The sequence below is a fragment of the Asterias rubens genome, chromosome 4 (assembly GCF_902459465.1).
Source record: "Asterias rubens chromosome 4, eAstRub1.3, whole genome shotgun sequence".
NCBI lineage: Eukaryota > Metazoa > Echinodermata > Asteroidea > Forcipulatida > Asteriidae > Asterias > Asterias rubens.
Genome location: NC_047065.1, coordinates 11,519,207 through 11,663,385, shown reverse-complemented (window position 1 = coordinate 11,663,385; position 144,179 = coordinate 11,519,207). Strand labels below are relative to the sequence as shown.

At 39.2% G+C, this 144,179-nt stretch overlaps 7 protein-coding genes across 9 annotated transcripts; 4 read left to right on the top strand and 3 right to left on the bottom strand.

The window, feature by feature from the left end:
* Nucleotides 1–555: 555 nt before the first annotated feature.
* On the bottom strand, nucleotides 556–15,115 carry LOC117289413 (monocarboxylate transporter 13-like). Of its 3 annotated transcripts, none has more exons than XM_033770529.1 (7): nucleotides 15,052–15,115; nucleotides 8,142–8,372; nucleotides 6,784–7,080; nucleotides 5,352–5,698; nucleotides 3,758–3,986; nucleotides 1,796–1,939; nucleotides 556–961 (listed from the first exon to the last, which is right to left on the bottom strand). In XM_033770529.1, exons 2-7 carry the CDS (start codon nucleotides 8,314–8,316, stop codon nucleotides 777–779), a joined length of 1,377 nt encoding a protein of 458 aa, XP_033626420.1. In that variant the 5' UTR covers nucleotides 8,317–8,372; nucleotides 15,052–15,115; the 3' UTR covers nucleotides 556–776. The 3 variants fall into 3 exon arrangements, with proteins under 3 accessions (XP_033626420.1, XP_033626421.1, XP_033626422.1); XM_033770530.1 differs by having other exon boundaries at nucleotides 8,142–8,393; nucleotides 15,052–15,091; XM_033770531.1 differs by lacking the exon at nucleotides 15,052–15,115 and adding an exon at nucleotides 11,484–11,724.
* Nucleotides 15,116–48,408: 33,293 nt separating this feature from the next.
* LOC117288928 lies at nucleotides 48,409–56,011 on the bottom strand. The gene is made up of 4 exons (XM_033769802.1): nucleotides 54,564–56,011; nucleotides 50,340–50,551; nucleotides 48,571–48,669; nucleotides 48,409–48,461 (listed from the first exon to the last, which is right to left on the bottom strand). Exons 1-4 carry the CDS (start codon nucleotides 56,009–56,011, stop codon nucleotides 48,409–48,411), a joined length of 1,812 nt encoding a protein of 603 aa, XP_033625693.1.
* Nucleotides 56,012–64,276: 8,265 nt separating this feature from the next.
* LOC117288927 (ataxin-8-like) lies at nucleotides 64,277–64,591 on the top strand (the record flags this gene model as incomplete). The annotated part of the gene is given in 3 exon segments (XM_033769801.1): nucleotides 64,277–64,349; nucleotides 64,381–64,505; nucleotides 64,508–64,591. Coding segments are annotated over 3 exon segments (282 nt in total), but the record flags the coding sequence as incomplete, so codon positions are not given.
* A 6,615-nt stretch (nucleotides 64,592–71,206) lies between these two features.
* On the top strand, nucleotides 71,207–92,375 carry LOC117288926 (acid-sensing ion channel 1C-like). Its single transcript, XM_033769799.1, has 10 exons — nucleotides 71,207–71,475; nucleotides 82,471–82,638; nucleotides 83,680–83,850; nucleotides 84,334–84,461; nucleotides 85,944–86,131; nucleotides 87,538–87,685; nucleotides 89,476–89,538; nucleotides 91,069–91,231; nucleotides 91,554–91,645; nucleotides 92,266–92,375. The coding sequence occupies exons 1-10, from the start codon at nucleotides 71,207–71,209 to the stop codon at nucleotides 92,373–92,375; spliced, it is 1,500 nt and encodes a 499-aa protein (XP_033625690.1).
* Nucleotides 92,376–98,102: 5,727 nt separating this feature from the next.
* On the top strand, nucleotides 98,103–103,063 carry LOC117289390 (6-phosphogluconolactonase-like). Its single transcript, XM_033770492.1, has 4 exons — nucleotides 98,103–98,490; nucleotides 99,280–99,489; nucleotides 101,262–101,402; nucleotides 102,533–103,063. The coding sequence occupies exons 1-4, from the start codon at nucleotides 98,230–98,232 to the stop codon at nucleotides 102,650–102,652; spliced, it is 732 nt and encodes a 243-aa protein (XP_033626383.1). The 5' UTR covers nucleotides 98,103–98,229; the 3' UTR covers nucleotides 102,653–103,063.
* Nucleotides 103,064–112,256: 9,193 nt separating this feature from the next.
* Nucleotides 112,257–120,483, bottom strand: LOC117289512 (lactase-like protein). Its single transcript, XM_033770657.1, has 3 exons — nucleotides 120,465–120,483; nucleotides 114,840–116,105; nucleotides 112,257–112,493 (listed from the first exon to the last, which is right to left on the bottom strand). The coding sequence occupies exons 1-3, from the start codon at nucleotides 120,472–120,474 to the stop codon at nucleotides 112,288–112,290; spliced, it is 1,482 nt and encodes a 493-aa protein (XP_033626548.1). The 5' UTR covers nucleotides 120,475–120,483; the 3' UTR covers nucleotides 112,257–112,287.
* Nucleotides 120,484–124,529: 4,046 nt separating this feature from the next.
* On the top strand, nucleotides 124,530–131,014 carry LOC117289658 (histamine N-methyltransferase-like). Its single transcript, XM_033770878.1, has 3 exons — nucleotides 124,530–124,773; nucleotides 127,550–127,870; nucleotides 130,144–131,014. The coding sequence occupies exons 1-3, from the start codon at nucleotides 124,572–124,574 to the stop codon at nucleotides 130,500–130,502; spliced, it is 882 nt and encodes a 293-aa protein (XP_033626769.1). The 5' UTR covers nucleotides 124,530–124,571; the 3' UTR covers nucleotides 130,503–131,014.
* The last annotated feature ends 13,165 nt before the right edge of the window (nucleotides 131,015–144,179 follow it).

The following is a 144,179-nucleotide window of genomic DNA, read 5'->3' as shown; positions in this document are numbered from 1 at the left end:
TCGTATCATGAGACGAAAATTATGAGCATGTAAAAACGTATTTTCATGACATTGTTTTACTCATTTCTCAAAAACTACAGCACCTCAGTAAGTCATATTTGAAGGGAAGCTTTCCACCATCATTATCTTCAAACCCTGTAAGTTTTATGTAAATCTGTGGACATTTTGAAAAAGTACCCAAATCCTTTAAGCGAGACACTTAAAGGATTTAGGTACTTTTTGTAATACAAAACACAATTTCCACTGATTTACATTCATACTTACACCCGTTGAAGATAATGATAGAAGAAAGCGTACCTTAAAATTAGTGCTGCAGTTTTTAAGAAATGAGTAAAACAATGTCATGAAAATACGCTTTTACATTCTAAAATAATTTTCGTCTCATGATCATTTTCATGACATTCTTTTACCGATTTCTAAAAAACTACAGCACCTCAGCAAGTAATATTTCCAGGGAAACTTTCTATACCACCGTTATCTTCAAACTGCGTAAGTTTAGTGTCAATCTGTGGACATTGTGTTTTTTGTCCTACAAAAAGTACATAGACCCTTTCACCATGATCGCTTTGCACAAGTTTGGGAGGCAGTGTTTTCTGCTCTACGAGCCAGGCTTCTGATGGATGATACCCAAGCATACTTCCGTATGGAATATAAGGGGATAAAAACAGTTTGTTTGTAGCGCACACACATAGAGTGACTCTCAGGCCTTCGTGTGTCTGGCGACTTGCATAAAACAAAATTGCTACGATGTTTGGTTGATCAAGACTTGTTCAAGTCTATGCATTGGCAAGTTCAAGGCACTTTTCGGTTGTTTCTTCTTTGGGTATCCTTGTTTTTTTCAACCTCAATTTAATCCGTCTACGGACTGGTATTGCTAGCATCAAACCAACAGAACATGCGAATGTTGCCAGTACTGTAAGCAAGCTCAGTGTATAGTCTCCGGTCAAGTCGTAAAGAACTCCTGAAACAAAATTAAAACAAATATGTTATAAGCACTGTGAAAAATGAAGCTGGCTAATGACAACACCTATCAACAAAACAAAGTACTGTACAGAAATGCTGATGCTTTAAAAAGCAGCTTATCAATTTATAATGGTCAAGAGTATGTGATCTTTGTTAAAAAAGAAAATCGCAAAACTTGGAACAAGTTATATCTTCAGACATTTGAATGGACCTTTTTTCTATTCAGCACGTTGTGTGGGACTATGTCTGACAAATGTTTTTTTTTTCTCCAGACGACGATCAGGGCATACTGATCGAAACGTCGAGTTGAAACCTACGGCTCTTTTCAGAACAATCCCAACTCATGTAGAGATAATCATTACATGGTGTAAGCGCAAACCTAATCCCTTTTTTTTACCATGCAAATGTCCTACTTAAACAGACAATTGTCATCTTTTTGTCTATTTTGGGTCCTCTTTGTTTTAATGTTCCCCTGAACCCCCGTAGTGGTGAATCTTTGGTATCTTTTTGTCTGTGCATGTTTTTCAATACTTTTACCTTGTAATGCCACATCACTCAGCGTTGTGCTACCAGTTTTTTAATTTTATTTATAAAAATGAATTAATGAATGAATCAAACTATTTTCGTCTTTCTAAGCCTAAACACAGAGCGCCGGTTAGACTGTGTTTGACCACCGACCCATATTGATTGGCCGTCTGTTGTTAAGCCAGGCTACGCTTAGGGCTCTGGCTATTTTTTAGGAGCCACACAAACGTACCACAGTGATCGCAATCTACAGGGTCTATGTCCGTCACGGAGATGACTCAACAATTATTCATAACAATAATAATACCTGAAATCGGTGCACCAATAAGAACCCCAAAGGCATAAGGTGCGTGCGTAAACATAACAACAATGTCTGCACCATATTCCCCAAAGAGCTCTTGGACAGTTGTGTAGGCCATCGTGAAGCATGCAGAACGGAACAGGCCCATTACTACAAACGAATAAAAGAAACATTAAAGGAAGTGGACACTATTTGGTATTGACTCAAAATAAATATCATCAAAATAATCATCATTACGAGTGATGGGGATAGGTTGATAATTATAAAACATTGTGAGAAACAGCTCCCTCTGAAGTGACGTAGTTTTCGAGAAAAGGTAATTTTCCACGAATTTGATTTCGATACCTCAAATTCTAAAATTGAGGTCTCGAAATCAAGCATCAGAAAGCACACAACTTCGTGTGACAAGGACGTTTTTCTTTCATTATTATCTCGCAACTTCGTCGACCGATTTACCTCAAATTTTTACAGGTTTGTCATTTAATGCATATGCTGAGATACACCAACTGGTGAAGACTAGTTATTGTTACCAATTTTGTCCACTTTCTTTACACATAAAATTCCTGGTCAGAAATGACACTGATTTCGGGTACCGTGTAGGACCCGACCCATTTTCTCGGTCAGTATTAGCCGGTGTAACCGTGGGACCTGACCCATTTTCTCGGTCAGTATTTGCCGGTGTAACCGTGGGACCTGACCCATTTTCTCGGTCAGTATTAGCCGGTGTAACCGTAGGACCTGACCCATTTTCTCGGTCAGTATTAGCCGGTGTAACCGTGGGACCTGACCCATTTTCTCGGTCAGTATTAGCCGGTGTAACCGGTGGGACCTGACCCATTTTCTCGGTCAGTATTAGCCGGTGTAACCGTAGGACCTGACCCATTTTCTCGGTCAGTATTAGCCGGTGTAACCGTGGGACCTGACCCATTTTCTCGGTCAGTATTAGCCGGTGTAACCGTGGGACCGTGAATTATGTCCGCAGGACATTCGGTTACCCATACGGGAAATTAATGTAAGCTTGAGGAGGATTATTCAAAAGAGGGCGGTAATACCGGGAGAAGTTTTAACACAGTTTGCTATAATGGGGGCAGGGGGGGGGGGGGCACAGAATCTCCGAGTGGGGTGGGGGGGGGGGGCACAGAGAATAATCTTCTGCCACACCGGAATCTGTGTCGAAATTACTCGTGACATTAATTTGACAAACGGAGGCAAAATTTAAGTTGCAAGTAAACATTATATGCTTGCTTCCCGGTCAAGCTCACCCTAAAATGACTTCAATGGGTCGGATTCCAGTGCGGAATAAGATTATAATTTCGTGGATATAGCGCCGTCTGTAGAATCAACCCCATTCAGCCCGTGTAAAGCGATCAAACTTTCACACTAAATTTCTTAAAGCCATTATACACTTTCAGTAAACAGTATTTTGTCCAAGTCCCACACTTCGTGTATAACAACTTTAATATTATTATAACAAACCTGTGAAAATTTTTAGGCTCAACCGGTCATCGGAGTCAGGAGAAAATAACGGGAAAACCCACTCTTGTTTCCCCACGTTTCGCCGTGTCATGACATGCGTTTAAGATAAATCCGTAATTCTCGCTATCGAGAATTGATATTGTTTTAATGTTTTCTCAAAAAGTAAAGCATTTCATGGAATAATAATATTTCAAGAGAAGTCTTTCACCATTACCTTCTGTAAACCCTGTAAGTTATTTGTAAATCTGTGAACTTTTTTTCTTCTTTTCTGTACCGAAAGTGTATTAATGGCTTTAAAAACAAGTGCCAACCTATTTATTCCGGACCTTTCTTCATAAGCAGAAACACGCCGAATAACAGCCACAGATGATTGTACATTGTGACATGGTAGTTTGGATAGTATTATACTCTGGTAAGCAAAATTATACTGTGCTTATCTGCGTTTTGTGCTTGAGTAGCTCTAAGAATGTTTAAACTGCTTGAACTACTCACATGCTGCGACTGTATACATGAGGGGAACTGTCCGAAGTAGTATCATTACACCAGAGGCAGCTCCACCGAGTAAGCTACCGGCAGCTACACAGTACAGTTTCAGGAAAGGAATACGGCCTCCGAAGGCAGAGAAGCAACATTTCCCAACAATTTCACCGACAGCAAAGATAACAAAAGTAATTGAAATCTGTTTAGCCGTGAAGTGCAGGTCGTACTCCATAAAGCTCGCCTGTCAAGGGGAAATGAAACATAATTTGAAAGGTTAATAATAATTATTCGTTATAAGCATAGAGACAGGACCGCACCCTTGGAAAAAGGGCCACGCCCTTCGTTAAAAGCATAGAGACAGGACCACACCCTTTCTTTTTTCTATAAGTGTCAGTCTTGCAAAGGTTCAATTCTGCTCGGGACTGTCACAGTCAAGTTGAGACACTAAATAGACCTTTGGTGCAGCCATTTTGAAATTATCAAATCCTTTGATATCAATGTTACCAAACCGAGGCCGGAAGAGTAAAGTAGTTTGGTTCCAATTTGCAAAATGATTATCAGCATTTATAATAATAATTATTATTTGACACGATGAACATGACTGACCAAGATGGAGGCAGCATGGTAATGGTCTATTGTTTGAAACCCTTGAAAGTACATTGGCTAGTCCATAAGCGGAGCGAGCAAGGCATGCTGTGACAAAAACAGCACGGCGAGGCAAATAACCCATGGGAACGAGGTTGTAGAAACCCAATTGGCAATCGCGTTCGTCTATTGTGCGAAAAATAGATTTATTAACGATAGCGTCAACGTCATCTACGCAAAATTCTGAATTTGTTACAAAGAAACCGAAAACGGAGCTTTTTAAGCTAGGGTAAACATACTGTTTATAGCCGTATCACCCGAAGAAAAACACCGTGTGCACTTAAAACGCAATGCAGTTGGGACAAAAATGGTCACGGAAGTACGGATTTGCGTAGACTTGACTCAAGTCCTAATCCCGTTACATCCCTTTTTTCACTTTCATTCGCATCGCCTGACATCAGAAAACTCCCTAACCTGTGCCGCAGGACCACAGAGCTACATTTTGACGGTGGATACAGGGACCTCTCGCATGAGAACGGGACTTGAATCAAGTCTAGGGTTTAAGCAGAGCACTTCGTGGAGTTTTGCAACATGTATTTATAATTGTTTTACTTTTTATCTTAAAGGCATTGGACAATATTGGTAATTGTCAAATTCTAGCCTTTACAATTGGTGTATCTCAACATATGCATAAAATAACAAGCATGTGAAAATTTGAGCTCAATCGGTCATCGAACTTGCGCCATAATAATAAAAGAATAAAACACCCTTGTCACACGAAGTTGTGTGCGTTAAGATGGTTGATTTCGAGACCTCAAGTTCTAAATCTGAGGTCTCGAAATCAAATTCGTGGAAAATTACTCCTTTCTCGAAAACTATGGCACTTCAGAGGGAGCCGTTTCTCACAATGGTTTATACCATCAACCTCTCCCCATTACTTGTCACCAAGAAAGGTTTTATGCTAATCATTATTTTGAGTAATTACCAATAGTGTCCACTGCCTTTAACCTCTGTCTCTTACGAAATTAATTGTGACAAAAGTCCATCCAATGTTGTAGAGAACACCAGCTGTGAGCCACAGCCAAGCTTCAGATTGATGGAGAAGTTTATAAATTCTCTTCCCTACAGTCTCTGTGACGTCACGCGGCTGATCACCGTCGTCCTTCTCCCCAGTGTTGGTCTCCACCATTTTGTAGCTCCCTCCTTCTTCGGTAATGCTCTTCGAAGTTTCAACTTGTGCCGGTTCAACAATGAAACAGCCATGAACTAAAGTTATCACCAAACTCCCACCACTGACAATGCGTAGAGCGTTTCGCCAGCCGTATGCTGATGTAAGCGTGTTGAACAAAGGCGCAAATGTGAGTACGCCTGTCATGGTGAAAAGTAAAGTAAAAGAAGAGACGGAAATGAATTATTGTGAGAAAATAAGAAACAACGTTTAATCTGTGATTTCTTGTCACCATTTTCATAGGAATTGTATGTTGCAGTACCACATTTTGCTGAGTAGGTAAATGATTGAATATTTTGGCCCAATCTTCTTAAAGGGGCATTTCGCGTTCAAATCGCCTATCATTAATTGGCTGTTTGGGGATTGATACAAATAGGTACATCCCTCGGTGTAGTATAATAACATAAGCATTGCTATTTTTTCCCCCCCAATTACTCTGGTTTTAAACCTACTAGGTAAAATACAACTTCCCCCTATTTCCGAGAGAATGCGTCTGTGACTTTTAAAGCAGAAGTGGCCAGGGCAAGGTCGTTCATCCGCTGGAGTGATTACAACATAGACCGGTCCACTGTCTCAAGGGAATTGACTCCTACACAAACCAGCCTTGGTCCGTCGTGTAGTAATAATACAATATTGAACAAATATTTATGGGTCCACCCCTGGAAAAATGAAACATAATCTCTAAGACCATCTACAAGACTGAGTTATTGCTCTTACTTATATCTCTCGTTACATGACTAGTACATGAGATACGCAGTGCAAGTTATTGAATGGCAGGGTTCTGCTACAACGTCCCAACATGGACTCTTGTGCACTTTACATAAATGCATACATTAACTAATTAACCGTTCTCAAACAGCACAATATCACCGTAAGATCCCTACGCGTTTTCAGTATTTTCTGACAATTATGTACTGGAGCATCGTGTTGACTATTTTACTACAATGTGCTGTAGCGCAATATGCAGCCAATCAAACCAGGAACAACAAGGCGAACCCCTTCTCTTAACGGGCACTGTGTTATTTTACGTGCATTTTCAAACACACAAAACCAACGGCTTAACGTCCCATCCGAAGGACGCAGCTATGGCTAAGTGTATTCTAAGTGTCACGGGGACTCAAACCCGCACCCTGCTTATCAGAAACACCAGAACTTGAGTTGGGTGCTCTTAACCACTTGGCCACGACACGCCAATTTGTTTAACGTTTGGTTTATGGATACTTACAGAAAGACGTCCCGACTACTGCCATTGACGTCCCACGGGCGCAGTCCTTTCCAGGGAACCAGTCAATCACCAGCGTCATCACGGCTTGGCACACTGTACCTGCCCCGACACCAACCAAGATTCCAAACGTAATGTGTGCATAAACTAGAGATGGAACAAATGACGTTGCTGCCAGTCCAATTGAAAACATCACTGAAGAAACCAGAGTAATTGTGCGGAGACCAAAGCGAAGTATAAGAGGTGCACAAAACGGGCCACAAATACCGAAGATCGCGTTGGCGATTGACCCAACCCATCCTGCATTCATGTTTTGGAAACAGAATAAATGAAGAGATTAATTTGCATCTGAACTACTGGAAACGCTTGTAATTTGGAGCGCTGCAAACGAAGCCAGAATGCACAAAACTCCGGACCGAAAACATAGGAGAGAAGGTGGATATTTTTTCAGATGTGGCAGGAAGGCTTTGTGGAGGTGCTGGCCGTCGATTTCACAAAGAGTTAGGACTCGTCTTATCTCGAGTTACGACGAGTAACTCGTCCTAACTTAGGATTAATCTTAAGGTCTGCATGCTACAGTGCAGGGTTGGGACTCGTCCTAAGTCCTAAGATTAGTCTTAAGTTAGGAAGAGTTTTGTGAAATCGACGGCTGGTCACCTATTCATCCTTGTCACTCAATGGCTTGGTATTATTTTTTCTGTTTTGCTTCTTTGTATGTTTATGTATCGATTTGTAATTTATTTTTTATGCCAGTGTAAAGTCTAATAAAACTAAAACTAATCGTGATGAAAGCACGAATTTTTACGTTCACTCAATGCATAAAACTGTTTGTACATGGCTGATGGACGTGAGATAAGGTCTGGATTCTGTTACTTTACTTCTATTAAATTTTTACTTAAAACTACCACAAATGAGGCCCGGTTTTGTGAGTGCCAATCTTTTCTGGAAACTATAATTATCTTAGGTCAAAAGGAAACATTCCTGTAAGGTATGTTGGAGTAAGTTTGCATTATGAAATCACTTACTCTCTATATCACCATGTGTGGTGTCCAAGGTTCTGTGGCGCAATATGCTGCAAATCGAACCAGCGAACATCGGGGCGAACCCCTTCTTTTTTTTCGAAAACTACGTTACTAGGGAACCGTTTCTCAAAATGTTTCGTACACCCAACAGCTCCCCACTGCTTTTACAAGTAAGTTTTTATGCCAACAATTATTTTGAGTAACTTAACAAGAATATCCACAGTGCCTTTAACCGCTACGGCATGGCACGCCACACGTGGAGATTGTAGAATTGTACCAGATGCCTACACTTGAGCGAGAGCACGAGTTAACAGTGTTCAGTAAAATAGAACGACTTACCCGTTAGAGCAGCACTGGTGTGAAATTCTTTCTGGAAACTCAAAAACAGAATACTGTAGTTGTATAGAGGTCCGCATACGATGAACAACTCCACAAAGGCAATGTATACCATCAAATACCGCTGGTACTTCCTCAGGACATTGTGAATCGTGCTCGACTCACCGGAGTCGGCCATTTTCCAGCACAATTTTTGTAGTAAAAAGGTTGTTTCTATATCCACTGTTCCTCAGTCTGCAATGTAAGGCAGTAACACTATTGGTAATTACTCAAAATGATTGTTAGCGTAAAAAATTACTTTGCAACAAGCAATATAGAGCTATCGATTTTAGGGAGGACCTCGTATTCTAACACGCGTTAATACCTTGGTGTACCGCGGTGTACACGAGGTACAACAAGGTATTGCCATCGGGTCCTACTACTTGCCGTCAACTCACTTGCGCCTCCAATATACATTTAAAATCCACAAAAGAAGCATAGAACTGTAAAGTATCAGCTCACTATTATGGAACGCCAAAGAGGCATTTAATCATCGGTGATGGTCTTTTGCAACCGGTGATCAAATTTGTCATCGGTGGTGGTCCTATGCGATCGGTGATCAACTTTAGCGAGCGGTGATAAAACACGATCGGTGGTCCATTTTAGCGATCGGTCATGCATATTCATGATCGGTGATGGTATATAGCGATCGGTCATGCATATTCACGACCGTTGATGGCTTTTTGCAATCGGTGGTCAACTTTAGTGATCGGTGGTGGCTTTTTGCAATCGGTCAACTTTAGCGATCCGTGGTGGCTTTTTGCAATCGGTCAACGTTAGGGATCGGTGGTGGCTTTTTGCAGTTGGTCAACTTTAGGGATCGGTGATGGCTTTTTGCATGCGGTCAACTTTAGTGATCGGTGGTGGCTTTTTGCAATCATTCAACTTTAGTGATCGGTGGTGGCTTTTTGCAATCGGTCAACTTTAGTGATCGGTGGTGGCTTTTTGCAATCGGTCAACTTTAGTGATCGGTGGTGGCTGTTTGCAATCGGTCAACTTCAGGGATCGGTGATGGCTTTTTGCATGCGGTCAACTTTAGTGATCGGTGGTGGCTTTTTGCAATCGTCAACTTTAGGGATCGGTGATGTTTTTTGCAATCGGTCAACTTAAGGGATCGGAGGTGGCTTTTTGCAATCAGTCAACTTTAGGGATCGGTGGTGGCTTTTTGCAATCGGTCACATTTTGCAACCGGTGATGGGATTTTGGGATATCCGAATTTTGCGTCCGGTCGGTGCAGGCCTACTTCAAAACCTATGATTGGGTAGATTGTGGATATTAGTTGTTGTTATTTTCTAGTTCACACCACCATGGAGGAATAAATTACACTCACCAGCGGGTTGACTGACTTGCCAAACATTTGTAGAAGAGTACCATTTTATAACTATGTAAGGGGGAACGCAACAAACATCAAATTAATCAGCTCTTTCTAAAAAGATAATAATAATAACAAATGGGTAGGAGAGGGTGTGGAAGGGTTATCTATGTCCCACAATTGGTTGTCGTCTTCCGGAAATGGTAGGGACTTTTCGTTTTCGACGACGGATGGTTCTGCGACGGTTGTTCAGCTAAACGTTGTCGTTTTCAGCACAACGAAGATTCATCCCAAGTACTGTCGTAGAAATTGAGGGACGACCGTCCTCAAAGCCGACGCATGCGCAGATGACGCCAAATGTCATCTTGATGATATTGAGCCAGAATTGGGCCAGTGCTGGCCTTCTTCCGGTCAAGCGTCATGTCCTTGCTAGTAAAGTGCCCACCACCGATCACTAAAGTTGACCGATTGCAAAAAGCCACCACCGATCACTAAAGTTGAATGATTGCAAAAAGCCACCACCGATCACTAAAGTTGACCGCATGCAAAAAGCCATCACCGATCCCTAAAGTTGACCAACTGCAAAAAGCCACCACCGATCACTAAAGTTGACCGATTGCAAAAAGCCACCACCGATCACTAAAGTTGAATGATTGCAAAAAGCCACCACCGATCACTAAAGTTGACCGCATGCAAAAAGCCATCACCGATCCCTAAAGTTGACCAACTGCAAAAAGCCACCACCGATCCCTAACGTTGACCGATTGCAAAAAGCCACCACGGATCGCTAAAGTTGACCGATTGCAAAAAGCCACCACCGATCACTAAAGTTGACCACCGATTGCAAAAAGCCATCAACGGTCGTGAATATGCGTGACCGATCGCTATATACCATCACCGATCATGAATATGCATGACCGATCGCTAAAATGGACCACCGATCGTGTTTTATCACCGCTCGCTAAAGTTGATCACCGATCGCATAGGACCACCACCGATGATTAAATGCCTCTTTGGCGTTCCATACACTATGGTGTTCCATAGAGGACAGTCTCCGTCGTTGTTGTGAGTTGAGCCGTCGGAGTTGTGAGTTGTCCGTCAGAGTTGTGAGTCGAGCCGTCGGAGTTGTGAGTTGTCCGTCGGAGTTGTGGGTTGTCCGTCGGAGTTGTGGGTTGTCCGTCGGAGTTGTGGGTTGTCCGTCGGAGTTGTGAGTTGTGCGTTCTGGTTGTATTGTTAGTTGGGCACCGTGGTTGTGATTTGGGTATTTTGTGATTGTGAATTGGGCGTCGCGTTATAGTTGGGCGTCGTGTGATTGTGATGGTTGTGGATTCATTGTCGTGGATGTGAGTTGGGCGTTGTGAGTTGGGCGTATTCTATGAAGTTGGGCGTCTTGCTTCTGAGTTGGGCTTCGTGATTTTTAGTTGGGCGTCGTGTGGGTTAATTGGGCGTCGTGTTGTTAATGTCCGTCGTAGTTCGTGTTGTTAATGTCCGTCGTAGTTGTGAGTTGGCCGTCGTAGTTGTGAGTTGTCCGTCGGAGTTGTGAGTTGGCCGTCGTAGTTGTGAGTTGTCCGTCGGAGTTGTGAGTTGGCCGTCGGAGTTGTGAGTTGGGCCGTCGGAGTTGTGAGTTGGGCCGTCGGAGTTGTGGGTTGTCCGTCGGAGTTGTGGGCTGTCCGTCGTATTTGTGAGTTGGCCGTCGTAGTTGTGAGTTGTCCGTCGGAGTTGTGAGTTGTGCCGTCGTAGTTGTGAGTTGTCCGTCGGAGTTGTGGGTTGTCCGTCGGAGTTGTGGGTTCTCCGTCGGAGTTGTGAGTTGGGCCGTCGGAGTTGTGAGTTGGCCTTCGTAGTTGTGAGTTGTCCGTCGGAGTTGTGGGTTGGGCCGTCGGAGTTGTGAGTTGTGCATCGTAGTTGTGAGTTGTGCGTCGTAGTTGTGAGTTGGGCCGTCGGAGTTGCTCTCCTTGTTATGTCGAAGGGACAAAATGCATCCTATCTCATCGTACGTATAACCCGCGTCAAAGTAGTGCCGCACCAATCCATCTCTTTTACATTCTGTTAAGTTATTTGACATTCTATCATTTTTTGTTAATAGTGAAAACGCCCATTCCTATTTTCATTTATTTTATAACATCGTAGAGAACACGTTTTTTAAAGATACCTTACAGTTTAGGCCGGTTCGCAGGAATTAAAGATGATGGTTAGCCCGTATTCCTCAACAAAATGAAAGAACAAAATATTTACATATTTTTAACGCTAGGAACTGTAGGTAGAACGATTTTTATCCAGACCATTTCATTCTGATTGGTTGAGCTCCGGTCAATCAGGAGAATGTGCAACTTACTGAATATTCATGACTGTTCGTTTCGCGCACACTGCGAAATTGTCAGCTATAATGTGTCACTTTGTGTACAGAAGTACATAATATTCAAGCACCAGACTGCTGCCCAATGTAAATTATTGAAATTGACGTCATAATACAGGAAAATGAAAAGGCTGATCCAGCTGTTCACTGTATTTTGTAATCTTTGAAGTATATATAAAGTAAGTGGCAACAACTCTATATCCTGGGATAATTGCAATTTAACATATTTTGGCCTTCAGATCGTCTAAAAATCTGGCAATGCATCTGTAAATTGCTACTAGTTTCCCGGGGGATCCATAAGAAGTATAGTTTTTGTTTTTGTTTGAACAGCAAATAAACCCACCAAGGATACAAGTCAATAAAACAAACTCAAGGCATCGTCAGATTTATGTCTATAATTTGTTATTTGTAAGCACAGCTTGCATACACACAGGTCACAGCTCGGGTATCAGGAAAATTTGCATAGTTCCGTTGGCTTATGCGTTCATGCGTTCGTATTTCCGTTTACAACAAACAACATATAAATTATTTAAAGTTAACCAATTAAAACACTATTCATCCATACCTAGTCAATCCAACTTACATAACACTTTCAAATACTAAAGTTTTAGTATGTGTTTGTGTTTGTTTGTTTGTGTGGGTGTTTGTTTGTTAACCTGTTCGTTGAGTGAAATTGTTTGTCCTTTTGTCTCTTGACTGACACACCTCTTGGTGACAGTGCAGGCACTGGTGACAGTGCAGGCACTATTGTCAGTCCTGGCAAACCTGTAGTGTTGATGTCTTTCTGTTGTCCTCAGTCGTGTAGTACTTTTTTCTTTCTTTTTTTTCTTTTACTGCCTGTCATCCTTTTTAGATATCTTGATGTATCCCCCTTGTTACTGTTTTCCAATCCAGATGTATGTTTTTTATAATTAATGTTTCAAAGAGTTTTTTCCTTTTCGTATAATTTTTTGTAATTTTTTGTATTTTATGTGAATTGCCAAATAATAATAATAATAATAAATAATAATAAAGGATGATTTGACCATCTTTGGACTAATTTAATGATAGGCATACACTTTAAATTTTATTTAATTTTTATTTAATGTTAAATTGCTATCGGGGTGTAAAAACATATAACGCTTTCATGGTGCCTTGAACGAAAAAGAAATTAGTGAAAGATTTATGCTAGTTCGTTCGTGCTGACTTGCCCTATATATACGTTCAAATTCAACACTTTAATGCTGTTCGTGATTAGTTTTAATATTCTTATAAGGCCCGCATCCTACCTGCAGTTATTAAAGAATATGTTACAATTCATAAACAACATTTCGAAGGGGCGTAGATAAATATAAAAATATCAGATCTGCAACTGACAACATAGTGCTGTGCGAACAAAACATAGGCCTAATTTCCCAATAAAAGCATCGAACACATGGGTCCATCAATTTCATGTAGGCATAGGCAAGCAAAAACGACAACTCAAAAGGATATTGCCTTCTCGGTGACGAATCGATGGATTCAGCAAGGTATAATTCATCACAATCGGAACTCAATCACATGTGTAGAAGAACCCGGAAGTAGGCATACGCCACCTATTGGCCATTGCAGTTTAGTAAACAAAATAAAAAGTCCGACGGCCAACTCACAACTCCGACGGCCCAACTCACAACTCCGACGGCTCTACTCACAACTACGACGGACAACCCACAACTCCGACGGACAACTCACAACTACGACGGACAACCCACAACTCCGACGGACAACCCACAACTCCGACGGACATTTCACAACTCCGACGGCCCAACTCACAACTACGACGGACAACCCACAACTACGACGCACAACTCACAACTCCGACGGCCCAACTCACAACTCCGACGGCCCAACTCACAACTACGACGCACAACTCACAACTCCGACGGCCCAACTCACAACTCCGACGGACAGCCCACAACTACGACGCACAACTCACAACTCCGACGGCCCAACTCACAACTCCGACGGCCCAACTCACAACTACGACGCACAACTCACAACTCCGACGGCCCAACTCACAACTCCGACGGCCCAACTCACAACTCCGACGGCCCAACTCACAACTCCGACGGCCCAACTCACAACTACGACGCACAACTCACAACTCCGACGGCCCAACTCACAACTCCGACGGCCCAACTCACAACTACGACGCACAACCCACAACTCCGACGGCCCAACTCACAACTACGACGCACAACTCACAACTCCGACGGCCCAACTCACAACTACGACGCACAACCCACAACTCCGACGGCCCAACTCACAACTACGACGCACAACTCACAACTCCGACGGCCCAACTCACAACTCCGACGCCCCAACTCACAACTCCGACGGACAACTCACAACTACGACGGAGGCTGTCCTCTATGGAACACCATAGTTCACAGAGAATTCGCGTAAGTTTTGGGTCATATTTCGGAATAAAAATTGAGTTTTTTTTCTCGTGAAAAAATTATCTCGAAGCAGCAAAACCGTCGCCGCCATCTTGCTTTTTCACATGGATTAGTCTTGGCCCAAGATGTCAATGATTTGTACTTTATTTATCAACACAAAGTTGTTTTTGTGGAATTTTTTTTACCGAAAACCATGAGAAATATGTAGTTTAGGCCAGACTTAACACTTCCGTGCCCCATTTATAAATTGTTCATGTAAATTTAATGAGTTGACGGCACGAAAATGAGTTGACGGCAAGTCGGTGAGTTGACGGCAAGTAGTAGGACCGTTGCCGTCACAAGGTTTTATGAATGGACATCTTGTGGTTCATATACTCCGTATTCAAGAGGTCAAACAGGAGGAGAGTAAGACTCATTAAAAAATGGATGTGCCGTCACAATAGACGTCTTGATGAAAGGACTCGAGGGGGAGAGAATCCTTAAACCAGTCGTTATGAGATTAAGGGGGATTAATGGATTATTAGCTTTATACAGCCATAAACATCTTAAACTGGAGAGGCAGAAAGTGATACATGTTTTTAAAGTAACATCTTTCTCGACATGGGATTGACAAGCTAGGTTATTTTTTATATTTATTTGTTTGTGATGGCGAAAGGAACGGACATAATGGGTTCGTTCGTTTAGCTTCTCTGGGTCGACCCCGGTGTGTGGCGGTTTTTTAATCTAGGACGAACGTAGGTAATTATCTGCATACGTTTGTCCTGGAAACAATATTTGTTGTTAGCATCTTACCTATAATGTTTCAGAGAAGCACTCCATTCCCCAATCTCGAAGAGTGTTTTTGACAGCCAGCCACCATGATGTTTCTTGTGTGTGTATGTGTAGGCCTACTACTACTACTACTACACAATACCATCGAGCAAGGAACAGAAGGAGTTACAACTAGTCGTCTTCAAAGGTTCCATGTGTGTTACCGCGGGCGTATAACGACCAGTGCTAATCGGCAGAAACATCTGTGGGCGCATTTCCTAACGAGCGAAGTATAAAGAACTAGCTACCCAGTTACGCCAAAGAAAATACATAGATTGCATTGCGTTCAAGCGTCCTTCTCAACCAACGAAATACGGCAAGGATTATTTTAGCTATGAATAACGACATTTCAATGATTTTAGCAAACAAAAATGCAATAGGAATTACCTCTTTGTAGTATTCTTATTAAACAAACACAAAATCAGTTGAATAATTACGGCTCTCTCAATCTTCTTAACCAAAAACATCCTACGCGAAATTGTATAAAAGAAAAGACGAAAAAAGAAAAAAAAGACTTTTATATTCCCTTTTTCAGTTTGTGTCTAATTGTGTCTACCGTTCAAATGCATATCCCCCGCTAGGAAAAGCGTTTGCAAACAATCTCAATTTGTTTTCAACGGCAGGAGACCACCGACATTCTTTTCATGATAAAACAATCAATACCACATATTTAATAATTTTCCCGATTAGCCAAACCTAACAAATGTCATAATTCATCACAGGAAAGGCAAAAATGTTTGCTTCAAAATTCAGTCAAAAGCTCAAAGTCTACAGTTTATAATGTAGCACTGTGCGCGCATGTAACGTAGGTGACATTGTTTACTGCGCACGCGTTGAACTTGTGTGTTGCTACTTTACCACTCCAATAATTATGAATGGAAAACGACGTGATACCAGCGACTGCAGCGAAAGGCGGTAACACACATTGGGTACAAAGAGCTCGCTGCGGTTGGAATGTGTACAGCCTTTTACAGGCGCTGCGGTTCACATCCATAGTGTTTCCACTGGAGGTGGATGCAGCACTAATCGGTTTAATTTTAGCTTCGGGGATTAAGACTGGAGTTGTAACTCCTTCTGTTCCTTGCTCTATGGTTTAACCAACGTCCATTATTTGTGACCAACAAATTAGTAATGCATTTACCCAACACATTTTTTGACCAAATTTGCAGTGATGTTCAGTTTAGCGTATCGTCATTCTTTTTCGTGCCACACTCCCCAAGAAGCGTCTGCGAATTTGAATGCTGCTTCGATGAATTTTTAAATTGGATGCTTATTTTGTTCAGTCGCATGACGCAACACTAAATTTGACTAAATCATAAAACGAAATCGAACGACCATTTTCAGTAGCATTCGATCTCGCGCGAAATAAAATAGCTTGGTGGTTAAATTGGCTGGTCATTTACCGAAATTGCCCGAGAAAACCTATACTATTTTACCAAAGCTATTGCCGATAGTCGGTGTACTCACTTTGTCCATTGCTAGCTCTGTCAGTGTCACAGCATAGTGCCTTCAGCTGAGTTTAAAACAATCCACTGAACTGTAGTAAAGTCACGTTTTTGGCACGTTGCGTAATCGGTCTATTATTAGTTTCACTCGGTCTAATCACTACCTCCACGGTCTAATGTCCAGTTTATTTCCTTTTGGAATTCCCAATTAGTCATCGAAGTTGCAACAGAACAATGGAAGGAAAAACAATAACATTGTTGCACAGATTTGTTCAGCCAGTGTTCAGCAGTTCTCTTATTTTAAACACCTTTAGTAATTTTGTATACCTATCAATAGCTCCCATTGCTTGTTACCATGTGCGTTTTAATGCTATAAATTAGTAAGGGCAATATTACCAATAGTGTCCTGTTAGGTCTAAAGGTCGGTATTTGAATGCACTTAAACAGCCAATAAAGGATGATCTCAAATAATATAGATATTACAGTTTTCTAACAGCTGCAGTTTCCAGGAAACATACCAAAAATATAACGAGTCTCTTACCTCACGTTCAAACATGGTAAAAATGTGTTTTCTTCAGAACGCTCCAAGCCAAATTTCTGAAAAACGTGGGGTCAAACAAACCCGCGCGACAAAGGAATCGTGACGTCAGTGGCGGCTATTTTGTGAGGAAATGCCAAAGCTGGAGAACTGTGTTCTAAACAAAATAGGGGAAATTCGTCACTGGCGTCCAGGGTCATTATAATAGATAAGCCGTTTTTGACTCTCGGCTGAAAAAGCCGCGCGGCCGGGTGCATTTTTGACTCGTTATAATTATTACTAAATGCACATTTTGAGAGTAAAATGGTTATTAACCGGTATCTGCGATGTCTGTTTGGCCATAAAAAGGTATTAGTTGACATATTGAGATCATCCTTTATTGGCTCTTTAAGGTATGATGTGGGCCTGTACTGTCATGCGAGTGGCCCTCAAACCGTTTCTTGCTGGATTCGGTCGGTTCCTTGCGGGTAACGACCATATGCAGATGGAGTGATATTATTTTATGGGGGCTGAATCTGATGTTTTATGGCCATTTGTTGAAAGAGATTGTGTACAATCCTTTATATTACACAACGATACTTTTTGATAGATGCTAACAATCCGTTATGTAATCATCTCACGTACACAATGATTGTATGCAAATATTTAACTGCTTGGAGTGTTTCGGGCGTGGACACTTCCACAACTTGACCCATCATATGAAGAACTTTGGCCCCGTTTTGAGCAGATAATCCCTCACGCTGTGTGTGAGCCGACTGTGTAACGGCTTGAGTGCACAGCCGGGAATGGAACAATTCATTTACATTTTAGGGGATCAAACTTCTAGACTTCGTAAGAAGTGGCAGGAAGCGCAAGGTTTATTTAAAACAAAAACATTGCAGTTAGTAGGAGTAATAAATCAATTTAATTGAAAGTCGCATAATGTAGAGTAGATTATACAGAAATATTGAACATAGTTCACATAAACAATGACAAAAATTGTTTAATGTTACACAACAAACTAAATTGATTCGTCAAGATATTTCTGTACATCATTTAACAAAAAAATTACATGGGACCCTTCTACTAATGTGTTGAATGATAATTTTATGTAGTCCCATATTTTTGGCAATTTTGTTAACGAAGTATTAGCATTTTTGGCAAGCCCACCACATATTCTGCAAAAAACACCCCTATTAACTAAATGTAGTATTCCAGCCACGTCGAGTGATTTTCGAGTCGAAGAAAAGCACAAAATTCCACGATTCAAATATACCTTTGGACATTAAAAACGCTACATTGATGAACCAAAATGCTTCTTAGATATAAATTTATTGTTGAGGCATAAAGAACGATGGATTAAAACAGCAAAAATCTTTGCCAAACGACGTATTCTGCTTCCGATTAAACGATGTTTGTGCTTCGCGCGGTATGAAGAGGTCTAGCTTTCCGCCACATAACGCACTATCCATACGGCTCGTAGTCCAGACTATGGGGGGGGGGGGTGCAATCTCTCTAACGGACTTCATGATTTGACACAAAAAGTGCCCCTTTTTGCAGTCCACCAATCACAAAACATGTTACATGGATGGAAAGCTTATTTCATCTAGTTTCATAAACCATGCGACTTCTGGTGGTGCGAGATTGCTAGCGAGTTTGCCGTTGAATTTAGTGGGACAACCCCCGCAAAAAATGACAAAATGTGGTGTGACCTCCATAGGAAACTGATTATTTTAGTCAAAATGCATCTTTTTCAATCAAAAAGTGCCCCTCTTTACTGGCTCTTATTTATATAAAAAGGGTACTGTTTCAAAAGAGGAATATATATACTATACGATGCCGAGCGACTTTGTAAGTTTAAAAAAATCACTTTTCTTAAACTGATGAAAATGTCTCCCGAGTGTGTGAATTTGAAGGGAATTTCCCGTGTTGAACGGGTCGCCGTGAAAGGCGTTGAGCAGATGCACACTAGTTCTTCATATGAGAATTCCTGATTTGGCGAGGCCAGGAAAAAAATGTCGTCGAGGCAGTTGTAGTTTTTACCTTAAATCATGCCCGATGTTGAAGGCAGAGAGTGGACCTACCCCTCAATATTCCCAATTATTTAGGGTTTATCAAAGAAACATTGTCTATAGAATTGTGTGAATCGAACCAACAACCTACGGATTAACGTCCCGGCGCTCTGCCAGTCACTTTCCATGGAAGTTAATAAATATAAATATCTGAAATAAAACGTCGTACCCCCACTTATTCTTTCTCGAAAACTACATCACTTCAGAGGGAGCCGTTTCTCACAAGGTACTATGCTATCAACCTCCCCCTATTACTAGTTACCAATTAAGGTTTTATGCTAATAAATATTTTGAGTAACTACCAATAGTGTGACAGGGGTGTTTTTTTCTTTCATAGTTATCTTGCAACTCCGACAACCAATCAAGCTAAAATTTTCACAGGTCTGTTATTTTATGTACATGTCGAGATACACCAAGTGAGAAGACTGGATTTTGACAATTACCAATAGTGTCCACTGCCTTTGACACTATTGGTGCAACTACAAAATGTGACGAACAGTTCCGCAGATTATTTTTTAAACTACCCTTAAAGGCAGTGGACACTGTTGGTATAATTACTCAAAATAAATATTAGCATGAAAACATACACTGTAAACAAATTGGGTAAAATTTTTTTACCCAATTAAGGGCGAATAGTGAACTCCTCCAACTTTTGGGCAAAATATTACCCATCAAAGTTAGGCACTCTGATTGCCAAATAATTGGGTAATAATATTTCCTCATCAATAGTTGGGTATATTTTGGTAACCAACAGTTGGGTAATTTTTTTTTTACCCATGTTCTGGTATTTAATCCATTATCAATAACCCACTAATTGGGCGATGATTTAATTAATGATTTAACCCTTTTCGGTGTTATCCAACAAATGGTGAATGTATTTAACCCTTTGATTTACAGTTTCTTCTGTGATACGTCATACAAGCAGGCGTAGAAAATATATTTTCCACGATGGCAAATGGTGGTGAGCTGTGACCTTCCAAGGCCTTGGCATCTCTCTCAAAATCGAGAGGGTGCTCAGTGGTTCGTAGATGCTTTGGAAGGTTAGTTTTTAACTAAAATACAGTTTGTTTCCTGTTCAGCTGTTGTACACAGTCGTGACAGTTGCAGCGCAAGCACACGCATACATGCCACAACCGGCGTTGCACATAATGGCATGATAAAACTGGAACTAAAAACTTAAACTAATTTAACAGTAGTGTCACTTTGTTGCTCCCTCTGCAACTGTGACTGAATAGAAAACACCACTTCATATTTACTTAAAAATTAACCTTCAAATTGGATTTTATATCTACTGGAAAACCCCGCTCGTCACAGCCACTCCTCCACTCGCCATGTTGGAAAATATCGTTATGTTTTTTCATACCTTGCCCAACTTTTGGGCAACTCTTTGATCGTAGTGCGCATGATCGGATGATTTTGACCAACTTATGTGCATCATTTTAACCAACAATCGAAATTAACTAAAATTACCAAAAAAGTTGCTCTAATAAATAAACAAAAGTGTAACCAACAGTTATGATAAATTCAGATTACGAATTATTTGCCCAACACTTGCCCAAATTTTGGTTCCGCTTTTTAAACAAAAAATTGGCAAACAAAATGTTTGTCCACCACCAATTGGTTTTGTTGGGCAATTATCGACCAATAATTGTTGAAGTTACTTTGCCCATCAACAAATGATTTGACCAACGTTTTTGCAGTGCATTACTCGTCACCAAGAAAGATTTTATGCTAATAAGTATTTTGAGTAATTATCAAAAGTGTCCACTGCCTTTAACGATGGGGTTTATACAGGGTGAGTAAAAAAAAGTTCACCGAGATTTATGACTTAAAAACAAAACACCTATAACTGCACTCAAAACCCAAGGAAAGCACTAATAAACAAGCATTATTGGCCAGTTATCTGACCAAAAAATATGAAACTAGTTCTTATATGGAGCCCCTCAGGGGACAATCCAAAGAAAATGTTGAATTATCTCGCGCGCACGAGATGATATATTGTGCGCACGGCATTATTATCTCGTGCGCACGACTTATTGTCTCGTGCGCACGACATATTCTCGTTCGCACGACATATTATCTCGTGTGCGCGAGATAATAATAATAAAATAAAAAAAATTGGGGTGGGAATGTCCCTTTAGGGGCTCCGTATAAGCGAAGTTATCAACAATCCCAGTCAACTTTTGTTTGACTAACCATGTACGCGAGTTGAACCGAGTGTGATGGGAATTCTGGTGATATGATACACATTATTAGGATGGAATGTTTACCAGGGTAAAGGGTGTTGACGATTCGATTGTTGTGGCTTATCAATTATCTCATAGGATGATTACAATGGTCCAACACGTCTCTGCCACAACCCGTAGCAATACAGCACAGTGCGCGCTCGCCGTCAAAATGTGGCCCCGGGAATCACGTATCACGCAGCATTGTTACATAATTGTATTCATAAGTGAAAACATTTACATACCAGGTGACTGCGACATTGTCATGTCCCTGTCCCGCATGCGGGACAGGTTTCGGAATGCAGAGCATCACAGAACAGTATTTTCCAAGGGATGGCACGCGATTGGGAATTAAGTCAAGTCTATCTCTCACGAGAGATTAAGTCCATCCCCCCAGAGAGAAAAAAAAATCTGATAACGCCCACCTGACTATACTATGACAAGTCTTCAGACTCAAACGAAGACTATTGACATGTAAAGAGCCTTTACATTTAGTACGTCCCCGGGCACGGAGAAACATATGATCAGGAAACAAAGAAACGCAAAAAAAGCTCGCCGTCAACTCGAGTTAATGTAATTTTGTGTTTATACGTTTAACGAATAATTGTTACTGACAGTTTATATAATTGTAGGCACGTTTCTGTATGTCGTAACGGAGTTAGGTCTGAAAGGCACTGGACACCGGTAATAGTCAAAGACTAGTCTAGGTTCCTAGACCATTGGTGTTGCGTGGTCACACACAACCAACGTTCCGATTATGCACGGCAAAAACTGTACACGCTTGTAATGAACGAACGCTAGCGGGCGCTCTTTTCTCTGATCACAGGACATAGACCTTTTCGCAAATACTGGGGCGCGCGCGTAAAGCTTGGAATTAGGTGCATTGTGGTCTAGCTGGTATCCAAATTTGATTCATATCTATCCCACAATGCACCTCATTCAACAGTCTGCGCTTGCGCATTGGTATTTGCGATAAGGTCTATGTAGAGATCCGGAAATCAGAGAAACAGAGCGCCCGCTAGCGTTCGTTCATTACAAGCGTGTACAGTTTTTGCCGTGCATAATCGGAACGTTGGTTGTGTGTGACCACGCAACACCAATGGTCTAGGAACCTAGACTAGTCAAAGACCAGTATTCTAACTTGGTGCATCCCAACATTGCATCATATAGCAAGATAAAAGCGAAAGAAAACATACTCTTGTTGGGCAACTTTGTATACATATACTTTCAGATGCATAATAACAAACTTCAGTCGAAGTCATTCAATGTTTCAATGAGACATTACCTCTTTGACAACAACTACGTTAATTCAGAGGAAGCCGTTCCTCACAATGTGTTATACTATCAACAGCTCTCCATTGCTCATTGCCAAGTAAGTTTTTATGCGAACAACTATTTTAATCACCAATAGTGTCCACTGCCTTTAATTGGTCTCCTGCTATAAATTCACATGGCGTAGCTGAATATAGAAATCCTTACCGACAAAAATTCACAACTTGTGTAAACAGGTGATTTACTTAAAAATACAAGTGATTTTTTAAAATTGTATTTAAAGGCAGTGGACTCTTTTGGTAATTGTCAAAGACTAGCCTTCACAGTTGGTGTATCTCAACATAAGCAAAAAATAACAAACCTCTTAAAAACTTGAGCTCCAATCGGTCATCGAAGTTACGAGATAATAATGAAAGAAAAATAACCCTTGTCACACGAAGTTGTGTGCGTTTAAATGGTTTATTTCGAGACCTCAAGTTTGAAATCTGAGGTCTCGAAATTAAAATGTGGAAAATTACGTCTTTCTCTAAAACTATGGCACTTCAGAGGGAGCCGTTTCTCACAATGTTTTATACATCAACCTCTCCCCGTTACTCGTTACCAAGTGAGGTGTTATGCCTATAATTGTTTTGAGTAATTACCAATAGTGTCCACTGCCTTTAATATATGAATGTGTGCTGAAAAATAAAAGAATGTATTACAGCTGGTTTTTTTTAATTGTTACTTATTTACTGATTAATATTCCATTCTCTCCCTCTTCACTAACAAGAACATGACACTAAATAGAAAATAATGCACTAAACCGTACTTGACATAATATTTCTGTTTAAAATTGCTCCCTCATCATTAAAAAAAGAATTTGTACACAAAAGCACCTACAGTGCTTCATCACCAGTGTATAGTAATTCAAGGGTAAAACATATTGTCGACAGATTTATATGGTTTAAAGGCAGTGGACACTCTTGGTAATTACCGGTACTCAAAATAATTATTAGCATAAAACCTTTCTTGATTACGAGTAATGGGGAGAGGTTGATAGTATTAAACATTGTGAGAAACGGCTCCCTCTGAAGTAATGTAGTTTTCGAGAAAGGAGTAATTTTCCACGAATTTGATTTCGAGACCTCAGGTTTAGAATTTGAGGTCACGAAATCAAGCATCTGAAAGCACACAACTTCGTGTGACAAGGGTGTTTTTTCTTTCATTATTATCTCGCAACTTCGACGACCGATTGAGCTCAAATTTTCAAAGGCTTGTTATTTTATGCATATGTTGAGATACACCAAGTGAGAAGACTGGTCTTTGACATTTACCAATAGTGTCCATTGTCTTTAAAGGTAGAAATTTTCCCTGAAACAATACTTGCTGAGGTGCTTTTGTTTTTATGAAATGAGTAAAACAATGTCGAGAATATATTGGGATTGGAAAACAATGTCAGTATATACTGAGATTCATACCAAAACGTTGTACATACTTAAATTATTTTCGTGACATGTTTTCACTAATTTCTCAAAAACTACAACACCTAAGCAAGAACAAATATTTTAATGGAAGCTTTATACCGCCATCATCTTCAAACTTTGTCAGTTTAATGTCAATAATGTGGACGTTTGTGTTTTGTTTCATGTAAAAAGTACCCGTACGCTTTAAAGGCAGTAGACACTATTGGTAATTACTCCAAACAATTATAAGCATAAAACCTTACTTGGTAACGAGTACTGGGGAGAGGTTGATGGTATACAAAACTGTGAGAAACGGCTCCCTCTGAAGTGACGTAGCTTTCGAGAAAGAAGTAATAATTTTTCACGAATTTGATTTCGAGACCTCAAGTTTAGAATTTGAGGTCTCGAAATCAAGCATCTGAAAGCACACAACTTTGTGCGACATGGGTGTTTTTTCTTTCATTATTATTTCGCAACTTTGTCGACCAATTAAGCTTAAATCTTCACAGGTTCTTGATTTTATGTATATGTTGAGATACACTAAGTGAGAACACTGGTTTTTGACAATTACCAATAGTGTCCACTGTCTTTAAACAATCTTAAGTTTGTCCCCTGAGAAACAAACAGCGGAATCTACTGTCCGCCACTTTGTTAAAATATCTTTACAAAATAGCGGACCGTGTGCTTTGTCATGAAATTACACAGAAATCACACAATTTTAAAGGAAAATAATGTGAATCTTTGTACTTAAAAAATTCCTCTTCAATCATAAAAATCGAACGCCGTGTGAAACACAAAGCGTCCCAATCCGAAGGCAACGTGCTCTTTCAACTGATTTTCGATTTTATTTTACTGTTCAGAAATGTGTAAAATTAGTAGAAACACGCAAAGTGTTTTAAAAAAGGTTTTTCATTGAACGAAAGAGCAGCATTCCTTTTAAAACTTCAATTACTATTTATTAATATAACTACCATTTTTATTTTTTATTTTATCTGATTAAAGAAATTAACATGTGCTGGTTGAGCACTAGAAAACTGTTTTTTTTTTTAAATGGCAAGATAGCAAGATTATATTTTGTTGTTTTACTCTTAAAATTAATCGCAACAAGAGCTTACTTAGTCTTCGAAGTTATAAGAATATGATAATGAAAAACGATAGTGCCCCCCCCCCCCCAGAAAAAAAAATCTGAGAAACGTTAAAGCCATTGTACACTTTCGGAACAGAAAAAAAATAAAGGTTCACAAATTTACAAATAACTTACAGGGTTTACAGAAGGTAATGGTGTTTAAAGACTTCTCTTGAAATATTATTCCATGAAATGCTATACTTTTTTGAGAAAACATTGAAACAATTATCAATTCTCGACAACGAGAATTATCTGGATTTATAGTAAACAACTGTCATGACACGGCGAAACGTGCGGAAACAAGGGTGGGTTTTCCCGTTATTTTCTCCCGACTCAGATGACCGATTGAGCCTAAATTTTTGCAGGTTTGTTATTTTATATATAAGTTGTGATACACGAAGTTGGACAATACTGTTTACCGAAAGTGTCCAATGGCGTTAATGTCGCAACATATCTCATATTGTTTGTTCAGATACTGATTATTATTCCTCCTTGTTCGTTACCGCTCCGTATTGTCAGTGATACATCTAACACACGAACACTTTTGGCAAATAAAATTTCCACAGGTTAGTTTTGTCATACACACACACTATTAAAACACTCAAACAGTTCTAAAAACACAAAACAAAGGTATACGTTGCCTTTAAAATTGATTAATGCAATGTGATCAAAAGGTGTTTGGCTGTGAAAAATAACAGCCTAATTTCTGTCTTGATTGTCGACAAGATTCAGAGCTTCCATATGGCGGGACAAAGCGTGGCTTTCAGAAGGGTGTGAAGATGCTTACGTCATACCTTACCTTGTACACGTCCCGCATCTTCCAAGTGTTGATAAGATCATCATTTTGATCTTTATAACACCTTAATTAAAAACCTTGGACCCAAAAGACATGTTTACGGGAAATGTAAGCTGTATAGTTTTAAAGGATTCGGGTACTTTTTCAAAATGTCCACAGATTTACATTAAACCTACAGGGTTTGAAGAGAATGATAGTGGAAAGCTTGCCTTCAAATATTACTAACTAAGGTTGTGTAGTTTTTGAGAAATGAGTAAAACAAGGCACAAAATTATTTTCGTCTCATGAGACCAAAATGACTTTAGCATGTAAAAAAAAGTTCATTTGATGGAGGGTTTGAAATTTGAAATCTCATCAATGTTTTTTCCTTCTCGGATTATTGTTGTTTGTAGGCTCTAACCAGCATCTTACGGGAACTAGTGCAAACTATTTCCCCAAGAGGGCTAAAACAATTTCCGTGGTGGTAGAAAACAACAAAACAACAACCTAGATAATTTAAGGTTAAAAGTAACACAATTTAATGGGAGACTTTTGAGACGCTGGCGGCAGCAGACAATAACTGTCCTTTTTGTGGCTCCGAGAGTGCGCACACCCAATGCTAAGTATTGCCCACGTATGGGTCTGCGCTCGCGCACTACCGGCGAGAACTGCGAAAAAGGTACCGACCAAAAAAGTATCCCATGCTCTGGAAATGTAGATTTTGATAAGACGATGTGACCTCTGACGTCACACGAAAACCATAACATGATTCGCGCGCATACCGCCGGGCTTTGTGTTTTGGCAGCCAGCTAGAAAGTGTATACGCAACTCAGTGCCCGGCGAAACATGACGTATAATAATTATAGTGTTTTGTCAACAGAGGGCGGATTGAATGTAAACATAGGTCACATCGTCTATTGGGTCACTGTTAAGTTGTTTTACTTGGTTTCTTTTTCAGAATTTCCCAAACTCACTATGAAACATAGAAAGTTACAAAAGAAGTGCACCAGGTCAACACTATAGACTTGATTCAAGTCCCGTTCTCGGGCGAGAGGTCCCCAAGCATATCGCGCTTAGTAGTAAACAAGCCAAAATAGCTGCAGTGCGCACTCACCGTCAACATCTAGTTATTGTGGTCCTAGGCAATGGGACTGACAATAACAGGACTCTCACGGGATCGGTGACTTGAGGTAAGTCTAGGTCAACACGGACAAATTTACCTACAGAGTCATTCACACTCGAACACTGCTCTTCACTGCTCATGAAAAAAAAAAATCGGTAAATTGTTTGCCGAAAGACTGCCGAAGTAATAATTATTGTAATTAGGCCTTTGGGCACCGTAATATTAATTCTTGTGGAAAAAAACTGATAGACTCAAAGGCAGTGGACACTATTGGTAATTGTCATGGACTAGCCTTCACAGTTGGTGTATCTCAACATGTGCACAAAATAACAAACCTTGAAAAGTTGAGCTCAATCGGTCATCAAACTTGCGAGATAATAATGAAAGAAAAAACACCCTTGTCACACGAAGTTGTGTGTGCTTAGATGGTTGATTTCGAGACCTCAAGTTCTAAACTTGAGGTCTCGAAATCAAATTCATGGAAAATTATTTCTTTCTCGAAAACTATGGCACTTCAGAGGGAGCCGTTTCTCACAGTGTTTTATACCATCAACCTCTCCCCATTGCTCGTAATCAAGAAAGGTTTTATGATAATAATTATTTTTTAGTAATTACCAATAGTGTCCACTGCCTTTAAGATATGAAGGGCTGTTCATCGTTCTTTTGTCGATTTTGATGTGATTTGAAAATTAAACATAAGAGGTAAAACAAGAATGGAAGTGGCATAAGATAAGGATTTTTCCATATAGGTCGGCCATGAAGATATAAGACTGCAGGTGTCATATTTTGTCCAATAATTGTTTGTCTACATTATTCTTTTCTTTTTCTAATCTAATACATTCATCATCAAAAGATACGATTACTGTCCAAACTAATAAGTTCGTGTTACGAAGGTCAATTTCTTGAAACCAAACTCTCTCTTAGAAATGTCATTCTCTCTACCCTTGCAGACACTACATTATACACCAAACACACACAGCTCTGGTCTGCATACAATTCAAAGACACTGGACACTATTGTGTCAAAGACCAGTCTTCTCGCTTGGTGTATCTCAACATATGCATTACATAACAAATCTGTGCAAATTTGAGCCCAATATGGTCGTCGAAGTTGCGAGATGATGAGGAAAGAAAAAACACCCTTGTCGCACGAAGTTGAGTGCTTTCAGATGCTTGATTTCGAGACCGTAAAGTCTAAAGTCTGAGGTCTCGAAATCAAATTCGCGGAAAATTACTTCTTTCTCAAAGATTACGTCACTTCAGAGGGAGCCGTTTCTCACAATGTGTTATACTACCAACCTCTCCCCATTACTCGTTACCAAGTAAGGTTGTATGCTAATAATTAGTTATTTTGAGTAATTACCAATAGTGTCCACTGCCTTTCAGGACATTCCTTTGCTCTCTGTGCACTGGACAGAAACTATGTGCACGTACATAACTCCATATAGCTTTATTAAAAAAAACATGCCTTGTGTTACCTGTATTGTATGGAACTCTGTTGTTCCCAGGCCCATTTGCTTGCTCGTTACATTCAAACACACACCCAGGGTGCGTTCGTTTAGCTTCCCTGGGTCTACCCCGCGGTGCTCACTCGAGTAAGCACCTGACAAGAACTAAACGAACGACCACACTCGCCCTCTCATGGTAACGGCATGCACCACAGGTCACCCACTCCACAAGCAGGGCACTGGGAGGCTCACCCGGGTGAGCCCCGTCAAAGCAAAGCTATTCGAACGTACCGGGGCAGACCGGGGTGACCAAGGGAACGCACCCACAGTTCGGTGTCGCATATCACTGGGTACTTTCTATTAGCTACCCTGGGTCGACCCAGATGTGGCGTATTTTATTTTTTGCCAGGACGAACGTGGGGTCATGTGCCCACGTTCGTCATGGAAAAAATAAAATACGCCACATCGGGGTCGACCCAGGGAAGCTAATCGAACGCACCCACTATATTTGCCAGTTTCATTCAAACACACACACCACTCTCTTGTTGCAAAGGCTTTTCCTGTTTTCTTTGCACGTCAGAAAATACAAGTTCTCTCACACGGATGAAAACACAGTGTGGCTTTTTTACACAAATATTGAGTGGCTCAGAGTGGCCGAATGGGAGGAATATTATCGCTCGGTAAAGTTTGGACGGTTCCATTTCACGAGGCTCCATTTCACGAGGTGAAATGGAACAGCCCAAATTATACCGAGCGATAAGATTTCTTCCATTCCACTCTGAGTCACTCAATATTTGTTTTTGAAACTGACATATAGATCCTTGTAATTTGATGTATTTTAAAAGTATAACATTACTAAAAATCACACAAATTACTGACAATTTGCCGCGTAGCGGCAACTGCACAAATCGGATCAATCACTATCAGTCAATCAATCAATTAATCAATATAACATTTATTTCGACATTCACATCACATGGAGGTATCATCCTAAAAGCTGAGGCTTGTGGCGGATTAGCCCCATAAATCGGTCCAATCCACTCCGTATCCTTGGCCCCAGCACGTCTGATATTAAAATATTTCGCTTCCTTGAAAAACCATATGCAACGATCTGCATCATGAAACTTACCGATCTAATGCTTCAGAAGTTGCAGATAGCTCCCTACACTTGGAATTGTTCAAATAGGAATCACAGGTTTTGAGTAAAAATCAAATGAATTTGACTGTGAATTTTCTCAACTACTGTTCTTTTTACCGCTAATGCCGATATGCCGATTGTCCCCGACCGTGCGCGTATTTTCCCAGGACAAACGTGTAACTCCTTCAACTCCCCAAACATTACTGCGTTGAATGAATTCTTACCCTTTAAAAATAAAGTTGTTCGTGTGATTAGCTCTATTATAGTAAAAACAGTTATTAGTATTCTTAACAGTATTAAAATACCTACATTGTATTGTATCCGTTATAAGTGAGTGGTGATTTACAAAGAACATATTAAACTTGTTTCTAAGAATTCGAACAGCCGAGCATACAGTCGCCATTTTGTGGTGTCCAAACCTTGGTTCTTCAGAAAAGCAGACCTGTTCAATCATAAAATGATATAAAAACGGACACCTTTAAAAGATACTTTGTGAATCGTTAGATTTCACTTTAACAACAGATTTCCAACTGAATTCAACTCATTTAAAGCAATCGCACAACATCGGTAAACAGGTTTGCCCATTACACACTTCATGTATCACAACTTATATATAAAACAACAAACCTGTGAACGTTAATTAAGCTCAATCGGTCATCGGAGTCTGGAGAAAATAACAGCAAAACACACCCTTGTTTCAGCATGTTTCGCCGTGTCATGACATGTGATGTGTTTAGAATAATTCCGTTATTCTCGATATCGATAATAGTTGTGTAAATGTTTTCTCAAAAAGTTTAAGGGAAGACTTTCACCATTACCTTCTGTATACCCTTTAAGTTATTTGTAAATCTGTGAACTTTAAATTTGTCTCCAATGGCTTTAAACTTGTATTTTCAACAAACGGATCTTTCACCACCCTCTTAAACCTATGCATTGTCATGGGCTGAGAAATCCTAATTTATCCATCCACTCCTCTAGCGACATTACTAATAAAATTAGTAAATACACTCTGGGAATGGCTGTTGTACCGCATGGATTAAGTCCACTGTGGTGGATTTCACAAAGAGTTAGGACTCGTCTTATCTCGAGTTCGGGACGAGTAACTCATCCTAACTTAGGATTAATCTTAAGGTTTGCATGCTACAGTGCAGGGTTGGGACTCGTCCAAAGTCCTTAAGATTAGTCTTAAGTTAGGAAGAGTTTTGTGAAATCGACGGCTGAGTCCTAAGATTAATCCTAAGTTAGGAAGAGTTTGGTGAAATCGACGGCTGTTTTTATCCGCAATGATAGGCGGTTACAACTAGTGATTTCATTGGATACAATGATTTCATTGGATAAACGTGCAAAAACGTTAGGTATTTGATCTGCTATAATTGGTCCGCATATTATTCCCGAACCAATCAAAACACAGATAAAGAAAGCTTACTTTCGGTCGTCTGCTTTTAATGCAGTGTGCATTGTGTATGTACCGTATGGGCCTATTATGTACATGCATGTACACATTTTGTTTATGCACCATTCTACATGTGGCGCATGAAAGTGGATATAAGGTGATTATGGACGGGACTATGACGTAGCTCTCTGGCGTAACTCACGAGCCTCGAAGAGTGACGTCACATGTTCAGGCTATCCAGCCTTTCATTATGAGCAGTGCTGTGTAAAAAGTGTTGCGACATAGAATGACCAGTTTTATTTGATCACGTGGTTGCTGGACGCCATTTTTTGTCTTCAAATGCAACTCAACCCGATGGACAGACTAGTCTGACACCTTGTGTTCGCCCATGCGTTTGGGACACAAAAAGGCTTCTAATAGCAAGTCGTGGCAATTCTTCAAAAATACGTCTCTAAAAAATGAATTGACGGGAGCGCCCTCTCGCGATACTTTCAGTGGTGACGTGCCGCAGGCGAGATGACCAAAGTGTTTGTGACGAAGTTTTGTGTCTGGTCTTCGCTTAACCAATAAGTTTGCATCGAGCCCTTCCCCTGGAAACAAGCGTAGAATAAGTGTTTAGTTAGCATAATAATTAGAGCAACGAGAAAGTACACACTGTTTGTAACTCACGACTTAAAGGCAGTGGACACTATTGGTAATTACTCAAAATAATTATCATCATAAAACCTTCCTTGAGTACGAGTAACGGGAAGAGGTTGATAGTATAAAACATTGGGTGCGTTCGTTTAGCTTCCCTGGGTCGACCCCGATGTTGCGGTTTTTTTTCCAGGACGAACGTGGGCACACAATTACCCCACGTTCGTCCTGGAAATGTCGCCTATTTTGTTTTCCAGTACGAACGTGTGCAAATGTTTACCCACGCTCCACATAGAAAAAAACAGACGCATCATCACGTGAGCCTTCTCGTCGTGACGTCAGTGCACCTCGGGTCAGCCCCAAGTGACCCTATCCACAAGTGGGGCTCTTGGGGCTGGCCCGAGGTGCACTGACGTCACCACGGGAAGGCTCACGTGGTGACGTGTCTGGGGTTTTTTCCAGGTTCGAGGACGAACGTGGGGTAATTGTGTGCCCACGTTCGTCCTGAAAAAAAATAAAATACGCCACATCGGGGTCGACCCAGGGAAGCTAATCGAATGCACCCATAGTGAGAAACGGCTCCCTCTGAAGTAATGTAGTTTTCGAGAAAGAAGTAATTTTCCACAAATTTGATTTCGAGACCTCAAGTTTAGAACTTGAAGTCTCGAAATCAAGCTTCAAAAAGCACACAACTTCGTGTGACAAGGGTATTTTTTCTTTCATAGTTATCTCGCAACTCCGACGACCAATCGAGCTCAATTTTTCACAGGTTTGTTATTCTATGCATATGTTGATACACACCAAGTGAGAAGACTGGTCTTTGACAATTACCAAAAGTGTCCACTGTGTTAAAGGAACTGGACACATTTGGTTGTTGTCCAAGACGAGTACTCTTACTTTGTGTATCCCAACATATTCATAAATTCACACATGTGAAACTATGGACTCAATTTTTCATCGAAGTTAAAGGAGTAATGACAAAACCCCACACATTTCTACAGTGCTTTCAGATGCATGAAAAAAAAAGCTTTAAAGGAACACGTTGCCTTGGAACGGTCGAGTTGGGTCCTTGAAAAGCGTTTGAAACCGTTTGTTATAAAATGCATATGGTTAGAAAGATATTTTAAAAGTAGAATACAACAATCCACACAAACATGCTTTGAAATTGCACGGTTTTCCTTTTACCTCGTCGACAAACACGGTCGGCCATTTACGAGAGTCAAATTTTTGACTCCCATAAATGGCCGACAGTGTTAGTTCGCAACGTAACAGGAAAACTGTGCAATTTTGAGGCAAATTTGTATGGATCATTGTATTCTACTTTTACAACATCTTTCTAACCACGTGCATTTCATGACAAACGGTTACAAACGCTTTTTAGAGACCAACTCGTCCGATCCAAGGCAATGTGTTCCTTTAACTATCGCTATCATTGGCAGTTTCGCCATGCTACTGAAAATTACCAACTTTCTTGAATCGACAGAAATAAGCTGCTGTTAAATTTAAATCTAAATTTCCCGGTTATTTCGGCAAAGAACTTTACCAAAACATTTGAGGGTTCGGGTATTTTTTGTACGACTCAAAAGACAATCATGTCCACAGATGTTTTTTATTAAATTCTTCTCTTGCAAATTCGATGACCATTTGAGCCTAAATTTTCACAGGTTTGTTATTTTACGCATAATATGTTGGGATACACCAGGTGAGAACAGTTGTCTTTGACACATTTGAGTTTGATTGGTCGTCGGAGTTGCGAGACAACTATATTAAAGACAAAAACACCCTTGTCACACGAAGTTGTGTGCTGTTAGATGCTTGATTTCGAGACTTTAGGTCTCGAAATCAAATTCGTAGCAAATTACTACTTTCTCAAAACGATGTCACTTCAGAGGGGGCCGTTTCTCACAATCATTTATATTATCGACCTCTTCCCATAACTCGTTCCCAAGTGAGGTTTTATGCTGATAATTATTTTGAGTATGACCAATAGTGTCCACTGCCTTTAAACAATCCTCACTTACTTTGATCTCTATTGAACCTCTGGGTTCGATCATGAGCTTTCTTTTGTACCTGTGAATATTCTCCACCAGCTCATTCCGTGTGGCCTCACTAATGTGTATCCGCAAAGCTGGAGAAAAAAAAATTAGATTTGCAATTGGTAAGCAATATGTTGGTGCTCATTTCCATTGTTGCAGTAACTCCTAAAAAGCCTTTTGGAGATCTACAACTAGGTGTGTACACCCAAACCAAACAGTAGGCTCCTATCACGTCCGCCATACCTCAAAAAGGCTTATTGACCGGCGGTCTACAACTAGGTTCGAGTATATTGGTGTGTACAGCCAAACCAAACCAAACAGTAGGCTCCTATCACGTCCGCCATACCTCAAAAAGGCTTATTGACCGGCGGTCTACAACTAGGTTTGAGTAAATTGGTGTGTACACCCAAACCAAACCAAACCAAACAGTAGGCTCCTATTTCCGCCATACCTCAAAAAGGCTTATTGACCGGCGGTCTACAACTAGGTTTGAGTAAATTGGTGTGTACACCCAAACCAAACCAAACAGTAGGCTCCTATCACGTCCGCCATACCTCAAAAAGGCTTATTGAAAACACCTTATTTCACGTATTTCTGTGAGCTTTTTTACCGACATGTTCCCGCGGCATGCTTACTTTTGCACTTCATAGTACGATATTACTCACACGTGAGGCTTGTACTCGTATAGGAGGAAGAAGAAGAAGAACCGCTTTTCAAAATTCCCGCTATTAGCTTCACGCTGAATCAGGGGAGAGATCAAGCATATCAAGAGGAGCTATTGCAACAATATTAATGTAAATGGGCACTTTTCACCTCTCAACACACACTCGATCTATTGTATAACAAACAAGGTGTCAAAATCACCGTAATTAAATTGTCCGTCTCCTGGTGTATTCATTTTTAGAATACGAGTAACAATTTATAAATTGTATGTACTTTTACAACAGCTGCGTTACTGTTGTTGCTGTCTTATATTAATTTCATGTTTCCATGTAGCCTATGGGTCAAATAGTTCACTAGAAGAGAACATAGGTTGAAAGTTGTATCTCATGTGTATATCTACTTCCATACACTGTAAAAAAAACGAGTCTAAAGGCACTGGACACCTTTTGCTCGTTGTCACTTTTCACCAACCCGCTTGAGGAAACTAAACATTTGCTGAAATCACCTAGGTTTTAAATTAAAGTACACGTGGCCGTCTCGTGGCCAATAGCTGTAAAGAGCACCGGATTCAAGCTCTGGTGTCTGATCAGAAGAGTGTGGGTTCGAGTCCCAGTTGTGAAACATATTTCCTGAAGCAAGACACTTAAAGGCACTGGACACTGTTGGTAATTACTCAAAAGAGTTAACAGCATGAACCCCCACTTGGCAACGAGTAATGGAGAGACCGAAAGTTTACCGAAAGGGTCCAATGGCTTTAAGAAACTAGATAAACAAATTACAAAGAAAAACAAGTGTTTATAAAGACGAAATTTAACAAGTTTTTAACCAGAATTTTAACCAGTACAGGTTTTACGCGACCCTTCCGAAAATTGCTCCATAATTGCCATCTTTTTCTCAACAACTTTTGGCAACTAATGAAGCTGAAACTTCTACAAGTAAATTATATTACACACACCTTCATTCACGGTGACTAGGAATTCAAGTCATGGACGACTAAAAAAAATCTGATCTACAACGGCATCAAAACCTATGAAGTGATTCCCGGTATGTGTTCTGGATGTGTAATTCACTCACGGCGACTTACCGCCGGAAATATTGGTGGTCAGTCTCCCGTGTGCTACGGGTACAAGGTTTAGAAACGTCGCCAAAAAAATAATAGCATCTTCTTCAAATCTCCAAGATAATGGGCAGACTGATTATATAAAACTTTAAGACAAACTATACTTCAGCGCAATGTTAAAAGGATTATGTTTCGCTTCAACTGATAAAAACAGAAATGTCCTTCTGGCAGTAATTATACCGTTAATCCTCTTTGTCTATAATCTGATTACTGAGAGCCAAGTTAGTTTAAAGTGGTATTTGTTTTTGAGTGCATTCGTTTAGCTTCCCTGGGTCGACCCCGATGTGGCGTATTTTATTTTTTTCCAGGACGAACGTGGGCACACAATTACCCCACGTGCGTCCTCGAACCGGGAAAACCCCCCAGACACGTCACCACATGAGCCTTCCCGTGGTGACGTCAGTGCACCCCGGGCCAGCCCCAAGAGCCCCACTTGTGGATAGTGTGGACGAACGCACCCTTTATTGAAAACCCCGGATTATTTAAAAGCTGTGAACTTAATGTGCCTTCTACTTAAATTTGTGTCAATCTCGTCTCGCAAGAATTGTGAAATCGACCGTTTTCATACAGTCACTAGACTAAGAGCATTTAAAATTAAAATAATATAACAAATTAATTTTTAAATCTTTAAATGAATTGGTCACTACTCACAATTATGATAAACTTTTATTCCGTTTAAAGGCAGTGGACACTATTGGTAATTGCCAAAGACTAGCCTTCACAGTTGGTGTATCTCAACGTATGCACAAATAACAAACCTGTGAAAATTTGAGCTCAATCGGCCATCGAAATTGCAAGATAATAATGAAAGAAAAACACCCTTGTCTCATGAAGTTGTATGCGTTTAGATGGGTGGTTTCGAGACCTCAAGTTCTAAATCTGTGGTCTCCAACAAATTCGTGAAAAAATACTTCTTTCTCGAAAACTATATGGCACTTTAGAGGGAGCCGTTTCTCACAATGTTTTATACCATCAACCTCTCCTCATTACTCGTAATCAAGAAAGGTTTTAAGCTAATAATTAAAATCCCTCCCATTTAGAGTGTAACGGCCAGTAAAACCAATGATTGCCTTTGTCATGGTCGCTGCCATTGTCAATGTCGTTGTTGCTGTCGTTATAATTGTTGTATATGTCAGCATGAAATAGATGTCGTTGGTGTTGTTGGTGTTGTTGTTGTTGCTGCTTTTGTTGTTGACGTTGATGTTATTGTTGTTGATAGTGATATTGTTATTGCCACTGCACATAAATAGGATGGCTTTAAGTAGAATTTGAAACTTTGCATGGTGGAAATAAGATATAGAAGAGTTTGCGGTAACACCATGTAATGACTATCTCTAAATGAGTTGGGGTGGTTCTGAAAAGAACCGTTGGATTAACTCGACGTCTCGATCAGTATGCTCTTTCTCCAGAAGACGATCAGAGCATACTGATCGAAACGTCGAGTTAATCCAACGGTTCTTTTCAGAACCACCCCCAACTCATTTAGAGATAGTCATTACATGGTGTTACCGCAAACTCTTCTATATCTATAGCATGGCTTTAGTAACCAGCCAATCTGGCAAGAATACCAGACACTGATTTCCTTACACACGTCAGCATCGTTATTAAAAAAAATGACTGACTGAGCTGATTGTCCAATTAATTAAGCACATTCAAAGGCCAAACAATCTAATATTCAATGGCAACCGTGCCTTGACGCCAATGTTTCTGTAAACTAGATCGATGGAGAGACACCTGTACGTTTGCACACAACACCTTTGTGGATGGTGTGGCTGGTTGACTACCCAACAACAGGGGAATTTCACACCATGGTCAAAATAAAGCATAGTGTACCCGCCCCCCCTCTAGTGTGGGTGGAGTCTCGGGAATATTCATAGGACTTTAGGCGCGAGTAGGGGGGGGGGGCTAAGATGAAAAAAAAGCGTGGTTAAAGTATGGGAACATTAAGGGGATACTCTCTGCTTCATATTGGGCCATATTTTAGCATAGATAAAGGACCAGGGAAGAGTTAGAACATTCCATCATCAACATTAATGAACAATGATCACCGCCACCAGCACCAGTGATTTAGTAGCACATTGTTGATTTTTTGCATGCAATACTTAGTTATTTAAAGTATGCTCCACTTTCTAAACAAATTCTGGAATGAACAACTGGAAAGTATTGGAACAAGGGTCTCTTAAGTGGCCACAGCTGGCCATTGATCGGAGATGGTTCACGTTAACTAGACATTCTTTCTCCGTGGTTGTAGCATGGAGGAAGGAAGCTTTCCTCCATGGTTGTAGTGAGTAAAGCTTTAACACTTTTATGCACTATTGTATGTACCCAACTGCATTATGGTGTATGGCCAAAAAATGATTCGTTCACAGGACCCAAAACTCGAACCCACATGCGAGATACGACTGAACTGCTGCCAAAACTGTAAGTTCAATTTGCCTCAATGAAATATCCCTTTTTGTAAAAACTGAAAGTTATCCCCTGATATTGGTCTGCATTTTGTCTACATTTTGGTTGATAGAAGACGTTTTTTTCAAAGCTTGATGTATCTACCCCAGAGCTTAGCCCAGGTTGGACTCCTCCGTTGCAGGCAACGCGACGGAGTCCAGGGAATAAAGGTCCCGTACCATTGCAAAAATAATATCAAAAATCTGTTAAAAATACTTCTACCTTACTCAGGAATCTGAACTGTTACTCACATGTTCCTTGTAGTTGGAACTCCAAGAGGGCATTATTAAAAATAGTTGAATTTTCTCCATTGGTGTTAATATTTTGTGAAAAGAAAATTGAAATTGACGTTTTCCATCCCCACGTCTTGCGCTAACTTCCGTGTAAACACTTTCTTGCACTGATCATTGGCGGCCTACTATTTGCAGCCAAATCGCCTTCAACTTGCGTCAACCAAACACTAAGCAGGTGGATAATAGTCGAAACGGGTCAACTCGTACCCAAGTCAACTCGTACCCAAGTCAACTCGTACCCAAGTCAACTCGTACCCAAAATATTATACCCAAGTCAACTCGTACCTAAGTCAACTCGTGCCCATGTCAACTCTTACCCAGGTCAACTCGTACCCAAGTCAACTCGTACCGTCCTGACGTCTTGTGCCATGACTCCATGAGCTGAAAGCGTGTTTTTTCCAGGACTAATGAGGCAATTTTTTACCATAAATTAGCGCATGCTAACCACAGACATAAAGAACCTCCGTCCCGGTGTGGCGGTTTCAACTTTCCGCTGTGTTCAGTTTTCCGAATGACCAAATACGGTAGCATTACGTCATGCGATGCCTGCGCACAGCAAGCGAAAGTAGTCCATTTTTAGTGCCGTATTGAGTTATCCATTACCCTCCGGTAGCTGTCATGGCGGCGTCCACGAGTCGAGTACAACTAGCGGCAAACGCGTGGATCGTACGAGTTGTTTTTTATGCAAGCAGAGTGTGACCTGCCTAAAGTTGTACCAGTGAATACATGTAAAGATGGGGCAAGATTATGTGACTACACAGAAAAGAATCGTAATATAAACAATTTGGGGGTCACTGCTGAGAGAACTACAGTACTCGCCAGGGTACTCGCGGCGGTATCTGACAGGTCACCCGGAAAACTGAACACGCCGGAAAGCTAAAACCGTTCGAACAGCGTTTTGATATGTCCGACTACGTCACCCGGAAAACTGAACACGGCGGAAGACTGAAACCGCCACACCGGGGGGGGGGGGGGGGGGAAATAATATACGCGCAGGAAAGCGCCCTCTGTTGTCCGCACATAATGTACAAGAAGCCCTGTGAAAAAGCAAGATGGCGGCAGACGGCTTTGCTGACCGCTTATAAATGTTGGTTTTTTTCACACAAAAAAACACAACTGAAACTTATAAATATTCTATTTGATCTGGACTATTTTACAGCTATATGCCTCCTGGATTTTAAAATGTATATTGGAGGAGTTGAAGGCGAGTTGACAGCACCTGCCCAGTTGACGGCGAATAGCGGCAAGATAATGCACTGTACTCAAAGCCATGCCCACTGGGGCCGGCTCACACTATCAATTGGTACATGATGATCACATCGCCAGTGCAGAACTTCGACATAATTCGGAAATAATTTCTTCCATGGATATATTTGTTAGCTTGAAAATATAGTGAGGGACAATATGAATTTATGAACGGAATTTCAGCTTCTCAAATCAGGTACAAAATAAAGAAAATTGTAGTCAAATTTGTGTTGTTATTGTAAAGAACCTTTATACCCAGGACGTCAGTGCAGTGGCACTGACTGACGTCCTACTAGGGCTACCCCAGAGCTGTACATTGAGAGAGTTGCAAGACCTTGTGACTAAAAGCCATTTTGTGTCCCCCCCCAAAAAAAAAACATGTGAGAATACTGGTCTTTGACATTATTACCAACTGTGTCAAGTGCCTGAGGTGTACGATCTTTAATTATACCCTCGAGATCCAATCGCTACTAGCCGTTAATTACACCCACTCGAAAAAAAAAAAAACATTGGAAATTGATTAAGTAGGCCTACATGTAGTTCGGCCTTATGATTTGTTATCTCACATCAACCTGCTGATTGGATTCAAACTTGTTTAGATATTAATCAACACTTCATTTTGTTTTTATAGAACCAGCGTTAACCTCTCCATGCTACACCCGACACTCAAAAACTCATGTTGGTTACGTTACATGAAGAAACAAAAATCAAGAATTCCGAGGGCGTTCAACCGCACATTTTTTAAAACTCTATCAAGAAGCAGCCGTGTTGATTTTCTCTCTTTCAAATCAATGTTACCCAAACCGAGGCTGTAAGGAGAAATAGTTCGGCTCCTTTTTGGGACAATGAATAAATAGCATCATTTACTGTTATTGGATACAAGAAACAAGACTAAGATGGTGGCAATATGATAACAGTATGGGTGCGTTCGTTTAGCCTCCATGGGTCTACCCCGCGGTGCTCACTCGGGTGAGCCCCTGACAAGAGCTAAACGAACAACCATTCACCGCTCTCGTACTGACGTCGTTTACCTGGGGCCAGCCCCCAAGTGACCCACTCCACAAGCAGGGCACTGGGGGCTGACCTGGGTGAGCCCCTGGAATGACGTCAAAAGCTATTCGAACGCACCGGGGCAGATCAGGGATGACCCAGAGAAGCTAAACGAACACAACCGATTAGCTTCCCCGGGTCGACCCCGGTGTGTGTGGCGTTTTCTTTTGCCAGGACGAACGTGTGCAGATAATTACCCACGTTCGTCCTGGAAAAATATACTTCGCCACACACCGGGGTTGACCCAGGGAAGCTAAACGAACGCACCCTATAGGAGACTTTCCAACGCTAGGTGGCAGCAGACATACCGGGTAAATTTCCAATGTTTACGTAGTTCTGAACATGCGCATAATTCTGAGAACAATGGATTTACCCGGTAAGTCTGCTGCCCTCTATCGTCCCAGAAAGTCTCCTATTGGCTGCGTTCGATTAGAATCCCCGTGTGTACCGGTGATTTTTGAGAAAGAGGTAGTTTCTCATGCTTCAGATGGTACCTTTTACTATGTTTCTGAAAGCACGCAAATTAATACAACAAGGTTTTTTTTTTCTCTCTCTCTTGCAAATTTGATGACCAGTTGAGACAAAATTGTGACAGATTTGTTATTTTATGCATATTTTGGGATACACCAAGTGAGAAAACTGATCGTTGGCAATAACCAAAGGTGTCCACCCATTGGCTTTAAAGCCGTAGGAAGGTTGCCAAGCAGTTGTGATGTTGACTCCCATCTGGAAAGATAAAGTTATATTGGCATACTTTGTGAACGCTCTCTTTTTTCTATGAAAATTTAATCATAGGCCCCAATTTCAAGATGCCAAACATACACAGTTTTTTTTTAAATTAAAGTCAACAAACCAGCAAGTTTTCGCTAAACAAACAAACAAACCATCCAACCAACCCACGGACAATCTTAACTAAAAGGCAACGGGATACAGCTTTGTTTGAACTGCGGCAATTGAGCAACGGTATTTTTTGTTTGTTTTAGATTTAAGCTTATAGGTTTTTAATTATTTCACATGCATTTTCCTCTCAACTTTCTTTTAAAGGGTTTGAGTACTTTTTGTACAACACAAAAAGCTGTCCACATATTTACATTAGACCTACACGGTTTGACGATGATGTTGTTTGGAAGCTTCCCTTAAAATAGTACTCGCTGAGGTTCTGATTTTTTTTTTGAGAAATGAGTAAAGCACTGTCACGAAAACAATTTCGTCTCAGGAGACGAAAACTATGTTTGCTTGTACAATGTATAAATTTACCAGGACTGGTTACGTGACTATCCTGATGAAAACATCGCTCTGTGATTCTCAACAAAATTGATTAAAGGAAAAAATGCGTTTGTAACCGTTTTTATAAAATGCATATGGGTAGAAAGATGTTGTAAAAGTAGAATACAATGATCCACACAAACATGCCTCTAAATTGCACGGTTTTCCTTTTACCTCGTCGACTAACACGGTCGGCCATTGAGTCAAATTGTTGACTCCCATAAATGGCCGACCGTGTTAGTTCGCACAGTAAAAGGAAAACCACGCAATTTCGAGGCAAACTTGTGTGGATCATTGTATTCTACTTTGAAAACATCTTTCCAACCATATGCATTTTATAAAAAAGGGTTACAGACGCTTTTTATAGACCAACTCGTCCGATCCAAGGCAACGTGTTCCTTTAATTATATAAAGCTTGGACTTTTATAGGTATGTTACATACAACTTCATTCACAGTGAATACTGGTAGGGGTTTATGTCATGGCCAACAAACCTTGATCTACCCGGGGTTAGTTTCAACATGTTCCAGAACTAGGTAGCATTTACGCAGAATCTAAAGTAGACGCCATTTTGTTTCATTAAACACTTTCCATAGACAATTAGCACCCGAAACCGAGTCAACTCGTACCCTGGATTTTCTTTGTAGTATTCTCTATACAGCTGTTGCAAACAACTTAAAGACACTGGACACTAAAATTGTCAAAGACCAGTCTTCTCACTTGGGGTATCTCAACATTCACAAAATAACAAACCGGTGATTTTTTTAGCTCAATTTGGTCGTCGAAGTTGCGAGGTGATAATGAAAGAAAAAACACCCTTGTCACCACGAAGTTGTGTGCATTTAGATGGTACATTTCGAGACCTCGAGTCCCAATTCTTAAATCTCGAAATCAAATCCGTGGAGACTTAATTGTTTCTCGGAAACTCCGTTTCATCAGCGGGAACCGTGCGGTTTCTCACAATGTTTTATTCGTTCAAGAGCTCTCCATTTATCGTTAACAAGTAAGTTTGTATGCTAATAATTATTTTGAGTAATTACCAATATTGCCAGTGTCTTTAAGAAGCGAAAACATGGCGGTGAAAAACAAACCAGTATATCAGCTGCGAAGTATCATTAATGACCATATCATTTAAACTTCAAATCAAAACACTCCGCCTACAATCAACGCTAATGACCTATTGTAGTGTAGTTATTTTGAGTAACTACCAATATTGCCCACTGTCTTTAAACGAGCTTTAAAATTGACAAACTATATATTACACATGCAGTCGTCAATAATTTTTATTTATTTATTATTTCCATACATAAAAAAAACCAAAAACCACTATGATATGAAAAAAGACTGAAGTTGTATGGAGGCATGACCCATTAAGAGCAAAAGCCTGTAGGCTGGGATGGCTTGTACAAATCAAACAAAAGATGGGAAGTTTTTCTAAGTAATACAAAATTACACTGGCTCTCATAATAATAACAACATGCATTTCAAATCCAATTTACAAGGATTGGAAAGGATTACATCAATTCCATATATTATTTTAAGTAGGTTTGCCAAAACCATGTTCATAGAACAACAATCACAATAGGGTATGGTCGTTTTGGCTCCAATAAATGGCCGACCGTGTTTAGTCGACGAGGTAAAAGGAAAACCATGCAATTTCGAGGCGTGTTTGTGTGGATGATTGAATTCTACTTTTACATCATCTTTCTACCCATATGCATTTTATCAAAAACGGTTACAAACGCTTTTCAAAGACCGCTTCGACCGATCCAAGGCAACGTGTTCCTTTAAGATCCAATGTGTAGGTCGCTTCTTAGGGACGATGGCAAGAAAGACAGCAGTGACATTCAATGGTCGGGGATTTATTAAAATGTCTGTGTAGCAAGAAAAAGCGCAGTGTTTGATTTGGTTTGTAGGAATAGGTGCTCTCAAAATAGATACACTTTGTTTTTGTATCTTCTCTGAACTTTCTCTAAGAGATCGTATTACTGATTGAGGGTTTTCCTTTGTGTTTATTTTATTTAGACTGTGTTGTTTTATTTAAAGTTTCGTGAAAGATTGGTTGTTACAGATTTGTCATTACATCACTGATGGCGTGCCATCAGACTCCAAACCAACACTATTCGGTTTCTGTTACCAAACAGGGCCCAATTTCATAGAGCTGCTAAGCACACAAATTTGCTTAGCATGAAATTTCTTCCCTGATAAAAACAGGATTACCAACTAAATATCCATTCGTTGCATGTTGCCGTAGGAAGGTTGCCAAGCAGTTGTGATGTTGACTCCCATCTGGAAAGATAAAGTTATATTGGCATACTTTGTGAACGCTCTCTTTTTTCTATGAAAATTTAATCATAGGCCCCAATTTCAAGATGCCAAACATACACAGTTTTTTTTAAAATTAAAGTCAACAAACCAGCAAGTTTTCGCTAAACAAACAAACAAACCATCCAACCAACCCACGGACAATCTTAACTAAAAGGCAACGGGATACAGCTTTGTTTGAACTGCGGCAATTGAGCAACGGTATTTTTTGTTTGTTTTAGATTTCAGCTTATAGTTTTTAATTATTTCACATGCATTTTCCTCTCAACTTTCTTTTAAAGGGTTTGAGTACTTTGTGTACAACACAAAAAGCTGTCCACAGATTTACATTAGACCTACACGGTTTGAAGATGATGTTGTTTGGAAGCTTCCCTTAAAATAGTACTCGCTGAGGTTCTGATTTTTTTTTTGAGAAATGAGTAAAGCACTGTCACGAAAACAATTTCGTTTCAGGAGACGAAAACTATGTTTGCTTGTACAATGTATAAATTTACCAGGACTGGTTACGTGACTATCCTGATGAAAACATCGCTCTGTGATTCTCAACAAAATTGATTAAAGGAAAAAATGCGTTTGTAACCGTTTTTATAAAATGCATATGGGTAGAAAGATGTTGTAAAAGTAGAATACAATGATCCACACAAACATGCCTCTAAATTGCACGGTTTTCCTTTTACCTCGTCGACTAACACGGTCGGCCATTGAGTCAAATTGTTGACTCCCATAAATGGCCGACCGTGTTAGTTCGCACATTAACAGGAAAACCACGCAATTTCGAGGCAAACTTGTGTGGATCATTGTATTCTACTTTTAAAACATCTTTCCAACCATATTCATTTTATAAAAAAGGGTTACAGACGCTTTTTATAGACCAACTCGTCCGATCCAAGGCAACGTGTTCCTTTAATTATATAAAGCTTGGACTTTTATAGGTATGTTACATACAACTTCATTCACAGTGAATACTGGTAGGGGTTTATGTCATGGCCAACAAACCTTGATCTACCCGGGGTTAGTTTCAACATGTTCCAGAACTAGGTAGCATTTACGCAGAATCTAAAGTAGACGCCATTTTGTTTCATTAAACACTTTCCATAGACAATTAGCACCCGAAACCGAGTCAACTCGTACCCTGGATTTTCTTTGTAGTATTCTATATACAGCTGTTGCAAACAACTTAAAGACACTGGACACTAAAATTGTCAAAGACCAGTCTTCTCACTTGGGGTATCTCAACATTCACAAAATAACAAACCGGTGATTTTTTTAGCTCAATTTGGTCGTCGAAGTTGCGAGGTGATAATGAAAGAAAAAACACCCTTGTCACCACGAAGTTGTGTGCATTTAGATGGTACATTTCGAGACCTCGAGTCCCAATTCTTAAATCTCGAAATCAAATCCGTGGAGACTTAATTGTTTCTCGGAAACTCCGTTTCATCAGCGGGAACCGTGCGGTTTCTCACAATGTTTATTCGTTCAAGAGCTCTCCATTTATCGTTAACAAGTAAGTTTGTATGCTAATAATTATTTTGAGTAATTACCAATATTGTCCAGTGTCTTTAAGAAGCGAAAACATGGCGGTGAAAAACAAACCAGTATATCAGCTGCGAAGTATCATTAATGACCATATCATTTAAACTTCAAATCAAAACACTCCGCCTACAATCAACGCTAATGACCTATTGTAGTGTAGTTATTTTGAGTAACTACCAATATTGCCCACTGTCTTTAAACGAGCTTTAAAATTGACAAACTTTATATTACACATGCAGTCGTCAATAATTTTTATTTATTTATTATTTCCATACATAAAAAAAAACAAAAACCACTATGATATGAAAAAAGACTGAAGTTGTATGGAGGCATGACCCATTAAGAGCAAAAGCCTGTAGGCTGGGATGGCTTGTACAAATCAAACAAAAGATGGGAAGTTTTTCTAAGTAATACAAAATTACACTGGCTCTCATAATAATAACAACATGCATTTCAAATCCAATTTACAAGGATTGGAAAGGATTACATCAATTCCATATATTATTATAAGTAGGTTTGCCAAAACCATGTTCATAGAACAACAATCACAATAGGGTATGGTCGTTTTGGCTCCAATAAATGGCCGACCGTGTTAGTCGACGAGGTAAAAGGAAAACCATGCATTTTCGAGGCGTGTTTGTGTGGATGATTGAATTCTACTTTTACATCATCTTTCTACCCATATGCATTTTATTAAAAACGGTTACAAACGCTTTTCAAAGACCGCTTCGACCGATCCAAGGCAACGTGTTCCTTTAAGATCCAATGTGTAGGTCGCTTCTTAGGGACGATGGCAAGAAAAACAGCAGTGACATTCAATGGTCGGGGATTTATGAAAATGTCTGTGTAGCAAGAAAAAGCGCAGTGTTTGATTTGGTTTGTAGGAATAGGTGCTCTCAAAATAGATACACTTTGTTTTTGTATCTTCTCTGAACTTTCTCTAAGAGATCGTATTACTGATTGAGGGTTTCCTTTGTGTTTATTTTATTTAGACTGTGTTGTTTTATTTAAAGTTTCGTGAAAGATTGGTTGTTACAGATTTGTCATTACATCACTGATGGCGTGCCATCAGACTCCAAACCAACACTATTCGGTTTCTGTTACCAAACAGGGCCCAATTTCATAGAGCTGCTAAGCACACAAATTTGCTTAGCATGAAATTTCTTCCCTGATAAAAACAGGATTACCAACTAAATATCCATTCGTTGCATGTTGCTTCTTGTTGGTGTTCAGCTGCTGTTTGATTGTCCTGAAAATCGCATGGAAATTTGGTTGACATTCCTGTTTTTATCAAGAGAAAAATGTCATGCTAAGCAAATTTTTGTGCTTAGCAGCGCTATGAAATTGGCCCCTGGTGTGCGGCTAGACTTGTGGACAAGTCGTTTAGTGCATGAGAGTGTGCGGCTAGACTCGTTAACAAGTCGTTGAATGCGAGTAGTAGTAAAGATAGCAGTCGTCTCACGTAAAGTAGAAGTATAGGTCTATCGTGAGGAACATAAACGTCCACAGATTTACATAAAACTCACACAGTTTGAAGATAATGATAGTAGAAGGCTTCCCTTAAAACATTTACCTTACTGATGAGGTGCTGTCGTTTTTTTGTTTCATAAAATGTGTACAACAATTTCACGAACTGAAATGAGTCTCAGCGGGCTGACGACTTGTTTTAGCATGCACGACGGATGTACGCGACCCTTCTGTAAACATTGCTTTGTGGTTTTCAATTTTGTTCTTAGTAAAAAACAACGTTAGGACTACGAAGCTGAAACTTCTACGTGTAATTTATTGTACGTACATCTTCGTTTAAGTGAGTGGGGATTCATATCATGGCCAAAATGGTCTACAAAGGGTCAACGCCCTTAACGACTCGGACCTGAGTGTCCACAGGTATATTAGTCCGTACCCGCCTCGTGGTTTAGCGTATCGGAATTAAAGGAACACGTTGCCTTGGATCGGCCGAGCTGGTCTATAAAAAGCGTTTGCAACCGTTTGTAGTAAAATGCATATGACTGGAAAGATGTTTTAAAAGTAGAATACAATGATCCACACAATTAATTTGCCTCGAAAGTGCGTGGTTTTCCTTTTACTTTGCGAACTAACACGGTCAGCCATTTATGGGAGTCAAAATTTTGACTCCCATATTAATGACCGACCGTGTTAGTCGACGAGGTAAAAGGAAAACCGTGCATATTCGAGGCATGTTTGTGTGAATCATTGTGTTCTACTTTTAAAACATCTTCCGAACTGTATGCATTTTATAAAAAAAAAAACGGTTACAAACGCTTTTCAAAGACCAACTCGACCGATTCAAGGCAATGTGTTCCTTTAATCTCCGTAGATGTACGCTACCGTTGTACTTTGCTGGCGCTGCTTGTCGGATTAAACGATAATGCTCGAAGGCAAAAAATGTCTCTGGTCTTATTTGAATATTCTTCCAAAGTCATTCAAATGTATTATTCATGTAAAACACGTGGTGTCAACCGTTGCTCGAATGCATGCCCGTTTTTTGTTTTTTGACAAGAAGTAAATGAAAATAAAGCGACCCTTTTTACTTAATTTTCCCTTAGAAAGTACTTTTCTTTTCGATCGCAATCATGTATTGAAATAGCTTAATGTGTAAATTCAAAAAGAAAACGAAACCAAAAAAGAAGAACAATTGACAAAGAATTTATCCATGAACACTGAGATGGCGGAGCCACTTGCCTTTAATGATAAACCGAGTTTCTTTCCGCGAAGGTACGTTGCTTCTTAAGTTAACTTTTGTAGCGATGGAGTTTGGCAAACTTTGAATTGCCGAGACAATACTCTGGTTGGAAGTTTCAACATTCATGGTTTCAAGATCATAACATTTGAAAATGCGAAGAACAAACGGAAAGGGTTAGTGGGGTTAAGTTGGTCAGCCGAGATAAACTTACCTTTTCCAGAAGACTCCATTCTGGAGGCGGTATTTACGGTGTCCCCGAAGAGACAATACCTCGGCATCTTAGTCCCCACTACCCCTGCAACGCATGGACCTGTTAGGTGTTAAAATCAGACGAGAAGATTATTTTAACGTAAATCGCACATTACATCCACTTTAATAAAATTTCATGGTGAGGTGTCGTCATAATCATCTTCTTGAATAAGCTAGTCGGAACGTTGAGACCAATTAAAGACAGTAAACACTATTGGTAACTGTCAAAGACAAGCCTTCTCACTTGGTGTATCTCAGCATAAGCATAAAATAACAAAACTGTGGAAATTTGAGCCCAACCGGTCGTCGAAGTTGCGTGATAAAAATGATAAAAAAAACCACCATTGTTAGACGAAGTCGTGTGCTTTCAGATGCTTGATTTCGAGACCTCAAATTCTAAATCTGAGGTCTCGAAATCAAATTCGTAGACAATTAAATTACTTTAGAGGGAGCCGTTTCTCACAATGTGTTTTACTATCAACCTCTCCCCATTACTCGTAATCAAGTAAGCTTTTATGATACTAATGATTTTAGTAATTACCAATAGTGTCCACTGCCTTTTAGAGCTCACTCCGCGGTAATGACGTTAAAAATGTCCCTCTATAGACGATGTGACCTCTGACGTCACACGAAAACCATAACATGATTCGCGCGCATACCGCCGGGCAAAACCTTTGTGTTTTGGCAGCCAGCTAGAAAGTTTACGCAATCTTACCGTGACTACGTGTCTTTTTGCCCGGCGAAACATGAATTATACAGTGTTTTTTCAACAAAGGCCGGTTTGAATGTAAACATAGGTCACATCGTCTAAAGCTAAAGTAGTATAGTCCCAGCCGATTCGCTTCCTTCCGCCCAGGTGATAGTTAGGAACCAAGACAGTTCTTTTCAGAATTGAGAATTCTCCCGAAATCCGAAAATCTACTCCGCGGTTGTGGAATATTATAGCAAGACAGTTCTCTTTAGAACAAACTCTACCTGACAAGTATACAGAACATCAAATGGTGTTACCGGAAACCCCATATATGTTTATGAAAGTTAACAAACTAAATTTTTGCTAGGATGCCAAAGCAGAGGTCGGCATAATGTTGTAGCCGCAACTTGACTTTTAAGACACTGGACACTAATGGATCTGCCTTGGATTTGGTAGAATTATAAGATCGCCACTTCGTCCTTAACGGAAAATTTAACATCAGCACTCTGACTGACAATGCATATTCCCGGAATTAATAGCCGCGCTGCCAAATTTCTACTTAACTCTTCACTTATACTGTAATCTAGGATGACCTTGTATGTAATGCTACGTTACTTAGTAATGACTCGTTTATTAAATTGTAAAGAAGTCAAGCCCAATGCCGAGCCAGTAAACGCAATTACTTCATACAAAACATAATAAACTGTCAAATTCTCAATAGGAAGATATCGTTGCCATATGACTTCTTTTATGATTTACGATTGTAGGAAAAAACTGCGAGAAAACTTATTTGATAAAGAGATCTTCTGTCAAGTCATAGATTTTGTTACGATTACAAATTGTGCCTGTGCTGATCTGATAACAAGATTGAAGTAGATAATGTACAGAAAGAATAACTTCAATTGTTAAAGACACTGGACACAAGTGCTGAGTATACCGTGCTAACACACATCGGTGTATGGGTAAAAACCAAAATCAATATACTTTTTTTTCTTCTCCATTTTTGGAGAGTTTTTTTTAAATAAAAACAAAATGATTACCTGTGTGTAATCCAACCCGCAGACTTAACTTCTCCGTCGCTATGTGAGGAATACGGAACGACTGACATTCTTTGAGTAGATCGAGAGCCATGCAAGCAATCTCCCATGCGTGGCAGTCCGTGGGCTGAGGGGCACCCGACACCACCATGTAAGCATCACCTATCGTCTCCACCTTGTACACATCATACATGTCGATACAATTGTCGAAGGTACTGCAATAAGCAAAGAGGTAAGATGGTGGGGTTGAGAAATTAGTTAAGCCTGAGATCGAGTTCAGAATCAGAGCTAAAATTGATCTTAACTGCAAATCAATCGTGCCTTTAAGAACTCAAAACGAAAAACTGGTCTTCGGAAATTGATAACGTTGAGAGGTTTGTTTATTGAAATGTCAAAATCTAAAAAGAGCGTGCAAAGAAATGTACACTGTTCTGAAGGTCAACACGTCTACAACTGCGAGTAGTTTTCATCAGTTATACTCGAACATTCTTCAAATGTTTTTTTTTTATTTTTTTATTATTTCATATCGGAAGCTCTCAAACTATTACAGTTAAACCTCTTTTAGATTTGTTTTGCCGAAGATCTGGAGTAGTAAATGCTCGCGCAGCTAGAACAGTCAGTAATTCTACTACATAATATTGTGTTATGTATTTTTTTATTATTTAAATCTCTCTAAAGGGTCTATGCAACTTTTGTAGGACAAACAAACACAATGTCCACTGATTTACACTAAACTTCTACAGTTTAAAGATAATGGTAGTAGAAAGCTTCCCTGAAAATATTACGTGCTGAGGTGCTGTAGTTTTGGGGAAATGAGTAAAACAATGTCATGAAAATAATTTTCGTCTCATGAGACGAAAATTATTTTAATCATTTACAAACGTATTTTCATGACATTGTTTTACCCATTTCTCAAAAACTACATCACCTCAGTAAGTAATATTTAAAGGGAAGCTTTCAACTATCATTATCTTCAAACCCTGTAAGTTTAATGTAAATCTGTGGACATTTTGAAAAAATACCCAAATCCTTTAACGATAGCACTTAGCACTTAAAGACTTACTTATACTAAAATAGTAGATAAACTGCATGAGCTCTCGTAGCAACGACTAGTTCATCATGCATGAACATATTCTCAGATTTGTTTTGTTTAATCTCTTAAGCCAAATTTCTTAGAACGGAGACGTTTTTGTTTTTTCAAAATGTTAGACGCTAGCTATTAAAGGCAGTTGACACTATTGGTAATTACTCAAAATAATTATTACCATAAAACCTTTACTTGTGACGAGTAATGGGGAGAGGTTGATGGTATAAAACATTGTGAGAAACGGCTCCCTCTGAAGTGCCGTAGTTTTTGAGAAAGAAGTAGATTTTCACGAAATTGATTTCGAGACCTCAGATTTAGAACTTGAGGTCTCGAAATCGACCATCTAAACGCACACAACTTCGTGTGACAAGGGTGTTTTTTCTTTCATTATTATCTCGCAACTTCGTCGACCAATTGAGCTCAAATGTTCACAGGTTTGTTCCTTTATGCATGTGTTGAGCGAGAAGACTGGTTTTTGACATTTACCAATAGTGTGCAGCGTCTTTAATATAACAGCAGTGCTTTAACGATAGTAAGGTTTTTATGGTAAATATTGTATTGCAGTTATTACCATTATATGTAAAGGTGTCCCACGAGGAGTATAGACTTTCGATGTCAATCTATTTGAACCATTGATCTTCCCTGGGTCAAATTTCATAGAGCTGCTTAAGCAAACAATTTGCTTAAGCACGAAAATAGCATGCTTATTTTACACATGTTACTGGCCCAAATTTCATGCCACATACATTGCTTATGACTGGTATTTAGCTCTTGTCTACTTAGCATAACAATTGAGTGGAGTCTTGGCCGGTCATCTGATTTTACTAAGCAAAGATTTTTTCGCTTAAGCAAAATGTTGTGCTTAAGCAGCTCTATGAAATTGGGCCCTGGTCAAAATATAGTATTAAGTGCGCATTGTATACATCCTGAACATAATGAAGTGTACTTTATGGGTGAAGGCATTTTCAGTGGTTTATTCTGATGTGGATGCTACAATGAGCAGAGAGAGTGAGAGAGTGGGCGTTGGAAAATATTGTGAACCTTGTATAACTCAATAAGTAAAGTGCAGCAAGGAGATAACTACAGCGTAATTTTGCATTAGGGGCATTGATATTATTGGAACCAATTCCCAGAAGAGCACCGTGAAAATAAAAAAACATTGCTTTGCAAATAGAACAATCTTGCATGTTTTTTTTAAATAGAAGAAACCGGAACGGCAATAAAAATTAAAAAAATGGCATAATCTTCTATCGCTATCACGGTAAGATGTCACAGTGTTTTCCTCAACTCAATTAGCGGTGTACATTGTCCCTACAGTAAGACAATTACTGGCGAGATACTGGTCCCTTAGTTTCAAGTCTGTACCGTAATTTCCATAATATACGAAGTGTACCCCCCCCCCCTCCCACATAAAGGGACGTGTTTTTGTATTGGATTTTTGTTTAAGTATGTTTAATACATAATCCATGTATTGCCTTTGTTAGTTTAGGCTTATTCCTTTACACCGATTCAAAACAGCGCTGACGTGTTTGTTGTTTTCAATGAATATATGTATGAAGGTTTCCCTGTGATCTGACCAGCGGCAATGGCAATTTCCTCGTCCCAATTGAAAGCTAATGTAGCGCAACGGTTACAACAATTTATCGGTGAACTTTGCGAGGCGGTTTGGATGTTCTGTTTTACAGAGCAACTTCTCTGTGTGTGTGGACGTTGGTCTTAAAGGCAGTGAACACTATTGGTAATTAGTCAAAATAATTATTAGTATACAACCTTACTTGGTGACGAGTAATTGGGAGAGTTTGATGGTAGAAAACATTGTGAGAAACGGCTGCATCTGAAGTGACGTAGTTTTCGAAAAGAAACAATTAATTTTACACGGATTTGATTTCGAGACCTCAGATTTAGAACTCGAGGTCTCGAAATCAAGTATCTGAAAGCACACAACTTCGTGTGACAAGGGTGTTTTTCCTTTCATTGTTATCTCGCAACTTCGTCGACCAATTGAGTTCAATTTTGTACAGGTTTTTTTTTATGCATACGGTGAGATACACCAAGTAAGAAGACTGGTCTATGACAAATACCAGAAGGGTCCAGGGTACCAGCGTAAAGTTAATCATGATGATTCTGGTTCCGAGCTTACTTTTACGGTATTTAAAGGCACTGGACACCTCTGCTAGTTGCAAAAGACCAGTCTTCTCACTCGGTGTATCTCAACGAATGCATGAAATAACAATTGTGAAAATTTGAGGTCATTGGTCGTCGAAGTTGCGAGAAAAAAGTGGAAGAAAACATACTCTTGTCGCACAAGTTGTGTGAACTTTCAGATAGCTTGAATTGGAGACCTCAGCTGAGGACTCGAATTCGGTTCAAATATTTGAGTGAGAATTACTTCTTTCTCAAAAATTACTTTAGAGGGAGCCGTTTTGCGCAAAATATGTTGTACTATCAACAGCTCTCCATTGCTCGTTACCAAGTAAATTTTGTACTTAGGAAAACATTTAGAACTCTAAAGTAAACAAAATTCGGGCTTTTAAGTGTCTGAGCTATTATATAGTTATAGTGAGAGAAAAAAAAAAGAAATGTTCGATGTTTTGTAAAAAAAAAAAAAAACAACTTAAATGCAGTGGACACTATTGGTAACTGTCGAAGACTAGCCTTCAAAGTTGGTGTATCTAAACATATGCATACAATAACAAACCTGCTCAATCTGTCATCGAACTTGCGAGATAATAATGAAAGAAAAAAGCACCCTTGTCAAACGAAGTTGTGTGCGTTTAAATGGTTGATTTCGAGACCTCAAGATGTGAGGTCTCGAACTCAAATTCGTGGAAAATTACTTCTTTCTCGACAACTATGTCACTTCAGAGGGAGCCGTTTGTCACAATGTTTTATACCATCAACCTCTCCCCATTACTCGTCACCAAGAAAGGTTTTATGGTAATAATTATTTTGAGTAATAGTGTCCACTGCCTTTAACGTTATGACGACTTGACTGTAGTTTATGAACGTGTCATTGCCTTGTCTTATTATTAATTTGTTCATTGATTTATTCATTCAGGCTAATTTTTTTTTAAATTCATTTTGATAACAATTGACGTTTTTAAACAAGCAGTCAGTGCAAATAATATGCCTAATCCTACCTGTATAGGTCATTGAGTAACTCCACGACTTGCATCGGTGTGCTCTGTGCAGCCAGAGTGGTGAACTCCACGATATCGCTGAAATAAATAGTCACCTCATCGAACTCCTCCGCGATGAAAGACTTCTTCTGTTTGAGCTGCTCGGCCACGCTGCGGGGCATCATCTGATAGAGAATTTTCTCCGTGGTGCGTTTCTCGTCGGCCAGCTCCTTTGTCTTCTGGTTAAGCCCCCTGGCGTACTTACCGATCGTCCCGATGAGACGCTTGGCTTGGACGAGCTGGAAGATACCCAGAGACAGCGAGACGGAGACGGTCAGCACCAGCACGGTGATGTTGAGGATCACATCCCGGAGTGCGAAGGAAATAATCGCGTCGATAGTGTTACGGATGAAGGAGACTTCCTTATCGTGAACGTCGGAGATGATCTTAATATAGCTGGTCATGTTGTCGAACCAGTATTGGGACATTTTTGAGGCTACTGCTTTCCCGTGAGTCACACAAGGATCAGCTCCGTCTTTGATTTCATCGCTCATTTCTGCAATGTGGATACCGGATGGGTAGGAGTTCCGTTCCTCTACCGCGAATTCGACCGCAGCGAACTGGGAGTATGAAAATGTTGTCACTTTATAAGAGTCGCTGCTTGTTACTATGTTCCGGAACCACTCCATGTTGTCATCATCTAAGGAGCATCCAGCGAAGAAACTGCTGCCCAGTGCACGCTGAATCCCGTACAGATCAGAGAGCTGTAGCAGACCGTCTTTAGAGACGATCCGGGGCCATATTGTTCCTTCTTTAAGGTTGGTGCTCTGCGTCAAAGCTTGCTTTAGAAACTCTTGGTTAATCTCCGTATAAAATCTAATGGTTTGTGCGGTGTTTAAGCTACCTCTCTTGTCATCAACAGTATTCCTGAACTCCTCTATGAAATCGATGAGGTCCTTCTTGGTCCTGTAGTATACGCCGGAGACGTTTAACGGTCTGTATGTTTCTAAATTGTCGATTTTTATGTTCGTCGTCAATCTGCTCTCCGTCAGTTTTCTCACCAAGCTAACATCGGTCCCGTTAAAACTCACGTAGGTTGCCGTCAGGCCCCTCTCGACCTGTAGGGCCTGGATGACCTCACCTGTCTGAACACTCGTGTAGATCGCATCGAGCGTTTTCTCGGAGTCTTGTAGTTTGGAGATGGTGTTTATCAGCGATAGGGTCGACATGACCGTCAGTGCCAAGAGGGGGATAATTATAACAGCCAACATCTTTACCATATCACGCCTGTTACTATTGGAGTTTGTAGCCTTCTCTAAAGCCGTTTTCATCTTTTGCCTCTCCCCACCGGGTGTGGTTATTGAGGTCCGGCTGATTGTATCGAAGGGTTGCTGTGAGGGATTCCTCTCACTCAAGTGGAGCCGGTTGTTATCCGACGGCGCAACGCGGTTGGTATTCGTCGAGAGCATCTTGGAAATTATTTCAAAGTTCTCACGAAGCAAACAACAAAAACCCAACACACACAACCCCGGCGTGCTGCAGAGGAGTTATAATCTACAAGTCAACCGCTTGATGTCAAATCCTGCACTGACAGTGTCTTGTTTCCAGCGGCAGTTAACAATCAGTCTTGTGGAAAACAACAAGCCAGCGATTAAATTTGATTGCTAGCTAGACCAGCATGCACCTCAGTCCACGTGTGTAAACGCGTGGGTGCCGAGTGGTTGCGATACGGTCGATGTTGATTAGCGATAGCCTCCCCCTTTCAGTTTTTGCGTGCGAAAAAATCACGGATTTGTGGCGTGACTTTTTCTAGCCGTAATTTGACATTGCATGTTCTTTTCTGGTCAGTTTAGAAACATAAACAAAACATGCGCAGTGGGAATGCAGACTCCTTGTTCATTCATCAAACAACTTCCCAACTTCTGTGTGATCTCTTGAAGAAAATATCAGTTCAATCGCACAGCCAGCTTTCTTGTGTCTGTGTGTGTGGTGGGGGGAGGGGGTGGCTGGGTGAATTTTGGGTACCCATGTTCAGGCTTAAAAGTATTTAATTTTGAGTTACACTTCTGTGCTGATAATAATGACCTAATGTGCGTACAAAAACAACCGTACTTTTGAAGTGTACCTTTTCACCGCCAGAGGGATTACGGCTGCCAATTTTATGGGTTCCGATTTTAAGGTTGAAAAGTTAATTTTAAGTTATAGTCCTGTTACCTGATTTTCATAATAGCCGTACTGTTTAAAGTCATTGGACACTAACTTTCGGTAATATACAAATATTGACTGCTTCGAGTGTTATGGATAAAACTATGACTCCCGAGGTGATCCCCGGAGCGTTGTATTTTCCCTCGGTGAAGAGTCATGGTTGAATCCATTGCACGAGTAAAATCAGTCAATACTTGTTTAATAACGCCCTAATCATTTCTAAATACTGTTTTAAGTTACAGACCTGAATGCTACAATCCACGGACGACGCGAATACAGATTGCGAAAACTTGTACTGTGCTGTATGTAGTGTCATGTAATCCGAAATGGTTACAGACTATTGATTTGTCATCCTCGTACACGCAACGGTCGTATTGGTACTGCACGCTGTGTGATTCTTCGGACTAGCGCACGGCAAACCGTCAAGTATAACTAAGACATATCATGTGACGCGCTCTAAACAAATGAAAAGGCAGAATATTGGTAAGGGGTGTTATGAAGGTTTTTATCACCACTCCATTCTGCCAATCTGATTGGAGGATTAGCGCGTACTTGAAGATAAACAGTAATTGGCCAAAGGCCCACACATCACAGCCTAAATATAAAATAAAAAACCTGTGAAAATTAAGGCTCAATCGGTTATCAGAGTCGGGAGAAAAAAAAAACCCGGGAAAACCCACCTTTTCGCACGTTTTGCCGTGTCATGACAAAAATAAATCCGTAATTCTCGATATCGAGAATTGATAATTTTTTTTAATGTTTCTCAAAAAGTAAAGCTTTTCGTGGAAGAATATTTTAAGGCAAGTCTTTCACCATAACCATCTGTAAACCCTGTAAGTTATTTGTTAATCTGTGAACTTTTATTTTTGTTTCTGTTCGGAAGCGGTGTTATGAACAAATGTTGCACAAGCTAGCCCCGTGGGAATCACCTTCCACACTTATAAAATAATGAGAGGCAAATCACATCGTAAAAACAAGTAGGCCTACCGAGTATGTTTAATTGAACCCCCGTTACTAAAGGCCGGCACTGGACACTGTCGGTAATTACTCAAAACGATTGTAAGCATTAATTGGTAACAAGTCATGCAGAATGTTTAATAATTTTTTTTTTTCGTGACACAGATGGCCGATCGATCTCAAACTTCTACATGTTTGTCAGTTTATGTATATGGTTGATAACATAAAGTTTTTTTTTTTTTTTTTTTTTTTTTTAAATAATTCTGTAATGTTCCTTTAACCATGGCTGAACGTCGATCTGAAAAATAATTCGACAAATAATAATAACATGCCCTCGAGGTAGACGTTGTTAGAGGGAGACAGAGAGAGAGAGAGACCATAAGAAATTTTTGCAAAATTGGAATAAAAAGAGCCACCCGCATACGGAAAATGATGCACTTTGAATCCCCCAGGCGTTGTACAAAAACCATCAGGTTAAATTAATAATCGTGGTTTTCTGAAATCGCAGAGAGTGGAAATAAATGTCACAGTAATTTTCATATTGCTTTTTTTTTGTGGAAATTTTAAGAGAGTCTTTTAAAGTTGTGCAAAAACTATCGGGTTAAACTAATAATCGTGGTTTTCTGAATTCGCAGAGAGTGGAAATAACATGTCAAAGTTTAAAGTTGTGCACTTTTCTGGAACTCTGAAGCTCAAAATCAACTGTTATTTGTAATGGGTGCACGGACACACTGTAAATAGCCTATTGTGATTCTCGTTTCTTGTGAAAACGCCAAAGAAATTTTATTATCTAAATGTTTTTTTTTTTTTATGGTAAATATTCATACGAGGCTTGAATTTGTTTTTCTTTTATGACAACGACCTAATTAAGCAACCCATGTTAGCTGATTGTGGCGCATGCCCCCACCGATACTATCCAGTGCTCCCCGGGTTTTGTATAATAATACGAATATTGTTATGAAAACAATATCCAGTGCCCTCACAAAATTAAAGGAAATTGAAACAATAAGTACGACGTAACCTAACAACTAAAAGGGACACGTTGCCTTTAATCGGGCGAGTTGATCTATGACAAATTTTCGAAGTGTGTTATCAAATACATATTAATATAACAACGTTTTAAAAGTAGAAAATAATAATCCACGAGCATGCCTCAAAATGATGTTTTTTTTTTACACGTCGTGAACTAACATGGCACGCCATTTTGTGGAGCTGAATTTCAACTCCATAAAAAAAAAAATGGCTAACAGTGTTATGTTTGTTCGCAAAGTAAACAGAAAACCGTGCCATTTAAAGGCAAATTTGGGGTGGATTGTTATAGTCTACTTTAAAAACATCTTTCTAACCGTATGCAATTCATAACAAACGGTTTCAAAAGCTTTTCATAAAGTAGAACCACTCATCCGAATCAAGGCAAAGTTTCCTTTAAAAGACACTGGACACTATTTGTAATTGCCAAAGACTAGCCTTCACAGTTGGTGTATCTCAACATATGCATAAAATAACAAACCTGTGAAAATTTGAGCTCAATTCGGTCATCGAAGTTGCGAGATAATGATGAAAGAAAAAAACCTTTTCACACGAAGTTGTTTGCGTTTATGGTTGATTTCGAGACCTCAAGTTCTAAATCTGAGGTCTCGAAACCAAATTATGGCACTTCAGAGGGAGCCGTTTCTCACAATGTTTTATACCATCACCTCTCCCAATTACTCGTCACCAAGAAAGGTTTTATGCTAATAATTATTTTGAGTAATTACCAATAGTGTCCACTGCCTTTAACAAGACCGGCCCCTGTGTGACACCCAATGGCAAATATCAACCCCAGTTCACCTGCAATGCCCCAAGTGAAAACTAATTGTGGCTACATGCTGTTTTTGAAAAATATCTCAATAATTTTGCCCTTGAAGATTGGTTAAGAAATAACCTTCGTAATCAAATTGAAAGTAATCAATTTTTGCCGATAATCATATAACTTGTTTTTCTAGCAGTATACTAGTAAATAAACAAAATTGGAATAACTGCAGATTTCCGTCATTAGTGGGTGACATTTGATTTTCATTTTTCAATAACCCAACAACAATGCAAATTCCCTTAATCCTTGTTTATCAGATGTGTGCGTGCGGTGCTCTCTGAGAAGCCGATAAAAAATTTGAGACCTATACAAGAAAAAATTCTTTGGCCGTCTGTTTTTATTTGTTTTTATCCATCCCTCCCTCTCTTTGCCGAGTAATGATAATGATTCCACGAAATCATAAGATAAAAATCGTGGTTTACAAGGGGATTTTTTTAATTTAAATTGTCATGCTTTTACTCAAAGTTTGTCAGAGCACGTCAGACTTCACTGTATTTAATACCCATCGTTTCAAATGGCGTCCGCGCGTGATGAGAACAACAACACGATCTTTCGCAAGCGCAATTCTAAATTCTATAATTTTATACAGACACAAACTGTTCAAGGTTTTGATTTTTACTCGCGTGCAGTCACATTCAAAAGCTTTCAATAATTGTTTAAAAGCTTTCAAAAAAGTTATCAAGCAAGTTTGTAATGTATTAAGGGAATAAAGATGACAAGAAAATGCTGCAAAATAATGTGGTTATTATGGAACAATGAATAATATTTAAGATTGACTGGTTTTATAGGAGTTACTGTTTTAAAAGAAACCTTGATGAGATTGAAGTTGCATTCATTCAAGCAGTTTTCACAAAAAAGGTCCAAGTAAGCTTTCGACTGTTGTATAATAAATCACCTCTAAATACTAAGAGCGGGATTTGTCATTGGATGGGGGGAGGGGGTGGGCTGTGATATGGAAGGTTGTATACTTTCATAAACTTTGCTAGTCTCTCGCGTGTTTCTAACTAAGAGCCGCGACCATATTATTTACTTTCACGTGTGCGATTTTGTTTCCTCAAATACTTTAGTTTAACGGAGTTTTTGGTTCTGAAAATGAAAGTACAACTACTAATAACATTTTTTGTATTACATTCAATTAAAAAAACAAACGAACAAAAATACACATAAACTCTGTTTCCTGATAACTTTATACACAATTAGAATCTTGCCTAATTTAAAGCCATTATACACTTTCGGTAAACAGTATTGTCCAAGTCCCACACTTCGTGTATCACAACTTATAGATTAATAACAAACCTGTGAAAATTTAGACTCAATCGGTCATCGGAGTCGAGAATTTATAGTGTTTTAATGTTTTCTCAAAAAGTAAAGCATTTCATGGAACAATATATAAGAGAAGTCTTTCACCATTACCTTCTGTAAACCCTGTAAATTATTTGTAAATCTGTGAACTTTTTTTTTTCTGTACCGAAAGTGTATAATGGCTTTAATTGGCGAATGAGATATCGGGTAGCATCCTCGTCCCAAATTTTAACTTCTTTTTAGCAATAATTACAATTTGTTTTTAATATTATATACAGAATGAAAGAACATTTTCAAAAAGCAACTTGCTATGAATATTTGTTTTCAAGGTATAAATTAAAAATACAATTTTAATATAAGATTTAGATTCAATAAAAATATAGTCCTCTTTCATGATTTTTCTATCTCGTTTACACCACATTTGCATAGTCTTTTCTCCAAAGTAGTATTCTCTTATGAAGTAGTGAATTTGTTTTTAGCAAATTCCTTTAAAATATTTTTTTTAATTCGGCAGCCGGTGTCACAGGAACTGTGACACCGGCTGTCCGCCGGATACCTCTGTCCCCCAATAAAGGAAATTAACAGAATGATGATTCAAAAAATGGCGCTATCAGAAGAAGTTTGTTCATCGTAGGGGGTGGGAGGGGGTGGGGGAGGGGGGCTAAATCTCCGGGAAACAGCATCTCCTGCCTATTGAAAATCAAGGCTTCTCAAAAGTGGTCAGTACCCTTGCGAGATTAGAGCTGTGTGCGGCACCTAAATGTAGCCCGAGCCATGTTTTGGGCTACATTTAGGTCCGGGCTACATCTATGTACATGTTTTGGGCTACATTTAAGTCCGGGCTACATTTAGGTACATGTTTGGGGCTACATTTAGGTCCGGGCTAAATTTAAGGTACACATTTGGGGCTACATTTAGGTCCGGGCTACATCTAGGTACATGTTTGGGGCTACATTTAGGTCAGGCCACTTTTAGGGCTCGGGCTACATTTAGGTGCCGCACAGAGCTGCTTCGTTATGTTGAATAACAAAATAGTCTTCCCTTACTACTTACTACTGGACCTTTCTGCATTACCGTCATCATGACTTGCAGAGCCTACCATGGAAAGCTGACGAGACAGGGTCAGGATACATACTGCATTCCAAAGTAAGGCAGCCAGTAACAATGCCTACAATGATCTGGGTGCTGTTCACTGATTGGAAGTGTCTCTACTTGTCTCTATGTTTTCTTTTTCTGAAAGGTATTCTTTTATGCAAGTCTTGTCCTTTTGAAAAAATTCCAAAGAAAGACAGTTTGTATGCCCTGAATCATCTTTATGCAGTTCAACAAATAAAATAAATGTCATCAAGAGTTTAACAATAAGTATTAATTTTGGTGTGTAGCCTTGTTTTATTTTGTTATCGTGTATACTAACGGCTTAAAGCCATTATACACTTTCGGAACAGAAAAAAAGTTCACAGATTTAAGAAATAACTTACAGGGTTTACAGAAGGTAATGATAAAAGACTTCTCTTGAAATATTAGTCCATGAAATGCTTTACTTTTTGAGAAAACATTAAAACAATATAAATTCTCGACTACGAGAATTACGGAATGTTTTATACTACCAACCTCTTCCATTACTGGTTACCAAGTGAGGTTTTATGCTGATAATTATTTTGAGTAATTACCAATAGTGTCCACTGCCTTTAAACACTTAGAAAACATGTCATTTTCGTTGCTGTGGAAAAAATAAATAAAAAACTACCAACCTGCCCCCTTTTTTAGGGGGGGGGGGTCGGGGGGGGGGCCCGTTACGCCAACATAACATATTTGTTATGCCTCATTAAAATATCGGAAGCCATAATTATCTGTTACTTGTTTCTGACAATGTTGGTTCTTCTTTCTACAGGGCGTTTTTTTTTTTACAAGTCGTGTTCTTTTTAATATATGCCTCTAAACAGCAAACAAAAGACATTTTTGGACCAGCTCTGTATCTATATCTTTTTGTCTATTGACCATTTCCATTGTTACTTGTTAGTACTATAGAGATGATGAGATGATGGACTTAATGAATGAATTCCAATGGCAGCGCAGGAATAGAAGACCTTGATTATAATAATGTGTGTTCCTATGGTGCGTTTTAGTCGTGAATTCAATGTGCGCCTTGAACACCCAGCAGGGTGGATATAATAATAATAATGGACACTTAATAAAGCGCCGGTGTCCGCCGCATGTGCGCATTACAAGTCTTATTATTATTATTATTATTATTATTATTATTATTATTATTATTCAGTAGATTGTACGTTTCGGATATCCCAGATCTACGAATTTCATTGTATATCATGGCAAATTTGAGAAAGACTCAAATCAAATCAAATAAAAGCTTAGGTTTGGTGTTTAGTAGATTGTACGTTTCGGATATCCCAGATCTACGAATTTCATTGTATATCATTTGAGAAAGACTCAAATCAAATCAAATAAAAGCTTAGGTTTGGTGTTTAGGCTTGGGCCCTTACGGGGGTCTTTTACAAAAAGAATTACAAGTCCTACTCAGAATTTCTGGAGAAAATGTGACAGTAGAACAACAACAGTATAGACCTCCACATGCCCGATTCGAATAAAAGGTTGTTTGAGTGTTATGTGGAGTTAAGCTATTTCTATTACATCACTGTGTTGATGAAATAATTGACTATTTTTGTTTTGAACTAATCGGCACTAACTGTAGGTTCGCAACAAATGAACTGTAGATGTGCTACGGATCTACATTTAACTGTGTATTTGCTACGAAATCTACACTTACACGGCGTAGATTATTTTACGAATCTACACTTAACCATACTAAAGTGAACAGTACAACTTGAAAATAAAATGTGTATTTTTTTAAATGATGTGCAACAAGATACAGCTGAAAATGTTATCTTCCAATTTACAAAGTTATTTCTCAGTTGAATTCACTTTGGACCACACAATTGTAAACTGAGCAATTTGACATTGTACTCGACACCGTTGCAAGCCCTAAACAACAATTTCCCAAATTGTTATAAATGTGACCAAACGGTGTTTGACACAAAATTAGATACAATTAAGGAATCGTACACTGTATTTAAATTGTTTAAACCTCACTTGATTAAGCACTCTATATATTTCAGGATAATAGGAAGACCAATTTGGACATTCTCGCAGGCAAAATGTAAAAGGGAAGGTTGCCTCAGATCGGGCGAGTTGGCCTATACAAAGCGTTTGAAATCGTTCGTATAATGAAATGTATATTACTACAAAGTTGTTTTAAAAGTAGAATATAATGATCCACACAAATAATTATGTCTCACATTTGCACAGTTTTCCTTTTACAGCATGCCATTTTGTGAAGTCAAATTTTTTACTCAACGTAAGGTTACGTTGTAACGTAACGTAATAATACGGCAAATTGTAACAACAACAACAACAACAACAACAACAACAACAACAACAACAACAACAACAACAACAACAACAACAACAACAACAACACAACAACAACAACAACAACAACAACAACACAACAACAACAACAACAACAACAACAACAACAACAACAACAACAACAACAACAACAACAACAACAACAACAACAACAACAACAACAACAACAACAACAACAACAACAACAACAACAACAACAACACAACAACAACAACAACAACAACAACAACAACAACAACAACAACAACAACAACAACAACAACAACAACACAACAACAACAACAACAACAACAACAACACAACAACAACAACAACAACAACAACAACAACAACAACACAACAACAACAACAACAACAACAACAACAACAACAACAACAACAACAACAACAACAACAACAACAACAACAACAACAACAACAACAACAACAACAACAACAACAACAACAACAACAACAACAACAACAACAACAACAACAACAACAACAACAACAACAACAACAACAACAACAACAACAACAACAACAACAACACCAACACCAACACCAACACCAACACCAACACCAACACCAACACCAACACCAACACCAACACCAACACCAACACCAACAACAACAACAACAACAACAACAACAACAACAACAACAACAACAACAACAACAACAACAACAACACCAACACCAACACCAACACCAACACCAACACCAACACCAACACCAACAACAACAACAACAACAACAACAACAACAACAACAACAACAACAACAACAACAACCTCAACCCGTTGTAGGCTATAGTATGTGAAATGAACTTCGAACAATCTTTCACCCAAAAGTTAAAGGAACATTGGTTTTTGCTAACAAAAAAATTGCTGGCAGTGTAAGCGCTTTATGTAATCCACCATACATAAACTGACAAACCTGTAGAAGTTTGTGAGTGATCGGCTATCTGGGTCACGAGAGAATATTGTAGGAAAAAAAAACGATTACAAATTTTGCATTGCATCGATGCCAAAAAAAAAGAATAAAACGCTCACTGAGCGATAAACTCCAAACGCGAAACCAGAATATTTATTTCTCATCAATTACGAATTTCAAACAGAGATAGTTCAAGGGATGTTATCTACTCATCATCATTAGACCATGTAAGTTTTTTTTAATCTGTGATCTCCACCATTTCTTACCAATTCTGTAACGCTCCTTTAAACATTTATTTTTAAAAGGTATTTACCAGCCATATATAATACCTTTATACACTTTTAAAGGCAGTGGCCACTATTGGTAATTACTCAAAATAATTATTAGCATAAAACATTTCTTGGTGACAAGTAATGGGGAGAGGTTGGTGGTATAAACATTGTGATAAACAGCTCCCTCTGAAGTGCCATAGTTTTTGGAGAAAGATGTAATTTTCCACGAATTTGATTTCGAGACCTCAAGTTTAGAACTTGAGGTCTCGAAATCAACCATCTAAACGCACACAACTTCGTGTGACAAGGGTGTTTTCTTCTTCCATTATTATCTCGCAACTTTGATGACCGATTGAGCTCAAATTTTCACTGGTTTGTTATTTTATGCATATGTTGAGATACACCAACTGTGAAGGCTAGTATTTGACAATTACCAATAGTGTCCACTGCCTTTAATCAAACTCACATTGGCAACATACAGTTATTATATATGCGTTTATTTCATGTCGACATCAATCAATAGCAGACACAATCATGTGCAGCTTTTAATGAACATTATATTGGTTTTCTTCGAAAAATTTGCCTCGCGGAAGTACAGACTATGAAACCCAATTCGAGCCGTTGTGCGGTTATTATAAATTATGGTTTTTTTTCTGGTGGAATTTTTTTTTTTATTATTGGGGACCTTATGTTTGCTATATACTTGCCTGAATGGATGCTTTGTTAATAATTTCGTGCGAGTAGAATCACTATTTCAAAGTCACTTTCTCCAGTAGTTTGTTCGTCTGTCTGTGAAATTAACATCGGTGTATGGGTAAAAACCAAAATTAATATTCTTTATCCCCGATGCAAATTTAACATCTATTATAAATTAACATTGGTTGAGTAAGGATACTGTAACAGAGGGCGCTATCAGAATAAAGTAGTGTTTTGGGGGTTATTTGGGGGGGCCAAGATCTCCTTCCTACCGGCATTGTCGCACGTATATCAGCCATAATTATGCAAAACGACTGCAAATAAGAGGTAACGTGTGCATTATCCGTGGCATAAGCAAAAGTAAGTGATTGATACTCGTTTTGAAACGGCCTTTTTGTTTTTAATTCGTTAGGCCTATGAGAGAAACAAAATAATTATATTACAACATATTAATACGAGTCTTGCAAGTAGTTTAACAGGTCAGCTTGAAATAATTAATTATAATAATTGTTGCTTTAGCGCACATGCCCGTCACTCAGCGCACGTCATGTCCGTCACTCAGTGACGCTCCTGGCGCTGTTACATATTATTTCCTGCAAGATAGTGGGACTACGTTTGGGTTTTGAGGCCTAATTCTGATAGCACCATGTATTGTTTTACAAGAGGTGTTCCAACGCAAGGTGTGCCTTTTCCCGGTGTCACAGAACAAATTTGTCTGCCTGAAATTCTGTGTGTCCCCCCCCCCCACCACTCCTTGTGGGGAATTCAAATAAGCAAGTCAGGATGATTCAACAGAGGGCGCTATAAGAACAAGCATAATTATTATTATACTTTATCGCATTATTTTATAACTCGGTACGTGCGCTAGCTGTAGGCGTTGAATGGGGTGCATGCTGGTCTAGTTATAGCGCTCGAGTTTGAATCCCTATAGCAGCTAGACCAGCATGCACCTCATTAAACAGTTAGCGCTTGCGCAATGGGTATTTTAGGGTATGTACACAGCTTGCCATAATGGAGAGGGGGGACCACAAAATTTCCGGTGCAGCATGCCCCCAACACCCCGGCATGAAATACGTAATGTGAATAGGTTTGTCTCCTAAAATACTTAATATAATGTTTGTCTCCTCCGGACTTATTTTAGCGGCAGACATAATGAAGCAAATCCCCTAAAAATATTTAAGACGTGTTTTAAGTCCTCTGGGAGACGGTGCTTCACTAAAAGAATTCATTCGTCATTTATTGATCATACCCGTATTAATTAACCAGTCACCTTGAATATAAGTGCAGAGACACGGGAACGAGGCCGTTCCTCTATTTGCAAAGATCACCAAAATACACACAAAAAACAAATCCTTGTTAAAACATATCAAACAATCTCCTGTAGTGGTGTTAATCTTCTGATATTGCACACAACACATAATTAATACGTTATCTCAAAGTTAAAGACGGCTGACGAAAACGATGTTAAAAGCTTTCTTTAAAGACAGTGGACACTTTTGGTAATTGTCAAAGACTAGCCTTTACAGTTGGTGTATCTCAACATATGCATAAAATAACAAACCTGTGAAAATTTGAGCTCAATCGGTCATCGAAGTTACGAGATAATAATGAAAGAAAAATAACACTTGTCACACGAAGTTGTGTGCGTTTAAATGGTTGATTTCGAGACCTCAAGTTCTAAATCTGAGGTCTCGAAATCAAGTTCGTGGAAAATTACTTCTTTCTCGAAAACTATGGCACTTCAGAGGGAGCCGTTTCTCACAATGTTTTATACCATCAACCTCTCCCCATTACCCGTCACCAAGAAAGGTTTGATGCCAATACTTATTTTGAGTAATTACCAATAGTGTCCACGGCCTAAAGTGTGGTCTGCTCCGAATTGACGTAGTCTGTCAGTTACACCAGTAATGGTTTTCAGTAATGCAAGATCTCATTCTACAGCCCCCCAAAAACCCAGCCTATTACATTTGACTGAACTCTTCTGGGCGCTTTTATCACATCGTCGTTTAAAGCCATTGGGCACTTTCAGTAAACAGTATTGTCCAAAGGCCTACACTTCGTGTATCACAACTTCTATACAAACTTCTATACACATATTTTTTAAAAATTTTTTTTATTACTAATTTGCCTTCTATTTAATTTCAAATTTTAAATTTATGTAAAATTGTATAGCCTTTGTGCTGCAAGGACAGTTTTTTAATAAACCATTTTATCTATCTATCTATCTAGTTGATCACCTCCATAGTCAAACTATACCAACTACAAACCTTTTACCCATGGTTGTACCCGCAAGTTTACTATTAATATTTATATTTATAGTTGCTATTATTCTCCACACCATGCAAAGCTTCAAACACTTTTTTACAAATCTAGTGAAGAGATTTCAAAATATGAATCAAAATGGCGAAAATAAAATGCAGTTGCTATCGCATTATATTTTAATGGTATAGTAAACAGGGCCCAATTTCATAGAGCTGCTTAAGCACAAAAATTTGCTTAAGCAAAATAATTCCTGCTTAGTAAAATCAGACTACCGGCCAAGACTCCACGCAAGTGTTATGCTAAGTAAACAACAGCTAAATACCAGTCACAAGCAATGTATATGGCATGAAATTTTTGCCAGTAACATGTGTACAATAAGCGAGCTGTTTTCGTGCTTCAGCAATTTTTTTGCTTAAGCAGCTCTATGAAATTGGCCCCAGGATTAACTATAATATAAGGACACCATTGTTAACTGGTGGTTTGAAATTTACTGCCTATGAAAATCACAGTGAGACGGTTACCGTTTTTTTTCTGTGATTTTTTTTCTCTAAAGAATGAATTTCTATTCCAGAAAACTGTATCTGTAAACCAAGGTGGGAAACGCAATAGCTGAATTAAGTTAAATGTTTAAAAGTTTAATGCTGATGTTTATAGTCCCCCCCCCCCACACACACACTACCCATCCACTATTTTGCCATGCTTCAAAATATAATTGCCAAATCTTCAACTTAAGATACCGGTATTTGAAATTGCTTGTTTCCATAATATTTAAATTTTACATTTTTATTGTTCATATAATTATATATATATATTGATTGACGGGCGCCCTGGACAACGTATTGTTTATTTTATGACAATGCTCTCAAAATAACATCAATTAGTCTGATTAACTTTCTTCCAGGTGTGTCCTGTTTATTCGTCATAATTTCCAGCCATTCGGTACATTAGGCACCCACGTAATCTCCCATTAGTATAGAGCTGCTTATAATTTACTTGTTAATTATAAACTCAAGCTTTCTTCAAGGTAACTTGTTTAAAGGCATTGGACACTTTCGGTACAGAAAAAAAGTTCAAAGATTTACAAATAAATTACAGAGTTTACAGAGGGTAATGGTGAAAGACTTCTTTTGAAACATTATTCCATAAAATGCTTTACTTTTTGAGAAAACATTAAAACAATATCAATGCTCGATATCGAAAATTACGGATGTATTTTAGACTCATGTCATGACACAGCGAAACGTGCGGAAACAAGGGTGGGTTTTCTCGTTATTTTCTCCCGACTCCGATGACCAATTGAACCCAATATAGTGATGTTTGGCGCAAGCTGAAAACATGCCCTCAAATTTTGGCAGCATATTGCGCCACAGCACCTTGTAAACCATTACATAGCGCTTAAGGATTAGGTCTTATATCTAAAAAAAATCACCCCACTCCTTGCAGTAATAATACCTGGCGCTTTGTATCCTTTGGCAAAAGGCGCGTTATAAATACGGTTATTATTAAAAGACTTGCAAACTGACCCTCTCTTTAGTTGTTTTGCTGCATCCAACAGCAATACACTTGGTTGACATTGCCGGACAAATGCAAGAAAAAAAAAACGTTTTGGAAACGTACAAACTCACGACTAGGACTTGAATGTATGTACACGTAGGTGTGTATGTTCAGAGGCAAAGTCTGCCTCAATTGACGTCACAAAAGGGGTAGGCGAGTCAACCCCCACACAACTTTTTTTTTTTTTTAACATATAATTGTTAATTACTCCAAAATTATTTTATTGTTCAGAAACATTATACTCTAATGTTTGAAGAAAACAATTTATATTTCCAGGTGGATTTAAAGAGTTCTGATTCCTTTTGTAGATCAATGTTTTTTATTTGGCCAAGGCATGAATCCCTACGGACTGTAAATGTAAATATATAATTTTTACATGTATAAGTTCTAGCTAAATTACTCGTCAAGTTTTTGAGAGAAAAAAATTATGACTTATGACCATTCCTAGGACTCTATGGGTTTTTAAAAACTTAAATCTAGTCCTAAGTTAAGACTGTCTTACTTTTTGTAATTGTCGAAGACCAGTATTCTCTCTTGGTTTATTCCAACATCTGCATAAAATAACATTGAGTCAATTGGTCGTCGAATTTGCGAGAGAATAATGAAAGAAAAAACACCTTCTTTGCACTATGTGTGTGCTGTTAGATGCCTATAAATAAAGGCTTCCGGCCTGAAATCTTATAATAATTTGATCGGGAAATAACCTCCCAAAAGCTACGTTACTTCAGAGGGAGCCGTTTCTCACAATGTTTTATACTATCAAAAGTTTTTATGCTAGCAGTTATTTTGGAGAAACTACCAATAGAATGTCCAATGCCTTAAAGAGCTCATAACGTTTTCCCATAGACTTTGCACAATTAAGCGCAAACGTCTACATATTATTACAATGCCCTCCTCTTTAGAGAACCTTGTTTAGACATTACCACTTCTTGCCACAGGCCACAAACTCACTTGAATGTACTTTGTGATGACATAGCAACTGCCCTTTGATTGTTAGCTGTAATGGTCACAAGGGTTTTGGTCAGCACCTATTAAAATTATGTGATGCTTTCGTTAAGTATGTTGTCCGAACAAACACACTTTCTGCTTTGCGTACGGATCAGCCGGACACCGGAGTCATTTTCAGCGGTGGTCGGATTCAGTTGACACATTTTCTCTCTCTTCGTTGTTTTGTTCCTCGGGCGCGCTCCCCTTCTCTCTATATGCCGATGGTTAAAGTCAGACCCATCGAAGACGATATTAGTATCGTCTCTTTCAACTATGACGATGTGAAAATTGGAAACGATAAAGATGGGGATGCACGGGAGGAAGTTTGTGATGAAAAGGTTGATGAGAATAAGAAGAAGGTTGAGAAGAAAAAGCGCAATCGAGTGAGTCGGTTCTTCTCAACATGGACGTCGACGGTGCCGGAGGCAGTAGGTGTTACGGGGCTGAGGTACATTACTAGCAGTCAAGACAGTATCCTTAGAAGGTATATCAAGTATTTAATTGTGTTGTTTTGGAACAGTAGAGAGGTTTCGCAAGCATACGGATACAGATACAGATACTGATACGTCGACACTTTGTGTGTTCACGAGACGGGTATCCGCGACTATGTGATTATGTTTTCATACACGTCGTAGAAAAACGGATACTGTTTTGCAGACTTTTAGTTGTATTTTTGTCTCAGATCAAAAACATTTCCCACGGTATTGCTTTCACTGGTATCGTGCTTGATGTAAATTGTTAGTCATTTTGCAAGCAAAACGATGAGAAAAATGCAGTGTATAAAACACGTTGACTCTATCGGTCATGTTTGTCAGAAAAACACTCATGATGAATGCGAGCGCACTCAAGTGTAGTGGAGCAAGGATTACACACTCTGTGGTACTAGAGACGGATGATACAGATACGGATATGATAGTATCCGCTCACGTTAGCCGCGTGTTGGATTCTGTTTCGCAAACTATGCGAAACAGAGTCCAACACATCGGTGTAGATGTGAAAAAAAAAGTTAATACAGTTAACAATGCTTTGGAACATATTTTTGACCAAGGTCTAGGAACGTGTTTCTGGAATTATAGATGGCTTTGGGCTTTAAGGAATGTCAATCAATACACACTAAATCAATATTTTAAGTCACAACCCTAAATCAATACAAGGATTAGTTCCCAGATGTATTTTTAACCATCACCATCTATGGGAACTAGAACATGTGTTTTATGACAGCGTAAGTCATCAGACAGCCTATTTAGAAGACAGTATATTTCTCACTTTCTTTATGTTATTTTGGCGGCAAAAAATATTACAATAAAAAATTGCAAACGGGACTAGTGCAATATTACTTCATGATCTTAACTTCATGCTTGAATATTGTGCCGAAGACACTCACAGATTGTGGATGTGTTCTAGTTCTTTAAAAGTGAATGATGACAAATCTGAATTTGTATGTGCAGGATCTGTAGCACAATAAGTAAGGTTAATTCACCATACATATAAAGATTGGTTATGATGGCATAGCTCCGTTTCCGGCTTTCCGCAATCTTGGAGAAATGTTTGACTAATTTTGTGTTTATGTCTGCCCATAATATATCTTTTGTTTGTAAATCTGTTCGATATCACTGACGTAGTTTGGGATTCATACGTAAATATTTGACCCGTCCAGCCACCGAAAAGTTTGTTCATGCCTTTTTATTTCACAGGCTAGACTTTGGTAATGTACATTTCTTTCAATTGACGGCAAAATCAACTCACACGGTTACACACTCAGACTTCAAAATTCTCCAGCCCGTCTCTTATTATAGCACATACTAAATGTGAAGACAACATCGCCCAATAATAATAATAATATCGAAGTCTTACATAGCGCACGTATCTACCAAACAAGGTACTCAAGGCGCTGAGTATATAACTTTCAGAAAGATAGGTTATTGCAGTGATGAACTGGGTTATTTTACATGCGTTACGCAACACATGGGACCAACGGCTTTACGTCCCATCCGAAGGACGAAGCAATGGTTAAGTGTCTTGCTCAAGGACACAGTGTCACGGCTGGGGATTCGAACCCACACTCTGCTGATCAGAAACACCAGAGTTTGAATCCGGTGCTCTTAACCGCTCGGCCACGACACTTCCACTTTCCTTGTTTCTTTGCATTGGCTGCCCATTGAATCTCGTATCATATTTTAAACTGTTGGCTTTCATTGTGTCCACGGTTCCGCCCCTGATGACTATTATATGTCTTATTCGTTCTTAGGTCGTGGGTTCGAATCCCACACCTAGTAACATGCCTGTGATATTTTTTTCACAGGACTCGGGAAAGTACTGAGTATACAGTGCTAACACACATCGGTGTATGGGTAAAAACCAAAATTAAACTAATATCCGTTCTTTGGCGTCTGGCTCACTTGCTGTACCTTAAAGTCACCTGGAAATATAATTTTTATTGTTTCAAACATAAGAGTAAATGTTTAGTAACAATAAAAACATTTTTTTTAAAGTAATTGTTCGTCACAATTTATATTATGTTTAAAAAATATTTAAAGTTGTTGTGACGTCAATCGAGGCAGACTTTGCCTTGATGCGTAGAGTATAACATACGTGACGTGCAAGTCAAAGTCAATGAGTTTGTACCAAAGACTATAGAGCGCCGCAAGGCGCAAGATGCGGAACTGAAGCTTTATCTATTGTTGGAACGTGAAATACGCATGGGCGCCATTTCAGCAAGTGAATGTTTTGTTTCCCATTGATAGGAATGGTCATTGTCTGCATTGATCTACTGTTGTATGAAAAGAGTTATAACTTGCCGAAATGGCGTCCAGTGGGATTTCACATTTCAGCCCGAGTTCGGCATCTTGCGCCCTGCGGCGCTCTATAATCTTTGGTTTGTACGTTTCGTAAAAGTTGTTTTCTTGCATTTGTATTGCTGCTGGATGCAGCAAAACAACTAAAGATGGGGTCAGTCTGCATGGCTGGTCAGACTCACAAGAGCAATAGTGCCTAGTGGTCCGGTCCGACGTCTAGTTCAGCACTGTGCAGCATTTTCTGCTCAAATATCGCGCCTCGATTGAACAGCGCCCTCTCGGGTCGGGGCCTACTCATAAATTTGTAAATAAGATAAGAACTATTTTTTGTTTTGAACCTTAGTTAACTGTTTAATCACATTCCACTCATCAAAACACATACATTTAGTTTTGACAAAATATCACTCCCACAGGTGACTTTAAAAGCGCGCTAACTGAGAGAACAGGTCCTTTGCACATGTTGGACCGTTCCTTTGGAATCAGGTATACCCTCACTATCGGGGTAGTAAAGTAGCACCGTGGACACGTTTAAAGACATATTGAATTTACATTTGTTTCAAACAGCTTTTCGCTAGTTTTTTTTGGTCTTCTTTTATTTCCTTTGTTCCTCTTTGTTCCCTCTTCCCTCTGTTGCTTTCTCTTCTTCTTCCTTTCATGCGCTTTGGATATTGCTCAATATGAATATTCCTTATTACTATTTTGTGTGCATACAATCTCTTTGACAAACCCACAAGAGCTTAGATGATGAGATAAGTACATCAATTAGCCTAGTGTGTAAAGCTGGACATGTAAAGAAGTCACTTCGTTCGCAAGTGCAAGGATTATATTTTTAATTATGCCTTTAAAGCCATTGGACACTTTCAGTAAACAGTATATTGTCCAAAGGCCCACACTTCGTGTATCACAACTTAAAATAACAAACCTGTGAAAATTAGGTCCAATCGGTCATCGGAGTCGGGAGAAAATAATGGACAAACTCACCCTTGTTTCCGCACGTTTCGCCGTGTCATGACATGACTGAGTTTGAAACAAATCCGTAATTCTCGATATCAAGAACTGATATTGTTTTAATGTTTTCTCAAAAAGTAAACCATTTCATGGATTTCATGGAGAGAAGTCTTTCACCATTACCTTCTGTAAACCCGGTAAGTTATTTGTAAATCTGTGAACTTTTTTTTTTTTCTGTACCGAAAGTGTCCAATGGCTTTGAGATGCGATGGTATATAGGATATGTGGTAATTTCGTAGATTTGCGTGTAGAGTTAAGGTTTGCAATGCTTTAAGGGATTTAGGAAAATGTGTTGTTCTTAAGACGAAGGTACATATGCAATTAGGCCCAACACAATTAGTGATCACTATACACATGCATTTCAATTAAACTTGTGGTAATTTAAGTGCACTTTGCTTTGTTCCGGTTAACGTTCCATGTATTTAACCGCAAATTAAATCTTAATTGACAGTGTACAATAATAATATTGTTCACACTAATGTGTTTTCCCCAGAAAAAAACTGAACCATGATCTCTTCGTTGGTCAAAGTTTAGACTGGTTACTCGTTCCACCACTCGACACCAGACCAATCTAATTGAATTCGAAATCAAGGTCCATCGCGAAAGGTGCATTCATTGGGCAGTGTTATTGGTGATAAACTAGTTTGTGTAACAACTCATAACAAGCTCTGGACCCCCTTAGAGTGCTCTCACCTGGGCCCAATTTCATAGAGCTGCTTAAGCACAAACTTTTGTTTAAGCAAAACAATTCTTGCTTAGTAAAAAAGATTACCGGCCAAGACTCCACTCAATTGTTATGCTAAGTAAACAACAGCTAAATACCAGTCACAGGCAATGTGTATGGCATGACATTTTGGCCAGTAACATGTGTAAAATAAGCGAGCTGTTTTCGTGCTTAAGCGTCTCTACGAAATTGGCCCCTGGTGTATCCCAAAATAATAAATGCATAAAATAACAACTCCTCGAAAGTTTTGCCATCGAAATTGTAAAAGAATAGTGAAAGAACAGAAACCACTGTTGCACAAATTTGTGTGCTCTCAGATGTCTTATATTTTAAAGGCTTCAGGCCCAAAGTCTTTATTTGAGTGAGAAATCACCTCGTTCTCAAAATCTATAGGGCCTACATCAGAGGGAGTCACGTTTTAAAGACAATGGACACTATTGGTAAATGTCAAAGACCAGTCTTCTCACTCGGTGTGTCTCAACATATGCATACAATAACAAACCTGTGAAAATTTGAGCTCGATTGGTTGTAGGAATTGCGAGATAACCATGAAAAAAATAATTATCACACGAAGTTGTGTGCTTTCAGATGCGTGATTTCGAGACCTGACAATTCGTGGAAAATGATTTATTTCTCAAAAACTACGTCACTTCAGAGGGAGCCGTTTGTCACAATGTTTTATACTATCAACCTCTCCCCATAACTCATTACCAAGTGAGGTGTTTTACTGATAATGATTTTGAGTAATTTATACCACTAGTGTCCACTGGCTTTAATAAACAACTCTCCATTACTCGATACCACAAGTAGGCCTTAGGTCCATTTATTTACTCTCGGCAGAAAGAGATTAAAACTGCACCATGATTGTTGTCGTTACATTAACACAAAAGGGCGTCACTGGTTTCACATCAAGGTGACAACTTTAATTACGGACTGCAAAGAGGCTATTAATTGTTAATTGTTTTTTTATGGTATTTACAATTGTTCACATGGCATTACTTCCCATGGCTTAACAATTGATTTTAAGCTAGTGTTAAACAATCATTATCATTATTGTGACAGGAGGTTCGGACATGATCAGGTCGAAATGTACTTTGCGTCGTCATTATGTGAAATAGACAGAAATTTACATAACGTCGTTACTCAACATTATAACTATAATCTTGGGCCTTAAAATACATTCATAAATACCCCAGACAGTTTCTCTACTCCTATTGGTGGAGAGCTCGTCACGTGGGTGTGCATAAACCTTTTGTTAATGACCGGCAGAGAGTGTTAATTCATAAGCGTGACACGCGACCTTGCACCTGTTCTTATAAGACAGTTTCTTCATTCCTATTGGTCGAGAGCAACGGCTGAAACAGTTGTGCCACATCACGCGATACGCGCGACGCCCACAGCATTCCCTTAAAAGGAGTTGTTTACGCGAGGGCAGCGGAGGGCTCTACCATTTCATAGCTGGAGGGGTGTTGTGTTTTAAGAAATCAGTTAACAATATTATATTTGCATTTATTTTACTTTTTGACCAGAAAGTGATGATTTTTTGACCGAAAAGGTATTTATGACCTCGACTTCGTCTCGGTAAATTATCAAGAACCAGGCCTCGTTGGGATTAAACCCCTAGTTGAAAACCTCTTCACCACACATTGATTCCCTTATTAATGTGTATGGCTGACGTATAATTTGGAGCAATGTATGAGACTATTGTGAAACTATTTACACAATGTATTAAATTTGCTTTAATATTGGGGCGACAAAAATTGCGATATGCAATTATTATTCACTTCCAATGCTCTTTGTGTGATCAAAATATTAATTGTCTTAGTAGACAACAGAGTGAACCACGTGAACCTTCATTATTGCTCTATCGAATTCCGGGAAATTCGGTATCTATTGACGTCAATGTATGTGATTGTCATCTATTTATTTTGTACTATTTAAAAAAATTTTTTTTTTCAGACAACACACAAACAGTACATACGGAGAAATAACACTTTTAATACATACAGTAAATAAGTTAGCACTGTAAATAAGAATACAGAGAACATATGCATAGCCAAAAAGCGAAAATAATACTATTGAAATAAATAAAATCTATAGGAAATATATTGAAATATAAATTCAAGTATGCTGACAAAATCCATTTGACCGAGATCCTAAAATGAATTAATCTATACCGAATTGTAACAATAATATAGCATAACCTGATAAGTAAATAAAGACAATTTAGAAGAAAAACAAATAATCATCTTTAAAGCCATTGGACACTTTCGGTAAACAGTATTGTCCAAGGCCCACACTTCGTGTATCACAACTTATATATAAAATAACAAACCTGTGAAAATTTAGCCCCAATCGGTCATCGGAGTCGGGAGAAAATAACGGGAAAACACACCCTTGTTTCCCCACGTTTCGCCGTGTCATGACATGTGTTTAAAATAAATCCGTAAATCTCGCTATCGAGAATTGATATTGTTTTAAAGGCACCTGGAAATAGGATTTTTTTCTTTTAAACATAAGAGTATATGTTTATTAACAATAAAACAACATCTTACAACCCATTTGGTCACTAAAAAGTCGCATAGTTAAAATAAAAATAGCAGCAATAGCTTTTGTAAAAACCACTAGGCGTTCAACATGTTCAAGTTTCAATGTACGTATGCGTGTAAAATCGTGTCTAAATTTGTTTTGATGTGCCATGTTCCCAGACGTAACGTACGGGGGCCTGACTACAAATTTTCTCTTCAAATATCGCGCCTTGAATTACGTCACGAACAGCGCCCTCTCGGGTCGGGGCCTACTCGTAAATTTGTTAATACAGTCAAAACTAATATTTTTAAACATTAGTTAACTTTTTATTCACATTCCTCTCATAAAAACACATATTTTAGTGACAAAAGCTTTATTTAAAAAAATACCACTTCCAGGTGACTTTAATGTCACCTGGAAGTTGTATTTTTTCAAAAAGCTTTATTTAAAAAAATACCACTTCCAGGTGACTTTAAAGCCACTTCCAGGTGACTTTAAAGTCACCTGGAAGTGGTATTCTTTTTTAAATAAAGCTTTTGTCACTAATAGATGGGTCATTCCATGTCAGACCAACGCACTTTTTTACCTCATGTCTTCCGATTTTGATAAAAATTGCTGTGCTTGTAGGTCCTAATGAGCAATGAATGCACACCAATTTTCAGCCCCATCGGACTTTCCATGTGGTCAGGGCAGAAACTATTAAAATCTGACATTTTTAGGGTAAAATACCACCTTTTTGGTAAAAATATGTCATAACCATGTCAATTTTTATCACATATATGCAAATTTGGTATCAAATTGATAAGAATTGCATGCTCAAATCAATTCTTTCATCAAAAATAAATTTTCTGAAATGTAGGTCACTGTAATTTTTAATATGTTATCGTGACCTTTGACCCCGTTTTTGAAATAATGTATCATTCCAAAAATCAACGAAATAAAAATCATTTGATAGAGCATGTCTTCCTCTATCAGAATCCACTAAGAAACAGTTGGGCTCTTCAAAATTTACAAGTTTATGACTATTTTTGTACAAGTCACTATGATCTTTAATATGTTATCGTGACCTTTGACCCAATTTTTGAAATAACGCATCATTCCAAAAGTCAATGAAATGAAAATCACCTGATAGAGCATGTCATCCTCTATCAGAATCCACTAAGAAACAACTGGGCTCTTCAAAATTTACAACTTTAAGACTATTTTTGTAGAGTTGGTAGGTTACAAATTAGTCAATTTATACATGTACTTTACTTTATAAATAAATAAAAATAAAAAACTTTCCAAAGTTACTAAAATTGTTATTGGTTTGGGATTTTTTCATGTTGAGGGCTGATGTGGTCTTACCAGAATCATACTTTAAAATACCAGCAGTGACGCACCCAAGATTTAATTTGGGTTGTGGGTTGAGGGGGTGGGGGAGGGCATTTTTCCGAAACAAAATTCTTTCCAAGGTGGTAAACAAAAAATGTCACCATGCTGCAACTCTGACTTCATCGGAAGGTTAGCATGCCTTTTCGTGTGCTATACTGTTAAATGGAAATCGCACAGTAAGCACAAAATCTGCTGCTGAGCAGCTCTATTAAAATGGGCACTTAAGTCAGAGTTGCAGCATGGTGAACAAATTGTTCTTGAGGATTTCTCAGAAAGTTACTATGCATTAATGTGTTGTTCAAGATTCATCACAGGGGGTTAAAGTAAAGACTGCATAAGTTTGTGATCTACTGAAGAAAGGCAGACAGCTTCTCCATCTCAACCTTGATGTAATCTCTAACTGGGATCACTAATAATCACAGTGGTGCACCCGAAAGGGGGGGGGGGGGGTGGGGGACGATGGGCCGGGTCTGGGGGATTGATCCCAGTCCCTCCAAGGTATTCAATTTGTTTGTTTGATTTGTTTTGATGTTTTGTTTTACAATCTTCGAAAGAAATTTTTGGGGAAAATATGGCCCAACCCCCAAAAAATAATAAATCCTGGGTGTGTCACTGCTGATAGTTTAAATTCTGATTCTGGTTAAACCACATCAGCCCTCAACAAGAAACAAATCGCAAACCATGAACACTTTAAGTAACTTTAGAAACAGAAGAGTGAGGTTTGTTGGTGGATTTATTATATATATTTGTGCAAGTATATAAATTGACTAGTTTGTGACCTAACAACTGTACAAAAATGGTAATAAAATTGTAAATTTTGAAGAGCCCAGTTGTTTCTTGGTTGATTGTGGAAAACATGTTCTATCAAGTGATTTTTATTTTGTTGATTTTTGGAATGATGCATTGTTTCACAAATTGGGTCAAAGGTCACGATAACATATTAAAGATCACGGTACTTGTACAAAAATAGTCATAAAGTTGTAAATTTTGAAGAGCCCAACTGTTTCTTAGTGGATTCTGATAGAGGAAGACATGCTCTATCAAGAGATTTTTATTTCATTGATTTTTGGAATGATACATTATTTCAAAAACTGGGTCAAAGGTCACGATAACATATTAAAAATTACAGTGACCTACATTTCAGAAGAAAAAAAAATTGACAAAAGAACTGATTTAAGCATGCAATTCTCATCATTTTGATACCAAATTTGCATATGTGTGATGAGAATTGACATGGTTATGACATTTTTTTACCAACACGGTAGTATTTTACCCTAAAAATGTCAGATTTTAGTGGTTTCTGCCCTGACCACATGGCAAGTCCGATCGGGCTAAAAATTGTTGTGCATTCATTGCTCATAAGGACCTACAATCACAGCAATTTTTATCTAAATCGGAAGACATGAGGTAAAAAAGTGCGTTGGTCTGACATGGAATGACCCATATGTGTTTTGCTGAGTGGAATGTGAATAAACAGTTAACTAAGGTTTTAAAAAATCAGTTCTTATGTTATTTACAAATTTAAGAGTAGACCCCGACCCGAGAGGGCGCTGTTCGTGACGTCAATCGAGGCAGACTTTGCCTGTAATGCGTAGAGTAAACACAATTGCAAAGTACATGTACGGACCAAGTCGTGAGTTTGTACGTTTCAAAAAAAATTGTTTTGTTTTTTCCGGCAATGCCGACCAGGTGTATTGCTGCTGAATGCAGAAAAACACTTTTTGAAATGTACCAAATCACGACTTGGACGTACATGTACTTTGCACGTGTGTTTAATATACGCATTGCAGGCAAAGTCTGCCTCGATTGACGTCACAAAAGGGGTAGGCGGAGTCAGCCCCCCCCCAAACAACTTTATATATTTTTTGAACATATAAATCGTGACAAACAATTACTTAAAAAAATTGTTTTATTGTTCGTAAGCATATACTCTTATGTTTGAAAGAAAAAAAATTCTATTTCCAGGTGACTTTAATGTTTTCTCAAAAAGTAAAGCACTTCATTGAATAATGTTTCAAGATAAGTCTTTCACCATTACCTTCTGTAAACCCTGAAAATTATTTGTAAATCTGTGAACTTTTAATTGTCTGTCTGTACCGAAAGTGTATAATGGCTTTAACTGAATAATTTTAGTGATATTGCGTCACAAGGCAATTTGGGTTCCTTGTGACGTGATATTTCGCGTAAAGTTTAAACAGCAGTCTGGTAGTTAGACGTCATCGTGTATGCAAGGCTGCATCAACTCAGGAGACCATGGCGCCATGCTCTTTAATGACAGACTTGAGAGCCCAAGAACAGGAATACATTGTAAAAATCGTGCCCCTTTGGGGTTTGTTGACTTCCAACTTGAGCTACTTTTGTTATGACGTGGGCCCTGTAATAAATGGTCCTATCTGCTAAGAGATGTAGGGACATTTTTCAAGATTGATTGATGCTCAGACGTTTGGAAAATTACACCGGTGTATTTAGGGGTATTATTTTTTGGAAGGTGAACAACTCGTCTGGCACCTAAGACTCCCCATACTAAACTGAGTATAATTAAGGGAATCAATGTGTGGTGAAGAGGTTTTCAACTAGTGGTTTAAACCAAACGAGGCCTGGTTCTTGATAATTTTACCGAGACGAAGATGAAAAATTGTGCTGAAGTGCGATCTGCAGTCAGTCGAACCAAGTACACGGGGGGGGGGGGGCTCTTCTCTTGTCGATAAGCGCACTGTGCTATTAAATTGTTTAGCGTTACACATGCTCGAACCCACGGTTTATTAACGTCCCAACCGAATGAGGAATCATGTAAAGTGTCTTGCTTAAGGACACATGTGTCAGGACTTAATGCCAGGGGGTCGATTTCTTAGCAATAGTCCTAGGAAATATAAGTTCTTAGTTAGGACGAGTAACTCTTCCTAAATCGAGAGACTCGTCTAAACTATTTGTGAAATCCACACCGAACTCACACTCTGCTGATCAGAAACACCGGAGCTTGAGTCCGGTGCTCACCTTAAACCGCTAGGCCGTACCATTATGGTTATCACGTCTTTCTCCTGCGTCATAGATTCGTGTGGTACGTGGCAATCTTCGGTGGGATGGGTGCACTCTTTTACCAGGCAACCGACAGAGCTGTGTACTTCGTTGGAAACTACAAGACTGTGGATGTAGATATCGAGTACGGCTCTGAGCTGGTTTTCCCTGCGATCACAATATGTAACTACAATACATTCAGGTATGATTTAAAATTGCACTATTTATCTCTCTAACATGATCCAAATCACAACATTCTCCCGTGTGGTATAATGGCTCTTGCTTTTGGAATGCATATAATGAGTTAGTTCGTTTAGCTGCCCTGGGTCGACCCCGGTCTGCTCCAGTGCTTTCGAATAGCTTTGACGTCATTCCAGGGGCTCACCTGGTCAGCCCCCAGTGCCCTGCTTGTGGAGTGGGTCACTTGGGGGCTGGCCCGAGGTGCATGACGTCACTACGAGAGCGGTGAGTGATCGTTCGTTTAGCTCACCCGAGTGAGCACCGCGGGGTTGACCCAGGGAAGCTATTCAAGGCCACCAGTAGTCTCCGCACGAATGACTAATTCAAGACCTGACTTCGCGGCAGTGCAGTTAAATTACGATCATATATAAAGCTAAATATGTAGTCCCAGCCAATTTTCTATACCTTCCGCCCGGGTAGTAGTTAAAAAGCATGACAGTTCTTTTAAGAACCGAGAAGTCTCCCGAACATCCGATAAATCTACCCCGCGGTAGAAAGACAGTTCTTTACGAACAAACTCTACCTCCATGGCAAGTAGATACACACATACATATAATATGGAATGTGTTAAAGCAAGATTTTAGTCAAAGGTTTATGCTTTATTTATGTAATGTTTGTAAGCAATATTTTAATTGATCTGGTGCTGCTATTATTAAGAAACAAGTTATACTTGGTAAGGCCCAAAATGCATCATCATTGTGGCTGTCCGAATAATATGCATTGACAAATTGTGTTAGTTTATTTAAATTTTCTTGTTGATTTTCTTTTTAAAATCTGTTAAAATCTTTTTACTCTGACTGTAAGTAAATTTTTAAGTAGTGCTTTTCATTATTCTATTTTTTCAAGAATCGGGACTATAAGATAAAACACCCGATGTGCTGATATTTGTGTTTCTTGTATAAAGATCTTGAAATAAAAAAAATGAATAAAATAAATAACGTTTCCATATTTAAGGATACCACCTGACAGTTTATTATTGTATTACTATTTTTTTTCTTCATAGAAACCTTGACTTGGACTCCCTTCCATTTGGTCAAATGTTGTCCGAACTTAATGGCTTCATACCGACTCCAGTTAACTATACTCATTACGCAATACTCATGGGTGACATTAACGCTACGGAGTTGTATCTATCGCTGGCTCACATTATGGACCACGGAGAAATGTTTAATTTGTAAGTATTTTGGGAGTCCTGATGATTTGATAGGTCATCGACCAATATTTCAAAACATTTGATAAAAGTCACGCACTATTCATAACTCACGCATAAACTTGCACGCATAACGCATAAACTCACGCATAAGCTTAAGCATAACGCATAAACTCAAGCATAAGCTCGAGCCTATCGCATATTACTCAAGCATATAAGCTCAAGCATAGCGCATTATTTTACTAAATCATAAACTCAAGCATGACGCATAAACTCACACATAAACTCAAGCATGACGCATCCACTCACATATAAACTCAAGCATGACGCAATACTCAAGCATAAACTCAAGCATAACGCATTTTACTCAATCAAAATGGCAACTTATATAAAAAACCGTGAGATTTTAACCACATAATTTTCTGACGTTCAGATCTTTTTGTTAATGTGGTTATGGGAACTAATGTCCAATAATAAATTAACTATGTATATTATACTTCACCGCAGCGGAACATGGGATGGTTTTACTTTCATCACTCCACAAGTGTTCACCCGAGTAATCACCGACTTCGGTGTCTGTCACACGTTTAATGGAGGGTTCGACGGGGAAGAGCTGAGGAAAGTCCAAGTTGCAGGTAAAACATCACGTCATAATGATTCATAAACTTTCATTCCTATAGTTTAAACTTTAAAAGCGTTTTTGTTGTCTTTTTGGTAAGTGCTATTTTGGTTATTCCTCAGACAATTGTTCGTTCATTTTGTCTTGTCGCTGTCTGTCCCCAGGCTGCTTACTACACAAGCATAAAAAACCTCCATAAAAAAAAGAATAAACTATACTACTTTCCCTCTTTTGCTTTTTCAAGTATATAAAAACCTGGTTTATTCAAGTTTTCTACCTAAAATATCGTATCACATTGTTTATGAGGGTGTGGAAACAAGTTAGTGTTAATTGATTGATTATGTTCAATATTTTTGAAACAGTATTAATTACCATATATGAAAGTCTTCTTCTTCTTAATTATGTGCCAACTACTTAAACCAAAATAGATTATCCCTAACAAATTTTTAAAAATCCGAAAACTTCCTCATTGACATAATTATGTGTAATATAACACTGTTTTTAAATAACTTGTTTATTGTGTAGTGTTGAAAACGATCGTGTTACTACAATGAAAGCATAAAAGACACTGGACTGTCAAAGACCAGTCTCCTCACTTGGTGTATCTCAACATATTCATAAAATAACAAACCTGTGAAAACTTGAGCTCGACTGGTCGTCAAAGTTGCGAGATAATATGGAAGAAAAAAAACACCCTTGTCACACGAAGTTGTGTGCTTTCAGATGCTTGATTTCGAGACCTCAAATTCTAAACTTGAGGTCTGGAAATCAATTTCGTGGAAAATTACTTCTTTCTCGAAAACTACGTCACTTTAGAAGGAGCCGTTTCTCACAATGTATAACACTATCAACCTCTCCCCATTACTCGTTATACCAAGTGAGGTTTTATGCTGATAATTATTTTGAGTAATTACCAATAGTGTCCACTGCCTCGAACCCAGTCTGGTTGACCGTTGTTTGACTAGTCGACCGTTTGGGCCGAGCTCGAGCCTCATGGTGACCATGGTTCGCTCCGGCTCCGTGGTCCCGATAGCCTGTTCCATGCTAAACATGTGTAAAGCGCAGAGAGATGGCGCTGTAGCGAAAAAGGTGGAAGGCAACGGGGTGTTGATTAACGTGATACATGGTTGACGAGTCGTACGAGTGAGTCACTGCGCATGTACGTTGCTGCTGGTCAGGGCCCAATTTCATGGCTCTGCTTACCGCCGAATTCTGCGCTTACGATCATGATTCGCCGCTTACCTGCAAGCACCGAATTTATGCGCTAGCCTTGTAAGCGTAGAATGCCTATGGTAACACGGACTACGCACGCGCCGAAGTCAAAGTTCGCCGCTTACCCGTGAAACACGCTTGCCGTAAGCACACAATTCCCTGCTTCCGTAAGCACCGATTATGTGCTTACGGTAAGCAGAGCCATTAAATTGGGCCATGTAGTCGACTTAATTAATGTGCGCACTTGCTAATTGTTTATTCCAATCGGTGTTTTTTTCTTTATTAGGGAAAGGTCACGGCTTGTCCCTACTGCTTGACGTGCAGCAGTACCACTACTATTACTCCAAGTCATTGCAGTATTCGGCTGGCGTGGTTGTTGCCATACACGACCAGGATGATATACCCTTAGTAGAATCATTTGGCTTGGCCGTAGCACCAGGCACAGAGGCAAGGATTGGTATTAAGAAAAGACAGGTAAGAACTTTAAGGCCCGGTGTGGCGGTTTCAACTTTCCGCCGTGTTCAGTTTTCCGAATGACCAAAATAATACGGTAACAATACGTCATGGGATGCCTGCGCACAGCAACAAGCGAAAGCAGTCAATTATTATTGTGCCGTAATGAGTCATCCGTCTAAACTCTCCGGTAGTTGTCATGGCGGCGTCCACGAGTTCAACGAGCGGCCAACGCGTGTATCGTGTGAGAGAATTTGGTGTGAAGACCAAGCAAATTATCCTGTATTTAACCAGTGGCACAAGCAGTGTGATCTGCTTGAAGTGTGAGCATGAATATGCGTGTAAAGATGGGGCAAGTGAATGTGACTAAACAGAAAAGAATCGTAGTATAAACAATTTGGGGTCACTGAGAGAACTACAGTACTCGCCAGGGTACTCGCGGCGGTAGTTTTGTCTGACTACGTCACCCGGAAAACTGAACACGCCGGAAAGCTAAAACCGTTCGAACAACGTGCTGAAACGTCCGGCTACGTCACCCGGAAAACTAAACACGGCGGAAGACTGAAACCACCACACCTTTGGTATTGTCAAAAGACCTGTACTCTCACTTGGTGAATCTCAACATATGCTGAAGATAACGAACCTGTGAAAAGTTTTGCTCAATATTGGTCATCGAATTTGTAGGAGAATAATAAAATAAAAAAACACAGTGGTTGTATTACTTTGTGCGCATAATAAAAGGCTTCAGCTGAAGTCTGGTACTATTTGAGTAAGAACTTATACCTCTTTTTCAAAAACTATCCGTTACTTCCGAGGAAGCCGTTTATACCATCAACAGCTCTCCGTTGCTCGTTACCACACCAAGTCACTTTTATGCTAACAATTATTTTAAGTATAATTGCCAATAGTGCCCGGTGCCGGAAAATGGCTCGGCGTGGTGGAACGGTAAATAAATAATACCAATACTTCAAGCTTTGGTTTCTCTAATCAGTAGAGTGTGGGTTCCAGTCCCGGTCATGGCAGTTGGCAAATTTATTTTTCCCAGGATGGTAAAGGCCAATAGATTAGCATACACGCTCCCATTAGCTGCCACGCTCTTGACGCTGAATTATTCATCAGTGGGAATTCAGCTAGGTTGCCTTTATACACAACCACGAAGTGTGTGTGTACCATAGTATAGAGCATGGAGCCAATGGTAACGTGTATGCAAATCTATTGGCCTTTACTATCCTAGAAAAAAAATCGCGGGTAGTTGTGTCCTTGAGCAAGATACTTTGGGTGGCGGTTGTTTTTACCAGGACGAACGTGGGTAATTATCTGCACACACTTGTCCTGGGAAAAAAAATCGACACACACCGTGGTCGACCTAGGGAAGCTAAACGAACGCACCCATAAATACCTTATTTGGTTTGATTGTCTTCCTCCAGGTGAATAATCTACCGCCCCCTTACGGCGTGTGCGGATCAAGAGATCTCAAGTATTTCTCGTCTCCTTATTCAATGCATAAATGCCAACGTGAATGTCTCATCGACTACATACAGGCATCGTGTGGCTGCGTGGAACCATACATGGCTGGTAAGTTCGTTTTAAAGGAACACGTTGCCTTGGTCTTTGAAAAGCGTTTTTAACCGTTTGTTATAAAATGCATATTATGGTTCAAAAGATGTGTGGAGCCATACATGGCTGGTAAGTTCGTTTTAAAGGAACACGTTGCCTTGGTCTTTGAAAAGCGTTTTTAACCGTTTGTTATAAAATGCATATGGTTCAAAAGATGTTGTAAAAGTAGAATACAATGATCTACACAAACATGCCTCGAAGTTGCACGGTTTTCCTTATACCTCGTCGACTAACACGGTCGGCCATTTATGGGACTCCCATAAATGGCCGACCGTGTTAGTTCGCACAGTAAAAGGAAAACCACGCAATTTCGAGGCAAATGTGTGTGGATCATTGTATTCTACTTTTACAACATCTTTCCAACCGTATGCATTTTATATAAAAAAAACGGTTTAACAAACGCTTTTTATAGACCAACTCGTCCGATCCTGGGCAACGTGTTCCTTTAATTGACCTCCTCTGAGCAATATAGGGCACCACTTTTGTTGTGACGTGTCATGGCCTAGCGGTTAAGAGCATCGGATTCAAGCTCTGGTGTTTGATCAGAAGAGTGTGGGTTCGAGTCCCGGTCGTGACATTTATCATGATTGCTTTGTAAAGTTGAGGAGGTAGTGCTTCCTGCCTCTACCAGGCTTGTGATGGATGATACCCAAGCCTACGTCAGCACTAGTAGAAGGTGGCAATGGCCCTTGACACCAACAAATATTGTAGCCCCCTCTCTGAAGTTACCATTAGGGCTTCCAAAAAAAGTAGAAAAAATTATAAAAATAAGGAGGGAGGGAGAGGCTGCGACCGAGATTTTAGAATCCGGTAATGTTTGTTTGTTTCTGCCTCCTCCCGTCCAATGTCACCATGGCAGGCTGGAGTTGGTTTAGATTGGGATCCCCTGTATTTAATCGCAAGTAAGACAGGTACTTGCTTATCACCACAATATGTTTCATCTCTTTTTTTTACTAAGAGATTAGTTCTTGCAGTGAAACTTAGGGTGCATACGTTTAGCTTCCCTGGGTCTTCCCCGCGGTGCTCACTCGGGTGAGCCCCTGACAAGAGCTAAACGAACGATCACACTCGCCCTCGTGTGGTGACGGCATGCAACTCCAGTCACCCCCAAGTAACCCACTCCACAAGCAGGGCACTGGGGGCTTACCCGGGTGAGCCCCGTCAAAGCTATTCGAACGTACCGGGCAGACCGGGGTGACCCAGGGAAGCTAAACGAACGCACCCTTATTTAAAACAAATCTCTTCATATTTGAAAGGTGAGTATGAATAAGTTTCAAGTACCCGGATGTGAATTATTCTACTTGTCACAAGTACATTGCTAAGTAACTTGTGCAACAGGCGCTTCAGTAATAGAACACTTTCGGTAAACAGTATTGTCAAACAGCACACACTTCGTGTATCACAACTTATATCTAAAATAACAAACCTGTGGAAAATTTAGGCTCAATTGGTCATCGGAGTCGGGAGAAAATAATGGGAACACCCACCCTTGTTTCCGCACGTTTCGCCGTGTCATGATGACATGTGTTAACTATAAATCCATAATTCTCGATTGATAATTGTTTTAATGTTTTCTCAAAAATATCATTTCATGAAATAGTATTTCAAGAGAAGTCTTTTACCATTACCCTCTGTAAACACTGTAAGTTATTTGTAAATCTGTTAGCGTTTATTTTTTGTTATGTTCCGAAAGTGTCTAATGGCTTTAAGTAATTGATGATCTTTGGTTTTTTTATTGTCTTTCACAGTGAGCGACAATATGACAGTCTGCAATCCAGCAATAATTTTTTCCTGCGTCCATTTTCTCGCATGTAAGAACCTTGTTCCTCACTAATTGGTAATTGTCAAAGACTAGCCTTCACAGTTGGTGTATCTTAACATATGCATAAAATAACAAACCTGTGGAAATTTGAGCTCAATCGGTCATCGAACTTGCGAGATAATAATGAGAGAAAAGAAAACACCCTTGTCACACGAAGTTGTGTGCGTTCAGATGGTTGATTTCGAGATCTCAAGTTCTAAATCTGAGGTCTCGAAATCAAATTCGTGGAAAATCACTTCTTTCTCAAAAACTATGGTACTTCAGATGGAGCCGTTTCTCACAATGTTTTATACCATCAACCTCTCCCCATTACTCGTCACCAGGAAAGGTTTTATGCCAATAATTGTTTTACAATAGTAATTGCCAATAGTGTCCACTGCCTTTAATAGATGTTAAATTTGCACCGGGGATAGAGAATATTAGTTTTGGTTTTTACCCATATACCGATGTGTGTTAGCACTGTATACTTAGTACTTCCCTGTATCCTGTGGAAACAAAAATCACAGGCATGTAACTAGGGCGGGGTTCGATCCTACGACCCTTGCAGTTCCAGAGCAGTGTCTTACCAACTAGACGTGTTCTTCTTCTATTGTCAACTAAGACAATTAAAGGACACTATTGGTAATTACTCAAAATATTTATTAGCATAAAACCTCACTTGGTAACGAGTAATGGAGAGCTGTTGATAGTATAAAATATTGCGAGAAACGGCTCCCTTTAAAGTATTGTTAGTTTTCGAGAAAGAAGTAATTTTCCACGAATTTGATTTCAAGACCTCAGAATTTGACTTTGAGGTCTCGGAATCAAGCATCTGAAAGCACACAACTTCGTGTGACAGAGTGTTTTTTTGTTTTTTTTTCCATTATTATCTTGCAACTTTGACGACTAATTGAGGTCAAAATTTCACAGGTTTATTATTGTGTGCATAATGTTGAGACATATTGAGACGACTGGTCTTTTACAATTACCAATGTGTCCAGTGTCTGTAAGTGTGGGTTGTGATATTGTGTAAAGCTACTGTAAATGTTTACTATCAATCTACTTTTAACTTGTTCTACTAGCAAGGTAAGGCCTACCACGAATTTTAAGTGATTGTCGGGTGTTTCGGTCGCATTTGTACCTCTCAATACGGTGAGCAATGTGGCATAAACTTGTTCTCTTCAAGATCCTTTTTATTTATAATATATAAGAGAGACAACCAACATAGGGCTAGATATCTCAATTGGTAGAGCGCCGGCACGTTAAACCAGAGGTCGTTGGTTAAATCCCGCTCTAGTCAATTTTTCTTTGTTCAATCCAAAATCATTTAAAAATGTACCCAGTCAGTTTCCCTTGTGGTTTATTATTTGATATATATCAAATAATAAACCACAAGGGAAACTGACTGGGTACATTTTTAAATGATTTTGGGTTGAACAAATGAAAAAAAACACAAAAAAAACGGCATCATCAAACTAAGAAATAATAAAAACAAAAATTTAAAGCACTGAAAAAAAATAATATGATTCCTACTATACAGATAAGTTGAATGTTAAAGACGAGTGCGACTGCCCTGTCACGTGTGAATCAACCACGTACACAACCAGCCTCTCCTACTCCCGCATGCCTTCGGATTTTTACAGCCAAAAACTGCTAGACTATGTGGCTGAACTGGGCCACGCGGTGGAAGAAGACCATTTCCTGTGAGTATTTTTTTGGAATTGCATAAAATAACAAATATGTGAACATTTTGGCTCATTTTGTCATCGACGTTGCAAGAGAATAATGAAAGAGAGAAAACAAACTTGATCCACAAGTTGATTTCGTCTGCCCAATTAAAGGCTTCAGCTGAAGTATTTTATTATTTGCGTGAGAATTACCGTTTTAAATATTTAACTGAGTCATTTCAGAGGGAGCTGCATTTATTTTTATACCATCAACAGCTCTCTATTGATGATACACTTTACAATTTTGGTTTGCTAAACATTGTTTTGAGTAAATATATTTTGTTGTTGTATTTTAAAGGGCTAACAGTGTGATGCTCCAGCTGTATTTCGAAGAAATGACAACCGAAGTAATCACCCAACGTGAAGCCTACACTTTCTTTGCATTTTTGTGTAAGTTCTACTCTCCTTTTAGCCGTCGATTTCACTCAACTATTCCTAACTTACGATTAAACTTAGACTCTGGACCCTATTGGTAACTAGTCTTCCCAGTTTGTGTATCTCAACATTATGCATAAAATAACCGTTCTGTGAAAATTTGAGCTCAATCGGTCGTCGAAGTTGCGAGATAACTATGAATTAAAGAAAAAACACAATTTTCACACAAAGTTGTGTGCTTTCAGATGCTTGATTTCGAGACCTCAAATAATTCTAAATCTGAGGTCTCGAAACCAAATTCGTGGAAAATTACTTCTTTCTCGAAAACTACATTACTTCAGAGGGAACCGTTTCTCACAATGTTTTATACCATCTTTCTCTCCCGATTACTCGTTACCAAGTAAGGTTTAATGCTGATAATTATTTTGAGTAATTACCAATAGTGTCCACTGCCTTCAAATTAGGACGAGTTCAGTTCCGTATCCAATGACGTTTCTCACAATGTTTTATATGATCAACCTCCACCCATTACTCGTTACCAAGTGAGGTTTTATGCTGATAATTATTTTGAGTAATTATACCAATAGTGTCCACTGCCTTTAAGTTTAATTTCATTGTGTGTGGTTTACCATCAGGTGACATTGGAGGCTCCATGGGCTTGTGGCTTGGAGGGAGTATTTTGACGATTGTTGAAATATTTGACCACCTGTTCCAGATTGCGTTTATCGAAGGAGCGACCAAATAATGATGCAGAATAAATACAAAATCACTTTATTTATTATGAATAATTTATTATCTAGTATACATCATTACTATAATTTGTTTATTATGCAAAAGAGTTTGTCTTTTAAGCCTATTGAACTTTCGAATAACTTTTTCCCCACCTCTTTTTGACGATGTTATGATTATATTTTGCACAAATAAATTGTTTCGAAATATGAATGACTGCATGCACACACTGGTAAACTGCATATGAATTGAATCACAAGTTCATTCTCTTTTTAAAAGTTTATAGCAAGACAAATATTTGTAAATAGTAGAAAATAAAAACCTGTTGTGATTCCTTTGTTCTGTTACAAACGCCACAAGTTTTGTTTTTTATTGTTAATCCCCTTTGTTGCAAACCCACACAATTGCTGAACGTCCTGATATTTATAAACTATTCCTTGTTTTGTCGTGTGGGTGTACCATAATAATTATGTATAGGCAACTTCCTCGTTCTATTTCAGGTTCGCACGCCATAATAGCGAGGTTTCGTTGGCGCACGGTTAGTGCGCAGCGACGACTTTTAGTAGCTATGACGTCATCACTGTTTGTGCAGTTATGACGTGTACTCGATCCGTCAAAGTGCTCAAAGTTTCGTGAAGACGTCTAGCAGCAGCTCCACTACACGCAAGTGAGAACGTATAGTAAAAGCATTGCAAAATAAATTACTCACCATTTCTAGGTAAAAAATAATACTCGGTCATAGAAAGTAGTATAGATGATAATCGTTATTCATTTCAGGAATATATTATGCTATGCAGTTTATGTTTTGGTTATGTATTTTGTCACTGAATGAAGGGTGATCGGGTACTGTGTATTTCAATTTCGCGTTGAATTCGTCCAAAATGGTGGTTGGATTGTAAATATTTTCATCTCGATCTCACCCCTTGATCGTCCTCGGTCGGCCCTCTCCTTATATTACCAATATCTTACGAATATACCGATGCTTATCAACGCTTGTCAATGCCTTTACGAACGTTGCCAACTCTAACGCACGCTTTACCAACGTTACCAATGCTTAATACGAAAGTCGACAACGAATGACCGATTTTGAAATATTCGCTGAAATTTAGAAACCGATTTCTAAACACTGACCGATCTTCGTAAGGAGGTCGGGAATAATGTGTGAACGTAGTGATTTTGTTACCAACGTTTATGAAGACACGGCGATGTTGCGAGGTTTGAGCGAATGTCAAAAATTTCCTTCCGTTTGCATATTCGCTATAGCATATTATTCGCCGAGTGAGAGCAGTATACATTGTTCAAACTTCGTAAAGGAGGTGGAGAATGACCTGTGAACGTAGTGAATTTGTTACCAACGATTGCTTATGAAGACCAGGCGAACGTTGCGAAGTTTGAGCGATTGTTAAATATTTTTGTTCGTAAGCACATTTGCTGGCATATTCTCCCCAGTGTGAGAGTAGCATTTTTACCGTGCGCAACCAAAACCTCCCTACTATAAAAAAAATATATATATATATATAAAAAATAAAAAATAAACGAAAAACAAAAGTAACTGCTACTAGTATTCAATTACGTAACATCACACCAAAATGTCAATTGGACATGTCTACATGAAGTGAAAAGGAATAGTACAGATTTATTAAATAATGTTTGTGCTGTTCACAGTCATTTGAACAGTGCTGCAGTTTTGACTTGATGATTCAGCATTTTTGTGTACAAAACACTTATACTAGCTGCAACAGCATTTTCAAGGGTGCTCTCTCGCCAAACTCCTCTATCATGGGCAGCACCAGATAATTATTTTATAGGCAACCACATTGAGGAGCGTTTTATTTGTTTGTTTGGTTGCCCATTTTGTGGAGTAAAAATTTTGACTTTTGGCCCCATAAAATGGCCGACGTGCTAGCTCGCGTCGTAAAAGCAAACTGTGCAATTTCGAGTGATACGTGTGTACATGGAATGACACTTGAAGTGATCCAAATAAATATCTTTAAAGGGACTTTGTATTTTTTCCTAACACTAAACACAATGTCCACAGATTAATAGTAAACTTACACAGTTTGAAGATTATGATAGTAGAAAGCTTCCCTTGAAATTTTACTTATGCTGAGGTGCTGTAGTTTTTGAGAAATGAGTAAAACAATGTTTGTATCAGTTTTAGCATGTAAACTAGTTATGCTATGTTTATGGTACCATACCATAACTGGTTAATTGGATTTTACATGCTAAAACAATGTTCGTCTCACTTGAGACGAAACTTATTTTGTGACTTGTTTTACCCTTTTCTCAACAACTACATAACCTCAGTTAGTAATATTTGAAGGCGAGCTTTCCACTATCATTATCTCCAAACCCTGTAAGTTTAATTTTTGTGGACACTCTTAAAGTACCCAAATTCTATGGTGGGTGAGGAAAAGCTTTCTAGATATGCCGGGAAATTTATTTCTCAGATAAACATGAGATATATTGAGGTGGTCTATACTATTATAATGTAAAATATAACAACAAACACAATACTATTATTATTTTGTAACACATGATTACCACATTGTTATACCAAAATAGGTGTAGTTTATTAGAAAACGGTGAACAACATCCATAGTTCGGGTTTGATTTTATTTTAAGTTTAGTTTACATTTTTCTCACAGGTAATTTTTGCAAGCTGTAAACCATAAACAAGTGTAAATAAATTAAGGATATTTGGATAAATTGCAATATGCTGTTGTTTTGCAATTATAATGCTCTTGACAAAACATTTTCACAGCATTTTTTCATACGCATGCTTGTTGTTGTCTCTCTGTATCTATACACGTGTGTAGATTATGCTTTTATCCCGTAAAAAATGTGAACATCTTATAATATTTACTGAAAAAATAGATAACTTATTATTATTTTTAATTTTTTTACTACATGAGTATAGGCATTCATCTTTCACCGTCTATTTGCAAAATATATATATTATTCATAATAGTTGTATGCCTCTGAAGAAGGTCCGGTTTGGATCGAAAGCTAAGGCCATCTACCCTATATCATTCATAATGTAATATAATATTTCAAACTGACAAAAACAAACCAAGAATTAAAAGCGACAACCCTAAATATAGAACATACAGAGAAGCATAAAATATATACAAAATACTCAACATTTAATTAAATTCAAGCCCATTGAGTAGTACGGAGGAACAGTCGACCAGCACCTCTTCAAGGCGAGTCCTTCAACAACAAACATGGCAACAAATACACACCCTTCAGATACAAAAAAGGTGCGTTAAAGCTAATTTAGACAATCACATTCGACAAAATTGGTAAAACCTTGCTCTAAAATCGCGGGATCGAATCCCACCCGAGTAATATGGCTGTGATTTTGTTTTACAGCGCTCAGGAAAGTACTGGGTATACAATGCCTACACACATCGGTGTAGGTTAAGCCCAACATTTTTATTCCCGATGCAAATTTCCATATTTTCTACACATAAGACTACATTGGCAAACAAATAAGTATTGAACTTTTTTAGATGCCGAGTTCAGAGTCACAAAAAAACATAAATTCCAAGTTCTTCGACGAGCGATTTTAGATGGTCCAGTCCAAGTAAGTTACACAAAAGATCAAGGATTCAATAACACAGAATACAAAACAACAGTGTGATCCATGGCAAATGCTTGCTCTGCCAATTAATTAAAAACACAAACAAGGAGACCCCTGCTCTAAGTGTACACAAATTTGCACAATTAAAAGCAAGCGTCCACAAAATAATGCCTCCTTTTTAGAAACCCTTTTTAAATAGTCCTTTTTAAGTACACTCTCCCCATTAATTTATACAAACTCGTTACAAATGTACACTGTGCTGACATAGCAACTGTTCATCGATTGATATAATGTAGTGACGGTCGCAAAGATATCACCAAAGCTAATTAATTTATTAAAATAACGTTGTTATCTAGGTATGTTGTCCGAACAAACACACTTTCTGCTTCTTTTTGCGAACCGACATCAGCAAGACTCAAAAGTGACTTTCGGTGATGGCCTGTTCTTTTACTCGACGTTTTCTCCCTCGGTAGTTTCGTTCATCTGACGCTTTAAATACTCTGAGCCGAATAATGGCGAAAAACAGACCCATCAGTAACGATCTCAGCGTCGTCTCATTTAGCAACAACGATGCTGTAATAGAAAGTGATCAAGATGTTAAAGGAACACGTTGCCTCGGATCGGACGAGGTGGTCTTTGAAAAGCGTTTGTATTCGTTTGTTATAAAATGCATATGATTAGAAATATATATTTTAAAAGTAAAATATAATTATCCACACAAGTATTGCTCGAAATTGCGTGGTTTTCCTTCTACCTCGTCGACTTACACGGTCAGCCATTTATATGGGAGTCAAATTTAGAGCGGTGTATTCTCGGAAGAGTTACGACAATTTGCGATTATATAGGGTGCATGACGTCAATACGAGAGCGGTGAGTGGTTGTTAGTTTAGCTCAATCTTGTCATGGGCTCACCCGAGTGAGCCATCACCCGGTGTCTTTCAATCGCTGCTTGTCTCAGTTCTTCCACTCCACTTTGTGACGTTGTCTATCCAGCGCAGCTTAGGGCGGCCTCTGCCTCGAATTGTGCCTGTAGGCAGACCATCTACAGCTGCGCTGGGTAGGCCTCCCTGTCTCATCACATGAGCGCACCATTTCGCCTTCCGCTCTAAGACCACCGTCCACCAATTAGTTCAGCCAGCCTTTCATTTGTGATGAAGTCTGACCACTTAATGCCCAGCAGGGCTCGCCAAAGCATCGAAGCGCTTTAGGTCAGCTGCTTTGAAGGTGAGTGTGGTGGAGTTCTACAGCAATTTGGCAATCACCAAAGACTGTACTAGCTGTAACTTTTTGTCAATTGAAACACGCGAAGATGCCAAGTATTTGCACTTCCGTAGTGCAGCCAAGTTCCGATCCCTATTTTTATCTGGACTTCTTTGCTGTCATTGAGATTGTGGGTTATTGTTGTGTCAAGATAGCGAAAATAAGCGAGAGAATAAAAGGAAGAAAAAAACGCCCGTGACGCACAAGTTGTGTCCTTTTAGATGTTGATTTTGAGACCTCAAAAACGGAGGTCTCGAAATCAAACTCAAATGTTTAGTGAGAAGTTTACTTCTTTCTCTAAATCAACGTTTCTCAAAATGTTGTATTATTATCAAAAGCTCCCCATCGATCGTTAACAAGCAACAAAGATCATTTTTAAAATTAACGCTTTTTTGTTTTCGAGCTCCTAGTAAAATTTTCCAGTCATGGTTCTTACGGTACAGTTGCTTCCTTGCATTGTTAGCTTTCCCTATGTTTTCTTTCAGTGTGTGCCCCCCCCCCCCCCGAGTCTCAAATTGTCCACATTATTGAGTATTAAAGTGGACTTTTCATCCGAAAGTAGCCCCCGTGTCCGCTACTTTGCCATAGACCTTATCGCAAATACCAATACGCAAGCGCAGACTGTTGAATGAGGTGCATTGTGGGATATATATGGATCAAATTTGGATACCAGCAAGACCACAATGCACCTAATTCCAAGCTTTACGCGCGCGCCCCGGTATTTGCGAAAAAGGTCTATGCCGTGCAGGCAGAATGATGAATAATGGGAGCGTGAGTTAAAAAGCGCCCTCTTACGTTGATAAAAGAATTCTGAGTGGTAAATAGACTCCTTTTCCACTCAACCAAACGGAAATAAAGCTGCGGGTACCTGTCTTTCTTTCAATAGATCTGCTTCCGTCAGAGTTAAATTGTGTGTCGTCGGCTCTCTAGTTTTTGCAGTAATTTTGCACAATTATCGGTGTTTTTTTAAGCAGAATTAAGCACCAAACGGTAAGAAAAAAAGAAACGAACTTTCTCTACCATTATGGCGTCAAGGAAAGTTCATGTACTGCAAACCGAAGACGTTCCCTCCGCAGTGTGCGATTTCGTTGCCGAGCAGAGCAAGTCAGCCGTGAGGGAGAGGGGGGCATTTTATCTGGGTGTTTCCGGTGGTAGCGTGGCCAAGTTTATGATCGAAGGCCTGCCGAAGATACAAAACGTGGAGTGGGGTAAATGGCATGTGTTCTTCTGCGATGAGAGACTTGTGTCGTTTGATGACGGTGACAGCACGTACAGGATTTACAAGGTATGGAATGGTCGTTATTTCCTTCCTCCAGCCAGCTCCATGTTTTACGAAACATTTCCTGCTGACTGTTTGTTGTTGTTGTTTATTTCCTGATTTCTGAACTAAACTCTAAATTGATGTGCTTCGTAGAGCAAATTATGTAAATCATTCATCATGTTATTGTAAAACTAGAAACCATTTTTCTGTTTTGAGTAATTACCAAACGTGTACCTTCCCTTTAAAATAAAAGAGTCGGTTTGGTCCTGACGTTTCGAGTAGTTTTCTCTGTCTTCTACAGAAGAAGTTTGATACAAATCACAAGGTAGGGGACCCAAAAGTTTACTTATATTTATCTCCACACCATGCAAAGCTTCAAACACAATTTTTCTCTACTGAAGTTTTAATGGACATTCCTTATATGAATCTACTCAAGAATGTTGTTTCCACTCTGATCAATTTGTTTTTTTTATTTTAAGTTGTGCTTTGTGTATGCAGATTATATATTTATTCTTAATTATTATTTTTTTTCCAAAGAGAGTGTCTGTATGGTGTTTTTGCCACCCTATGTGACTGGATTAGCAGGCTTTTGATCTACATGTACAGTGGTTAATTATACTTTTATTGATCCTGGCCATAATAATAAGGTTGTTTTTTAGTGTTCTTGTTTACCTTTGGACTGCCTTGCTTTCTATTTACTTAGTGTAATATTCATTTTACATACTGTCTGCTTGTAAACGTTTAATGACCAATTCAAGAATAAGAATGTTTAAAATCTCACTTGCCGTTGTTGTTTTGCAAATTGTTTAACAGGAACTAATTGGGAAAGTCAAACTACCGGAGAGTCAACTCTATGCGATTAACCCTTCCCTCTCAGTGAATGACGCAGCCAAGGACTATGCTACCAAACTTAACGCCGTTCCAAAGGGTCCAGATGGCATGCCAGTATTTGATCTCCTCGTACTTGGTATGGGACCAGATGGCCACACATGTTCGCTCTTCCCTGGACATAAATTATTAGAGGTAATGGGATTGTTCAGTCTGTTCTCTTCTAGATCTAGACTTAGACTTAGACTTAAAGGCAGACTTAAAGACAGACTTAAAGACAGACTTAAAGACAGTGGACACTATTGGTAACTGTGAGAGACCAGTCTTCTCACTTGGTGTATCTCAACATATGCATAAGATAACAAACCTGTGAAAATTTGAGCTTGATTGGTCGTTGGAGTTGCTAGATAAATATGAAAGCAAAACACACCCTTGTCACACAAAGTTGTGTGCTTTCAGATGCTTGATTTCGAGACCTCAAATTTTAAACTTGAGGACTTGAGGTCTCGAAATCAAATTCGTGGGAAATTACTTCTTTCTCGAACACCTCTGCCTTTAAAGGCAGTGGACACTATTGGTAATTACTCAAAATAATTAATAGCACAAAACCTTACTTGGTGGCGAGTAATGGGGGAAGTTTGATGGTATAAAACATTGTGAGAAATGGCTTCCTCTGAAGTGCCATAGTTTTCGAGAAAGAAGTAATATTCCACATATTTTATTTCGAGAGCTCAGATTTAGAATTTGAGGTCCCGAAATCAAGCATCTGAAAGCGCACAACTCATTATTATCTCCCAACTTTGATGACCGATTGCACTCAAATTTTCCAAGGTTTGTTTTTTTATGCATATGTTGAGATACACCAATTGAGAAGACTGGTCTTTGACTAGTTGCGATAACGTAACCCTCCTGCTGACAACGTAGCCGGAGGGTTACGAAGCAGACGCTATGTGAGCAGGGCGAAATGGTTAAAAACGTAGGTTGAAAATTCGAACCTGAGGGGGGCGGAGCTTCGGCCGTGTGTGCACGTCACCGGGGTCAAAGACTCAGCGCTGCGTGTCGTGCATTGTGTATCCCGGTAACTGTAGCCGTAGTCTTGATCCAAAACCATTGCTGTGCGCGGTCACACACAACCAACATTCCGATCTATGCACGGCAAAAACTGTACACGCTTGTTATAATCGAACGTTAGCAGGCGCTCTGTTTCTCTGATTTTCGCATCTCAGCGCGTGTACAAAACTACTGCTGCACAGTTGCAGGGATACAGAATACATCACACGCAGCGCTGAGTCCGTGACGTGCACAAACAGCCGAAGCTCCGCCCCCCTCAGGTCGAATTTTCAACCTGGGTCTTTCGCTCGGGAATCTGGTAAGTTTTTGTGCCTTTTCTTCAAATTATTTCCTCAATGGTGTTTTGAGTGATATTGTAGGATTCATTAGACATTGAGGATCAAGTTCGTGTTTCTAGAATTTGTGTCATGATTTTCAAAACAGGTAAAAATGGAGCACATCTGCCGACTAGCTGTCGAAATTGTACGTTTTTAACCATTTCGTCCTGCTCACATTGCGTCTGCTTCGTAACCCTCCGGCTACGCCGTCGGCAGGAAGGTTACGTTATCGCAACTAGTCTTTGACATACCAATAGTGTCCACTGTCTTTAAGCAATGTTCCCCTTGGAGTTTTTTTTAGGTACATTTGTACCGCAACTTTTCTGCAGAATGAATCCAATGGGGACACATCATAAACTGACCTCCTTGTCAACTTACTGCGACACTGATGTAAAAACTAACAGGCCGATAGAGGTCGAGAAAGACTTTAACAGGGCCGCTAAAAAGTCCAACTGGAACAGCTCTGCATTGTAAAATGCCATGCAAACGTAGGGGAATGTAGACTTCAACTCCAGGTGTAAACGCACCGTAGGATTACACCAAAGCCAGCCACGTTTCTTATTTTGTCACTTTCAACAGGAAGAGTCCTTAGTAATAGCTCCGATTGATGATTCACCGAAGCCCCCTCCATGCAGAGTGACCATCACGTATCCTGTGATCAAAGCTGCACGCTGTGCGATGTTCGCTTCCACTGGGGCTGGCAAAGCTGAAGTTGTTCAGGTAAACCAATCCAACACTTTATTTCAAAACTGTCACCGAAAAAAACCCCACAAAACCGTTCACAAAGTACGTGTTTTTTGTGCGTGGTATCGCAGGCACTAAGTACACACACTGTGCAAAGGAGCTGCCGTACTGGAATAACATTTTGTATACTGAACCCTGGGAATGCAGGTCACTGTGTGACCTTTGACATGAGCTGTATGCAAATTATACAGTTACTGAACATTATTTTATGAGCTGAGTGTAGCCAAGTGGGCAAAGCAATATCGTGTACAAATCATTTCTTTTCTTGTTGATTTAATGGACCAGTTATCCCATTTGTTATTTTGATGTCCCAAGATCGTGTTGCCTCTTTTTGCCCATATTGCTTGAAAACACTGTCGAGGTGTATATGTGGTTTATTTTGTGTAAAGAGTTGATTTTGAATGCTGTTAATTGCTATAAAACTGTTGTCATGTTGTTTATATATTTGCCACCAGATAGTGAACATTAATCACATTTTATGTAAACAACTAAATTACTGAACACTATTTTATCCTATGCTTATCTTACAGTGGTTGATTTTGAAATTGAATTTTTTTTGTGACTGCTTATTTTTGTCTTACAATATGTTTTGTTTTGTGTATGTAAATATTGCTTAACAATTTTCTGCCTAATGGAAATGAGCAGGGAACCAGTCACAAGCTGTACATGTGACAAGGTAGTTTGGTGGGTAACCTTCAGCATAATTTTGTTGTGCTCAGCTAGTTTTTCTCTATGAAAATGGGACCTGGCTATCAGCTGTACCCTTGTGGACAGTATACAAAATAACATACCTCTTGGTCTTCTCTAGTCTTGGTGCAAGACGTTTCTCGTTTCCCTTTCACGCACACCACGGCCAATTCACTGACAGCGCCCGCACCGACTCACCGACTCACCTGATCGGGGCAGTGAGTGGACTAAGTCAGGTGAGTCGGTGTGCGGGCGATGGTGGTGAATTGGCCGTGGTGTGCGTGAAAGGAAAAAGAGAAACGTCTTGCACCAAGACTAGGTCTTCTCGAGCATGGGTAGGCCTACATCTGTAAAAAAAAAAAATTGTGTATGATCTGGACTAATTGACGATAAAGATTTTGACTCTTGTTTTCACGCAGCGTGTTCTTGAAGGGAACGAGCTCCCACTTCTACCAGCAGCGAGAGTGCAGTTAACTAAAGGTACAGTCCACTGGTTCCTGGATAAAGCAGCTGCTGGGAACCTCCAAGCAAAGTACTGAGGAAGCTCCACGTGAGTGAGAATTTCTAGTAACCCTGAATAGTAGTGGCTTCTTACATGTATATGTAGAGTGCATATCCATCACACAGTGTCGCTCTTGGCACCTTAGTGTTTTCCTGCCAGGGAGTGTCTACGCTTTGAATTATGAGACCTACAGCTTTTATCATAGCTCCATGTAATGGTTTACAAGGTTCTGTGGACGAAGCATCATAGTAAAGTGTCTTGCTTAAGGACGCAAGTGTCGTGACTGTGACTCGCGCCCACACTCTGCTGATCAGAAATACAAGTGAGAATCTGTAAACCGTGTCACATTGTTAACAGAGTGACCTTGTGCATTCCAGTGTCTTAAGCCCGGTTCATACATGTAGTGCCTGCGAATGTTGATGTCACAAATTCGCAACGAATAATTCGCAGCAGTTCAACTTTGCTCAACTCACTTGCGAATATCGCTGCGAAAGGAGGGTTGTGACGCCAAATTTACGTCGAATTCGCTTCGCATTCGCATTCGCAGGAAGTAAGAACCGGGTTTTACCCGGCAGGCAAGATACTACACTGAAATTCAAGTGTTACAATAATTAACAGATGATCAATTTGTCAGACAAGAGCCATTGCTTCATATCAAAAGTGAGTAAGAATATTCAGCACTGAAATTAGATTTTATGGTTTTAGACTTAGTCCATTAAAGATGTGACATAGTGTAAATTGTGCCTGCAAGAAGTCCAGGCTCTGTGGGTTCTTTGTGATCATGCAAGGTCAAAGGTAAAAAAAAGCCATTTGTGCGATTCAAATTATTTTCTGGTGCATTGACGTGCTTGATTATAAGTTACCATGTTGAATTCCTCAGATTATCGAGACAGTTGCTGTGTCACATGATTAGGTGCAAGCTTTTGCTTAGTTGCGTAAGAGACGGTGAACACCCCAATTAGTAATGGATTTGTATTGCACAATGTGACCAGGGTTTGCTTATCTGGAGGTTGCTATACAAAAACTTTCCCCAAAGCATTTGACATAGCAACTGACTCTTTAGCATGAGGAATTCAAATGTGACTGGTACCAGACATTATTCAAATCTTACTAGCAAATGGCTTATTTGCAATCTGTTTAAAGGGAAGGTACACGTTTGGTAATTACTTAAAAAAAATATTAACTTAAAAACTGATTTGGTCACAAGCATTGGAGAGCTGTTGATGGTATAAAACATTGTGCGAAACGGCTCCCTCTGAAGTAGCATAGATTTTGAGAAAGAGGTAATTTCTCACTAAAATAATAAAAGACTTCTAGCTAGAAGTCTTTTATTCCTACCTGAAACCACACAAATTTGGCCAACAAGGGTGTTTTTTCTTTCATAATTTTCTTGCAACTTCGATGACCAATTGAGCTCAAATTTTAACAGGCTTGCTATTTTATGCTTATGATGGAATACACCAAGTGAGAACACTGGTCTTTGACAATTACAAAACGTGTACAGTACCTTTAACAATCTCTTCCATTGCTAGTATTAAAGGGAATGTACACGTGTGGTAATTGTCAAAGAACAGTCTTCTCGTTAGGTGTATCTCAACATAAGCATAAAATAACAAGCCTGTGAAAATTTAAGCTAATTTGATCTTCAAAGTTGCGAGAAAATGATGAGAGAAAAAACACCCTTGTTGGACGAATTTGAGTGAGAAATTACCTCTTTCTCAAAAACTACGTTACTTCAGAGGGAGTTGTTTCCCACAATATGGCAGCAGCTCTCCAATGCTCGTTGACATCACCAAGTCAGTTTTTAATGTAATATTTGTTGTGAGTAATTACCAAACGTGCAACTTCCCTTTAAAGATGGTTTATTTGTTAAAATGGTTTTCATTAAACGGAAGAGAGATAAACGATGACACTTTGACATAATATTATAGTCCAATAAGAAGTCTTTATGGATAATTTAATCTTAAAAGTTTGTTTTATTTTGGCGCATTGTTTATTACATTTGTTAAATCAACGATAAAGTATCACTTTAGCACAACTTTGAAAGGTAATATCGTTTTCGATAACTAAGTCATCCTACTAATAAGGAATGAAATGTGCAAATTAACAACAACAACTAACATAAAAAGTGACTGTATTGGTGTAACCTATAGCAGAGTCAATTGCCAACATCGAGATCACTATTATATCATTATTTGCATTATGCCGCCTTCGTTTTCTGTTGCTAAGTTTTAACTACTATTTTTTGTTTTGAAGTAGAATTTTGTTTAATCAAATATATATAGACCTCATGCATTGAAGTCATCCAGCGGCGGGCCATCTTAGTGGAAAACGGTGACGAAACAATCGAAACGCACAGATTTGTACGCGCGGCGCACAGGATTGGCCAATGAACAACCTCCTTTTGACCTCTAGGTGAGGGCGCCCTACTGAAATGATGTGCATAAGGTCTATTATCAATTGGCAAAACTTTGAAAGTCTAAATGCAACAAGTGATTGTGCTCTGGTCATTAATAAGGACTCTGCATTAGGTTGACACATCAAACATTCAACTACTTTTGTTGTGTTCTGCTTTAGGTTGACACATCAAACATTCAACTACTTTTGTTGTGTTCGTTGTCGTTGTTTTCTATTTATACATTTCATTAATTCCTTCTTGGTAGTGGTAAATCAGCGAAACGAAATAACTTTTAAAAGTTGTGCACAAAATTTACATTTTTTTATTTCTATTTTTTGTATTAATTGTGCTGAGGGCAAAAGCAAAATTAGTATTCGTTATCCCCGATGCGAATTAAACATCCCATGAGTTTAATTGTCATAGTTTAGAAGGTGTCAGGTCAACTCCTTCCTTGTTTTGGTGTTCTTACATCTTGCTAGGTGATACAGGCCCGAGAAGGTTGTGTGTTGGAATGTTTAATTTCAGTTGATGCCCATTTCGATGTTGAATAATGGGCGATACTAGAGTTCTATTTTTGTACATCTTAAAATTATGAATTAATAAATATAATTATTACTGTATAAATGCAACATTTTTGTGTTTGCAGTTCCTTCGTTAGGAGTATAATTAACTGTTGCTACCGCGAAATAGATTTCCGTAATTCTTGAGAATTCTCAGGTCTGAAAAGAATTGTCCTGCTTTTAAAGGAACACGTTGTCTTGGATCGGTCGAGTTGGACTTTGAAAAGCGTTTGAAACCTTTTGTTATGAAATGCATATGAATCGAGAGATATTTTAAAGGTAGAATATAATGATCCACACAAGTATCACTCGAAATTGTGTGGTTTTTCTTTTACCTCGTCGACTAACACGGTCGGCCGTTTATGGGAGTGAAATATGAATGGCCGACGTGTTAATTTGCAAAGTAAAAGGAAAACCACACATTTTCCAGGCAAATTTGTGGGGATCATTGTATTCTACTTTTAACACAACTTTCTAACCATATGCATTTTATAACAAACGATTTGTAGAGGCTTTTTATAGACAAACTCGGCCGATCAAAGGCAACGTGTTCCTTTAAACTACTACGGGGCGGAAGGTATTAAATCTTCTGGGACTTCTTCACCCCGAACTACATGCTCATGAATGGCTCCCCAACTACACGTTCAATTATTGTTTATAGAAGGTGATCCGGGAGCATTTAGTTTTGTCTGTTTGGCGCGCCATAGGCCTTCTTTCTAATTTGCATTTTATGATTTCCTTGCGTCAGAGATGCACCCATACCATTGTGTTTGATAGTCTAACTCATTCAAGCGTACCCCTATATAAATGAAGCGCTTTCTCAGCTTCCCCATTCAGGTGATTTCACAAACACACCGAGTATCATCTATCTTTGCCAATAATACTTTAAACCTGACATGTCTACTTCAAGCGACCACGTACAAACCGCCGAAATTTTTGACAAGTTTAAAGACTTTCGACGCTAAGTTTAGCGCTATCAACAAAACACCTAATGACTCTACGGCGCTGAAAGAACTCAAACTCAAACTTGAAGCCAAAGATCTGTCAAGACCAGGCAATATCGCCCAGTACGAATTCTGCGGACAACTCGAGATTGTGCTTTGCAAAATCCAATCTGCCTTGACCGTCGATATCAACATCGAAGCAGCCCTACAAGCCGTACAAGAAGGGACGACCCTGATTGCCGAAAGAAAGCAGAAAGTTCGAATAGCCGATTCCAGCAAGGCCGGCTGGGGTACCGTGTCACATCTAGACAAAACCAACGTCGACAAATTGACTGCTGAACAGCAGAACAGGTTCTCGTCGCAGAGGAAGCTGCTTTGAAAGATATAGAGTCGCGCAAGCGGCGACGGAATGAGGCTCCGCAACACCAGCAGAGTGGTTCCAGGCCCACATTTGGTCATCCTGATCGCCATCTTTTTCGAGGTATTGTAAAGCGATTTGTTAAACCCCTACCTATTATACTTTGTCAATTTTCAAAAGCCGTTTGTGATCCCACCATTATCCCATGCTGTAAATAAATAATTTGAATCAAATCCTATTGCCTCCATTTCTTTTATTATGGCGTGTCCATTAACACTGAACTGTTTTTCATGCGTATGAGCGTAGCGAAGTAGCATGAAAATTTAGTTTTGTCTGTTTGGCGCGCCATAGGCCTTCTCTCTAATTTGCATTTTATGCTTTCCTTGCGTTAGAGATGCACCCATACCATTGTGTTTGATAGTCTAACTCATTCAAGCGTACCCCTATATAAATGAAGCGCTTTCTCAGCTTCCCCATTCAGGTGATTTCACAAACACACCGAGCATCATCTATCTTTGCCAATAATACTTTAAACCTGACTTAGTGCCCTCCCACCCTCCCGGGCAAAGGGTTTAATTTGATAAAATATTTTATTTTGTATTTCCAGTCGCCGTTTTTCTTTCTCTCTTTTTTCAAAATTGTGTTTTTTCAGGCATGCCGTCTTTTGAGTCGTGCTTCTCCTGTGGAATGTCTGGCCATTGGTCCAGAAATTGCCCCTACTCCTTTGGTTCCAACACCTACTCACGTTACCGAAATCAGGCAAGACCCACATCAGCCGTCCCTTTCACCGGGCAGAGACCTCCATTCCCATCATGGCACGCCCCATCCTACCAGTTCCAGAGAGCATTGTCCCAAGCAGGCAACCAGCGATATGCCCCGACAGGGTCTTTTGATACCGCCAGTACCAGCACCGCCTCAACATTGCCAAAGGCACAGTAAAGACAATATTCGCAATAAGTTCGATGACGTTCTGAAGGTACATTGTTTTCCTGAAAAGGCATCCTTACAGTCTGATAATTTACCAGTTAAAGGGAGACTAAAACAACATGTTCAATTCTGGCGTGATATAGGTTCCCCTGACATGATTTTATCAATAATCGAGCAAGGTTATGTAATCCCTTTTGAAGAGGAACCCCCTCCTATGTTTTTCAGGAATAATAAGTCGGCCTTACGCGAGGCCAAATTTGTAACAGATTCCATTTTAGATTTACTGGCTTCTTCCCGTATTTCAGAAAAATCTCATCCTTATCGTGAACAGTCCTTTATCTGTGTAGTGTTTTTAATTTAGTCCGAAGACAAATAAATCAGGCTTGACACCTTGTTTGGGTTGCGAAGGCTCAACTCACACCCTCCTCAGCATATCATGATATATTTACATCTCCATTCAATTCCAAAGAAAAACCAACCGATCTGTCTTCTATAGAACAATTATTTGGTCATCTGGTCATCTTATTTCTCTGTTAAAAACAACTTTTAAGAGCTTCTCTCCGACCACACTCCTGGCAACTTGGCGACCAAAACAGAAAAGGGACCAAAAGTAAACCCTGTTCCTTAACCCGGCTAATGTTCATACGCCCCAGCCTAATTAAGTTACTCAACTTACTCATAAAGACCTGGAAGTTGGTTATCACATTCTAAATATTTAGATAATTATTTGCAAATAATTTACATACTACCGGTATCGATGAGAATGAGACTAAATTCCTCTGACAATAAAATAATCCCCAAAGTCTGGCCTTTTCACAACCTTACAACATGTATCCTCACGCTCACCGTTAAAGTGAAAGAGCGCCCTCAGTTGGTTACATCATTCAACAAAAGTGTGATGTATACCAAAATTCGTTTCACCACATCTGTCTCATGCTCAGCTTCCAAGAAAAATAGACTTATTCTTGATCTCAGCGTTCTCAACAAATTCATACCAAAAACGCGCTTTAACTTGGACGACTGGAAATCGGGTATTCAATTTCTGTCACAAAATGCTCTCACGGTTACATTCGATTTAAAATCGGGCTACCATCATTTTGACATTGCCCCTGCCTCCCAATGTTATCTGGGATTTTCTTGGTCTATTAACGGGGTAGTCAGACATTTCGAATTTACAGTTTTGCCTTTCAGGCTCAAATCCGCTCCTTACATATTTACCAAAGCTCTGAAACCTTTGGTCACCCACTGGAGGTCATGTGGAGTTTTAATAGCTCTCTACTTGGATGATGGTTTCATTGTCATCCCTAGACCAAAGGAATCTTCAAAACACAACCAGATTGCCTTAAACATCTCTAACCACATTCGTTCTGATCTTTTAGAAGCAGGTTTTGTATACAATATTTCTAAGAGTATTTGGAGCCCTGTAAATACTATCGATTGGTTAGGTATGAGATGGGACACTGCACAGGGCACACTTAAGATTCTTGATCGTAGGATTGTTAAGATTAATAAATCCATGCCCCCATTGATTTTCTTCTACAGCAACATACATCTCTCACAATAAGAGATTTGCATTCATTCGTAGGCCAAATTATTTCGTTGTCCCCCGTTGGTGGTAGTATTTCTAGATTAATGACTCGTCACTGTCAAATGACAATCGCAGCCGCCTTTGATGAAAACGTTCCAGTCGTTCTTACAGATTTCTGTCTTTCTGTCCATTCACAATTGACTGCTTTGCTACTTTTTACAATGCTAAACTGCCCCGATTTTATTCTCGTTTTTGGAACCCAGGTTCTTCGGGTGTAGACGCCTTTGCCCAGAACTGGCACGGTGAAAATGCATTGTTGGTTCCCCCTGTAGCCTTAGTGGCATCCACCCTTAAACACATGCATCTTTGCAAATGTAAAGGCGTAATAATTTTCCCCTGGTGGCCTTCGCAACCCTTCTGGCCCTTACTATGGTCCCAATACCATATACCTGGGTCAAGGACCTCATTACTGAAGGTGGTTATCTCGCACTTAAACATGGCAGAAATCACAACTCCCTATAGGCTGCGTTGCAGCCGCATATCTAGACTTTGTTCCAGTTTAATCCCTTCTCACTCTTGTACAGTGTGAGTATCACATATTTTCATTCTTAATTCTTCCTCTCTTCTTTTTTTTTTGTGCATACAGATAGTCCGAAACCCCCCATTTTGGCTCGATTTCCCCCTCAATTTCCAAGCCCAGAAAGAAATAATGCTGCTAGATGTAATCTTTGCTAAATCCGAGGGTACGGTTATGGCTTATTTCTATAAATGTCGTAAATTTTTGTCCTTGTTAGAATTGCAAGGTATTCCTCTGGTGCTCCCCTTTTCTGAACAAGTGTTAGCAATTTACCTGTCACATATAAAATCACATTCAAACTCTGATAGTGCTTTGATTTCTACTGCTGCTTCATTGAGATGGTTACATTCATTGGTTAATGTCAAAAGTAACCCGCTTGATGCACCCATCATTCAACATGTGATAGTCAGCGGTAGGCGGGAACTATACATCATCCGCCCGCACAAAAACAGCCAATTTCCCTTAGCCAGGTCAAAGCCATTGTCGACCTTTTCGCGGGTCCTGATGCCTCGCTTTTAGATCTTAGATCTGCCTGCTATGTCTCCCTCAAATATGCTCTCCTTTTTCCTCACAATGAGATGGCAGGTATGAAGGCTACCCACTTATCTGAATTGCCAAACAATAAGGGTATTTCAATCTTTATCCCAAAATCAAAAACCGACATTTTCAGGGAAGGTAGTACTGCTTTTCTTTGCGACACACTGGACACCTACTCACCAGTTGCGATTTTACGCCGATTTTTAGAGGCTGCCGGGATCAATCTGGGTCAAGACAAATATCTGTTCACCCCTGTTATATTTTTGTCCAGTACAAAAACGTACAAAATTGGCGCTGATAGACCCTTAAGTTACACTAGGTGCAGAGAGTTGTTTTTTGAGGCCCTTAGGCGCATAGGCGTAACCGATCCAAAGGTATACGGCCTTCATAGCCTAAGATCCCCCGCCTGCAGGCGGGGCTTCCCACCTAGCCAACAAACATGTTCCTGAAGCTTTGATAATGCAACAAGGTCGCTGGAAGACCACTGAGGCTAAAAACAGATACGTCAAATGGGATATCAAACAAAGACTAGACATGTCAGGGAAACTCTTCAAAGAGTAGGCTTACTGTATAACGGTCGGGTGATCCGTCCAGTATAATAAGAGAGTTTTTCTATTATAAGAGAGTTGATACGTTTTAAGGAGCAGACGAGTTTTTTCTATTATAAGAGAGTTGAAACGTGTACTTATTATTTGAATTTATTGGAATTCTGCATTAATAATTTAAGGAGCAGACGATCCGAAACGACTAAGTGGCTTGTAGATTTGAGTTTTAAATATTGTTATGTTAAGAAAATTGTCCGACTCGTTGAAATTGTGCATATACGTAATTTGGCTGTGTATAATGATTTGCATCAGAATTTTCCTATTACTATATTTAACATTACGAAACAGCCAGGTGGCTCGTCCAGAGATTTGAGATATGAGAATTTTGTTCTATTTAAGGAGAGTTTGACATGTACTTAATTTGAATCTATACGAAATTTTTGTTCTAATTATAAGAGAGTTGATGTACTTAATTCGAATTTATTGAGATTCTGCATCTGCAAGGAATGATTCTGCAAGGAATGATCAGAAACGACTAAGTTGAATAAGATTAATTGAAATTGTGCACGAACGAGCTAGATGATCAAATGATCCGACATGGTCAGATGACCAGTTTAGTGTGTTAAAAAAAAAAAAAAAAAAAAAGTTGGTCAGATGACCAGAAGTGATACACGAGGATCAGATGATCCAGTGCTGTATTTCTTAAATTTGGAAGTTCAAAAAGGGAATTTAAGACTCGGTGTTTGTGATCCCACCATTATCCCATGCTGTAAATAAATAATTTGAATCAAATCCTATTGCCTCCATTTCTTTTATTATGGCGTGTCCATTAACACTAAACTGTTTTTCATGCGTATGAGCGTAGCGAAGTAGCATGAAAGTTCCTTTTTTCCCGAGGCGCAGCCGAGGGAAATAGAACGGCCCGGAGATCGCCGACAAATAATGCCACCACTAGAGGGCGCTCGATCCGGGGTTGAGACGTGTGGAAAAAAATGATTATGACTCTGAAAAAAAAATGAAAATAAACACGTTTTATCCCTGCCTGTGTCAGAGGTCAGCATGTACTGACAAGGTGCCTCGTTGGAGGGCTCTGCACATCCTCCACTCTTTCGTTAACTTAAGGTTTCAGCCACTTTTATACTTTTTACTTATTTAAAGTCAATGGAGACCTTTGGTAATACTGTCAAAGACATGTAATCTCACTTGGTGCACCCCAACATAGGAATAAAATGATGCAAATTTAACATATATTATTACCAATGTAGCTTCCAGTGCCTAGACCCCTATAAATGTGTAGTTTATTTTTCCTCTGGTGGTTTAAAGCCGTTGTTAATTATCTCGGCGAAGGCTTTAGCTGACTCTCTGGGTGTCCGAAGTCGCTCGGGGTGTTCAAAGTTGACCTCGTAAATACCAAACTTCTCACGGTATCCCTGGGCCCATTCGAAGTTATCCATGAGGGACCATGCAAAGTAACCCTTTACGTTTACACCGTCTATCAGATGGGCTGGAAAAAAAAGATATATATACAGGGTGTAACAGAGATACCGTGATACTTGTTAGGCTATGGAGGATTTGTATTCATCCTTTATTTATTCCTAGGCCAAATCAGTTATTAAAAACAAAAGTTGTTTGGCGTGCTTTTGTAAATATCTTTCAAAATATGCAGCCGTCGATTTAACAAAGACTTAGAACTCGTCTTATCTCGAGTAGGACGAGTAACTCGTCCTAACTAATAGGATTAATCTTAAGGTCTGCATGCTACAGTGCAGGGTTGGGACTCGTCCTAAGTCCTAAGATTAGTCTTAAGTTAAGAAGAGTTTTGTGAAATCGACGGCAGGTCTGTCATTAAAAAAAAAAAAAAAAAAAACATGAGCTGGCGTTGTCATTTTAGATACCGATTCAACAACCCAGGCCCTCAGGGGGTGCGTTTTTGGTTGAATTGGCCATTTGATAGTCATTCATGAATATAATTTGTTTCTAGCTCCCACACGTCTGAAAAACTGAAAAACAATGTAATTACGATACAAACAAACAATGCAATGATACAGATACACACAAAGACACCTATGCAAGCAAATATCATCATGCCTTGATTAAACAAATACATGGGGTTTGAGTCTATTTTTGAAGAGTTACACTGAAGTGTGAATATCCTCCCGGATGTTACGGGGAAGGGAATTCCAGAGCCGGGGAACAGCGGCTTGAGCTAAGGCAAGACCGGTACGCGACTTACATGTGGGTTTGAGGATATAGACATGTGTTGTCCAATGGTAAGCGGATTGCACACAAAAAGGTGTGATGTTGAAAGAAGTGATTTCTCGGAGAGATGAAGGTGCCCTATAAATAGGGGCCTAGAGTTGAAACCTCTCTTTTTACAATAACAAGAAGTTTGAAATATATAATTTCCATACCCTTCACAAAAGTGAGCAGTGCTCACCCAATCAATAAATGTTTTCGCAGTTATTGGTGCCTATCAAAGTTCAGTTCATAACCTTTCCGTACACCTTAACCTTTCCCTATAGAATCATTTACTTTTTATTCGGCAGTCATTTTAAAAGGTGTATATAGTTTTTTTGAGACACACGGTATAAGCATTAGAAAAATAATAGTCTGGCAGCCCTGTTTTTTTTCTTCAGCCTTTTAAAATGCATTTCCAAATATAGTCAATCCAAAAGAAAATCACTAACCAGTGACCGAATCGGCTTAGTTGGATTCAACCAAATGTCTGGGTTTGTGTCATATCTTCCTTTGTGTTTCAACCCGTACTAGCTTTTTTTTTTTTAAAGTCTGTCATAGTAAGTGTATTTCGAAGGGACTTGTTTGGTTGCAACGCCTCAGTTTAGGTCCACTGTCAGCACATGCTGTTGTCTAGGTGTTAAAGGCACATTACAGAAAAGAAGAAAACTCGTATAATAATTTCACAAACTTAATACACGATCTAATGGAGATGCTAGTAGAAAACATCCCTTGGAATAAATAAACAAATATACCATATGTGATATTATTTATTGAAGAGAAGAAAATTTAACTAATTTTCTTGTTGGAGTTTATCGCTCATAGTGATCGGTTTTTCATTTTTATCTCGTGATTCAGATGGCCGATCGATCTCAAACTTCTACAGATTTGTCAGTTTATGTAAATTATTGTTGATACCATAAAGTTATTACACTGCCCGCAGCAGTTTTGTAAGCAAAAACCAATTCCGTACAACATTCTGTAATCATCCTTCAAGAGGGTTTGTTTTATGCCATTTTTTTCTTTCCATTGAAGGATTTCAAATGCAGCAGATTGTCTTATGGTACAAGCGTGTTTATGTACAAATAGAACTCGTGATCGCTGCTGTGGCCACCTTCAAAAAAATATCAAGACTTGTCAAATCATTTTTACTTGAAAATAATAAACTAATTTAGGTTTACCAATGTCTCTGGTGCATTTTGGATTGGAATACCCATACACACGCAGACTGTAGGCCAAATACAAAATACTTACAAAAACATGTTCAGCATCCCCACCCGCTTCCTTCTTAGAGGCTGACCGCCTCCTTTTTTTCTTTTCTTTTGTTTGAATGGAAAAAAAAACATTCTTTTCCATAACAAAGGGATATATTTAAACGATCTCAGACGATTCCATTTTTGTATAAAGCCTAGCCCGGTTGTCTTTTAAAAAGTGTCAGGCGGCCATTTTGAAAAATAAAAATACGGGCTCCTCCTCCCCTTTTTTCAAAAAGGCAGGAACTAAACATGTGTTCTCCCTTAATCTCTATTCCCCATCCTTCTTTATTTTCAAGTTCCTTATTTTAGGGGACCTTCTTGCCCCCTTCCCACTCTGGATGTGTTGGAGTACATCTTACCTTTGAGTACCACATTGATGTAGGCCTTGAAGTACTTAACTCTTAACTCATCCTTGATGTCCATCCCACTCTGTGACATCCCATTCTCCGTAATGTAAATAGGTACATCTCCATAATGCTCCTTGATCCATCCCAGCAATCTCCTCATACCCCAAGGTACGATGCTCAACCAAGACGAAGCAGCTTTCGGCCAGGCGTCATCTTTTGTCAACTCAATGTCGCAGTCTAACATGAAGCTAGCCACGCGGGGATGAGCTGTAGCTTTATGACTGACGTACGAGGTTGTGTAATGATTCAAACCCAAGAAGTCAAACGTCCCAGCGATCGTCTTCTTCTCACTCTCTGAAAACTGAGGAAGTCTGGATGTTGAGAGGCCTTGAAGACGACTTGCGTTGGCGACATATTCTTTCATCAGTTCAGGATAATCACCGTTTACCAACACAGGGTGTGCGAACCAACCGAGGGAGAGTGTAGCGGCTCTCTGGGCAGCCACTTTGTCTTTTTCGGAGTCAGTCTTCGGTTCAAACCAATCCGAATTGAAGGCAATTGAAACTTTACCCTGTTGCCTCGAACGATACTTGTCATCATACAAATGCCAGGCTTGAGCATGGGCTTTGATTAATGTATGGCCAGCCCTGTACGCCCCGTATCCACTGTGCTTCAGGCCAGGAGCATGAGAACCAATCTCGTAACCGTGTGTTGTAAAAACTAAAGGCTCGTTAAACGTGATCCAAAGCTTTATTTTGGCGCCAAACTCCCTGAAGCATTTATCAGCGTAGTCACTGAAATACACGGCCATCATGTCATTCTCCCAACCGCCGATGTCCTGAAGGGCTTGAGGGAGATCCCAATGGTAGAGAGTCACCATAGGTTCAATCCCAGCCACTTCTAAGGCAGATAGAACTCTGTTGTAGTAATCAACACCGGCCTGGTTGAAGCTCTCAACGGTACCTGTTGGTAGAATCCGAGACCACGAGATCGAGAAGCGATACGCCTTCACTCCAAGCTCCTTAAGCATCTCTACATCTCTCTCGATCTTGTTGTAGCTGTCGCATGCAACATCCCCTGTCTGATTCTGGTAGACTTTGCCTTCTGAATGACTGAAGGAATCCCAGACGCTTGGACCCTTCCCGTCCACATCCCAAGCACCTTCTATCTGGTATGAGGCTGTTGCTACGCCCCACAGGAAATCCCCGGGGAACTTGCCGTGCAGAAGTGCGTCTCTCCCCGGGTCGTGGAAAGCATCAAAGATGAATTTTTCAGCAGCTGAGTGTGCGGAGAAAAAAACTGTTTTAGGCAAAATTAAAAATTAAAACATTTTAATCGTCCCCGTCTGCCTCTTTTTAGATGCCGCCTCCCTTTCAGATAAGAATAAAAGACTTCTATAAGAAGTATTTTATTATTTTAGTGAGAAAATACATCTTTCTAAAAAACTATACGTTACTTCAGTGGGAGCCGTTTCTCACAATGTTTTATACTATCAACAGCTCTCCAATGCTCGTTCCCCAAGTCAGTTTGTAATTTAATATTTCCAAACGTGTACCTTCCCTTTAACGTCTCTTGAAGTGGCGGACTTTTTGCGACACTCCCTCTAGTTTGCAGTAAATTGCCAGTAAATTCAATGCTTTTTGAAATAATGTATGCGCATTTTAAAGCTTATATTATAACAACACGTAAAAATGGATTTACCTGCAAGGTGCGTTTAGGCGGTCGTAACCAATATTATTATTTCTCGGTCGAATTGGCTTTTGGTTAATCACTGGCCAACGACCGAAATAGTTCAAGGTTTAAGGTTTCAAGGTTGGTATATTTGGTTTACAGTAACACATCTAATACAGGCAATAATGTTGTAGGCCCCTATATGTTTCCAATTATACATTTATCCAGGTAAATAATAAATACACCTTTTGGATACTTCAGGGGAGCTCACTGAGAAGCAAAGCTTTATGCGTGGCCCCAAACATACGCTCGATGAGCTCAATACCAAACACACATTGGTTGGGTAAGGCCAAATAAAAAAAAAAAAAACCAGTTGATCGTCCGGATTTTTAAAAAAAGAGGAGGATGAGGGCCTTACTATTTACTATTTACTATTTTTTTCAAGATGGCCGCTAAGTATTTAAAATCAAACAGGCCACCAATTTTTCAGTTTGAATCAACCGCAAACTTATTTATACCTATTAGGCTAGTTGAGGACCTGTGTTAACACTAACACTAAAGTAACAGGGTCGGATTACGAATTGCTGGTACAGGCATTCACTAATATGTTTTACGAAACAGACATTACAAGTGTTCGAGAGCATAAAGTTAGATTCGGGAAAAACTCCTAGGCCAGTTCTTTTGAAAAGATGGAAAAAAAAAACACCGAAAAATAGTAAATAGTACAAAAAAAGGATGCGGCGGGACGATCAACTGGTATTTTTTTTATTTGGCCTAATCAGTCGAAGCAGCATAAGGAAAGGGCTCAATGGGTATGTGACGGGTAGAAAAACGTGTGTAAAACGTATTTTTTATGCTTCTTTGTTGACTTAATATATTCTTTATTCACACTTCAAACCCCGGTTCAAGCGCCCCCAGCGGTGGCTTTATTTTCAAATTTATCAATTCGGATCATTCTATACTTTGATGTCGGGAGAATAACAACTGTCAACTTCTTGTTCTTCTCCGACAGACTGTGTGAATAAAGCCCAGAGGCCAGAGAACTAAGATATGTTTCCACATTAAAATCTTTCATTTAAATCGGTCACATCAATATTATTAAGGGAGAATAACAACTGTCAACTTCTTGTTCTTCTCCGACAGACTGTGTGAATAAAGCCCAGAGGCCAGAGAACTAAGATATGTTTCCACATTAAAATCTTTCATTTAAACCGGTCACAGGTATACTGTGTTATACGGAGCTCCATGAGTGCCATCCCACTTATTGAGATACTGACATAATTTATCTCATCAAGACGACTTATTTCGTGGTATAAGTTAACTTACCGACATATTTTATCTAGCTAAGTCGACTTATTCAAAACAATCAGTCGACTATTAGCAACATAGTTTATCTCACCAAGTCGTCTTAGATAAAACAAAAGGTCGACTTGCTGACATAATTTGTCTTGCCAAGTCAACTTACTGAGAGTACTAAGCCAACTTACCGACATAACTTATCTCGCCAAGTCGACTTAGATAAAACAATAAGTCAACTTGCTGACGTAATTTTTTTCAACAAGTAGACTTACTGAGAGTACCAAGTCGACTTACTGACATAATTTATCTCACCAAGTCGACTTAGATAAAACAATAAGTCAACTTGCTGACATAACTTATTTCGCCAAGTTGAATTACTGAGAATATTAAGTCGACTTTCTGACAAAATATGTATCTTCAAGTCGACTTAGATAACATAATTAGTCGACTTACTGAGAGTACTAAGTCGACATACTGACATAATTTACCTCGCCAAGTCGACTTAGATAAAACAATAAGTCAACTTGCTGACATAATTTACCTCACCAAGTCGACTTACTGAGAGTGCTAAGTCGACATACTGACATAATTTACCTCGCCAAGTCGACTTAGATAAAACAATAAGTCAACTTGCTGACATAATTTATTTCAACAAGTCGACTTACCGAGAGTAATAAGTCGACTTACTGACATAATTTATCTCACCAAGTCGACTTTATAGATAAAATGGCAAGTCGACTTACTGACATATTATCTCACCAAGTCGACCTAGATAAAATGATAAATGGACTTACTGACATAATTCATCTCAACCAGTCGACTAATTAAGAAGTTTACTTATACACAGCCTGCACACGTTGCAACGTGTGTGTATTGAGATTGCGAGTTAGGGCCCGCGTGATCGCTAATAATGTGGGGGCGTTTTTCGTGCCTTGGATGCAGAAAAATAACCACAATCTAAGACTTGAATCCAGTCTACACCTCGTCCAACTCCGATTGTATTAGTCAATTCAGGCATCCTCTTCAATTTTATTTTATGTAACAAGCAAAATTATTAATTTACTGATTTTATTTAAAAAATGGTAATGGCTGTTAGCAAACTGCGTCCAACTAACACTACATGGTGTAGTACTTGCAAAATAGTGTTACTGGCCTGACGTTTTGACCCTACTAAATGGCTACGTGAGAAGAATGAGACAATAAATCATGAATTCAGTTCAAAAGGATAAAAGTTTGTTTTCGTCATATTATTCATCAAACTATAAGCCTTTACACAATTAAAATCTTCACAACAAAGTGTATAATGGAAGGTACCAGACAGCACGTAACGGAGCCGAGTTGAAAAGTGACAATACCAAAGTGCAACCATCAGCCGTTGTCAAAAGGATAAAAAGGTTGTTGTCGCCACAACCAACCCCTTATATTCAACGAACCATGTGAATCTATTCACAAAACCTTGTAAAGAATATCCATGCATATATTTGTCAGGTGCATAAAATTATGTGCCACTATTGTACAGATGACGTGTTCAAACATGTCTAACCATCAATTGATTTATGTTGACTTCTTGGTTTCTGTAAGTCAACTTGTCGATATAAATTATATCAGTAAGTTGACTTATTATTTTATCTAAGTCGACTTGGTGAGATAATTTTTATCAGTAAGTTGACTTATTACTCTCAGTAAGTCGACTTGGTGAGGTAAATTATGTCAGCAAGTTGACTTATTGTTTTATCTAAGTCGACTTGGCGAGATAAATTATGTCAGTAAGTCGACTTAGTACTCTCAGTAAGTCGACTAATTATGTTATCTAAGTCGACTTGAAGATACATATTTTGTCAGAAAGTCGACTTAATATTCTCAGTAATTCAACTTGGCGAAATAAGTTATGTCAGCAAGTTGACTTATTGTTTTATCTAAGTCGACTTGGTGAGATAAATTATGTCAGTAAGTCGACTTATTACATTCAGTAAGTCGACTTGTTGAAAAAAATTATGTCAGCAAGTTGACTTATTGTTTTATCTAAGTCGACTTGGCGAGATAAATTATGTCAGTAAGTCGAGTTAGTACCCTCAGTAAGTCGACTTGGCGAGATAATTTATGTCAGTAAGTCGACTTAGTACTCTCAGTAAGTCGACTTGGCGAGACAAATTATGTCAGCAAGTCGACTTTTTGTTTTATCTAAGTCGACTTGGTGAGATAAACTATGTTGCTTAGTCGACTAATTGTTTTGAATAAGTCGACTAAGCTAGATAAAATATGTCGGTAAGTTAACTTATACCACGAAATAAGTCGTCTTGATGAGATAAATTATGTCGGTATCTCAATATGTGGGATGGCACTCCTGGAGCTCCGTAGTGTTACATTTATACAAATAGTAAAAATCAGTTGACATGCGAACAAAACAAATCAAAGATAGATGAGATCAAAGTTATTGGCTATACAACAGCCAAAACGCACCCCTGGGAAGTCTGCCATGCTGTCCACTATCGCGTTCCAAAGTAGTTATGCACACACACAAAGTAACACACAATGCAGTAACACCGTTTGTTTGCGGGCATTTCGAAAAAGAAAATAATATATCACGGAATGTACAACAAACATAACCCAAAATGGCGTTGGGCAGAAGTAAAAAATATATATATACTCCAATAGAAAAGCATATACCTTTATCCATGTTGATCTGTGTCTGGGGTGTCGTGGCTGAGCTCTGGTGTTCCTGGTTATCGAAGGGTGGGTAAATGGGCATATGTGAGGTCAGAGTCAGAGATGGTTGAGCAGACAACTGAGATGGTTATGTATTAAATGGTCCAGTGTCCAGGGGTAATAATAATGCGGGGGCGCTTTGATGAGATGCACTTCGGGTGTAATAAAGCGCGGTACTGATTAGTGAATGATTGTATAACGGATGAGGTTCAGCTATTAAAACGTTGTGTCTACAAAATGTTGATATGCTTTTGTTGACCATGCCTGATTTATGCTGACAAGAAACATTGTTTAATGCGGTTAGAGTGCAATCTATGCATGTACACAGTTAAAATATATTTCTTCCAAGTTATTCAATTTTGTTCACACATTCTCAACCCCAGATCGAGCGCCTTCTAGCGGCGGCATTATTTTTCAAGCTTAAACCAAAATATTTTTTCAATTTCTTGATGTCGGGAGGAACCACGCGTCTTTACTTGTGAATGTTATCCTATTCGGTTTAATCTAATACACCTTAATGTTTATCCCTAAAAGGGTTATTCAAAATGCTTACAGGCATTACAGACAGTGGACACTATTGGTAATTGTCAAAGACTAGCCTTCACAGTTGGTGTATCTCAACATATGCATAAAATAAGAAAAATTTAGCTCAATCAGTCGTCGAAGTTGCGAGATACTAATGAAAAAAAAAACACCCTTGTCACACGAAGTTGTGTGCGTTTAGACGCTTGATTTCGAGACCTCAAATTCTAAACTTGAGGTCTCGAAATCAAATTTGTGGAAAATTACTTCTTTCTCGAAAACTACGTTACTTCAGAGGGAGCCGTTTCTCACAATGTTTTATACTATCAACCTCTCCCCATTACTCGTTACCAAGTAAGGTTTTATGCTGATAATTATTTTGAGTAATAACCATTAGTGTCCACTGCCTTTAAAAACCTTGATACATAATACAAAATAATAAAAAAAACACTAACATTAATAAAGGGCTATATATTTGTATTTACAATAAAAAAAAAAAAAAAAAAAAAAAAACAGATACAAAATCAAACAAACCATTCCATTTAACAAGCTGTTCAAATTCAATTCAATTCAATTATTATTTTGTATATTGTCCACAAAAGGATATTCAAATGATCGCATTATACAGTAAAAACATTGAGACATAAAAAACAAACACTAAAAAATTAGCTCTAGGGCTATAATATTTACAGTGACAAGAAAAAAGCCAGATACTGCAAAAGAATTCCATTAGGCTGTGCAAAGACAGCCGAACACTTTCATTGGTATGGCTTTTAAAAGTCACCTGGAAATATATATGTTTTGTCTTCAAACATTAGAGTATATGTTTATGAGAATAATATAATGTTTGAGTAATTGTTTGTAACGATTTACATGTTTAACAAAATAGTTTAAATTGTGTGGGGTGACTCCGCCTACCCCTTTTGTGACGTCAATCGAGGCAGACTTTGCCTCGATCGAACTTCGAACACACGTACGTGCAAGTGCATGCAAGTCCTAGTCGTGAGTTTGTACGTTTCGAAAAAAAATTAATTTCTTGCATTTTTCCGGCAATGTCGACCACGTGGGTTGCTGCTGGATGCAGCAAAACAACTAAAAATGGGGACAGTTTGCAAAGTGGTCCGGTCCGACGTCTTTTTCCAAAGCTGTGAAGCAAACACTTCACTCAAAGCCGTCGTGCTTCGAGAGGAATCCATGGAGATATGGCAGGAGTACAAAAGCTTTATTTTGACAAAATACCACTTCCAGGTGACTTTAATGTGATCATTCATGCGTTTAGCGGAGATCATTCATGCGTATGACACTATAATGCTTTAAAGTCACCTGGAAATATAATTTTGTTTCTTTCAAACATAAGAGTATATGTTTACGAACAATAAAACAATTTTTTTAGTAATTGTTTGTCACGATTTATATGTTTAAAAAATATATAAAGTTGTTTGGGGGCTGACTCCGCCTACCCCTTTGGTGACGTCAATCGAGGCAGACTTTGCCTGCAATGCGTATAGTAAACACACATGCAAAGTACATGTACGTCCAAGTCGTGAGTTGGTACATTTCAAAAAGTGTTTTTCTGCATTCAGCAGAATCCACCTGGTCGGCATTGCCGGAAAAAAAACATTTTTTTTTTATTTGAAACGTACAAACTCACGACTTGGTTCGTACATGTACTTTGCAATTGTGTTTACTCTACGCATTACAGGCAAAGTCTGCCTCGATTGACGTCACGAACAGCGCCCTCTCGGGTCGGGGTCTACTCTTAAATTTGTAAATAACATAGGAACTGATTTTTTAAAACCTTAGTTAACTGTTTATTCACATTCCACTCATCAAAACACATATATTAGTGACAAAAGCTTTATTTCGAAAAAATACCACTTCCAGGTGACTTTAAGGCAAGGAATAATAGGTGAGCACTTTCCAAAATGAAAAATTGAATTCAAGAAACAAACACGTGTTTAAGACCCTGAACACTATTGGTCAACAATTATCAGCATAAAACCTTACTTGGTGTCGAGTTTGATAGTATAAAACATTGTGAGAAACAGCTCCCTCTGAAGTGACATCTATAGTTTCCGAGAAAGAAGTAATTTTCCACGAATTTGATTTCGAGACCTCAGATTTAGAACTTGAGGGCTGTACTGCTCAAAAGCATTGGGAACAAGGATGATCCTAACTGTTGAATGGGAAATGCTATTCCCCATGGGCGAATAGGTCTTTTTTGATTGCCGGTGTGGATGGGAGTAATAGCGAATGTCACGTGAAGTAAGTTCCACATATCAGATGACAAGGATCAGTTATATAACATGCTCTTCATACAACATCAAGACCGACTCTGAATGCAGCACGTCTAATGTAGTCTATGTCATATCATGTAAGAGATGTGGGCTACAATATGTGGGAGAGACTAAGACCAAACTTAGTCTTCGCTTTGCGAATCATGTCTCTTCCATAAAGACTAAGAAACCGTACCCAGTCTCTATCCACTTCAACAGCCCCAATCATAGTGTCATTGATGTTGAACTTCTGGTGATTGAAGCTTGCAATGGTGATGACACACACCGCAAGAATAGAGAATCACACTGGATTCACCAACTCAAGACAGTCAAACCCTTTGGACTTAACATAAACACTGGTGTTAAATAACTTCTCATTACCCTCCACTTCACTTCTGCCTAAGAACTTATATGTTGTATATATTCTGTACATAAAGTATAAATTAACCTAGTTTAAAGTTGTTTTTATAAATTCATCACTGTAACTATCTGATGTAAGTAACCCCCCCCTTTTTCCACAGGTCCCTCATACCTATTTTTAAAATCATCATACCTTTGATCTTGCTGATCTTGATATTCTTATTAATTGACCATTGTTAGTTGCATCATGATGCAACTTGCTCTCTAATCCTACCCTTTCATGTCTCCCTGCATTGTTGTCGAACAATACTTTTACCACTTTTATGGTCCAGTAACCCTTCCTTTCATTCTAAACATCCTTTGTCCTCGCCACTTCACTCCCATTGGTTCTTAGCCACCAATATTGTTTCTGAAATAGGAACTTTGATTGGCTGTTATTTTCCCGCTTCTTTCTGGATCCTTTCCTTAATCCCTTTCTCCCTTTTTCTATAAATGGATATGTATTTGTTTGTACTTGTTTTATGCCTCTGAAGAAGGTCCGGATTGGATCGAAAGCTAAGGCCATCTACCCTATTCATTACATATTATATTAACAGATATACAGATCCTTGTCATTTTTGATTGGTGGAATACTCCCATCCGCATCGGCGATCAAAAATACCTATTCGCCCATGGGGAATAGCATTTCCCATTCAACAGTTAGGATGAATGAAGGTCACTCTGAGACACTCATTGTATACTATTGTTGTGAGGAGGTTCCCGTCGGGTGCATTTTGAACCCTTTTTATCCCTAAATAACAATAGCATGCCATAGGACCCAGTCAACCCAGTCGCGCACAGACGTCGTGGGATAGAGAGAGAGAGAGATTGATAGGGTGAGAGAGGGGAGAGTGAGCCAGACAACGGTACTATGGCGGAGTCAAAACTACTACATTTGTTTGACGATCAGAAACACTATCTGAAGTCGTTCCAGACGTTCAATTCTTATTCGGCCAAATATGCAATGCAGGAAACATGGACCAACACTGTGCTCCTAGACAACATCGTTCCACATCTCCCGAACTTGGATCGAGATAAACAGCTCCGTGTCTTTGGAATCGGCAGTGGATCGGGTATGCAAGAAAACAAATGACAACCAAATTTTATATTTTTAATTTTAATTTTTTTTGCAAGTTCGCCCTAAAACAAGGCTAAAAGCCACTCTTATGTGGCTACAAGAAGAATACTTTTTTTTATGAGAAAAAGAACAGGGGAGCTGAAGGTAGAATTGATATTCCCCATAAAGACACTGGACACTATTGGTAAATGTCAAAGACCAGTCTGCTCACTTGGTGTATCTCATTTATGCATTAAATAACAAACCTGTGAAAATTTTAGCTCAATTGGCCGTCGGAGTGGTATGATAACTATGAAAGAACAAACACCATTGTCACACGAAGTTGTGTGCTTTCAGATGCTTGATTTCGGGACAACAAATTCTAAACTTGAGGTCTTGAAATCAAATTCGTGGAAAATTACTTCTTTCTCGAAAACTACGTTACTTCAGAGGGAGCCGTTTCTCACAATGTTTTATACTATCAACCTCTCCCCATTACTCGTTACCAAGAAAAGTTTTATGCTAATAACTATTTTGAGTAATTACCAATAGTGTCCACTGCCTTTAACATAGATTGTAGGAGGATGGAGGGAAACGTGTAGCAGGAAAGGAGTTCAACAGAGATGCAGTAGCTCTTTTAATTACGGGAAAGGTCTAGTTAACAATTTTCTTAGTGGGTGTGTTCACGTTGAATGAATTTGGTCATTAAAGGGTGGCTGCAGTGCAGTGTTTTTTTTATTCATTTAAACGATTAAACATGACTTTTTAAACCTGAAATCTTTTTTTTATATTTTTTATTAAATGCGCAAGTATTTTAAAAATGGTTTTCAAGAGATTAGGGAACCCACCCCGCCCCAAAAAGTGAGCCTTAATTTACATAAACGTGACGTCATGTCGGTAACCCGAGCCGTCGGGCCCCCCGGCTGTGTGCATATAGAGACGTGTGCACAGTGTGGCCTGGTACCTAGGCGCGTGTAGTCAGGGACCAGACTCTTTTTGCCGACGATATGTTTGAATTCCCGACGTGACATCGATGGTAGGGGCGGTAACAATCCACAAAGGGGGGGGCATGACTTATTCGCTAATTACGCAAGTCAGATATGTCGGGAATAAACAAAACACATTTTATTGATGTTCAATACATATATCAGAAATAAATTAAAACGTTTTATTTTACACTTTATTTTACAGAAAATAAATGTACAAAATAAATTCTTTAGCTGAAGTAAAATAGAGGGTAATGCTAAGCTATTCAACACCAGTGTTTACGTTTGGTTCAAAGGGTTGGACTGTCTTGCGGTGTGTGTCATCACCCTTGCAAAGCTTATGTATAATTGTGTGGTTTTAAATTTATTATATGTAAATAAAGGTCAAAATTAATAATCGATGAATAATAAACTATGTGTTGTATTATGAATTATATGTTAATAATTGCGTTTAATAAAAAAAATTGCATTTGGCGCCCCATAGAGCCGCGACCCCAAAACTATGGTTATGACGTCACTTAGAAAAAACCACAACCGTGGTCGACGTGAACGAGGTCCACGTTCACTCGAATCTAAAGGTCCCTATTGTAATGCGCTTTGAGTCATCATCATCACCATCATTATTCTCTTGATCCATCAAGGGGGACGTAGAGCCGCCCAACCAATGCGCTCTGCTGCGGATTGCCACAGCTGCCCAGCCTGGGACTCGAAGTCCGCTTCGAGTTGGCCGACCCAGGTGCTGCGAGGACGACCTCTTGGCCTGTACCAGGCTGTGCAGGGGCGGGATCCTCCCCGTGCTTCGACGCTCAGCCTGAGGGCCACATGGGCAGGTGTATCTTCTGGGAGCCGTCTGACATGGCCAAAGAGGGAATGACGTCTCCGGGAGATAGTCACACGGATATCCTCGATGCCGGTGGTCTCCGAGATTGTTGCGTTGGTGATGAAATCAGACCACCGGATACCGAGAATGCGACGTTGACACCTGAGGCTGAAGGCTTGGAGCCTCCGTGTGTCATCAGCTCGGAGTGTCCATGTTCCTGAGCCGTAGAGTAGGACGGGGAGGACACAGGTCGTAAATACCCTCAGCTTGGTTGTGAGCTTGAGGCGTTTGTTTCTCCAGACACGATCTAGTTGCCCAAAGGTGAATGAGGCAAGCCCAAGGTGCGGAGAATGTCGGGGGAGGAGTAGCCTGAGGAATGGATGTCACAGCCGAGATACCTGGAGTTCTGTGTGAATTCGACAGAGTTGCCCTCAACGGTGACTGAGGCGGGATTTGGGCCGAGGCTGGTACAGTTCTGGATCTTGGTTTTGATCCATGACGTGTGCATCCCCATCATCCCAGCTTCTTCCTCTGAGTCATTACTGCAAAATGCGCTATAATATTATCCTTAAAGGACACGTTGCATTGGATCGGACGAGTTGGTCTATAAAAAGTGTTGGAAACCGTTTGTTACAAAATACAATTATTATGGTTGGAAGGTTGTTTTTTAAAGTAATAATAGTGATGATCCACACAACTGTACTTCAAAATTGCGTGGTTTTCCCTTTACGTCGTGAACTATACACGGCACACCAAGTTTGACTCCCTAAAATGGCCGACCGTGATTGACCTGTTTTTGATATATAAGCGCTGTTCACACTGTCAAAGCGCTTCCAACATTGTGACCCCTAATTATAGTTCGCAAAGTAAAAGAAATCCCACGCAATTTTGAGGCATATTGTGTGGGTACATCTTTCTAACCAAACGCTTTTCATAGACGAAGGCAACGTGTCACTCTAACATTACTTTGGAATTTTTTTTTTAAGGGGAAGTGGATTATCCATTTTTGACTGCACTCCTGAAGAAATATCCGATCATCACTAACCGTGTAGTTGAACCTGCCGAAGATCAAATCATCAAGTACAAAGCACTGGTCCAATCCAAGGGACACGAACTACAAGGTGTGAAGTTTGACTGGCGACAGCAAACCCTTGAACAATACAGAGATACTGACGGAGTTGGAACCAAGTTTCATTTCATAAGCACTATTCACTCCATGTACCACGTTGAGGACGTAGACAGTTCCTTGATGTATCTGTACGATCTCCTGGAACCTGGTGGCAAATTGCTTGTCATTATCCTCTCAGGTAATAATAACAAAAAGTTGACACTTTTTTTTAGAAATTAAATACTGCTCTGGTTGAATTTTACTAGCGCGAACTCTGAACCCATAATCTGAAAACAAAATATAGACCAACAAAATAATCAAAAAGTACACCGTGAGGGTTTGCAAATAACAGTTATTTCTTGAAAAAAACTGGACACTAATGGTAATTGTCAAATACATTATGCATAAAATAACAAACCTATGAAAATTTTAGCTCAATTGGTCGTCGAAGTTGCAAGATAATAATGAAAGAAAAAAACCCTTGTCACACGAAGTTGTGTACGTTCAGATCGTTGATTTCGAGACCTCAAATTCTAAATCTGAGGTCTTGAAGTCAAATTCGTCACAAAATAACTTCTTTCTCGAAAACTATGTGACTTCAGAGGGATCCGTTTTTCACAATGTTTTATACTATCGACCTCTCCCCATTACTCGATACCAAGTAAGGTTTTATGCTAATAATTATTTTGAGTAATTATCAATAGTGTCCACTGGCTTTACACCCTATGATGTTTATGTAGATTCTATGTGTGATGACACCCACGTGTGTGGCGGTTTTTTTTCCAGGACGAACTATGGTAATTATCTGCACACATTCGTCCTGGGAAGAAAAAAAAACGCCACACACCGGGGTCGACCCGGGGAAGCTAAACGAACGCATCTTATATTTATCGGGCGGCATGGCCGAGTGGTTATCATCATAGAGAATTGAATTCAACTTCTGGTGGTTCTCAGTCATCCGAGCGTTGGTTTGAATCCCAGCCATCTGGGGCCAATTTCATAGAGCTGCTTAAATGGGCTATGTACTTTTTGTAGGACAAAAACACAATGTCCACAGATTTACACTAAACTTACACAGTTTGAAGATAATGATAGTAGAAAGCTTCCCTGAAGATTTTACATGCTGGGGTGCTATAGTTTTTGGGAAATGAGTAAAACAATGTCATGAAAATAATTTTCGTTTCACAGATCATGAGACGAAAATTATTTTAAGCATGTAAAAACGTATTTTCATGACATTGTTTTACTCATTTCTCCAAAACTACACCACCTCAGTAATTTGAAGGGAAGCTTTCCACTATCATTATCTTCAAACCGTGTAAGTTTAATGTAAATCTGTGGACATTTTGAAAAAGTACCCAAATTCTTTAAAGACACTGGACACTAATTGGTAATTGTCAAAGACTAGTCTTCACACTGGGTGTATCTCAACATAATATGCATAAAATAACAAACCTGTGAAACTTTTAGCTTTTAACTTTTAGTTGCGAGATAGTAATGAAAGAAAAAACACCCTTGTCACGCGAAGTTGGGTGCTTTCTGATGCTTGATTTCGAGACCTCAAAATCTAAACTTGAGGTCTCAAAATCAAATTCGTGGAAAATTCGCTTCAAAATAACTATAGTTCTATACCTCATACATATTCATGTCCGAGAGTCGAGCGCACTCGAGTATCCACGCACATGGTAAATGCGCATCGTAATGCTTCATTACGTTACGTTACGTTTCATTACGTTACATTACGGTGTTTTACGTTATGTTACGCTGTGTAATGTTACGTTACATTACGTAACGTAAATTACATTACGCTGTGTTGTGTCGTGCCGTGTCGTGTTGTGGTAATGCGTGGTTTGGCGTGGTGGGGCGTGGTGTGTCGTGTCGTCGTGGTGTGGCGTGGCTTGGTGTAGCGTGGCGGTTCGAGGGTAATGTGTCGTGGCTGGTATGGCGATGTGTGCCGTGGTGTGGCGTGTCGTGTTGTGTTGTGTTGCGTGTTGCACCATGGATGAAGAAACGTCAACATTGTTGTACAATGTCTAAGTATACATCGAATGCTAAAAAAAAAACATTTACTCAGATCTAACCTAGTGATAAAGTGGAACCGTCGTACCTTTGTACCAGGCTTTGCTTTTGATACCCCCCCAGCCCTAAACGTCACAACCAAAAGGGTGCCTGCCACTATTGGGAGAGGCCTGCCGTCGATTTCACAAAACTCTTCCTAACTTAAGACTAATCTTAGGACTTAGGACGAGTCCCGACCCTGCACTGTAGCATGCAGACCTTAGGATTAATCCTAAGTTAGGACGAGTTACTCGTCCTAACTCGAGATAAGACGAGTCCCAACTCTTTGTGAAATCGACGACAGTCGTTTATTGCTGAGGTACTGTCTGTGTTCCAACAAACAGTTCCAATAAATTAACAGTACTTAATAATTAAAGTTTTTTTTCTCTTCATAATTACCTTGATATTATGCAGACCAAAGTGGCTTCTCAAACTTTTTGAACCGCCTTCCCGGGTTGTTGAAGCAGAGTCTACGGTACATTAGCTCCGCTCACATCCGCCGCCCGTTCGAGGCCCGTGACATCCCGTGCGTCCAGATTCACCGAAACTCCGAAGTGGATATCACGGAGTGCTTCAACGAGACGTCAGAAGACGGGGAACTATTCCGCGACTTCCTAGTCCAGTTGAAGGGTTTCAGGAAGACGGCCACACCCTCGCAGTACAAGGAGGCGATGGAGTACTTGGCAAGTAGCGAGTGCACCAAAAAAGACGGAAGAAAAATCGTCATGAATAATGATCGAGATGCAGTTATCGTTACTAAGATGTCTACCTGAGAACTACCTCTTTGATATTTTTTTTATTTTTATATATTTTTTTTATGAAGGCACCTGGACACTATTGGTATTTACTCAAAACACACACAATGCACGAATGGTATTATCACCGGTGCCATTTTATAAACTACTGTAAAATATTAATATTCTGATGGCAGTGTTTCTTTACCATATACACCTTATAATCAGTTCTTTGTTCTTAGTCATTACAATGGAGTGAGTGTGAGGCCAGTCTGGGAAGGGCCAGCTCTACCATCTTGCACATTCCTAAGCAATGACAGAAGTAGTGGTCAGTGCACAGACAAGTCCAAATATGGGGCAATCGTCCACACTCTCATTTGTTTAGTACGGCCCCCTTCTTAATCCAGCCAAACATAATCATGTAGGGCCTATGTATAATTCTGTATGTATAATTATTCAAATGTCCCTTTAATGAAGTAGGAAACAATCCCTTATATGGTTACAATTTGTGTAAGAAAGCATCTTGCTCTTTCCTTTATAAACCCGTGTAATTTCAAGTTCAGCACAGTGAGAGCCTCCGCCAACAGTCGTACATTAAAAGTAACTTCAACCATCAATCCTGTGTCGTTGCGTACCTTCTTATAGTCTAAGAGCATATAGCCTAACTGGTTATAGTATACATGTATAAAATAAGGACAGTTAGTTAAAATGTTAAAATGAGGCCTAATTGTATCCCATAAGCGTTGCTTGATTTGGGAACGCTATACAGGACAAGACGAACAAAAAATAATAAAAAAACCCAGATCTTTACTAGAGCAACATTATGAGGCTTTCCTAGGTGTAGTCTTTGACCCCCTTTTTCAAATTAATTTTTCTATTTTGATAAAGAGTTGCTTGCGCAGAGAAGTCTTGCCCAACAGATGTTGGTTGTCAATCGTACTAGACAATCGTATTGTGCTTTAATCAATGACATGGCTACGAACTGTTTAAATAATCCCAAACAGTTCTGGTCCTTTGTTAGTCCTCAACGCCGTAAGAGTACGATTGCAAGTTTTCAAACTGATAATGGTGTCATCAATGATCCAGTTAATATTGCTCAGAATTTCAATCTCATGTTTCAAAGTAATTTTAGCTGTGACTCTAACAATATCATTGACATATCCTGTGATCATGTTAATTCCGGTTTTCGTCAGTTGTAACATTTTCCCAGCTGAGGTTAAAAAACTCCTTTCAGAACTTAACATGCACAAATCCTGTGGGCCAGACGATATATCTCCTATGTTGTTGAATCTAGCTTGTGGGAGTTTAGCCCAGCCACTAGCGAAATTTTTAAACTTGTCACTTGCCACAGGTGTAGTTCCGCATGAGTGGAAACTGGCAAATCTTGTCCCTTTGTTCAAAACTGGGGACGCTCATGTTATGTCGAATTATAGACCCATCTCACTATGTTCTGTTGTTGGTAAAATTCTTGAAAGGATTATCTGTAAACATCTCATTAATCACATGTATAGAGGGGGGATAATCTCACCCACACAACACGGTTTCTTGCCTAAAAGATCTTGTGTTACTCAATTGACAACTCTTTATCATAGCTGGGCAAATGCTCTTGATGTTTCAAAACCGCCCCGCATTGATGCTATATTTCTTGATTGGTCAAAAGCTTTTGATCGCGTGAGTCACACAGTTCTTTTGAACAAATTACATAAATATGGTATTTGTGGCTCAATGTTGCACTGGTTTAAGTCTTATCTTTCAAACAGATTACAGTGGGTTCAGTTTATGGATTCATCATCTGACTGGGCTGCAGTTCATTCTGGCGTGCCACAGGGTGCTGTTCTAGCACCTATTCTTTTCAATATCTTTGCTTTTGATTTACCATTTTGCATTCTATGCAGATGACACTGTCTTGTACAGAGCCATTACAAATCAAGATGATGAAGTGGCACTCCAGGACGACCTGCAACACATAAACACTTGGAGTAATCTCAACTGTATGTCTTTAAACCCAAATAAGTGTAAATTAATTACTGTGACCAGGTCTAGAAACCCTGCTAAACCACTGTATAAAATTGCTGAAAATACTTTGGAAAATGTGGATAGTTACAAATACTTGGGTGTTATTATCTCCAGGGACTTAAGCTGGAAAACACATGTTAATAAAGTCAGTTCCAAAGCCACTAGACTCAACGGATTTATTGGTAGAGTAGTAAAAACTAGAAACCCTTACATTCTGACTTTACTTTATCGCTAAATTTGGAGACCCACACTTGAATACGCAGCTCCAGTCTGCTGGTGCCCTGTTCTTTCGACTCAGCAAAAAACGCTAGAGAAGGTACAGAGGCGATTCAACCGTTTTTGTTTGGGTCTGCCGAGAAGGGTTTTAATTGATTCTGTAAATGAAATTGAATATTCTGACAGGTGTGTCAAGCTGGGTCTGCCTCTTTTAATCAACAGGGTTCATTTCCTTTCAATTACGTTTGTTATTAAATGTTTATATAACAAATTTGACATTGACACGGACACTCTAATTCCCATTAATTGTAGACATATCAAATCTGTTAAATTTGTCCATCATCGGGCTCGTTCCAATGCTGCCCATCATTCTCTTTTTCACAGATTCCCTAGATTATGGGACGAACTTACGGCCTGCATTAAAGATACAATTATCCATAGTTTATCCTCCTTCACAAATTCCCTCAGGAATCATTTATTAGTCCCTGGTGAGGAGGTCCCCTTGACCAAAACAGTTTAACTTTCTAGTTGCCTTGCCCATTCAAATACCTTGCTGCTGTTTGTTATTTCTCAAATTTATAGTGGCTTTTGCATAATTAACTAGAATCTCTCTTTTAACGATTTTGTATTTTTAATGCCCATTAGTGCTTTTATAGTTTTAACTGCTTGTATAGTTCTATATTTTTATACTGTATGCCATGTTTTAATAATGTCCATCTGTAATGTCCCTTTTTGTCTCTTCGTAAATTGTAGGAGATTAACTAGATAGTAATTTAGTTTACTTTTTTAAAATCCTTCAGGGGTGCTGCTTTTTTTGTTATTGTATTGTATGTTCGTGTCTTTGTTTTCTTACTGTTCTTATTGTCTATGCTTGAATTTTTGCCTGTGAAATTAATCAATGAAATGAAATGAAATGAAATCAATGTATGTGATTGTACAGCCGTCGATTTCACAAAACTCTTCCTAACTTAAGACTAATCTTAGGACTTAGGACGAGTCCCAACCCTACACTGTAGCATGCAGACCTTTAGATTAATCCTAAGTTAAGACAAGTTACTCGTCCTAACTCGAGATAAGACGAGTCCTAACTCTTTGTGAAATCGACGGCAGAGAGCTCATAATATTTAGGAGAATTTTATAGAGATTTTTCTCTTTTGGGAATTTGCTTCAACATTTATTTTTGGTAAAATTCCATAGAGAATTTTCTCTATACAATAGTTGCCCTCAGATTTCTAAATCTATAGCAAATATTTTTTCCTATAAAATGTTTGTTGGTATTTTTTTCACAATTTCAATACAGATGTTTCAATACAGATATAAACCCTTCTATTGAGTTCTATTATAACCTTTTGTTTGTTAGGACAGAGCTGCAAGAGAGATGGTGCCCTGCAGCTCTTAAACCATGTATTGAAGGTAGTGTTACATCAAAATCCGTTGCATACCAATTCAAATGTATGCAAACATCGCACTGTGTCTTTTCTGAATCTGGGATAATTGGTTATACCAATATATAAAAAAGGCTGCAAGCATGATGTTGGAAGTTATAGACCCATTTCTGTCTTATCAACATTTTCGAAATTATTCGAAAAGTTAATTTATACCCGATTGATTTTGTTTATTTACAAAAATGTCCTTTTGACAGAATCACAGTTTGGCTTTAGACGTAACCGCTCGACTGATCTAGCTAAATCTTTTGTTGTTAATAAATTGTATAATGATCTAGATGTAAACCATTTTTCAGTTGGTATTTTTTTGGACTTATCTAAAGCATTTGATACAGTTAACCATGCTATCTTGATGAGTAAATTATAACATTATGGTGTCCAAGGAATAGCGCTTGACTTGTTTAAAAGTTACTTATGTAATAGATCCCAATATGTTTTGTACAATTCTGTAAAATCTACTGAACGGCCTAATACTTGCGGTGTACCTCAAGGCTCCGTTCTGGGTCCCTTATTATTTATCTTGTACACTAATGACATCTGCAATACATCAGAAAAAAATTACGTTTTGTTTGTTTGCAGATGACACAAGTTTGTTGTAATCAGATAAAAATGTAGACTTAGCTGCGTGTGCAGAACCTTAATATTGAGCTCAGGGTAATCACTTCTTGGCTTTTAGCAAATAAATTATGTATAAACGTTCTCAAATCAAATTATATTATATTTTGTGCTAGCAAGTTCAAGTACACTCAGTCTGTTCCTTTAATTCTAAATAATGCCAATCTTGAGCAGGTTAAGGGTACTAAATTTCTGGGAATTCATATTGATGAAAATTTGACTTGGAAGAAGCATATTGGCACTATAGCAGTTAAAATATCTAGAAATATAGGTATAATGAATCGGCTTAAAAATGTCCTTCCCTGTAGCATATTACTGACCTTGTACAACTCTTTTGTTTTACCTTATCTTTATTACGCAATTTTGACATGGGGAAGTCCAACTCCTAAATGTAATAAACTTCTCACTCTTCAAAAACGTGCAGTTCGGGTTATTTCCAAAGCGGACTATTGTGAGCACTCTGTGCCTCTCTTTTGTAATTTAAAACTGTTAAAACTCGTTGACCTTTATCATCTTAACTTAGGAAAGTTTATGTATAAATATATGAATAATCTTTTACCTGCTTGTTTCAACTCCAGTTTTACACTTACCTCAAACATCAACTCCTATTATACCCGTAGCGCTGCTAGGAAAAATCTGTATGTTAACTATCGTAGAACCTCGTTGTCTAAAAATGGTGTTGTCCAGCGTGGCACTTTATTTTGGAATAGTCTGGATGACTCTTTTAAATCATTGCGTACTCTCTCAACTTTTACCAAAAAAACTTAAAACTCGTTTTCTTAATGAATACTAAGATTCTGAGGTTATTTTTGTATGTAGAAATTGTAACGGCTTTATTTTCTGTCTTACACCTGTCAATTTTGTCCTGTTAGTTTTGTCCTGTATTTTTAATGTCTGTCTGTTTTTTTTGGTTTGTCTGTTCATAGGCTGGGGAACAAAAGCTGTGCTTCTCCCCGGACCTAGATGTTGCCTTTTGTTTATTGTTTCATCTTTTAATATATTTTATATTTACTTTTGTTTTGTCCATATTACTCTGTATTATACACTGTTTGCAACATTGAATAAACGTTTATATCTATCTATCTATCTAATTATATTTGGGGGTCATGCAACTTTTCCCGTTTTAAACACTGCATGCAAGTTAGAGGTGCTTTAGAATGTCTCCTATGAGTGTAATAAAGTTGATAGTTGTGTATTTGAATATACCATTGTCACAAGTATAGTTTGTAAAGTTTGATTAATAGGGGGGCCTAAAGTGATAAATAATGTGAAGACCTGTCATGCGACATTAAAAGGGACTTAACAAAATGTCACTTATGTACACCTACCACAGAGTCTACAAGGCATGTACATCCGCGTAGCGGTTATTTAACTCAGATTATTATCCTATTTAAAAGCCTTAATTCGATTTTTGCGGGGAAAATGGCCGCCATCTTGAATTTCTTTGTACTCATTATGTTAAGAAACATTACAGTGACTATTCCCATGAAAAAAAATTATGTGAACAAAAACTAAAATTCCTACCTTGATTTTATTTTAGGGGGGAAAACGGTAATTTTTAGTCTATGCAAATTATGCATTATTTCCCCTGATTACGTTTTTCTACTTTTTGGATATGTTGTTTAAAGGCAGTGGACACTATTGGTAATTACTACTAAAATAATTATTAGCATAAAATATTTCTTGGTGACGAGTAATGGGGAGAGGTTGATGGCATAAAACATTGTGAGAAACAATTAGCATAAAATATTTCTTGGTGACGAGTAATGGGGAGAGGTTGATGGCATAAAACATTGTGAGAAACGGCTCCCTCTGAAGTGCCATAGTTTTCAAGAAAGAAGTAATTTTCCACGAATTTGATTTCGAGACCTCAGATTTAGAACTTGAGGTCTCGAAATCAACCATCTAAACGCACACAACTTCGTGTGACAAGGGTGTTTTCTTCTTTCATTATTATCTCGCAACTTTGATGACAGATTTAGCTCAAATTTTCACAGGTTAGTTATTTTATGCATATGTTGAGATACACCAACTGTGAAGGCTAGTCTTTGACAATTACCAATAGTGTTTACTGCCTTTAAGAGGGTTTCAGGAGACACTTGCATGCATACATACATATAGGGCATTTATATAGCAAAAACATACATATAGGGCATTTATATAGCAAAAACAGATCATTTCTGTTGACATTTGTCAAGGCCAAACAATAGATTGACTACCAAACGTTTCCAGTGCCTTTGTAAAACTAACAAAAAAGTGTAGGCCTAATAGCAAAGAGATTTTTCAACCATGAATTTTGAGTAGGGTTTTTGTGCGGCGTTGAATTCTGTGGTCAATGGAGCGGACCAACTAGCGTTACTGTCTGGTCGAATAGTGTACAATTTCAGTGAAGTAGGTTGTACTTGCGTTTTGATATAACCTATACAAATAAAGAAAAGATTCCGGCGATTGTCCACGCAAGAAAAATAATCTACAGGTTGAATAATTATCTGAGAATTTGCGGTGACCATTGTTGGTAAACCCACAGTGTTTTGGTCTTGGTCTCTGATGTGACAAATGCAATCACTTCAACGCACTGACTGACACTAGTAGTAACATTACTAACAATAATAATATTGTTAACGTCAAAACTTTCTTGGTAACGAGCAATGGAGAGTTGATAGCATACTAAACATTGTGAGAAACGGCTCCCTTTGAACTAACGTAGTTTTCGAGAAAGAAGTAAACTCGCTCTCAAATAAAAATAGACCAGCTGAAAGCCTTTTTATTATACACTGTGCATCTGAAAGAACACAAACTGATGCAATTTCGATGATCAATTTTGTCCACCAGGCTTGCTATTGTAAGATGCACCATGTTAGAATTTGTCTTTGACAAATTAAAGGTGCCTTTAATATGTATATATATTTTTTTAATATTATTTATATCAACCAACAGATGAATCCAGTACATAGACTGGAGTGCGTTTTTGGCGACCCCAACCAGAAACATTGGTCATCGGTTTGAGCGCGGTGACGATGCTGTTCAGATCAACCGGACACCAGCTTGGTGAGTGGTTGGGCTTTGGTTGGGGACGACAAAACCCACTCCAGGCAGCAGGTCATGCAATATCAAGCTTAATAACAAGTATAATAATGGCACGATTACTGTCTGCTCTTCATGAAAGAGTCGGGCATTTTTATAAAAAAACGGTTACAACGCTTTTCAAAGACCAACTCGACCGATCCAAGGCAACGTATTCCTTTAAGTAAAATACCAATCTTGACAAAGTTCGTATATTTTGTAAATTGGCTTGTATGCTTGAAAGCATTTTTGGTTGTATTTTATTATAAATAATTCTTAACATTTAGCACAATCCGCACTTGTTAAACCTGCACTGTTTTACCATAGTAAAATACTAATCTTGACATACATTTGAGAGTAAGTGTTCTGTTCGTCTATTTTTTTTACTTGGCTTGTATTTACTTGAACGCTTTCTAGGTTGTATTTGATTATAAATAATCAGCACGGCGCAGCATGGCGCCCGGACACTATTTGTTGGGCGGGCACTATTTGTCACGTAATCCGTGCCAAATAGTGTGCTGCTGGGACCTATAACGAAAGAGGATAATAGGATCCACGGTTCGGGAAACGTGTACAAAACCAATGTAATGACGATTGTGGTGATGCTATAAGTTCAGCGGTTCTGGCCTGTGTGGGAAGTAGGTTGCAATGATCTAGGTTCACCATAGCATGTAGGGGCCGTTTTTTCACAATCTTTATCAAAAATGTTCACAAGCTTCATCTGGAAGGGAGGTAAACTTACATACATACTTACATATAGGGCATTTATATAGCGCCACTACGTCAAGAACGCAGCGCATTAGATAGGATATAGAGAATGTTTGATACACTTCTTAAATGTTCGAAGAGAGTCGGATTTCCTGATTGAGGGGGAGTGCATTCCAGGTGTGTGGAGCAAAATGTGAGAATGTGCGACTTGAGGCCGACTTAAGAAGCTTGATTGAGTTAGGTTCCATGAGGCGAGTAGTGTCGGATGCTGAGCGTAGACTTGAGCGCCCAGGCCGATGGAGAGACAGGCAAGAGGATAAATAGCCAGGAGCTGTGTTGTTGAGGCATTTATACACATAAACCAAGATCTTGAAGATTATCCTCTCCCTAATCGGCAGCCAGTGAAGATCTTGTAGGTATGGTGTGGCGTGGTCATGCTTTTGGGCACGACAGACAAGTTTAGCAGCCCAGTTTTGTAGCCGTTGGAGTCGCTGTATGTCTGTTGAGTTGGACCCAAACAGCAGGGCATTACCATAGTCAAGCCTGGTAAGAATCAGAGCACGGACAACAAGATGACAGGTGTCCTTATCGAGGAATCTTCTGATTCTAGAGATATTGCGCATCTGGTAGTTGAGACCTTTGCACAGGGATGTTACTTGAGCATTCATACTCAAGGAAGTGTCAAACACAATACCGAGATTGCGCACACTCTCAAACTTGATGTAAAGTCTGAGACTGCGGTTATTTCTCTGCTTCAGCCACGCAGAATTCCCCCGCAGATTAATGCCATTATAACTCGCAATCTCAAATTGATAGGCTGACTGCGGATGTTTATCCACAGGAGGGCGCTGTTTTAGGCAATAATGGGTGCGTTCGTTTAGCTTCCCCGGGTCGACCCCGGTGTGTGGCGGTTTTTTTCCCCAGGACGAACGTGTGCAGATAATATTACTCACGTTCGTCCTGGAAAAAACCCGCCACACACAGGGGTCGACCCAGGGAAGCTAAACGAACGCACCCAATGTGTCGGCCGGTGTCAGATGCAATACTTTCAGCTCCTGAACTTTTGCATATGCAATCGTGTCCGGGCTATGCAAAAACGTCCGTTGGACATGTAAGCGGAGCGTGCATGCACTAAACCTACAATGTAACTATAAATTATGCAGCATTAATATTCACTTTTTTTTTATGATTGCAGCGAATACCCAACGGCCGAACATTTCCCATGTCGTGCATGACATGCACTTATTTTTAGCTTAAAAAAAATAGCGATGGTGTTCCGTCGACCAAGGGCGTATAGTTTACTGCAAGGACGGTTTTGCACGGGGCGGACACAACTGCATATGCAAATGTGTCCGGCGGACGCAATTGCATTATGCAAACCGTCTTGCGGACATTATTGCGTATGCAATTATGGATAGTATACAATTATTGAGTGGAATGGGAGGAATTTCGCAAGGTAAAATTTGGACTGTAAAATGGAACAGTACAAATTTTACCGAGTGATAATATTCCTTCCATTCCACGAATTAAAGCCACTCAATATTTGTTTTATATAATGTCATATAGATCCTTTCATTTGATGAATTTTAGAAGTATAACATTATGAAAAATCGCACAAATTACTGACAACCAAAAATCATATAGCGCCGCGTAGCGGCAATAACAATGCACAAATCGGATCACAACCTTTTGCACAGGAGGTGCTCCTTTGGTTTAGCAGCGGCGCGGCGGCGCTGTCCTCTGCTCAAAAACATTGGGAACAAGGATGATTCTAACTGTTGAATGGGAAATGCTATTCCCCATAGGCGAATAGGTCTTTTTGATCGCGGTGCGGATGGGAGTAATAGTGAATGTCACGTGAAGTAAGTTCTACCAATCAAATGACAAGGATCTGTATGCCAGTTATAGAAAAAATTATTGCATTGAGGACATAATTGCATGCGACACCGGCATTTTTCCCCCCGTACCGCACAAGAGCCAAAACCTACACGCATAAGGTATAATGGGCGCTTTTCCGCATCCCTTTACTGTTGACCCCGTATAAAACCAGCGTGTGGTACGAACAAAAAAATCAGGACGATCACAGACTTAGAACCTTACCGAGTCTATACACAAATGGACGCTTTCATTTTCTTAAAAAAATATCCAACTATAACACAAACTTAAAAGGTGACTTTTTGCTTGATTTTGTCTTCCGATTTGATTTTGTAAATACGCAGGAAATTGTGGGAATACGGTATTTTTATAAACAGGGTTGCATGCAAAAATTTACTATCAAGTATCTCTCTGAGCGCCTTAATTTGGCGCTAAATCAATTTTTTTTTATAAGCAGAATATTAATTAGTGATGGCCAATTTTTTCAGTCTCATTTTAGTGTGGGAATACGTCCTGATTGTAAAAAGAAAGTTTGACTGTGTGAATACTGTTGGCAAAAAAAAAATACAAGCAGCACTAGCAGTTCGAGTTTTTCACCAAAATGGCCCGGCGTCTCTAAAACTCTCTATAGTCCTAGATTAGACTGGGCCCCTGTCTTTATCCGCCGCAAGGATCGAAGAATGACGTCAGACGTTCAGGCTAGTCCTAGATACGACGATTGATCGGTAGGGGCACATTATTCCCCGTTTGCGAATTTTTTTTTTCAAGGATGGTAAAGGCCAATAGATTTGCATACACGCTCCCATTGGCTGCCACGCACTTGACGATGAATTATTCATCAGTGGGAATTCAGCTACACAACCACGAAGTGTGTGTGTACCATGTATGCACTGTATATTGCTCTATGGTGGTAACGTATTAATTATACATAAGAACATGGCTCTATGCTGCAATAGCCTAATAGTAATACACCATGTGTAGCCTACACTATGCATAGCCTACACTACGTACGCGAACGAACGCCACTTATAGTCATAGCAATTATCTGAACTTTGCAAAAAGACACGAGATTTCAAACTTTAATAATTCACAGTTGACTGCGGTTTTTTTTAGTGCATCAGTCTTGGCTCCATCATCAGTGTGATATGCCTGCAAACAGCTCTTAGTTCGGGAAGTCCCCAGATGGGGTTTTCGCTCAATTGGCTCTGCTACCTCCATGACTAATTGCCGTAAGCAAAAAATCAACGCTTGCGGAAGCAGGGAATTCTGTGCTTACGTCAAGAGTATTTCATAAGATAGTGGGGGGGGGGGGGGGATTTTGGCTTGTGCGCATGCGTGCTCCACGTCAGCACTGGCAGCCCATAATTTCAGCTGCTTACCTCAAGGGCAAAGAATCAAAGCTACGCCTGGAATTCTTTGTTTCTGTCAATCGTTTTACAGGGTTTCTAAGCTTACAGCTAGCACAGAAATTTTGCGCTTGTCGTGCAATTATAGGGCCCAATTTTATTGGCTCTACTTACCGTAAACAAAGAATTTACGCTTGCGAAAAAGAAAATTCTTCGCTTACGTCAAGTGTATTTCTCGGTTTAACAGGGGATTTTGGCTTGTGCGCATGCCTACTCCATGTTACGAGATTCTATGCTTACAAAGCTAGTGAAGAAATTTCTTGTTTTAATGCACATGCAGACACACAATTATTGCAGTTCATGAGTTAAAGTTGTTGAGCAATAAAACAATTATCGTTAAGGCAAATCTATTATTCTACACTTTGGTGATTCATCTCATATTGGTGACTTATTTCCATCTCACATATCGGTGATACTTCACAATCCTGAGCGCAGAATTTGGCGGTAAGCACAGCTATGAAATTTGGCACAGAACACTGTCGAGATACAATTTCTCTTTGATGACTCTGCTTACCGCCAAATTCTGCGCTTAGGATCCTTATTCTCCGCTAATATGCAAGCAAGCGCCAAATTTCTGCGCTAGCTGTGTAAGCGTAGAAGTACAAAATCCCTCGCTAACCTGTAAAACGCTGGAAAGAAACAAAGAATTCCCTGCTTCCAAGCGTCGATTTCTACCCTTGCGGTAAAGCAGTTGAAATTATGGGCTGCCAGTGCTGACGTGGAGCAGGCACTTGTGCACAAGCCAAAATCCCCCCACAACTTGTGAAATACTCTTGAGGTAAGCACAGAATTCTCTGCTTCCGCAAGTGCGGTTTTTTGCTTACGGCAGCATGGAGGCCTAGCAGAGCCATTTGAGCGAAAACCCCATCATGGGACTTCCCGAAATAAGAGCTGTTAGCAGGCATATCACACTGATGATTGAGCCAAGGTTGATGCACTGCCAAAACAGACGCAGTCAACTGTGAATTATTAAAGTTTGAAATTCAAATCTAGTGTTTTTTTGCAAAGTTCAGAGAATTGCTATGACGTGAGTGGCGTTCGTTCGCGTATGTAGTGTAGGCCACACATTGTGTATTTTACTTTTAGGTTATTGCAGCATAGAGCTATATGAATTGCAGCCATAATACGTGTACAATCATCTTCCTCCATAATATGTACCACCATAGAGCAGTACAGTGCATATTTGCTCTATGGTGTACACACACAATTCGTAGCTGAATTCCCACTGATGAATAGTTCAGCGTCAAGTGCGTGGCAGCCAATGGGAGCGTGTATGCAAATTTATTGGCCTTTACCATCCTTGAAAAAAAAAAATCGCCGGACCGCTCCCCGTTTGGGAGTACTGGTGGCAATTTGCCGCCCATCCCACCAGGACTTCGTCCCCAGGCTGTGTCGCGCAGTACGATGTTGACCGTTATTCCGTTGTAAACAATAAATGTTTGTAATAAAGTAAACCACAGGGACGAGGTTGACCTGAACGCAGCACTAATGTTGTGCTAGTACAAAATTTGGTGTCAACAACCGTCAATGACAGTATGAAAGAATTACTGAATGTCGACGACATCGTTTTCTTGTTCAGTCACAATGGTGTACTTATTGCTATTGAATGCTACCCCACAGCTAGCCCCCGGCTGGCGGAACTATTTAAACAATTGCAAATAATAATAACCCATTAATTTTGCGAAGTTCCAACGCGAGCCTAAAGTTAACTTTGAATTTTTTTTTTTAAAGTTAAAGGGAACACTGCTGGTAATTGTCACAGACCATGCAGTGTTTCTCAACATGTATGCATAAAATAACAAACGTGAAAATTTGAACTCAATTGGTCATCGGAGTTGGGAAAAAAATGATGAAGGAAAAACACCCTTGTTGGACGAATTATCTGTGTGCTTTCAGATAGGAATAAAAGACTACTAGCTAGAAGTCTTTTATTATTTTAGTGAGAAATCACCTCTTTCTCAAAAACGATTTGAACAAAGCCTTATACGGCAGAAAACATAAAATCTTATAGTTTATGGAGATTGCACTGTACAATAATTTTTATCAACTTTTGGTATGATGAAGGGGATACATCTCAAAACTTGTAAAGATTATTACTTTCATAACTCTTTGATTGATGTGGAAATTGTGACAGAAAAATGTCAACTTTCACATAGGACCAGTGCAGTAGCTTGCCTGCCAGAGCAGCCATAGAATGTCAAGGCCAAACTTATTGTAGTTCACATGGTCCGTAGGCCTATACATTATTTTTATAACTCGCGTGTTGTACAACGGGCCCGGCTATTTGCATCATAGTCAACTGCTGAGCTAACTAATGAACAAATTAATTAGGGGTGACCATAGTGCATGGTTCGGGATAACAACAAGACTTA

Coding starts and splice junctions, on each gene's coding strand:
- LOC117289658 (XM_033770878.1), top strand. CDS start 124,572: ATGGCGGAGTCAAAACTACTACATTTGTTTGACGATCAGAAACACTAT. Junction 124,774..127,549: donor TGGAATCGGCAGTGGATCGG/GTATGCAAGAAA, acceptor TTTTTTTTTAAG/GGGAAGTGGATTATCCATTT. Junction 127,871..130,143: donor GCTTGTCATTATCCTCTCAG/GTAATAATAACA, acceptor GATATTATGCAG/ACCAAAGTGGCTTCTCAAAC.
- LOC117289512 (XM_033770657.1), bottom strand. Junction 112,494..114,839: donor CATCAATGTGGTACTCAAAG/GTAAGATGTACT, acceptor TTTTTTTTCCAG/CCCATCTGATAGACGGTGTA.
- LOC117289413 (XM_033770529.1), bottom strand. CDS start 8,316: ATGGCCGACTCCGGTGAGTCGAGCACGATTCACAATGTCCTGAGGAAG. Junction 7,081..8,141: donor CACCAGTGCTGCTCTAACGG/GTAAGTCGTTCT, acceptor ACATGAATGCAG/GATGGGTTGGGTCAATCGCC. Junction 962..1,795: donor TATTGGTGCACCGATTTCAG/GTATTATTATTG, acceptor ATTTTGTTTCAG/GAGTTCTTTACGACTTGACC.
- LOC117288928 (XM_033769802.1), bottom strand. CDS start 56,011: ATGCTCTCGACGAATACCAACCGCGTTGCGCCGTCGGATAACAACCGG. Junction 48,670..50,339: donor GCGGGTTGGATTACACACAG/GTAATCATTTTG, acceptor AACACCTAACAG/GTCCATGCGTTGCAGGGGTA. Junction 48,462..48,570: donor AATGGAGTCTTCTGGAAAAG/GTAAGTTTATCT, acceptor ACTTCCAACCAG/AGTATTGTCTCGGCAATTCA.
- LOC117289390 (XM_033770492.1), top strand. CDS start 98,230: ATGGCGTCAAGGAAAGTTCATGTACTGCAAACCGAAGACGTTCCCTCC. Junction 98,491..99,279: donor GCACGTACAGGATTTACAAG/GTATGGAATGGT, acceptor ATTGTTTAACAG/GAACTAATTGGGAAAGTCAA. Junction 101,403..102,532: donor GCAAAGCTGAAGTTGTTCAG/GTAAACCAATCC, acceptor GTTTTCACGCAG/CGTGTTCTTGAAGGGAACGA.
- LOC117288926 (XM_033769799.1), top strand. CDS start 71,207: ATGCCGATGGTTAAAGTCAGACCCATCGAAGACGATATTAGTATCGTC. Junction 87,686..89,475: donor CGTGGAACCATACATGGCTG/GTAAGTTCGTTT, acceptor TGTCTTTCACAG/TGAGCGACAATATGACAGTC. Junction 89,539..91,068: donor CTGCGTCCATTTTCTCGCAT/GTAAGAACCTTG, acceptor CCTACTATACAG/ATAAGTTGAATGTTAAAGAC.